The sequence below is a fragment of the Candoia aspera genome, chromosome 1 (assembly GCF_035149785.1).
Source record: "Candoia aspera isolate rCanAsp1 chromosome 1, rCanAsp1.hap2, whole genome shotgun sequence".
Taxonomy (NCBI): domain Eukaryota; kingdom Metazoa; phylum Chordata; class Lepidosauria; order Squamata; family Boidae; genus Candoia; species Candoia aspera.
Window position 1 is genome coordinate 175,719,416 of NC_086153.1, and position 144,179 is coordinate 175,863,594.

A 144,179-nucleotide genomic window follows, 5' to 3' on the forward strand; every position below is an offset into this window, starting at 1 on the left:
TAATGCGATGGGATGAGAAGCTTGCTATGATAGCTAAGATCCTTAAGTAAAGTGGGTGCAAGTGAACTTTCCTTATCGGGTGTTCGAGAATCTCTGAAGTGGCTGGATACAAATATAAGTCCTTGATTAAAAGGGAACATCTTAAGGACCACAGAATACAGTTAGCTTTGTATGAGCATGTACTGTATAGCAGTTTGCCAATCCAGTTTGTAAGACTGGTTGTCACGTTGAAACTCTACACAACAATGTTGCTGGTCAATACAACTGATCTATTGAGCCAGGCTCAATAGACCATTGGGGCAAATTTTTAAAATGTGTAGCTGAGTCATCACTGCACAGTTTTTGGCCTTCCTTTTCTCTGCCGCTTCATAAGAACTTTGTGTCCCACATCTTGATCCATCTGATGGAGGTAGAATAAGTCACTCTTTGAAGCTGCGCTATAGCCCGTCCTAGTTAGAAGGACAGCTTTCATTTCACAATGGAACAAGCTTTGCACTGAATTTTACATTTTCCTCTGCTGGCACGATTGGTTCAGAACAAAAATTTAATTTCAGATTTACAATTTTGATACAAAGATTGCAAAAAGTCAAGATACATTGTAACACAGGGATATCTTAATGAACAAAAAAAGTCCTAGGATCTGATTTTAATGCAACTGTTTCTGAGATACAGTGAGAACACTATTTTAAAAAAAACCCTGGAAAGTGAGGTCATTGTTTTTAATGGCCTCATTTGTCTGATTTTTGTCAGATGCTCTTGACAAGAAATCATGGATGTTATAGCTTGGGGTTTGTTTGTTTTTTAATAAGGCCAGCAGTTTAAGCAGCTGCAAAAATGGGGACAGATGCTTTGGCCAAATATAAATAAGCAGATAAAAACTGGCTTGCATGATCAAATTGAAAAATACTGAGATTTCTATTTGTAAGTCAATTAAAAATGGAATTCACAATGAAGTAAATGAAAAAGATATGCCGAAAAAAGTCCATTGAGGGCTGTAAGGAAAAAGAGTTTTAAATCTACTTGAAAAGAAGCTCATGAGAGAGCTGCCTTTGGGTCAAAGCAACCTAGGTCAGTTTATAACCACCAGCTTCAGACTGAAAATATCCAGCGAGATTCTGCTGTTTTAATATACTTGAATGCTGAATCCTAGGGTAATTTGATGTGTTTCTAATGAAATATGGGGTTTGTGCCTTTTAAAATATGCATTAGATTTATATTGCTAGATAAAGTGTGACTTCCCTCCTCCTCTCCCCATCCCACTGATTCTGCTAATATGATAAATATAGAGCAAGTTGGAAAGAGAGCGTGGTTTCTTGTGACTGCTCCTTTCTATGGTAAGAAGCCACAAAACAAACAAACAAACAAACAGAAAAAATATGTCACCATATCATTGACTGATTATGCGCCATCAAGTCAGTGTCAATTTTTAGCAAACAGACCGATTTTCTCCATGCCACTCTAAACTGGTCCTTCAGATCTTCCATTGGTGCACCCATTGCCACTATAATTGAGTCCATCCAGTTTGCTTCTGGTCATCTTCTTCTTTTTCCTTCCACCTTTCCCATCATTAGAGCCAGAGAACCACATCTTCACATAGTATGTCCAAGGTATGATCATTTGAGCCTGCTCATTTGTGCCTTGAGTGAGAACTCTGGGTTGATTTGTTCAATAATTCACCTTATTTTCTTGGCTATCCATGGTATTCTCAGGAGTCTTCTCAGCAAAGTTCCAAAGCATCAATACTCTATCTATCCTACTTCTTCAAAGTCCAATTTTCACTTCCATTGAGTGTCCCAGGGAAAACCATTGCCTGCTCTGTTCTGATCTTTGTAAGTATAGACACATCCCAGTATCTGAATTTCTTTTCCAGGGTCTCCATGCCTACCCTACCAAATGCTAGAGTGCAGCATATTTATTGACTGCTGGTTCCTTTACTGTTGAAAGTGGATCCTAAAAGGTAGAAACTATGCACCACTTCAGTGTCATTGTTCATTCAAGGCTGATTGCTGTACCTGTTGTCATTAGTTTGGTCTTTTTTCATATTTAATCTTAGCTCCTTTTTTTTACTGTGCTCCTTGAATTTTCATTATTAGAGCTTACAAATAATGTGCATTTTCAGCTGTCATCAGCATAGTGCAGGTTATTGATATTTCTCCCTCCAGTTTTAAAACTACACTCACCTTCTTCTAATCCAGCTTCCCACAATATGTGTTCCACATATACAGTAGGTGAAATAATTCCTTTGCCAACATGGAGCCCATCTGTTTCATCATGTTCTATCTGGATTGTGGCTTCTTGACCTGTGTATAGGTTTCACAGGAGGACAGTGAGATGTTCTGGGTTTCCCATTTTCCAAACACATTTCACAGCTTGACATGATTAACACGAATTCCTTTCTATAATCTATGAACCACACATTGACTTCTTTTTGGTATTCTTTGGCTTTTTAAATTATCCAATGTGCATCAGCAATAACTTTCTGTTTCTTGTTCCTTGCCCTTTTCAAAAGCCAGCTTGAGCATCTGGCATCTCCCTTTCCATGCAGGGTTCTAATCTCCACTGGATGATTCTAAGCATTATTTTGCTAGCATGTGACATTAAGGCTATTTTATGCTAGTTTGTGCACTCTATTAAATCTTCTTTCATTGGTATTGGTATGTAGATTGTCCTCTTCCAATCTTTTGGTCATGGTGTCATTCTCCAGATTTGCTGGCGTAGTTTGATTAGAATTCTTCTTCTGTTGCTTGCCACATTTCTGTAGATAGTCCATCAATTCCTATAGCCTTCCAACTTGGTAATGGCACTAGTGCTGATCTAACTTCATCTTCTAGCGCTAGAGCTTCTTATAAGCAGGGAATATCTTCTAAAGTATCTTGGATGCTGACATCTCTACTGTACAGAACTTCAGTATATTCCTTCCATCTTTGTTTGATCTTCTTAGAATCAATTACTATCTATCCACTGGCATCCTTTAACATACCAGTTCAAGATTGGAACCTCCTTCTGAATTTGGAGATCTATTGAAAGACTTTCCCTTTTTTCCCATGTATTTCCATCTTCAGTGTCTTTACAGATGTCAGTGTAATACTGCTTTTTGTCTCTTTTAACAGCTGTTTAAAATTCTTTGTTAAGTTCCATCTTGAGATCGTTTTCTTTCTTGATTTTGGCTTCTCTTCTCGGCAATTTCCATTATCTTTTCTGCCATCCAGGATTTCTTCTGGCTCTTGGTCTTTGGCAGTCTCTTTTTACATTTATCCTTAATAACTTCTCTGATTTTATTCCAGAGTTCTTCTGGTTCCCTATCAATGAGGTTCAGGACTTCAGAGCGATTCCTGATGTTCTCCTTGAAAATGTTAGGTATATGCTCAAAATCATATTATGGGACTTGGTTGGCTTTCTTCTTCCACTTTAACTTAACTCTGAACTTGCACATAAGCAGTTTGTGATCTGTTCCACAGTCAACCCCCGGCCACATTCTTGCTGTTACAACTGAGCTCTTCCATCTCCTTCCCTCAATAATAGACAATTTGATTTCTGTGTACTCCATGTGGTAATGTCCATGTATATAGGTGTTGTTGTGGTTGTTGGAAGACTATGTTAGCAATGAAAAATTCATTGGATTGACAAAAATTGATAAATTGTTCTCCTATTTCATTTGGTTTCCTAGGTTGTACAGTCCAACTACGTATTTCCAACTTCGGCATTCCAGTCTCCAGCCAGAAACAGCACATCTTGCTTGCACGTTCTGTCAATTTCAAACCACTGCCTTCTCCCATGCAGCATGAATTGACCCTTTTGCCATTGTTACCAAAGTGATCATCTACTCCAGCATCTTCCTATATCATTGCTGCCCAATATAGGTACCTGCTTGCTTTAGCTGGACAGCTGTGATGTCCTTCATACCTTGGGTGACCCTGCTGGCATACACTCCCAGACTTTTTTGCTCACCCCTCCCAGGAACACCCCACCCTCTACCATGTTGAAGCCACACGGCAGAATTGGATGGGGTCAGGACAAAAAAAAAAATAACCGATTTGATAACTAGGTATTGCCTGTAAATAAAATATCCCATTTATAAAATCAAGTGTAGAAAAAAAGTTCTACCAGCAGACCATCACTCTCTCCTATTTTCGTAATATGGTTCCACTTCCAGCTCCAACCGTAAATTCACAGGCATATGTGTTCATTTTGTCAAGCCATAGTTGTTTTAACCATGGCTTGTTAAATAATTGTTCGTATGACACACTAATTAATGAAGTGTAGTTTAGACCATATTGATAGGGTTCACCCAACTTGCTAACCAAAACAAACCATGTTATTGTCAGCATTGTGGGCAAACTGTGTCTCTAAATGCACTATGATAAGCCACAACTCTCACTACTCTTGACTAGTCATCAAATTTGTAACATGGGGTCAATACAGCTTATCCTACAGGACAGTTAAAAGGATTACTGAGACTTAAGAACATAAAAGGTCCTGCTGAATCAGGCCATAGAACCTTCTAATCCACCATTCAGTGTCACACAGAATACTGTAGATTAGTCATCTGGGAACCTTCAGAGGCTGGGCTGGAGACCAGTAGACCTCTTTCAATATCGCTTCTCAGCAGCTGCTACAGAAGGCATTGCTGTCCAAGATTCAGGAGATAAACAATCATCAGTATTAAGAGCCATTGATTGCCAGATCCTCCATGAACTTGCCCAGCCCCCTTGTAAAACCACTCAAATTGCCTGCCATTTCCAGAACAGCAAATGCCACCATTTCATTAGGTATCGCGTGAAGAAAATATTTATGTTGGTCTGGAATCCCTCTGCATTTAACGTCAGTCAACAACCCTGAGTTCTAAAACTGTGACAGAGAGAGAAAATATAGTATATGAAGCACCTTGAACACTCTGGTGCTTTAGAAATGCTAATCTTTGCTATTTAGTCACCACAACAGCACAATTACATTTGCTTTCATTATCTGCTCAGCTAGTTCAGTGACAGACAGTTGCTGTTAGGTGTGTCTATGTCTAGGCTGAGGAGGATTGGTTTTTTCCCTAGTCCTGCAGGATATTTATTCTTGCCTGGGCACTGCTCCATGGGTGTGCCCTCCCTTGGCTAGCAGGCAAGTAGTTCCACAGGGGTGTGCCTCTTGAGCTGGCACTGCTTGGCAGACAGCCTCTCTGAGTTGGCTAGAGCTAGACATGGAGCTGTTTTCTGCCAGACGAACAGGTTGACTGCAGCTAGAGAGTTTTCCTTGTCGGCATCTGAACAGTGTCTGTATGTCTTTTTTACTGGTGACTGAGCTGACCAATGCCACTGCATGAATGAATGATCCATTAACATTAACCAGTATCCATTACACATATCCTCAAGCTCATATATTGTAATCTGAATCAGTATACAGTATCTGGAACGGGCTGAATACTGAATCAGGATTCTAGTTCCAGTTTTGCCTCTCAGAAATTTACTAAGTATTGCCCTTTGGCAAGGCATCCAAGTCCTCAAATCCTTCCATTCTAAAACCCTCCCTCCCTCCCTCCCTTCCTTCCTTCCCTCTTTTTTGCCCATCCAACCCACCCACTCAGTTGTTCATTCCCTTAAATGAATTCATCCTTTTTTCTTAACTCTCTCTTCTACCAGGAACTTCTTCTGAGAATACCTCCATATGCCCATCTCTCTTTCCTTACATAATTCATTTCTGGGAAATCTATGAAACAACTAGTATCCTGTTTTAACTAAGGCCAAAGCACATGTAATTAAAATAATCACATGTTCTTCTCTTGTTTTACCCTCATCCCTGTCCCAGAGTTCTTACCTGTTTTGACAGGGTAAGTTCCTTAGCTTAAAGGCCCTTTAATGCATCTTGAGGGTGGATGTATTTTTTCTTTCTTCCACAGATACATGGTGGGGTGTGATATAGCCTCTCAATAGGTGAAGATTACTTCTGCTATGGAAAAACACCAACAAAACATGTTTAAAGCAAGAAAGTGAACTTGTGAGACCGTGCACATTCAGACAACACATTCATTATGGCTTACGGTTTGTTAAGAATACATCCAACTGTTTGCACAAAGTTCTCTATGCAACTTGCCAACTTCCACAAATGCTTGTTTAGCATTTGGTTTAGAGCTCTTGTAATATCTGTCAGTCACTTCCACTCTCATTAACAAGGCAAATAAGTCTAAGAACAGGCAAAAGTTGTGGGCAGACAAGAGTACTCTAAACAACCCAGGAGCAGCCATTGGCAAGCTATATAAAGTTGCAGGCAGGAGCCAGACACCATATTGAATGAATTCACAATAACTATCAATCAATCAATATTTTATTATGGTCACAGACCAGAATTTTCGCAACAACTATATACACAGTGACTAGGATGTCTGAAAACAGACTATGTCCAACTACTAAAGAAATAAAAAAATTCACCCCACCCCCCAAATGGTAAGTTCTTCCTTCGTAACTTTCTTCCCTCCTGGCTCCTATGAATGTGCCAAAAACAGAAAGAAAAGAAAAAGAAATATTGGGAATGTTTCATTCATTCCTAGAAGGAATGCTACCAGAACTTTCCACTCCACTTGAGTTCAAAGTAACCAAGAAAGCAAGTTTGGAATGTTGTCAAAATATGTAACCCACTGTTGTCACAGAGTGCAGGAGGTGCCAATCTGCATGTCAGGCTTCAACACGGCTAGTTTTTGTACACACAACCAGAGATGCCAGAGAAATTACAGAGTTTGAAATATCAGAACATTTTCCAGTTGTGTTACTGAGTTAGCAATATTTTAAGGGAAATTGCAAACATTCACAAGGGAACAATATACAACAGCAGTAACAATTCTTTCCTTTTACAGCATCTAAATCGTGTAACTCAGCTCAGGCGAACAATGAAGACTTTTTAAAAGTCTGACATTTTGTTTGTCATCCCCTTTTTTTCTGCTTAAATTATTATTTTTTGCTTTTATTGTAATAGTATTCACTTTTTTAAAATTGCACACGAATATTTATTTTGGGGGAATCTACCTTTTTAAAATGCTATTAGGGCACAATTCAGTTCACCATTTGGATCAGCTGACTAGATCAGAGTACTGTGGTCTAGTTTACCTGCTTTGCTCTTTCCTTTTATCCCCAGGTACACAACTCGCATTCTCTCCCAAAGCCTTGCAGCTCCTAGCCCACCTCCAAAAGTGCTACCAAGCTGTAATTTTAAATGTGCCTAAAACATTAAACCCAGAACTACATCAGATGCATTTACTTAATGTAATTATTTTTTCATTGTCCTGTCTCACGCACATTTTTATCCTGCCCGTTTTTTGTACGCCACCCAAGATTGCCAAAGGTGGCCCTAGCCTTCAGATGCTGGTGACTGTGGCTGCTAACCCGAAAGAGCTCTACACATGCCCAGAGGCCCTCTCTTCTTCCCTTGCGCTTGGCCCAGGGCTCAGAAACAGTCTTTTGGTGGCAGGAGAAAAGACAGAGGTACCGGCAGGGCTTCGTTTGAATGGAGATAGGCGGGAGCTGGCTGCTCTCCCTCCTGCAGCGGCGTCCAGGAGGAGGAGGAGGAGGAGGGAGGCGCGGTGAAGCAGGCGAGGCCTGCGCGCCGGAAGTGAGCGCCGACTGCGGGGAAAGGAGAAATCCCGGCTGGTTGGAGGGGCTCGCAGACGCTTGTGGTGGCTGCGGTCGCGCCGAGGGAGCGCGCGGCGGAGAGGCGTCTCTCGCGCGGAGGAACCTTCGTCTGGCTCCGCTTCTAGCGCGAGCGAGCGAGCGAGAGCAGCGCAGCCACAGCTGGAAGAGAAGGGAAGCCGCCTGCTCCGCCACTCAAGCCAGCGGCCGCCGGTAGCAACAAGGGCGTTGGGAGAGGAGGAGGAGGAGAAGGAGCGCCGCCGCCCCCGCCGCCGACGTGAGCAACCTCTCCCCTTCACCCCGGGAAAAGGAGGGGAGGGCAAGCCAAACCACCCCGTTTCCCCGCACCATTTTCGCATTTGGAGGCTCCGCGGAATTGCGCCTGCCGTCTCCAGGCGGCTGAGCCCCGGGTGGGGTGCGGAAATCTGAGCTTGGGTGGCAGCGCTGCCGCTTCGGACCGGGGAGACTCCCCCAGGGGAGCAGCGAAGGTGTCGGTGTGAAAGCGGTGACTGGGGTCGGGCTCTTCTGTTTTTTTCTGACTCGGAGATGGGGGAAAACACCCATTTTCCCCCGTTGTGGCCGGGCGTACATGCCCATTCATCCAGCTAAGCCGGGTGGGGGGAGAGAGGAGGGAAATAAAAATGGCCCACCCCATCTCTTCCTGAAGTCTTAGAAATAAACAGTTTCAAGAAACGCAGGAGCGGGGTTGAAGGCTGGTTGGTGTGTAGGGTCTTCTCTTTATATGAGGAGTGGGGGGAAGAGCGCTGGGGTAGTTACTGCGCATGTGCCTGTGGAAATAGAAGCCCCAAGGACCCATAGGAGAGATACTGTACTGGGGGGTAATTGTTCTTTCATCCCGCACTGAGCGGGAAGGGATAGGCTTGAGGCGGAAGAAGCATTACGTCCTTTTCTCATTTTGGGTGTATTAAACCGCTGCCTGTGGATCCAGGTTCCCCCCTTTCCCACCTTCCTTCTGGAAATCAGTTATGTTAAATGGGTTGGTCTAGTCTCTGCTTGGGCCTCCTCCCATCTGAAATCTCTTCCAGTGGTATTCCTGGTGATAGCTGTCAAATATGCAGAGATTCAAGCGTAATAATCAGAAAGCAAATGCCACTTTCAAGGGGGATTGTCCAGCACTGAAGCAGAAAAAGGACTGTACGGTGCTGAGATGTTGCTAGTTCCAATGAGACTCCACCCTGTGGAGCTTGAATGAATACAGTTTCCATCTCCAGGTTCCAATAAGCATATGTAAATTTGTATGGAAATATTCAGGAATCCAGCACCAGTTAGGTGATAAGAGCTAGTACGTGTTGATTGCTATGCACCATGCCCTTTACAATCTCCTCACATAGCTGTTCTTAAAAATAATGGTGTGACAGGTCACTCAAGTAACTTGCAAGTATAGCTAGTGACTTTCATTAAAACTAAGAGAGACTTTTAGTGACTATTGAAAATTGCTGGTAGTGGTAGAGAAATAGGTTATTATCTCTTAATATTTGTCCTTGGCAGTGATGGTTTTTGCAGTAATATAGTAATACTGACCTTATGTGCAAAAAAGAATAAAATGAAGTTTTTTAGGCAAGTTTAATGTGGATCAGTTTCTTGAATGCAGCTGAGTAACACAGAATAACAGAGCTCCTATAAATCTGTATACGGTTCTGATGATGAATCTGTAAAATTAGATGACATTTATTTCTCAAACTGCTTAGTTTCCTAACAGTCTCTCTCAGCCAACACAACTGAAATCAATACAGAATTTATTTGTTTATTTATTGAATTTCTTTATACTGCCTATCTCAAAAGGACTCTGAGAATCATAACAGAACAATAATTGTTACAGAATCTAAAAGTAGCAGAGAGGAAAAAAATAAGAATACTGATTGCACTAGTAGTGTGGGCAATTAAAAGGGAAAATTAAACATTTTTTGCCTGGGGCTAAAAAAAATAGCACAGTTGGCTTTTCTCAACAGCATATTACATAGCTGGGGGTTATGAGTGCAGGGCCTTTGAAGATGATCTCAGATAGAAAAATATGGGAAGAGATAGTCCTTGAAACATTGCAATGAAGGGTAACACTATCATTTTCATGTTGGCTTAGAAGTTTGCTGGGGGAAGTGAAGATGCCATATTTTTCCAAAGGGAAGATGATCCTGTATGTATTTACGTGCCTACAAAAGGCAATATAATCTGCCTCCATTGCCACATTTTCAACAAACCTAAGATGATACTTCTTTTATAAAGTTACCATAAAATAGTATTTGGGGTGTGTGTGGATCAGCTTTCCTTCTAGTAAATATAATCATTAAAACCTAGTTTCAGACACTGTATAACATTTTCAGACCATCTTCAAGGGCAGCCCTACACATAATGTGCTGTGATAATCTAAATGCGAAATTAGAGATCACAGTCATGGATAACAAGCTGTTTCCATCTAGGTAAGGTTGTAGCTGGCAAACCAGTCTAAGCTGTTTAGGGCAGTCTACACTACAGAAGACACTTCCACAGCAGGCTGAACATCTACATAGATTGATGAACCACCCATTAACAGTATTGCAATCTTGCCTGGATTAAACTTTAGTTTATTGATCTTCAGGTCAATATAGTATCATGATGATTAGGTACTTCCACTGCCTCAACAGGAACAGATAAAAAAAAAAAAAAGCTGCTGGCACTGCATTTTAGATCTTTGAGCAACTGCACTTTCGTTAGCTGTTAAATAACATGAGATAATGCTCTGAAGAGTCCCAAAGAATAAATGCTCTAAGCTTGACCAGGATTTTCCAGGTATGAGACAAACTTCACAAAGCAATATTCCTATTGGAAAGGTTTTCTAGGATGGTACCCCAATTGATAATATGGAAAGCTATTGGGATTCCAAGGAAAATTAAGAGGATTGCATTCACCAATCCCAAATGATTATGAAAACAGGAGTGATTTCAAAACTGGGCCCAAACATTAGTTGAAATCTATCAAGAAAATCCACTTAATTTTAGAGCATCCAGGTATTTTAAATGGTATTTGTTAAAAAAATTGTGCAATACAAAAGAAAAGAGTTTACATTAAGTAATGAATTTACGGCAAAGGAAAAAACCTCTAAATACGTTATAGTAATTAAAATGAGCTAAACACAACAACAAAGTAATTAACAGAACAATCCATATAATAAGTATAAATACCTATATCGCTCTTGGTCTTTTGGCTAAGATCAACTGTAGTGGGAAGATCTGGATGTGATCACCTACTCATAAATCTTGCCAAATAAAAAATCCAAAATAAAATTAACTTTAGACTTGAATAGCCATAATCACAGTCATTTATAGTTTGGTTGCACTGAACATTTTAAGTCAATATCAAGGCACTATTTTAGGCCAACTTGAAAGTCACAAAAATGTATAAGATCTCAAAATCTCTGAATGTTTTCATCAGTCAAGATGTTACAGAAAGCAGAATGGAGAAAAACCAACTTGGTACTGAAGACATTATAAAATTAAGACTTCAAAAGGTTGCCTGTTTTTCATTTAGCTTGATAAGTGCTTTATATGGATTTTTCTTGTAGTCTGCATTGTTTCCTTTCTTTTTCCTCTCAATATTCATACTTAAAACTTGTAATCACACAGCCAAAATGGATACTAGGACTCAGTTCAATTAAGTGTGTGGACAGATATAGATATGTACATGTGACAGAAATTTATATATATATGATTTTGTTGTTCACTATGTAGCCTTGTTCAATTATAGTCCTCTACTTGCTGAACAAGTCTATGTAAATGAAGGATGAAGAGAAGGATGAGAATGTGCTGAATCAGAATTTAGTGTCTCAAATGTTTTTTTTTCCCTCTCTCCAGTAACAGCCAGCAATGTTGGCTGTTAATATGCATATTTTCTCTTAGGGCTTTGCATGCAGAATAGAGCACTAATGATTTTGCTTGCTTCACTTAGCTTACCAAACTGGTTCCAAATAGATATTCCAAGAATGATTTCATTTGAAGAAAACAAAAGTAAGAAAAGGTTCCATTTTTTTTAGCATGAGAATAGACAATATTGCTGAGAAGGACTGGGGCTACATTCCAGTGTATACTTTATTTGGTAGTAAGGGTTAAGTTCCACTGAATGCACATGCATAGGATCAGACTACAAATGTATTGATTTCTTCTGGCATTTTCAAATATTTAGAAAAGCATACAAACATTAGCTAATTTTATCTTTTGGTAATTTATAAGAATACCAATGCATTTCTGTTCTTTCTTATGTTCTATTTTAAAAACTAGGTATAGCTTTTGTACCTTCGGCCAGCATAATATTTATGCTAAAAGAGGCCATGTCTAGTATGCAGGATAGTGGCCTTTCTGTGATACAGGCAAGTGGGGTGAATGGTGAGGGATCAGAATGTTAATCAAAATGGGCTGAATGGTGAGGGATCAGAATGTTAGCCACAGATAGCTTCAAGGGATTCTGCAAAGCAAGGGCTGAAGCTTAGAGAAAAGGGAGCAGAGATAAACAATTCTGTCTTTAGCTTCAAATTCTGGCTATGTGGCTATTGGTATAGTTCGCAGTGTCCCATCTCTGCTTCTATCATTAGAAGTTGAGTTGTGGCCAGAGGAGCTTGCATCCAGGGATCTCCTGATAGACCCGGAACTTGGTCCAACTACATTTCTTGGAAGACATGACTTTATTTGATCATGAGTTTGATTTTTAAAAAAGATCAGAGGGTTGCCTTCTGTTCTTTTATTCTCCATGTTACATCCTCTCTTTGTTGTATGTGAAAAGTTCCTAACTGATCTTCCCATGCTCTCATCATTACTTTCTTACATTCCCACCACCCTTGCAGGACACAGCATTCTTCAGTCTTAGGGGCTTCCTGTACGTTGGACTTGTCAGGCACAGAGTCTGAACCTAGATGTCACTTCCAGTGCATATTATACATTGTATCTAAACATTACTCTTAATAACTCAAAACATTACCTTAATATGCAGTTTCATTAGCAGCATGACATAAACTTTGTATCAGGTATGCAAGGGCATTGGTTGATTAATTTGTTTGGTCGTCCCATGCAGATTTCCGGAGAAATTGCATTTGTTCTATCAGATATTTTGAATCATGGATCTGAATGGTTTTTCACCATTGAGTTATTTAGGATGATTTGTTTATTTTTTACTTGCTATGACAATTTCTCCCATACACTTCTCTTGGCATATAATATGTTTCTCACATCTGTGGAAACCGATAAATGTTGCAGCGACTCTGTATGCTCCTTCTGTTAAATCTTTCAGTAGGACTATGAAGATTTCTGTTTTATTTTGTTGATCCCAATTTTTCTTCCAGAGAAGCTTCTTAGGCTCATGTTGTCTCTCGAGGTATATGGTATCGACCAATGTATTGTTTTGGATTGCCATCTCTTTGGTCAGGGGGAGAGATCTAACCTTGGAGAGGGAAATCCATGGTCATAAATGCCCTGCCAATCTGAGACTCCTTTGTCTCAAAACGGGCAAAAGAGAAAGAGCAGAGATTGCAGATGTGCTCCGAAAGGCCAAAGGGCAAAACCCATATATGTTCTTGATCCAGTGTTATCCCACCTCTGGCTGTGCTCCCAGCATGGGAAGAAATTTGTACCACCCTTCAAGCTGTTGCAGAAATAATGGGAAATCATATTCCGCTGGGCTCACAGTGGCTTTAAATGTCTTCCATTTTGCAATATCACACCACTCCAAAGCGAACGGTAGGATAGCTCTGTAATTTGAAAAGCCTCATTGTCTTTGGGGAAATTGGCTTGGTTTCCTAATAAACTGCATCATCACTGAGAACTTTCTGTTTATATGAGGATGACCAACTTTTTCAAGACCTATTTTGTTATACAGTTTTAAAAGCTTATTTGATCTTATGATTTTTCTCTCATTCATCCATTTTTTTAAATGTTTTTACCGAATCTGTTCTCTAGAACCTTTCCAAGAGCCAATTTCTATGGAACATAGAGAAAAGCTGTGCAGAGCAAAATGTGTAAATCTTGTGGATTAGTTTGAAAGAATACTACTTTATTCTCTGTATTTTTATGGTTGAGGTGCAACCCTACACTGTGTTTCTCCTGCTTATACCAATTTTGATTCCTCCATTATGAGAGTGGCCCAGAATAGGAGGGTATCAGGGTCACTTCTGCTATTTCCAACATATATTCATAAGCAAATAGATGCTGTACAAATATTCTCATACATGAAAAAAAAATGTAGGAGAGATTTAAACTGCATCATATGATCTCGTAGGCCGTTATGTGTGTATCCTCCTTTAGCAGATACAATTTTTATTTCTTTTCTCTTTCAGTGCCATCCCTTCACCCTTACTCTTGCCAGGTCTGTTCAAACTTGATGCTGAGGCCACATGTCTATAGTGCCATTTACCTTTTTGCGTTATATTATCTTCCTAATTCCTTTGATGTATAGCTTGGACTGAATATGTAGGAGCGGGGGAGGGGAAGGAAGGAAGGTTTTCTTTTAATATTGAAATGCTTTTAAAATGTTCATATTTGTTTCAGGTACCATTATTCACTTAAATTATCAGAAAAACAAAACAGAAATATTACTGGCTCTTTAATTCATTTCTTCTTTGTATTATTTTTACAGAGAAGTAAGTCAGATAAATTCTCCTTCTAGCTAAACCATTACTGATATTCTGGAAATAATAGCTGCATGTGCTGACATACAGCAGGTATGGTTCTATATATGGATAAATAAAATCCTCTTAAGCTGCCCCCCAAAAGAAGTTCTTTTGAAATATTACAATGTTACTTAAAGCATTAAACATTTCTATAAACTTTTTTTTAAATCTGTAAAACAAAAAGATGGAATTCGTAAATACTTTGGCAATATTAAGGTCCACTATTCTACTTACAGCAAGCACTTAAAATCATACTGAGTATAAACATTGTAAGGTATGTGGGAATGACCTCGGGAAACAGGGGAAGAACCACAGCTGGGGGAACATCAGACAAGAGGCAGCTTAGCTTGCAGAAGGAATGGTATGGCAAACATCTCAGAAGGGCCCCTCCCTAATTTCTGTCCTGTCAAGGCGAAGAGGGAGAAATGTACTTTCAGACTTGCAAGAGTCTGTTAATGTAACCTTACAATAAGGTAGAATTAGTCCGCCTGGTTGTGCTTCCTGTCTGGACTACCTCACTAGGCTAACAAATGTATAGCAATGCTTGGGAGAAGAGGAACACCTTTGCATGATGCTGAAAACCGATATGGTGATGACCAGGCCTGGCTCTGTGAGGGAGGGTATTCCATAAGTGTGATTTCACAACTCAAAAGGTCCTCTCCATTGTAGCTCCCCCACCTTTACTTGGTAAGGGCATCCAGAAGAGATGACTTTTAGTTTGGCCAGACTGGATATCTGATGGAGAATAGTCACAGGAAGATCACATCAGCCAGTCTTGAGTTACTAATCTTGTACATCTGTTTTGATCTAACTAAAGTTTACAAACAATTGTCAGAGGTTACCAGGAGTGCCTCCAGTGTGAACAATGTGAACCCCACTCACCTGGATAGATAGACCATTTATCAATACTGTCTTTGCCTTGCCTGGACTGAGCATCTAGCTCAAGTCCCTGCTTAATGCTACAGCAAGATGTTGCTACAGCATCCTTAACAGATGGACTTTCAGTCTTTCTTAAATGCCTCCAGCACCTCCCAGCAGAGTGTTCTACTAGAGAAGCAGTACAGAGTCCTCACTTAACAATGGTAATTGGAATAGGTATTTCCATCACTAAGTGATGCAGTTGTAAATCATGCCATCACATGACCTCATCACTTAGCAACAGAAATCCCAACAGTGCCTGTTGCCATTGTTAAGTGGAGACTTCACATGACCACAACTTATGACTTCCTGCCAGCTTCTGACAAGCAAAGTCAATGGGGAAGCTGGCTGGAAGTTGCAAGTCCTGGTCACAACAAGCCTTTCCTCAGGCAGCTTGCAAGCAGGCTAGCAGGCACATGAGTGCTCTGGACTGCAGGAGGGTCCGGGGGGGCCTGGTGGGGCACGTCGGTGGGTGCTGCTTTCCTCTAAGTAATTCTTAGTTGAACTTAAAGTTGAGAAAATAATAGCTATTCATTTCAAATTCAAATGGAAGCTCTACTTCGTTAATACTATGTATCAAGTATGTTTGTACTGCTGTGGTATTGGTGCCAACAGTTGAAAATGAAATATCTCAGCTTCTTTGAATTTCTTCAAAGTAAATAGTAGTGATGGTAAAACTGATCTGTGAAAGCACTTCACACAGTTTTGAATTATGTTGCTGCATTCTGAAGGCATTAATAATGGGATAAATATTACTGAATTTCAGTGCCAATCTTCTGACATAACTGCTTATGTCAGCAAAACAAGGCCGATAATAATTCTTTCCCTTTTGATGCTACAGAAATGGTTATTGTAGAGGGAGGTCATTCTCCTGTGAATCCACTAGTGGAGGACTGGTAGTGAATTCCATATTTAGTCATGCTTAGATAGACGGTAGAAATAAATGAGACTTAACTCATGCTTTAGAATAAGTCTGGATTGAACCCAATGTATTGCGTGCTTTTACCTACCTTGAATTCTATGGAAATTCGTTTTTGTGACAAAATGTAAAGGTCAACCTGTGCTATATATAAATAAAATTACTGCTCATCAACATATTTTTAGAAGAAAGGAACTATAGATTAAAGCAATTAATATTCCCAGAGCATACGTTTCTCATGTCATTTCCAAATTTCACTTGTAAAACCTTTATTGCCTATTCAGTTTGAGAACACTGGAGGAACACTTAAAAATACAACTTTGCAAATGCTATCTGTAACAATCCTAAGGAAATTACAGCATTCATTTGTAGTTTTCAACTGCTTCCTTTTACAAATTCACATGATGCATATATTGGGTTATATCCAATATTATATGTCCGGATTTCCGCTCATACAATAGTCCTTCCTTTTGCTCACCTCCCTTGTGTACCTCCCTTGTGTACCATTTCACAAGATCCACCGACTTTCTGGATCATATGTGAGTGATGATGGAGTGGAGTAATATGGTTTCGTTCTGGGTTACAGTCTGTCAATGGATGGGCATTGTTGGAATACAATCCATTAAATCTAAACCAAGACTGAATTAGGTACAATTAATTAAAAACTGTGTTCAGTGAAAACTGTGTTGTTCACATAGGGAAAATATGGAACAGAACATGTAGGAAATATCTTGTCAGTCATATACTAGCAAAAACATCGTGTTTTTAATAGTTGTAACAGTAACAAGTTTTTAGCATCCTGCTACCTTGAGAATGCAGGCATGAAAAAAATTTTCTTCCTAATGAGCTACTTGATTTCTGTAATGGCAAGAGAGAACTTTTATTCACTGTTCATCACTCTTATAGGTAAAACTATTAATTTTTTCCTCTTGATTGCTGAGCTTTCTTTCTTTCCTTAGTTTACAAAACTTAATTTTGTTTAAAAACTGATAAACATTTAGATACTGGTTTAGAGAATTTACTTATTTTGGACACTTTCATGCACAGAACATGTTCCACAGCTCTTTCTTGAGAATGAATAATGTACTGCTCTGCAGATGATTGTTTCACAAGAGAAAATTGTTTGGCAAAAGTATTTCCCCTGTCATACAGACAGATGTCTATTTTTAGCCTTGCTACATAAAACCTTCCAGCTGTATTTAATTTAAATAAAACATGGATGTAATCCCTTGTAGTGAAAAATTTCTATCAAGATTGGTCTTTTGTTGCCACTTCAATGTGTTAGCAATTCATTCTAATGAAAAACTGCTTAAATTCCAACGATCACTGCATCAATATAATTAATTCTAGTGGCAGCTTGGTTCACAGAATATGGTAGTATGTATTTCTATTATTAGATTTTCTACTCTTTTATTTCAGAGACTTTTCAGAGTTTAAAATGTCTTTTAAAAGTTTCTGGCATGGAACATCACCCTAATATTTTTCAGTACTTTTCTTAATGTACCTTTGGCACATGTGAACTTAGTCTATCTGGAGTGTGTTCTTCCTGATAGTCTTAGAGATCCCAGAGACACATAATGAACAGAATAGACTTTTTAATGTGTGGTATGCAAGCTTTATAAACTAAAAGCAGAATCCACCCCTTAGCAACAAATGGTTATTTTGCATTACTATTGCTATTTAGTTGAGCAAAAGAGCCTATAGTATTTGTAATGCAAGTTTAATGAATGTGATGCTCACCTCTGAGTTAGATAGTCTCTGTCAATTGCTAGATTGACATACCACATATGTCCTATGATAAATCATTTGTTAGTCAACAGTGCAAAAGAGTTTCTCTTGTCAGTGTATATCCTCTGAATAGAAAATTGATTGGATTGCTTTTAATGAGCAGACCATTTTTTCCCAACAAGACAAGTTGATGGAATAGTTCAGTTATTGTCAAATGGGATTAGAAGACTCTAGAAGATAATGCAGACATTGAAGAGCTATTTCATATATTCCTTTTTGTGGAAGAAGAGAGTGTATATGGTCTAACTGCGGCCAGTCGTTTCTCATTGTTAGCCCTTTCAGGTAGGCAAGGTCAGGAAACAGTTGCTAGGAGTCTTGGAAAGTAACGTCCTTAAGGTATTGTAACAGAATCTTGAACGCTTGTCGCAGCCCCTCTCTACTTCAACTTATACCTAACACAGTTGAAGCAAAATTAGTTTGAGTTTCATTCTCTTGCTTTCTGCTTTCCCAGAACTCAAATATATTTTCGGTAATAGCTTGGCAATATCCTCTCCTGCTCCGAGTCTACCCTAAATGGCATCACACTCATAGTTGACTGACTAGCCAGAAGAGCATGCAAGACCAGTAGAAAAGTTCAGATAACTTTAAAAATAAACAAATGGACAAACACCTTCTAATAATTTCCACTTCCAATTCTGTCTTTATGGACTTCATATGGAACTATTGGAACAATTAAATAAAAGGATTAGCATGTTATGCCTCTTCACTACTCGTTTTTTTAAAATAATGTTTTGTGCACGGGGATAAAAATGGATGTGCAAATTTTCTAAACCAATTCTATAATGATTTGAAGCATTGTCTTCTGAAGAAAATCTGTTCTATGTGTTGTCATTTTATTTAGCCAACATATGCACCATTATGGCCATTCAAATCAGCTTGAGGTTATGTGCTTCTAAAACTAATCTGAATGCCTGTACCTTGTATCCTAGAACTGGCTCGTGTAATTCCTAGCAGACCCATGTCTTGTGCTAGACTTCATGCCAAAGAAGATATTTTTGAAGAAAGGAAAATAATTGTTGTTTTGGGATGTTATTCACACACAGTGTCCGTCTAACCATGCCAATATTTTGCACAGCTGCTAAAATGACATAATAGGCTTTTTGTTTAACCAAGAGTAAGAACTTCCTTCCTTCTTCATTTATATTTCTTTCAGCTAGATGTAGGATTAAGATTTTGGGATGAATCATTATGAAATTACTGTCCACTATAAAACAGTTTTTGAAAAGTGTTGTAATTAGCATATCTTACTATATAGATACTGATCTCTGTAACTGGGCAAAAATCTCTAATTTATGCATACTTGATTAGAGGCTGGGTAACTATATGGAGAAATAGAAACTGGGCTAGGAGAAAAAGAAATTGGAATTAAACTTGCTGAGGAAAATAACTTCATTTTGATGGTGGAAGATTTAAGAAGTTTTTTGTTGAAGGTGAAAGAAGAGAGTGCAAAAGCCAGTCTGCTGTTTAGTATTTAAAAAACCATATGTCAACAGGCCATGCTATCCCAAAGCAAATAGGTGGAGAATTAGTTGAAGTAGTAACCGACTTTATCCTTCTAGATGTAAACATTCACAGAGTTGATGATTGTAGTCATGAAGCAGATGTGTCTGCTACTTGGTAGAAGAACTATGACAAATGGACAGATATCATGTTGACAACAAAGGACATTTTGCCAAGTCTATGGTTTTCCCAGTTATAACATATGGCTGTGAAAGATGGATCATCTGAAAGGCTAACTAAATTAAAATAGATGCCTTTGAACTGTGGTGCTAGAGGAAATTGTAGGAAATACTTTGGATCTCAAGAACAACAAATCATTCCAAGTTTTTTAAAAGTTTAAGATTTTAAACAATTATCTGGACCTCAGTATGCAATTAGAACTTTGCTTTTCTACTTCAACCAGACAAAAGATAATTTGATTTTGGGCTAGTCATACAGCTGCAGTATGAACATTACCAACATTATTTTTGTTATTTTAGTATTTATTTATTTATTTATTTATTTTATATTTATTTTATATTTTGAATTTCGTCACCTCTTATCTCACTCAAAGAGCAACTCTGGGAGGTTTCCAAAAAACTAAAAATGAATACAGATTAAAAAACAATAAAAACAGTATTTCTTAAATAAAAATATAAATGTAAAATATAAAATCCAAGATGGAGATATTAAAAGTTCTTAATTTAAAATCAGGAATTAATTAGCAATTGAAGTATGGACATCAGTGACAAATGGTTTTTAAATAAGAACATTGTAATAATTTTGGGATTTTGAAGTGAGTTCCAGTTATTGATTGTTGATTTGTACATTTATAGATGAGCCATACACAAAAAGGCTAGTGCAGCACAGCACTAAATATTTCCTTCCTATCTTGTCTCATTCATCTTTCGGATTTGCTCCACATTAGTTTTACAGTTGACGTAATGATGTAATGATGTCAAGACTTTGTCTACATGCACATGTAACTGCTATAGAGGTGGCTATTCACATTGGAATAGCCAGTAGTATAGTATATACCAGGACATCAATAAGCAAGTGAGCAAGAATCCACTTCTGGTTGGAATTGTATGTCAAGTGAAGTCAAAACAGTCTGTGAACTAATACTTCATTACTATATTGCTTTAACCATGTCAAACTATTTTTATAATTCTTGAGCTAGCACAAGATTGGCGTCATTAGGGCGGTATTATGTTAACTAAGAATTTAGTTAAATAAAATAATTTCCTTTGCCTCATACAGAATAGTTCAGCAGTTGCAACATTGCTGTTGTTTAATGATTACCTAAGTAATTATGCAGAAAAGCTTATTAGAGCATTACAAGCGAGAATTCAAAATTATAGGTATTGTGTTCTAGCATCCTGATGTTTTTATTTCTTTATCAGATCAGATGTTGTCAACTAGCCATATTTTGGAATTGCAGATCATATTATGTAATATATTTTTCGTGACTTTACTAAAATCTCTGCATATTATTTTTATATGGAAATTGCTCATTTTGAAGGATCATCATTATCAGTATTGGCCTAGTCTAGGCAGTCCAATACTAAAGGAGCTTGTGAATACAGACCGAAATGCATTTTCTGCTTTCCTTGTCCCATGTAAAATATCGCTATACTTGCAACTTAGTTGTGGAACAAGGTATTTGTTCCAGATGTATTTTGCAATGTGTAAGTATGTTTGGGACTGAAAAGCTGTATGCAGTGTTGTACTAATGGTTAGGGTGAGGGTGTATACAGATATTTGATCCAGAAAATGTGTTCTGTCTTGATTCTAAAATATGAATTTGTATTCATATTTTACTGAAATATCACAGATATGGCTGGCTATTAACTACAGATAAGAATGTATTCAGGCTGTGCAGCCTAAGGGCTATTTGTTTCTCTGCAAGAATGATTATGAATGTTTTCACATACACATTTCCTATAATGTTACCATTTAAAAAGTTTCAATGAATGAAACTGAAAGCTTTATCAGTCGGTCACATCACTAATGTTCAAGCCTGCTTGTTCTCTAGTACTTAAAAATGCAGCAAGACCTAACGTACATTAAGAACTAAGGCTGAGTTCAGTTCTGTTTACTTTCAAGTAAACGTGCATAGGACTGGGTTGTTAGTTTCATAACTGATGTCTGGTCACCGTAGAAAGATTTTTTCCCATGCTCATTGGATATAGCAGAGATTCACATTCTTTGCCATAGTCTGGGGAAATGCTTCATTTATCTCCTAGGGAAAAGGAAGGGTGAGTCTTTCAAACATTTCAGTAAAAAAAATTTTTTTTAGAAAAAACATATTCTTAGCTGCATTAAAGTTCTTCATATTGAAGAAATATATGTAAGGTTAGGGAATTATTTCCTGGGCTTTAAGAATATATAGTGCATCTGAGCCTTTGACTTATATACTGTCTCCCTTTCCTCAATAATGCCTAACTTCCTGGTTCTGGTGAACCATAGCTTACTGTTATGCCAGAATTGGCAAGCTGTGACATTCAAACCAGAACTGCTTTCTCTGTGCCTTTCAGTTAGGCTCAAATTGCCAGTGTAATATACAGTTTGTCAGGATTAGGAAGAATTGTCCTGTAAGAAGAGGAATGGGTCCTTAGCCTGAGGCTCAGATCCAGGATGCATTTATTCCACCGGCAGTTTTTAGTCATAAAATGTTCTCCAGTTAGCATTTTTAGCATACTGGTACCTACAGTTGCCTTCAGGTAAGCAAAACATTGAGCTTATCATCCTAGTTAAGTGCTTAGAGGAATGGGCCCTCTGAATTATGGAGAGGAGAACCAGAATCCAGTCGTTCCCATTGAGTTGGAGCAATCCTTTCCCTTCCTCCTTAAAATCTTAAAATATTTTTATTACACACACACAAACACACACATGGGCAGCTATACCAAAAGTCAGCCCCCCTAGACATTTATTATTATTATTATTATTATTAAAATTGTTATTTTATTACATTAAATACTTAAATTGGTTGCCATTTTCTAAACATTCCTTACTCGTTTGCCGTATGACCTTTGAACATTCCTAAGTACAGTAACATTTTCTCTAAAATGTTAATAATAATAAAACATACCATGATTGGTCTTTGCAGCCTGACTTTTTGTAAACCCTAGACATAGATGCAGTTATATGACCCATACAGCTGAATTTACTTCAGTAACTATGTATTGTGAATTATAAGGTGGTATTATTATTATTATTATGTTGTTGGTGTTATTATTTGCAAGTGTCAGAGAATTCAGAAAGCCAGATTTATTAAGCCTCTGATATGTCATCATACATGGTCAGCGGCTACAAATTATGAAAGCTTTTTCCAAGGACCCTTAAAAAGTGTTGATAGAGCATCACCCTCTGGTCTTTATAAAAGTGGAGATAGGCTAGGAAGTGGGATGATTCTTGAGAAGCAAGGATTTCAGAAGAGTTGGGTAAAGTTAATCTCCAGATAAGCTGAAATATGAATGGCTGCAGGGAAAGAGATCTCAGGCTGAGGGTTGAGAGTGAGAATCATTAGTAATGCAGTGTTCTTTGCAGTAATTTGTTAAAAATCCAATGAAGGAGGCTTATGCAAATACAAGCAGGCAGAGCTTGCACTATTCTTTTTGCTAGTTCCTTGAAGCATTTGTTTTATAGAAATGTGCAATAGCTGTAACTCAGCAAAAATACAGACCATTAATGAAACAAGAATTCTTAACTGGAATCAGAGCGTCATTGGCTTTAGCCTTAGTGGTAGCTGGCTGTACTTATATATACACTATACATGGGGAAATGTTTTTACTGTAGCAGCTAAAAGACTGAATCTATCTTTATATCTTTATAAAAACAAAAAACAAGCCACAGTTGAAATGCTGATACTGAGTCGTTGTTGAAAGGAATTTGGCAGCTCCTCTGGAGTTTTACTGGATAAGTACCCACGTTGTACAGTTCAACAATGTCTCCTGTGGCAGAGAATCTAAAAACTGAGCACTAGCATAATTGCCACTTAAATCTTTATATAAAGAGTCCCTTCAGAAAGAATAAGAAAGTGTTTATTATTGTTGGCTTTTCAGTAATGCTAAATCTTTATACACTTTTGTTTAATAGATTGAGGCCATGTTTCTTTAATACTATCATAAAAGGATAACTTGTTCCATTAAAGAATTAATCCAAACTATACCTTCTTAAAACAGCAGTTTATTTAAAAAAAATACTGTGTGTGTGTCTTCGTATCAGTGGCATCTGATAGGGTAGAAAATAACACAGGTGTGAGGGTCGTAGTGTAACTGGGTGAAGTCTGTAGGGAGATCCAGGCACCGGCAGAAATAGGAGTAATAGTAACAGAGCCAATTAATTCACTCTATATCCTTTTCTTACTGCAAAGCCTCAAAAGACACTTGAAGTGATACGGTGCAATTACTTACCCTTTTCAGTTTAACTAGATACTGTCTTACCTTGGTTTGGAATGGTTGCATGTTGTCATACTTTTCTGAGTCAGGAGAAAGAACGTAATCTGTGACCTTCTGGGAAAAAAAGTATACGCTCTACTGCTACTATATAGTTTCAAACTACAGCAAGAATATGCATCTCTATAATTTAAAAAATCATGAATGGGTTTTCTCTCCTTCTGTAAGAGTTTTCTCCTTTAAAACTAGAATTCAGAATACTCGTGTAAAATTGTTGAATAGTACATTCAGAAGAGAAAAGAGAGAAGACCTTGCATAGCCAGAAGCTACAGCATTTATGAAATTTGCTCAGAAAGATGTAGTACTGGCATTTGGCTTAGAGAAATTTTAAAGCTATGGAAGAGTATCCTGTCAATGTACAGTATCTTTGCCAAGATTACTGTAGTTCTTCTAGATTCAGAGGCAACTTACGTAGTTATGATGAAATGAAAGAGAAACAAGGGGAGAAAAGAATAACCCTCAAAATCTTGCTTATGGACTTCCTGGGACTAGTTGGTCAACAGGGGAAATAGGTTGCTGGACTTTTACTTGAGCCAGCATTTCTTAATTGAATATAGTTGATATAATTTAAATAGTAATATTTATCTAAGAAAGAGCTGCTGATACCAGCTGGTAGATCAAACATATGTGATCAACCAGAGTTGGGGCTGCTCTTAGCTGAAATGAAGCAACTACTATGATTGGCAGTCTGGGAAGGGCATGAGCTAGAGACAAGTTTCACACCTCCCTCCCAATCTATTGCCTAAAGAAGGCGGATCTCTAAGTGGCTAACCACTCCCTCGGTTACCCTATAAGCCAGCGTTTCTCAATCTTAGCAACTTTAAGATGTCTGGATTTCAACTTGCAGAATTCCCCAGCCAGCATGGGAGTTGAAGTCCAGACATCTTAAATGTTGCCAAGGTTGAGAAACACTGCTATAAGCATTGCTCTGAGAGCATGCATAGAGAAGAGGCTAGATTTTCAGTACTGCAGTCTTACAGGACGAAGAAGCACTAAAGGTATAAACAAAAATGTATGAACACGTTACTAAAGGATAGCTTTTAAAAACTGAAACAACCTAAAGGAAACAAAATGAACTCAAACTCTATATAGTAAAAATATTTAGTCCTTATTAGGGAAAAGGAATATTATCTTATAAGCAAAATACTTTCGCTTTAAAATTCATGTTTTAACAAAATTATGAAAGCATTAAAATAAAAGGACAGGAAATAAAATTAAGAACTTAAAAAATTCAGAGGTAGACCCTATTGACTGCAAGCATCAAACGAGCAGAGAGGAATCTGAATTAAAAATCAGACTGCAAAGATGAAAATGTGGATCTAAAAGAGCCTAAGAGAACAGAAAGTTCACTTGGCTGAGGTTGAAGTATTGGTAAGTCGATGTCAGCCAGGCTTCCCTAAGAGGAGAATTCCAAAACCCATTGTTTAGTGCAGAGCTTTCCAAACTTTTCATGTTGGTGACACACTAACACACTGCAGGTGCAGCAGCGTCACCGGAAGTCACGTGGAATCAGCTGTTTCAACCTGATTACGCATACTGCGCATGCACAGTACTGTATGATCCCTCGACCACGCAACACACCTACACGCTGCAGCCGACACACAATTTGGAAAGCTCTGGTTTAGTGTATATGTGTAGTAGGGTGAACATTATTGAGAAAGTCCTCTTCTATATAGACAATCTCCAAATTTCTTTTTCTTTAATAGTAATTTTATTAAAAATTGCAATTACAAAAATAAAAAAAAACTAATAGAAACTAAAAAAAAAGATAGAATGTGCAGGAAAGAAAGAAAGAAAAATAGAAAACAAAAAATAAGGATATAGTAAAGAAGAAAAGAAATATATAAAGAAGTGACTTCCCACCTTCATCACAAAAAGTATAAACGACTTTAGTAACCTATCACCTTCTCTTAAAATACAACAAATGATCTCTTCTTCCCATATCCCATCTCTTATCTATAAACAGATCCTTAAATCCTCATCATTTCAGTCCTGATGTCAACAAAAGTCCATTAAGGGTTACCAGAGATAACATCTATTTTTACTTTGATCAGATAAACCAACTTTATATTCCTTCCTTTTATTTATAACAGTCGAAATGTCGAAATAATGTCATAGAACTTGATTTCTTTTTATTTTTTCTTTGTCCCTTCTTATGACATTCTTCACAACTTTAAGAAGCCTCTTTTGTAAATCCAATATAGGGAAATTATCCAGGTCACTCCCTTGGTTTGTTATTTGTATATCACTTTTAATTATTAAGACATGAGCCAGTTTCTTTTGTATGTTACCTTTGGCATCTTTTCCCATGTCATTCTTGTAGCCTGTCATTTTTAAATCCACTTTCAGATCAGTCTCATTCTTGCCCGGTAAAACTTTTTCCTCTTCCATATCATCTTTTAAACACAGTCTAGCTATAGAGGCAGACACTCTTAAAATTATCTTCTGGGTCCATTGTTCAAAAATATCCTTCAGTATGTCCAAAGTTAAAATATTTTGCTTCTATCTGTATTTGTAGATCAAGTTTAATGTTCTCCTTTAATTGTAATCTTTAGTTCCCTTTAGTTCCTTCTGGTATCCTATTTTTAATGTCTTATGATGTTTTATTTTTTTAAGAATTCAGACCAAAAGCATTTTCCCATGGAAAGGATTCTTTATAATTAATTTCAAACTCTTATTTCAAATTTATCTGGACCCTTAGTCCATTTGTAACTTTCTAAAATCACTCTTTTGCTGTTTATTCCCCGCCCCCAAATATTTTTTAAGTCCTTTAACTTGTATTTAAAACTTCTTTCACTAAGGATTGAAGGAAACTCACCTGATGCTGCCAAACTTGTGGATCCAAAGGTTCCTAATAGCTGAAAAGCAGTTTACAAGCAATTTCCAAAAGTGATTACAAAAGGAAGTATGCAAACTTAGTGTCCTTTCAAAGGCTCTGACTGCAGTTTGAGCAAGATGGCTATTCCCTCATCTCCCAGAGCTCTAAATCCTCTAGTGTCCGCTGCCTTGCATTCTCCACGTGAGGAGCAGCTGTCTGGAGCACTTGTGGGCGATCTCAAGTTTTCTCCTTGTCCGGAGAGGAATTATCGGCCTGCTCTCTAGCTCTTCATCTTGCTGAGTTTCCAGACTATATAGAATTTTATAAGACAAATCCAGCAATTTGAACTAAGCACAGAAATACATTGGAGAGTATAATATGATCATTATACCTCTTATTAAAAATCCTTACAATCTTACTTTGTATTAGCAGAATTTTCTGAATCATCCTTAAAGACAGCTCAGTATTGGAAAGTTGCCAGAGTGTGGGTAATTTCAACCAGATTGTTTGTTTGCTTTAGAAATGTATGTACTACTCCCTAAAAGGGTTTCATTACTCCCTAAAAGGGTTTCTCGTTCAGACAGAGTCACAGTTAAACAGGCCACTTGAGCTTCTATTGACAGAGTTTCCAAATGTTTGAAGCTACAAATTTAATACTTTAACAGGAATTCCACTCTCTCTCTCCAGCCATCTTAGACCAGTGGTTTCTTCCTGCCACTGTTCCTTAGAACAGTTGAATAGCTTCCTGTCTTGCTTGAGGAATCCTACAGTAACAGCGTCTCTGCCCTGGCCAGACTGAACCTCCATTTGCTAACCTTCATCCAGACTATTACTGCATTCAGGCACCGTTTCACCATTCACTCTGCAAGGCCTACTGCCAGAAAGGAATATTATCTGAATACTGTTTTCTAAAGCTGTACAGGTAGTCCCCGCTTACCCACCACTTGTTCAACAACTGTTCAAAGTTGTGATGGCACTGAACGAGTGGTACTTACGACCAGTCCTTGAAGTTCCAGCCGTCACACCATGCCCATGGTCACATGATCACGATTTGGGCATTTGGCAACCAGCCTGCACTTACAACGGTTGCAGAACCCCACAGTCATGAGATCACCATTTGCGACTTTCCCTGCCAACTTCCCACAAGCAAAGTCAATAGGGAAACAGGCAGAGAAGGTTGCAAGGCACTCTGGTAATTCCCCTTGCCTCCTTGCGCTTGTGTGGTGCCACACCCTCCTTCCCCCAGCCTCCCTGCACTTGCACCAAGCTGCACCCTGTTTTCCCCAGCCTCCCTGCACTCACACTGACCTGGGCCCCCTTCGCCTGACCTCCCTGCGTTCACACAGTGCCACACCCTACTTTCCCCAGCTTCCCTGCACTTGTGCATGGGCTGCACCGGGCCTCCCCATCCCTCCATGGCATCCCCTTGGCCTCCTTACATGGGACTGCACCACTTCCCATTTAATGACCTGCATGTCTTGGGATTACAACAGCAACCAGGATTGCCAAGATCGCCGCTAAGCGATGCAGTCACGTGACATCATGCTTTATTGACTGCATTGCTTAACGACAACAATCCCAGTCCCAATTGCTGTTGTAACCCAAGGACTACCTGTACAGGATTTTGTTCAGTGGCTTAATCTAAATGTTTTGCAAGGTAGGCATGTACAGTATGCAGTGACTGGGGCCTTGCAAATGCAACCCCCCGCTTCCCTAAAGTCTGCTGCAGAACTCCTGGGCGAGAGCCAATTAGGTATGCTGCTATCACTCACTTGGTCCAGAGAAACCCTCTCTGCTTCTGATTTTTCAGGGAGGAAGCCAATGACTATTTGCTTCCCTCATTAGCTGGATTGGGAGGAAGACTAAAGGCTAAATTCCTTTCCCAGGATGAGCATGGCTGGTTTATTTATTATTAAATCAGTTTATACAGAGTGTGTGTGTGTGTGTGTGTTTGTGTGTGTCAGAGACCTAGAAGAAAATTCAAAGAAAAAGAATAGGAAGAAGGAATAAACAAATGCCTTCTGAATAGGTTGCTATCAGCTTGCGGGCAAGGCTTTCTTTCAGCTTTCCTGATCTGACCTTGCTGCCCCAATTCATTGGGTCCAGCCCTGTTGCTGCTGCCTGGGGACTTTTCCCTTCCTTTGCTTTCAGCCATCTTTGGATAAAATGGAGGCTTCCTTCTGGTTCTGAAAGCCCACTTGGGAAAGGAAATCCATCCTTCTGATTTGCTCCTCTGTATTGGATTTTCCTGAGATGGACAGATTAAACTAGCTTTTCTTTAATCCTTTCAGTATCTGAACCTCCTGAAGTGGAATTTTTCCACATTGACTACATACGTTGAGTAGCAAGGGGGCAGGGAGACATTGAAAAGATGTTCTGTAATTCAGCAGCTATTTCCCAGCACCATGCTTGGAGACAACCAAACAAGTGAGAACAGTGTTACTAATGATAGTTCCCACTCATTCTTAATTTCTCCATAAGACTATTAGAGCGTATGGTATTGAAAGCAGCCCAGCCATTCAGAATTACCACTCCTGTTTTGATGAGGCCGTCCTGCAGTTTGGTCAGAGCTGTTGTGCCCAACTTCAGACTGGCCCCCATTTCAAGTAGGATCAGAAAATCAGTGTCATTAAAAAGAATCTGGGCCCTGTTCACCACTGAGTCCTAAAGCATTTTTCCAGCTCAGTGAAAGTTTTTTCAGGGGTTGTCACACTTCTGCCTTCAAATTGGAGGCCATACCCTTTCAAAGAGAAGCTAGTAACTGCTTGGACCCAGTCACTGTCCCAGCCTTCATATGCTGTTGTTGCTAATCTTATTGCTTATTTTAACCGTATGTTGCTGAGTCAGTACAGACCCCACACAATACAATAAGTTAATGTGATCAACCGAAAAGGGGAGCCATTCAAACCTATTCAAGTATCTTGTCTGTATTCTGACACCCCACAAATTTAGATACATCTAATAGGCATGCCTGCATCCGATTTCATTATGTCCTCAAAATGGCTTGCAAGAATAATAATAAGCTATTCTTGGGAACAATCATGTCTAGCTCCAGAATCGTCTGCATTTCTCAGATTGACCTGAATACATCTCCCCAGTACAGCTGAACCCATCAAGCCCAAGGACTTTAAGCCTGCTTATATCTTACACAAAGGTAACTGTGGCTGTAAGGGACGCGGTGGTGCTGCAGGTTAAACCGCTGAGCTGCTGAGCTTGCCGATCAGAAGGTCGGCGGTTCGAATCTGCCTGACGGGGTGAGCTCCCGTTGCTAGTCCCAGCTCCTGCCAACCTAGCAGTTCGAAAACATGCAAATGTGAGTCGATTAATAGGTACTGCTTCGGCGGGCAGGTAACAGCATTCCGTTCAGTCATGCCGGCCACATGACCACGGAAGTGTCTACGGACAAACGCCGGCTCTTCGACTTTGAAATGGAGATGAGCACTGCCCCCTAGAGTTGGACACGACTGGACTTAATGTCAAGGGAAACCTTTACCTTTACCTAACTGTGGCTACAGGTTTAGTGACCACTAGGTCGTTAAGCTAAGTGAAACTGTGGCTAGGCTTATGATCATACTTCAGCTTTCCTTTGCTTTATAGACCTGCGGAGGTCGTAAATGCGAGGACTGGTCGCAGTGTTACTTTTTCATCACTGTTATAACTGCGAGCAGTCGCTGTACAAGGCAGTTGCTAAACGAGGACTACCTGCATGTTTACAGCCAGTGAGTTGGATGCAACATCAGAATCTCATGCATGTTTTGCTATCCATTACAAGTTACTAACGGCGTTCCATGAGTCATGCTGGCCACATGACCCGGAAGTGTCCTATGGACAACGCCGGCTCTAAGGCTTAGAAACGGAGATGAGCACCACCCCCTAGAGTCAGACACGACTGGACTTTACGTCAAGGGAAACCTTTACCTTTACCTTACAAGTTACTAATATTCCAGGTTATCACTTGCCTGAATGGTAGATGAGGGGAGAGAGAATTCGCATAGAACTCAACATCCCTTCTTAAAGACTGTTTTGATGTTGAAACCCCAATCATCCTCTGTATTCCAAAATAATTTTTTAAAAAATACATGCATGGAAACAGGCATAGCACAATTCCAACCACAGAAGAAAGGGTGCCCTTCCATGGTGTGGCAATAATTACTTTATTGCAGGTTGTACAGATAATATGCATTTAAAGCTGGATTTAACAAACTCTGTTTAGCAGACTTCAGATGCAACAGACTAATTTTCTGTCTGGAAATAAAACTAACGGACAAGTTGGTTGCACCTAAAGTAGTCTGGTTGAGGCAGTTGAATTTACATTATTATTTGCATCCATTGATGTCATTCAGTTAATGATGTCATCACACAAATTATGCAAATCACTGTGAATGATGTGATTTGGGAGTAACAGTCACCCTTTCCTTCAGTCTGCTGAATTGAGGTTTCACTGTATTTCCTTTCTTGCTTTCTCAGACTGTGGATCATATGGTCTCCAACACCTTGCATTCCAGCCAAGTAGCATCAGGTCCATACCAGAAAACATCTGAACTAGGATTGTTCTTGTATTAATTAGTAGTTGGAAGGAAGAAATAGTCATTGATTCTTCATGGGGTATGGGACCTGATATTAGTGGGCAGTAAGAGTGCCTGTGATAATATCAAGAGTATTTTTTACCTCTTAAATCACACTCTTAAAATTTTTATGTAAAGACTTTCCAGACAGTTGGTCTCAGAAGTCTGTCTGTGCTGATTTAACCAGTGTTTTAAATTTATGCATGCAGTATAGTTTTCAAAATATTTGAAATGTTCGGTCCTATGTTCATTATATCTTTTTGTACAATATTTTTACAAGTTTTTATAAAGAAATATAAATACAATATTAATGTGCTGGAACGTCAGGTGTTTAAAACAAGATGCATATAAGCAATCTGTAATAACTTTTGTTCCACACTCTTAAAATTCTGCTGCTGCAGTGTTCCTACTAACCTTTGGACAGAAATTTGCAAATCTAGTGTACTCCATTTTATTTGGCAGGCAGTGTTTTACTTGGCAGGCAGTGTTTTGGATGTCAGTATTCAGAGCTACAGCTCCTGAATGTTAGCTTGCACCACATGTAAAGCTGTATAGACTAATTTAAAGCTTGAATTAGAGAAAGGAAAAATCCAGAATCTTGGTGACTGCTTCTGTGAGACTAATATGTAAGCCTAAAGCATATTTTCTATTTTAGATTGTTTAACAAACCTCACAGTTGTGTTTAAAGGGGAGGGTTATTTGTAAGAAGTTTATAAATGTAAGTCAACGTGTTCTAAATGTTCTGATTAAGCAGTTCTATGGCTTGGATCCCAAGCTAACCAAGCAGGAGGAGTTGGGTGAGTAGACCCCTTCTCTCGACCCCTTCTATCCCAGGCTGCTCTTTCAGCCTGTCAGAAGGCCTCTTCTGATAGTTTGGGGAAGATCCTTGAAATTCTGGTAGCATAAGGCATTGTTTATCCAAATAAGACTATCATTGATCAGTTGCTAAATAGCCATGTTGTTTGGCTTTTGAAATAGTTTATTTCAGCATGATCAAAGCTCTCACTTAAAGATCTGCTGTTTTCCTTTTGTATGGATAGTCTAGCTACCCCGGTTACATGTCTCATTTTTCTAGTAAACTGAGCAGCTTTTAGGAAAAGACTAAAAAGAAAATAAAATTTTAAAAAGAACTTTAAAAAATAATCTAAGCAATCGAGCATCCAAATGCTACTTTTCATAAGTCAGCTTTCCTTTATAAAGCTTTCCCTTGTGTAAATTTAAAAGGGAATCGGTTCATTAATTATTTTGCTCAGTTATGGATTATACCAACTAGTATTTAACCTTCTGGGACTGAGTAATATTTGCTTTTTGTAGACTGGCATCAGGTTATTTCAGTTCCATTTCCCCCAGCATGTTGTGTCTTCAGATAGCAAGATTGTGGGCAGTGTGTCTGGTTCTATTTCTGCTTAGCGTCCAGGTTGTAGCGCTTAATAAACAGCTGTCAGATTGAACTGAGCTGCTACTGTCTTATTTCCCAGGAGTAATGTCCCCAAAGTATTTTGGCCCCAGGTCTAGAATTTAGTTTTCCCATTCCGTCAGAAAATGGTGAAGAATGTGGAGGACTGACGAGGTGAAAAGATAAGTACCTTGTTCAACAAAACCTGGTAACAATGTTTTGAATCCCAAAGCACAAATCCATTCCTTTGGGTTCTCACTTCCTTCTCTCGTTCCACATCACTTCCCGTATTCTCACTCCAGTGCTTATAGCCAAGCTTACCAGGGCAGGGGCAGCTGCAAAAAGAGTCCACTTTAACTTTTCCTTTCCCCTGAGAAATTGTCATAGGCAGTCATGCCTAGTAAGTACTGAAAGCTAGCCATTCCTTCACTCCCTATATACGCATTGGCACCCACATGGAGTCCAAGAGGGTGCTAGAGAGAGGAAATGGAGATGGTAGCTGCTTTTCCAAGTTTTCAAGCCACCTTGCCAGGAGTGGTAAGCCATTTCCTTGCCAACTGTAGAAGGCCTGCCTTCTATAATATGAAATATTGGACTAGCTACAGGGATTATTGCATGTTTTAATGCAGACTGGCATTAAATGTTTGAATCTATTACCTTTTTTAAGGAAAAACGTTATACCATTTGGTCAGAACAGATTCATTGAATCTACTGTACTCATTTGGTTATCCTATGCCCATTGAGGGGCAGGGCCATGTCTGCCCTCTTTCCTGTTTTGGCCATCCCCCTGTAGATGCTAATACCATGGGCAGCTGCAGCAAATGGCACTTTCATGAAGATGGACGAAACTTGTGTCGTGACATGGCAACACATGTTTGATCATCCCCCCTTTGTGCAGTTGCCCGTGGCTCCTGCTATGTGGCAGATAGGTATTTTTTTTTTCAGAATATTAACAGAACAGGTGAATGGTTATGTTGTTTGTTATACAGATGTTAGATTTTTAACTTGGACGCAGAAGGAAATTAATGGTAATAAATTATCAGCAATAAAGTGTTAATTAACTTCAGGAAAAAAAGTGATGGAATAGCTGTCATTTACATATCTAGTCCCTTTTCTGCTGCAATCTCTCTCCTTTCCCTTCTCTTTTGTTTCCCTTTTCATTTCACCCCTGACTTACATGAATAGGTGAAAACAAGGGAAACAAATAAAAATTCAGCACACTGTTAGTAGCTTTCAAAGGAAGGCAACAGGATTCAGACATGAACAAATTTGACTAGGTTTTCTTATAATCAATTAGACTGGGCTTCGTTTCTTTCTCCTTTACATAATCAAAGTAACTCTAGTGTATCCCTGTTAGGTCGGCTGCTTGGTGAAGTTTTACAGGCATGAGTACAGCGATGGGGTGTGGGAAATAGGGTCTCTGCCCCCCCCCCCAATTTCAGGGCATCTGGTGATGTATCCCAGTATCTGGTACCATTTTGGGGAAAAACGGTTTAGGTGTGCTAAAAGCTTTCATAGTTGGTAGCCAAAATTAAATTTATGTTTTCCCCTGGACAAATCCTATGGCCTTTAGAAAAACAATTTATGGACATGACCAGATATTATTAGTTTTGCAGCAGCCAGTATTGGCAACCCATGTTTCTCCTTCAGATTTTAAACCTGTCTACATATATTAAAAAGCCAAAGGAAAGGATTTGTTTAGTTACCTTTCTGTTGAAGAAATCTAGGACAGTAACATCTTCAGACAGTTATATTAAGCTGCTTTGCTGTTGTTAACTTGATTATTACCTGCATTTGAGTGCTCTCTATTCTTCCCTTTCATTAACCTAACACAAATTATTGAGGAGAAACTATTCATTTGGTTTTAAACATGTATTCCTTAAGACAATAATCATAATGTCCTGACAAGATAACACACCCGTCTTCTACTTGAAACAAAGTGAAATGCTCCCTTAAATTCATATCTTGCCTGAGCTTTCTTTGTTCTGTACCAGAAACAATACTTTTGATATATTTCTCTAAGAAATAGCTCTGTGGCTTATTAAAAAAAATGAATGTATAGAGGGATGTTACCCTTGGAAAAGCAACAATTCATATATATTAATGCCAGCAGAGACCCAGTTTGGTCTGGTGATTAAGACTGGGGATAGGGAGACCTGGAGTTCTAGTCCCGCTTTAGGCACAAAGCTGGCTGGGTGACTTTGGGCCAGTCCCTCTCTCTCAGACCTAGGAAGCAGGCAATGGCAAACCACTTCCGAAATCTTGCCAAAAAATCTGCATCAATTTGTTCAGGCAGTTGCCAGGAATCAAGACCGAGTTGAAGGCAAAAAATAGAATAAAATAAAATCCAGCATATTATTAGAATAACAGACACTTGGACAATTTCTCTGGCTAAGAAATTTAGAACAACATTTTGGATTTGAAAGATGCAGGGGTATATAAAGATGTATTATGGATGTATCTAAATGTTTTCATAGAAGCTCAATTTTATTTGGTTGTGTGTTTTTTATCTGTTTTTATATTGGTTTGTTTTATTTGTGTCCATTTGTTTTCGTTTTCTTTTTCTTTGTGATTCTATATCAAAATAATTTTTAAAAGGAGCTGGCAAAGAACATGCTGGCTATTCTCTCAAATTGGGCATATTTGATTGAACTGACAGGTTAATTTCCAATCTCATATTCTCTATAGTACTAAAGGCACACAGTAAGAAGTATGTCTTTGAATATGGAAAGGAATCCAAGCTAGTTTAATCTTTAAAAAGCAATACGTATTTATTTAAACTTCCAAAGAAATCCAGACTACTTTAGACTTTAAATAAGGTTTTAAAAGGTGATGGTAGACAAACTCTGTACCAGAACATTGTTCTAACTAGCTTTGTATAGTGAAGGAATAGTCTGCCAGCCAAGTAGGCAGCCAACAGGTTCCTGTTTCAGGAATATTGACTTTAGTTAAGCAAATAAATCAGCCAGGAAAGTCAGAAAATAACAAGGAAACAATAAGGCATAAGGGTATTTTGCTAGATGGGGAGACTACTGCTTTAATGAGACAGAAGTTTATGTTATTAAAGGACAATTAGTATTAATGAGAACGGGTGAGGAAATTGCAAACCTTTGTGTTAGTTGTCTTATGTATCAGAAAAGTTGTATGGGATGGGGCATCACTACAGGGAAGTAGGAAATGGGACTGCTGTCCTAGCCATCACAAAAGAAGATTTGAACTATCATGTGGCGATTTATCTAAAAACCGTCTTAGAGGAAGTGGATTACCTAGATCCTTTTCAGTCTAGTTTCTGAGCTGGGAATGGGACTGAGTCAGCACTGGTTGCTCTAGTGGATCTAGTTTCTTGTTGGGAAATGGATGGGAGTGTGCACCCTTCTTGGTCCTTTTTGACCTTGCAGGAAGAGAAGTAGAAGATATTCTGCACCATTGGAACTTGGGGAGTTTTTAGTCCCTTGCAGATGAAACAGGCTTTGAGCATTCAGAGAAGAAAAAGAGATATGGAAGAATGGGAAACAGATGGTGGTTCCCTAAAGAGCAGAGAGGATGCAACTGTGCCATATAGGAATACAAAGAGAAGAACAATGGTAGTTTTGGCTTACCACTATGAAAAATTGAAAGAAATATATGCCGATTAGACCCATTGGCTCATGGAATGTGCAGTTGGCCTGGAGCAAAAAGCAAGGATGGGCAGAATGACTTCTAAGACTTCTCAGCTCCAGTGACAGCTATCCATTCTTGCTAACAAATGATATGGCAGATAATAGCTAATGCCTTTGAATATCTAAAAATCATTTTCTCTTTTAGATGGAGCAGCTCTCAGATGAAGAACTTGATCATGGTGCAGAAGAAGATAGTGATAAAGAAGATCAGGACCTAGATAAGATGTTTGGGGCTTGGCTTGGAGAGTTGGATAAACTCACACAGGTTAAAGTTTGTTTATAATGCTATGAGATGCAAATAGTAAAGAGATCACTCTTCTTTGCTGTAACAGCTTTCTGTAACTTGGCACCCTCCTAGTGTGTGTAGGGTAAAAATTCCCTTAGCTCCAGCCAACGTGGCTGCTGTAATCCACTAGCAGATTGGTTTCGAGTGTATTGTTTCTTGCTCTTGATAATACAGGTTATATCAGCAAGAGATGTTACAATTTACATGCAACATTTTTACACACAATGCTTGATTGCTCTTACATGGTTCTTCCTATCATTGGAGGCACCTCACCAGACTAAAAAACTTCTAGCACTCTGATATATTTAGTGTTATGTCAGGGCTGGGATTTCTGGTTTATTATAATTCCTGGGCCTCCAATAATCCTATCACTAGGCAACAAGGTAATGGGCCAGAAGAGGAGGTAGACAACAACTTCCCCATTTCCCTTTCCCAGTGGCTTGCCCAACTCCTCCCACCACACCTCCTCCAACCTGCCACCTCTGGAATTCATTTGCCCTCCAACTCCCTCCCAGATCTCCGCCCCGCCCCAGTTTTCCAAGGAAACTCCCACTAGTCACTGCAGAGTCCATTATACCCCCTACAGCTCCAGTCCTGCCCTCCCCCAATTAATACACTTCCAACTCCTAGGGCAATATCTGTCCAAGCCACTTCTACCACTCTTCACTCCCTCCCCTTCCTCCTACCCTCTCTATGGACCCCCACCCTGTGCTCATTTGAGGGCCTAGGCCACACACACACACACACACACACACACACACACACACACACACACAGAGCCATATTCTCTCTCGGGCAGGTAACCACCAATACATCCCAACTTTTCTGGACCAGAACAATCCCTGGTGCCAAATCACCAGTAACTATGACCCTGTATCATAGACAACTATATTGAATACATTTTTCCTTGCTCATATCTGGGTCCATAAAAATATTTTATTTTGAGATAGGTTGGTTTAATTATTGGTAGCCATTAAACATTTCACTAGGTAGCCATTAAACATTTCACACATACATTGTATGTAGTACATACAAACATTTCTAAGAAAAATTATCTGTGTATGTGAGTGGACTAGCACAAATGTAAATATTTCCTTATGTTCATTTATATATGATGCAGTTCTTGATTATTTTTCCCAATTCATTTGTTTAGAGTTTGGATACAGACAAGCCTATGGAACCAGTAAAAAGATCCCCTCTTCGCCAAGATGCTAATATTGCCAATTTCTCTTACCGCTTTTCCATGTACAACCTAAATGGTAAGATGGATTGCTAAATTACTTCAACTTGAGAAAAAAAATCAACTCTGCCCCCATTACAGAATGAGAAATTTAAAAATTATTATGATACAATTAACATTAATTGTTTGTGTCACAAATTATCAAGCTAGATGTAAAATAAAAAGTTCCTTCCAGTTGGTGAATGGAGGTGTGTTGGCTGAACCTGACTCAGGGTTCTATTTAGAAATGCAGATGATGATAACTATAATGTGGGAACACGAGTCAATTTATTATATGTTGTATGTTATACAATCAATGTTATATAAGATCTTCACAGAGGAAGCTAAATTGTGTTTATTCATTGAGCAAGCAGAGCTGTTTGATAGTAATAAGATAGTGGGGATAAAGTTTTTTAAGTTATAAGAAATCATACAACATGCTTTCCATGGCAATTGAAGATATTCCTCAATAATTTTGAAAGTGCAATCCTAAACATGATTTGTAATTAATATTAATTTTAGTATTATCAAACCTAAACCCTTTTCATTCTATCTTAATTTAAAAAGGGAACTGAATTTTAAATAATTGGTTATTTAAAGTTACTAAGTATTTGAATACAAAACAAAAAATTCCACTGAAACCTATTACTTTGTCTGTAAGTGTATAGTACATGGGATTTTTCTAAAGAAAGTTTTCATGCTGAAATTTTAAAAGTATTAATAGAACTTCATGCAGCAGAAATATTTTAAATCCACATCATATAAATCAGTAGTTTGACTTACACATAATGCTAAGCCATAATGTGATTGATTTGGTTTTGGCTCAGCGTGATATATAAACTCTAGCTTATTCTTGGTAACAAATTACTCTCCATGAGCATTGTTTATTGGCATATGAATTCTAACTTGTTCTAACTATGGCTTGATTTATGTTTGAATCCAGAATAATTAATTTGTTCTCTGCGATTTCTTCTGGGAATTGGCAAAGATGTAGAAAACAAATTAGGACATGAGGAATTTGTGATTACTTTGCTCATCTACAGAAATAGCATTAACTTGTTTATCAAACCATGGTTAAAACAAATTCTTTTGTAGCATTATGTGCAAAAGCAGCCCATGTGATAAAGATAGAAAGCCTGACAATAATTGCCATAAATTAATAGCATCATTAAGGCACCCACATATCTCTCCAAACTGCTGCTGTCTCTGCATGCATGGAAATGCACAGCTATTTCATCCTTTTTTCTCAGCAAAACAAAGTGGCCATGCATGCATGTGCCTGCACAGACAGTGGTGATCAGCTTCTGGGCCTGCTGCATGAATCTAGAAAAAGAGATAGCTGCTTTAATTTGAGGAAGAATTCCAAAGAACCTCTTTTGATGGATTTGCATGGCCCAACTAACCAAATAAATCCAACATCAGAACTAAAATATATTTGATATAGTGGAACATGATAATAGAAATTGGAATATTGTTTATGTTCTTGTCATTCACTGCAGAAGCCCTGAACCAAGGTGAGACTGTAGATCTTGATGCTCTAATGGCAGATCTTTGTTCCATAGAGCAGGAGCTCAGCAGCATTGGATCACAGTCCACAAACAGTACATCAATGAAATGTTTTCCCGCAGAAGGGAAAATGACTCAGAAACCGCCAGGTGGTAGCCGACTCCCTACCATGCATGGTAGTGTGAAAGGATTGTCTTCTTCATCTAGTCGAGTAACAAAGCCTTCACATGCTATCTTCTCTCTGGATGATATTACTGCACAGTTAGAGAAAGCATCACTGAGTATGGATGAAGCAGCTCAGCAACCTATAATTGAAGATAGCAAGCCTGTAGTTGCTACCCAGCACAGGAGGACAGCATCAGCTGGTACTGTAAGTGATGCTGAAGTCCGCTCTATCAGTAATTCCTCCCGATCTAGCATCACATCTGCAGCATCCAGTATGGACTCCCTGGATATTGACAAGATGACAAGACCTCAAGAGTTGGAGTTGACTTCACAGGGGCAGCCCATCAGTGAGGTAAACTATGATTGATTGTTCATAGCAATTAAGCTTTAAAAATACAATTCGTTGGTTCATCTTGGGCCCTTTGTAAAATAAAAAAGGTAGCTTTTTACTATTTTCCTGTTTTCCTCTTATAGGTTGCTATATAGGAGTCTTCTGGAGTGGGCAGCCATAATAAATTTAATTGATGATGATGATGATGATGATGATGATGATGATGATGGGTGCTACAATAATAAAGGGCTTTTTAAAGGCTTAGGTGTCTAAAATATAATAGCAAAGTGACATTTAATCTTAAACAGTGACTTTTTAATAACACTGCTTATTTGCTTGCACAGCTGAGGATTTAAATATGGGTTTCCACAAGATATATAAGCATCCATTTTCATGGCATATTCATCTGAAACTGAGAAATATTTTGGTGTTACACTAATGCAGTCTAAATTGCACAGCCCTCTGATATTGGCTAAGCTGTCCTTATGGTACAGAACTTTTCAATAACTCAAGAATCAAAATTGCAAAGGAAAAGATCTTGATCATTCAGTGAGGATGGATATTAGTTTAGTTGAGTTCATAACCATGTATGAGTTCTGTTGAAAATGGAGTCATGTAGGCTAGATGAAGGATTGGTAAACTGAGTTGTGACTGCAAAGAGGAAAACTAAGGTACAGGCAGTCCTCGCTTAATGGCCACAATTGGGACCGGAATTTTGGTCACTAAGCGATGCAGTCATTAAGTGAATTTGACCTGATTTTATGACCATTTTGTGGTGGTTAAGCGAATCACGTTAAGCAAACCATGTGGTTGTTAAGCAAATCACACGGTTCCCCATTGATTCTGCTTGCCAGAAGCTGGCTGGGAAGGTAGAAAATGGTGATCACGTGACCGTGGGATGCTGTGACGGTCGTAAATGCAAACTGGTTGCCAAATGCCTGAATCATGATCACATGACTTCAGGGACACTACAACGGTCCTAAGTGCCAGGACCGGTTGCAAGTCGGGGTTAGCGCCATAGTAAGTCGAAACTGTCACTAAATGAACGGTCATTAAGCAAGGACTACCTGTATGGAAAGAAATAGAACAAGTAATAGAGAAGGAGATATTGTCTGAGGTAAAGTAGATGAAAAATTTGGAAGCCTGAAGAAGAGGCTTAAGTAAAACGGGTCTGGAATTTGAGAGTGATTAGGTTGCATTGAAGGAAAAATATGCCAGTCCTGAAGGGTCATTAAGAGGCAGTGAGGTTTTGGTATTCTGTATATGCTGAATTTGATGTGCTATTCTTACCAGCCAATTCTTTGGCTGTAGCTGTTCTTAGGGAAAACAAAAAGGCCTGAAAAATCATATCATGAAGGAAAAAAATTCCAAAAAAATTGACCAAATAACTTGAAAGTCTACCTTCTTACCCCTTTCTAAAATAAATAACGTAATTCAAATGTTGACAAGTAATATATATCAACAGTTCATTGCCACAAATTAAGTGTAGATTTATTCTTCTAGTATTCAGTAATATGTATGTATGTATTCTTGTTTTATAGATTCCAAGCACTAAGATATAATCAAGATAAACATATTAATTAATTAATAAACATGTGCATTTTTGACATGCAATATGGTCTACAATCATGTTAACAATCCTATGGATTTCTACCCCAAATTGGTAATTCTAGGACAAGTCCACGCTATATGAGTTAATGTTCCAATTTCTGATTTGCATTTCTAGTAGGACAACAATGGTAGCCAACCCTTGTTAAACATTCTCTGAATTGTCCTCTATTACACAAACAAGATTTTAAATTGTACTGACCTCGTTTTAAGATCAAAGAAAATAAATTTCATATTCTTGCAAGAACGGGACAAACCTGTTTTATCAATGATAACATGAATTATTAACACCAATTTCATCAAATTCCTTCACCTATTTACAGTATAAACAGTGATTACAGGGCAAATCCTAACCACTGCACTGTGAGCTGAACCCATAAACATAAGCCCTTTTCCAGCTGACCTGGTGAATGAGTTGGATAATATTGTACTTCCCATGCATGTTTTATTGTTTGTATTGATGTTTTATTCTAATTTATAACCTACTTTGTAAGCTACTGTGAATCTGAATAGACTTTGCAACATATAAATCTAATAAATAAATGGGCAATCCTCCATTCCCCACCTTCTCCATTTCCTGTTCCACATTTTTAGGGAACTGATAATTCCCCAACTTTCCAGAAAAGTATTGTGGTGGGGAATCTGAGAGCCTTAAGCTACCTTGAGTTAACCAACAGCCCTAATTCATGATTCTCCTCTCCATCTTTATGTGCCATCAATACTCCATAGATCTCAGTGATTACACTGTCATTTAGATTCATTTGACCTAGTTTGCTAGGAAGAGAAAGTCATTCCAGATCCTTGTTTACTTTGTAATGTGTACCATACTCTGTGTATGCACACCTTTGTATCAATCTTGACAGCTTTGTAGCTGTCAACTTTTAGATTCTCAGTTCTAATGACCATTTCTGATGCTTCAATGATTCTTTTTATATAAAATCTCCTGATTTTAGGTTCTATTATTTTGGAATGTATTTTTCATTTTTTTAAAACACACATTTTAGGAAATATATGCCCCAAATGAATTCACATACTTGTTTTCACAAAATTTTAAAATTTGGCAAGGCAACATTGACCAAGATGATACTTGGGCTCATCAATATGTAGACTTCTATTTATAAAATCATATTTCCACTTTATTCTACATTCCTTCTTTCTTAATTAAAAATGTTCCTAAATTCCTAGGGCTAATATTGGTGATGCTTTCAAAACTACAATTGCATTCAGTTCTCATACTTGGATTTTTGGTTCAGCTGAATATACTGTAGGTTTTGGAAAAATATCATATAATATCATATATGTATATGTTACCATTTAAAAAAAACACCTACTTGCAAATAGATACTTTCCCTCTCTTCTACAAGCACTCATGTTTCCCCTAATGCCTGCTTCTGAGGTTTCCCCAGTCCTTTGAAAAGCAGTCCTTTCTGTTGATGAATGCAGTTCTATCTGCATAATTGCTTGATTTGATTCTACTTCTTTGCCTTTCATTGGCAGAATTCATGCTGTAAGCATTTATAGAGAGCAGTTTTACCCTGTTGATCCATCACTCCTAAAGTACTAAATTTCCTTTGACCCAGAATCTAGGTCAGAAGAGGGTATGGGAATTGCAAGATTCCTGTATCCTTTGATTTTTTAAAAATTGAATCTCCATATGCAGTAATTTTGTTAGTTTAGAAATAAAATGAAGAAATTTTATATTCATAATTCGTATTTGTTCCAGTGTTAGGAATATGATCATTAATATTATTTTGGCCCACAGCATTATTGGCAGCATAAATGTCGGATGTTAGGATCTATTGTTATTCAGGTAACCCAAAAAGATTGAGCTTTCACTCTTGGAGCAACTCCAGTGGTATTCAGAATTCTTCAACAACATGTATCATAGCGATGGTTAATGAAGAAAATGTTCCTCAGAAATGTGTTGTATCTTCTTTTGAACCTGTTATTCTACAGAAATACAATTATAGCAGAATTCTTAAATGGTGAAAATTTGACTTTTGGTTCTTAATAACAGGAGAGTTGGTATCCAGTTACATCTAGTTATACAAGCCCATCAACCAAATGGCCTCTGCTTTTCTGCAGTCTCCAGATCTGCTCTCAAGATTTGAGTTACCTTCTGGAGCAGATTTCAGTAGGGCTACAGAAGGGGAAGAGGGAAAGGGTAAAGAATATTCTGAGTGGCAGTCCGGTTACGTTGTGATAGATATTGCCTAGTGTGTTTTAAACCTGTGATTTTACTCCTATGTTACTCGCTAGTATTGTTGGTTCCTGATCAAAATTTGCTTCCCTGCACTTCAAAAGATGTTAATGAGAGAAGATGTGATTTATGGTTTCTTATTCTTTGGAGATTTCATCTTAATTTGCTATTAAGAGTGTAATAATGATGGAAGAATACTTAATATGGAAAATATACAGTGTATTAGATGTTTTTGAATTGTAAAGGACCTTGGGGGAAAAAGGCAGTGTATCAGTAAAACAAAATAAGTAACTGAGGTGAAGAAGTAAAGGGAAATCAGTAGGAATGTCAGCCTAGCAAGTGAGAAGCATTCTTTCCTTTGTAGTAGCCAAGTGGTAATAATAGAAATCAGAACTGGTGATTTGTCAGATGAGAAAATAGGAAGAGGAAGATGAAAAGGACAGAGGCACTGGAGGATTATGCATAGCTACCCAGGCAGCTGGGCTGAGGAAGGTAAGGATGCAGCCATACCTAGTGAGCATGTCCTTGTCTTGATTCGATAGGTTGTGTCTGCCAGATATGCAAATGGAAGTTAAATGTGGTAGCAGATCAAAAACTATTAGGTAAGTAGGTATACAGCAGAGAAAAGATGTTTCTTCTTGTAATAGAATCAAACCCACATTCCATAGAAACTTTTGAGGGGACTCTGAGAACCATGCTCTGACCTTTGGAGGGCTTATGTATATCCCTGGTTTGTAAGTACAAGAGGGTAGCATTGGGTGTGGGAGGGGAAGAATGACAAAAATGTCATGCCATCACAATATAAGCCCCACCTCTTTCATCTGTGTGTCGTGACATCACACATACTCTTAAAATGGGTAGAGCTTGGTAATAGTGTAACACTGCTTTAGTCATTTGGATGAAATCAAGAGTTTTTTGTCGATGCCCATGAGCGCAAGTGTACCAGGGAAAGAGTACCTCTATCCCATCTGTAATCTGTGTGAGGAAGGGATGGAATTGAATATGGCAAAGATGTGGCAGGAAACAGTTATCTTCTGTCTTTCAGAATTTCTAATTTCTGTGACTTTATTTGATAGACATTAATAAACTGTAGAGAGCCAGGTTGGTGTAGTGGTTAAGGCATCAGGCTAGAAACCGGGAGTCCATGAATTCTAGTCCCGCCTTAGGCACAAGGCCAGCTGGGTGACCTTGGGCCAGTCACTCTCTGCCAGCCCTAGGCTGAAAGGCAAACCACTTCCAAAACTCTTGTCAAGAAAACTGCAGGGACTTGTCCACGCAGTCTCCAAGTATCAGACACAATTGAATGGAGATAGATAGATAAATAGATATAGTAGTCTCATTCTCTTGTCTTGTCCACGTATGGTTTATTCCAGTAGCTGACTTATTGTCAAATTGTCCTAGTTCCCCAACATCTGACGTGGACCTTGTTAATCTGGATGACATTGGAGCCGGTATGACCTTCTTAGTTCATGTCACTCTCATATTTGAGGTAGGCCGGTGAAGCATTAGGGGGTCTTTGCCCAAGGACCCCTAGTGTTAAGGTAGGTACCAGCCAGGAATTGAACCCGGTCTCCCACTCCAAAGGCGGCGCTCTAACCACTACACTGTCCAGCCGCATATACTGAACGGCACAACCAAGTAGCTGGCATTGTGTACAGGAACATCTGCACAGTGTATGGGCTAGACCCTCCCAAGTCCAGATGGGAGATTCCACAGAAGGTTGTGAAGAATGACAGGGCTAAGATCCTGTGGGACTTCCAGATCCAGATGGACAGGCAGATACTTGTCACGGTAGTAGACAAGGACCAGAAGACAGCGGTGGTGATAGATGTAGCAATGCCAAGTGACAGCAACATCAGGAAGAAGGAGTATGAGAAGCTGGGGAAGTACCAGGGCCTGAAGGAGGAACTAGAGAGGATGTGGAAAGTGAAGGCCAAAGTGGTCCCAGTGGTGGCAGGGGCACTCAGGGCTGTGACTCTTAAGCTGAGAGAGTGGCTCCAACAGATCCCAGGAGCAACATCAGAGCTCTCTCTCCAGAAGAGTGCAATGCTAGGAACAGCAAAGATACTGCTCAGAACCCTCAAACTCCCAGGCCTCTAGTAGAAGACACCCATAGGGTTGAGAAGGGATTTTTTTTTTTTTTGGTAGTATGTCAAGGTATATAATGGCATTGTTTTTTTTATAAGAATTTTATTACGTTTGAAACAAATAAAAACTGCAAAAAAGAAAAAAAACTACAAAAAGAAAAAAACTAAAAGGGTATAAAACACAGGAAAAAAGAATTTTGAAGATTATATAAAGAGGTGACTTCTGACTTTCAACATCAAGAATATACAGCAATTTCCATAATTAATCCCTTACTGCATATCAAACCAAGATCACATTATTTCTATAAATCATTCCATTAGCACATTATAAAAATCACTAAACACAATTGCTCCTTCTCCTTATATTAAAAGGAAAAGAAATATATAAGCCTCCAAATCCACTTCCCCCTCCAAAAACAAGTTATTTAATTATTTCCTTCCTAGCAGTTCCATAGCGTCCTCAGCCAGATGACACATTTTAAAGCTGATATTTTCTACAGTGTCCTGAATATCTTGCAAAATAGCTTGATGGGTATCATAAAAGATCTGTTTAAACTCATAGCGAAGCTCACAACAGAACTCTGAAAAAATCTCCTTGAAATCCTCCATGTTTCAGGCAGTAGATTATGGCGCCCCCTAGATATTTGACTAGAGAGAGTAGGAGTTAATGAGTTAATGGAAGATCTCCGAAAGTTGCTGACATAAAAAGAAAGTATGGCAACAAGCAGCTCCCAGGGAAAGTGGAAACAGCTGAAGATTCAAAACAGCAGATTCAACATGTAAAAAAATATTAAATCCTTCAGATTCAATACAAAAATAATAACAGGGAGATTATTATTTATTCTCAGTCCTCCTCAGTATCCAAATGGGAAAACAAGCCAAAGCTTTAAATTTTTTTAAAGATTAATCCCAAAAATAATGACAAGCACCAAGAGAGATCGCTTCTCCTTGCTGTAGAAAGTCTCTCTTAGGGTGCATAACTTAAAAAATATATAAATTGGGTGATTTAGAAATGGGGTGGCTCGACTTAGTGTCCCTTTAAGGCTACAGCGCAGCTTGGAAATGATGGTGTCCCAGCCTCCCAGTGATTTTCTGGCTACAAGTTGCCATTCTAGAGGGCAGATGGGATGATTCCAAGCGTTTGTTTTTTTGTCTGTGAAAATGCTCCAGGCTTCGGGAAAAAGCCTGCCCACGCCCCCACGCCAAAACCCGCCGCTGTTGGTTCTGTTCACGGACACAGCTGTTCAGTCAGCCATGTCCCCAGCGGAAGTCAAGGCATATAATGGCATTGTTGACCCTTACTTGAATTATAACAATAATTCAAAATCTAATACAGAAGCAGCAAAACATAAAATAAGCAGATTAGAAGAAAAACTACTACTACAGGATAAGACATTTGCAAATTATTTAAAAATACGGTTTGTTATGTATTTCTTTAGTTGTATAATAAAAACTTCCCAAGAGGCATTGAAACTTTATGGTCTAAGTCTCATTCTAAATATTTTTAATTGACGCTTCCAAGTTTAGAAAAATTGCTTACATCAGATAGCCTGGATAGTGATTTTCCATAGGATTTGATTCATTTGGGATACAAAATATATTAGTAGTTGGCCAAAGAAAGAAGATACTTTGAATTGCATAAGCATATGATGATGGCTTTGCAAGGTCCTTAAAGAAGCAGGTTGCTGAACATTATGCTTTAATAAATACTGCGACTCCTTAATTCTCTTCCATGGTAAAAAGTTCCTTCCTGGCTTCTGGAAGACGAAATGGCAGACTGAAGATGGCTCTGCGAAAAGTGAAGCTAGTGACCGTGGCAGAATGAAGAACCGGCAGGTAAACCAGCTCTTCGATAATTCATCTCCGGACAAGGAGAGGACTTGAGATCGCCCACAAGTGCTCCGGTCAGCTACTCCTCACGAGGAAACTGCAAGTTAGCAGTCACTGATGGGTTTAGAGCTCTGGGAGATGAGGGAATAGCCATCTTGCTCAAACTGTGGCTGGCAACTTTGAAAGGACACTAAGTTCACATACTTGCTTTTCTAATCACTTTTGGAAATGGCTTGTTAACTGCTTTTCCGCTATTAGAAACCTTTGGATCAACAAGTTTTACAGTATCAGGTAACTTTCCTTCAATCCTTAGTGAAAGTTTTAACTCCCAAGTTTAAGAACTTAAAAAAAAGTTTTTTTTTAATCAACAGAACTTTGATTTTAGAAAGTTATAAATGGACTAAGGGTCCAGATAAATTTGAAATAAGATTTTGGAATTAATTATAAAGAATCCTCGCCATGGGAAAATGCTTTTGTTTTGAATTTTTTTAAAAAACATACTAAGTTTTTAAAAATTGGACATTAGAAGGAACTAAAGATTATGATTAAAAGAGAAGAACACATAACCTCAACTTAAATTACAGAATGAAGCAAAATATTCTAACATTGGACATATTGAAGGATATTTTTGAACAATGGACTCAGAAGTTAATTTTAATAGTGTCAATAGAGACATCTGCCTCTATGAAGAGACTGTGTCTAAAAGATGTTATGGAAGAAGAAAACGTTTTACCGGACAAGAGTGAGGCTGATTTAACTGGATTTAAAACGGGATTTAAAAATGACAGGCCACAAGACTGACAGGGAAAAAGATGCTGAGGTGAACATGCAAAAGAAACCGGCTGATGTCTTAATAATTAAAAGTGATATACAAATAACAAATCAAGGGAGTGACCTGGATAATTTCCCTATATTGGATTTACAAAAGAGGCTTCTTAAAGTTGTGAAAAACGTCATGAGAAGGGACAAAGAAAAAAATGAAAAATCAAGTCCTATGACATTATTTGGACTAAAGATCAAGACTGTTAGAAGTAAAAGGAAGGAATGTAAAGTTGGTTTATTTAATCAAGGTTAAAATAGATAAGGTGTTATCTCTGGTAACCCTTAATGAACTTTTGTTGACATCAGGACTGAAATGATGAGGCTTTAAGAATCTGTTTATAGATAAGAGATGGGATATGGGAAGAAGAGATCATTTGTTGTATTTTAAGAGAAGGTGATAGGTTACTAAAGTCGTTTACACTTGTTATGATGAACGGGGAAGTCACTTCTTTACATATTTCTTTTCTTTTTATTATTTTCTTTTTTCTTTTGTGCACCACCTACTTCCTTTTTATTCTGTCTTTTTTTTAAGTTGGTATTAGTTTTTACTGTTGTAATTATAATCTTTAATAAAACTACTATTTAAAAAAAGTAGTTTCTTCCCTAACCATGTTTGTTTTCTCCTGCCCTGGCCTCTTCCTCAGACATTCTAATAGCATGTTGTTTCTGTGGAACATTCCAACACGCAAGCTAAACATTTCATGGATTTTTAGGAAGTTTGGTTGGCTCATGGGAGCTGTGAGCGAACGTTGGGTGCATGTGTTTGGATATGGTGTGATTCCATAAATAAAGGAAGAAAAGAAGTCAGTAACTGAACTGCATGATTAGAACTATGTGGTTGGCTACAGTTCAAGTGTCACACAATAGAAATTATAGTACAGAAATCAGATCCATTTTTCATTTTTATTAGAAATACAAATTAAAGCTTTAGTTAAGCATAACATAAAAATGTATCATACTAGCAATGGGAAATGTTAAGGAACACACATGAACAATAGGGACGAACCCCACCCGAAGTTGCCAGGATGACATCTAATTAGCAGAAGCATCTGCATATACAATGAATAATATTTCTGAGTTTTAACTCTTTTCAGAAGTTCTTAGCAGAAAGGAGGAACAGCAAATAGAACTCATGCTCTCTGCCTGGAAACTCTTCAGGATGGGTAGATGAGGGACATCCAAGAGTCCTTGTAAAGGGATCAACAAAGGAGGAGGTGGCTCGGAAGTGCTGATCAGCCATCTCCACAGGGGCATAAGCACTGGCACGCAGTGGGATCCTTATAGCATCCAAGGACTGGTGAGGGCACTGCCTTCAGCCTGGCTAAGGTAAAGGCCCTAGGAAATGTCATTACTGTATTGTAATGGATGATAGATAGGAGGCTGACACAAACTCTTTTGGAAGAATCCCCCAAATTGTAGGACTAGACCCTAGCCTTAAATTGGTTTGAAGGTCAGTGTCCCAGATCCATTGCTAGAGAGCACTTCTGGCATTTTCGAAGCCTAATGAGTAGAGGCTCTCCATTAAGACACATAATGAGTGGATCTCGTCAATAGCTTTTTAAAGCCACCTTCAGTTGAAACAGTCTCTAAGGAGCAAAGGGACCAGACCTATGAGGAATTGGTTCCTGAGAAGACATCTCCTAACTTGACATTTCTTACGTACGCTGTTTTTGTTTTATTGACTTGCAGATAACAAGCTCTTTAGTGTTTGTGTTTTATATGCTTTTCCCTCATTGAGTTATAAACCAAACATTGTAAGCAGTATGGATTGTAGATGATAAGTAATTAAAATAATACAGCTCTAAAACTCTTCCCTCCCTCATAGGTTTTTCTTAAGCCTTTGACTTTGTCCCAGCATTCTGTTTTTATCCAAGGAAACTCACTCATAGGGTTTTTTGGTCACATATTGACATATCGTTGCCAGACTTCCATGCAGTCTTGAGAAGCTAAAAAAAGGCCAGAGAAGGGTTGACTGGCCCTTTTTAAATAAACCAACATATTATTCCCCATTAAATATTTTCAGTCTTAGTGTTTCTTAGCAAAGCATGTTCTGTAGAAAGCAAGTCAGCAGTTTCTCGTTAATGTTTCTAGCAATTTCAGTATAACTGATTCAGCCTTTATTTTGAAATATGTGTCATCCCCGTTGCAGAGTGCATTTAATAAAGTGGTAATTCAGGAGAAGACATGTTTTACTTCCTTTCTTAGAATTCTTTTTGAAATAAAGAAATAAACATTAGAAGAATCAAAGCAATGAGTTAAAAAGTTAACTGAAACAAAAACCCAAATCCACTTTTGGCAGTGGGTACTGTAATTAAATTTTTAAAACTTGACAGCAACCTGTAAACCAGAAAATTGATTTAAAAGGCCAAGGTGGATACAGTGTTTATTTTTCCTGGTATATAAAGGTAGAGATTTAAATAGAGGTGCTCTAAAGCTGGAGTGGCACCCCAGAACAAGCCAGTCTCAAAAAGATGGTCTCGTAGATGAAGCTCAGAGAAGAGTCTCGCCAGATCTCAAATTACAGGCAGGTTTTCAAGCAAGCAGACTTGAAAAGCAGGGTGGGCAATTCCTTGGTGGCTGGGCCTGTGGTTAACACTGTTGAGGGACAGAAGGATGGAGTGATAATTCATAGTGGTTGGAGAGCACATGTACAAGGATTCTCTGGTTTTCCTCCCTGCCCCTCATTTGAGAGAGGATGGAATTTTGGTTTTCTTCCATTTTTAAAAAAGTGGTAATAAGCCTATTTATTTTATACAGGTTTCATTCAGGTTTTGTCTGTTTCCTGCGTAGCACAATAGTGTACTGCTGAATTTTTGGCAGCTGTGGTTCGAGGGCTATCCAGGAGATACATGTGGCTTTGTGCTGCCCACTTCTGCTATAAAAACTTAAATTGGCTTAGGAGTAGAATAACATTTGCCCTTCTCATCCTATTGAATCACTTAATCTGCTAGGTTGAGTAAAATTATGGTAATTGAGTTGAAATCCATAATGTGTATAGATGGAAGTGCAATTTCTCCACTATAGTTCATATCTCAAAAGCATTAAATTATAAAGTATGGAAATCTTGCTTGGCACGGTTCTGTTGGTAATAAACAAACTGGTGAAATCTGGCAATTTTTCAAGACATGTGTTGTATTGTAATTTAACAGTGTTGTCATTTTCAGCCCAAACAGCATTTCTGACAATGTTTCTCAGCGAATAGTCTCAGTAGCATGTGGCCACATGCTGCCTGGTTGGAAACTCAACCAGGAAGTCAAAAACACATCCTGGAAGAAAGCAATAGCAAAGCAGTTCTGTACTGTGGCCAAAAAATTGCCTCTTTATTGATCCCTCAGCACAGGACAGCACCTAGTTACCCGGCCAATCACACAAATTAAGCATGGTCAGCCCTGGCTTGTTTTTGCATGGGGGATGTCTTAGGAACTCCAGGTTTGCTAGCAGGACAAACTACTTCTGTAATGCTGCCAAGAAAATAGCCTAGGTGCAATACCCAAGGGTTGAGCTTCAGTTCAGCATGCCTTTAACTTTACCTGCTTCAAATAGTAGTTTTGACAGGGACTTATTCGGTTTCAGCCCAAATAAGACCTAATCCAGAAGCAGGCATTTTATTCTGTGCTTGAAAAGTTGCAGTTGACTTCTTATTTGTCACAATATGAAGAAGAAGAGATTGTTCATTCTAAGGCTTGTGAATGTTTTGCAACGCAGGATTAGGTTAAATAATTGTGTCAGGAGTTTATTAATTATCCAAGGTACATTACTGCCATCTCCTGTCTAGAATATTATCAGAATTTTTGTCATCTAAAATTGGCCTGATAAATGTTTTAAAATAACATTTAGGTGGTGGTGGTGATGTTAGTAGCAAGAGTACCTTTATTTATTGTGTATCTATAACTAAGCACAAAGAGCCAGTTTGGTGTAGTGGTTGAGGCATCAGGCTAGGAACCGGGAGACCGTGAGGTCTAGTCCTTCCTTAGGCACAAAGCCAACCGGGTGACCTTGGGCCATTCACTTCCTCTCAGCCCTAGGAAGCAGGCAAGGGCAAGCCACTTCTGAAAAACCTCGCCAAGAAAACTACAGGGACTAGTCCAGGCCATTTCCATGAATCAGACACAACTGAACGGATTAAAAAAAACCCACTAAGCACAATATAGAGACGCTGGCTGCATATTAAAGTACTTAATATTTTTCCACTTTTAAAACTTTATTTTCAGTTATTAAAGTAGCATTTAGCACATCAATGTCAGCAGTCTTTCAGTGCTATATGCAGGAGCAGTGTGTTTAAGATATTGGTACAACATTTTAAAGCATTTCTAATAGAAGATATCCAAAACATAAAAAGGCTAAGGAACTTTTTTTTAAAATTAAAATCTTGAAGCAAGCAAAGGCAAAAACATAAATTACTTAAGTATGCTTTTAAACAACATTTCCAGAAGAACATGATTATGGTTATAGAACTTGGTTACTCTGCCTTTTATTGAACTTTTTAGCACTTCCTCTTAAAACATTTGCTTGCCCTCAATTGCTCTAGCTGGCATAATTTCACAGCTAAATCTGATTATTTAACACAGTGGTTTTAATTAATTCACTGCCTGAATTGTTACCTAAGAAAGAAGCAAAATGTAGGTTTAAAATGGTAATAACAAGAATAAGGAAAGTAAATATTTTAAACAGTCAGTAACTAACATAAAATACAATAATAGAAGAGGAAGACCCTTGATTTCTGTCCTTCTGCACTTTATACTCCTCCTTGCAATGGTGCTGTGCTCAGTATACTGCCAAACAGAACTATGCTACTTGCCATGTTATTTTGGGAACTTTGTCTCCAAGTAGGTAATTTACATAAAAGTCATCCAGAGTACCTGGAAATTTTTGTGTTAAAAGTGCTGTTGTGATGACACAGTTGTCCCTGTGGAGAAGACAGTAGACAAATATACACAGTGTGTTTCTTTTGCAGTTTCCCCACATAGACAGAGCTTTTCCTCTGGGCAGAATGTTTATCTGCCCTTAAGAATGGCTGAAGGGTTTGTTAAAACATGCAAGGCTGCAGTGATCTGGAAGAATAAGCTGCTTAAGCTACTGTGCCACCCGGAGATTATTTAACCAGATCCTGCCTACCATGCTTGCAGAACTTCTACCCCAGTCTCCCTCTATGGCCATATCTCTTTAAGTGTCTGCTTTAGCCCCTCTCTTGCTTGGTCATTGCCCATTTCTACCAACATCTAGGAAGAACACTCACTGCACCAGTTTGCTCTACCTTTGGTTTCCAGGATACATAGAAACAGTAAACTAGCCTTCTGATGAGAAGTTCAGCTTTAACCAAAAGTTAAATAATCTCATCGAGGTCCTTGTTTTCAACCCTTCTTAGGTCTGCCTCTAATGCTGCATTGAGAAAGCAAAACACCACTTGGAAGTCTTTGTTTAGAAACTTTGTCTGAATGGTCACTAACAGAAGAGTCTTACTTTCCATCCTACGGGGGTTGTGTGCTAGACGTTTATCACAAAAAATGATAGCAGATGGAATATACTGAGCTCCCATCGTATAGAAGAAAGACAAAATAGCTGCAGAGCTCCCTGGGGTCTTCTGAGCTGCATATAAAAAAGTGGTATTTGATTTACAGTTAAATGGAGAATAATATCCCTAGATAGTTAAAACAAGCAGCCTTCTTGAACTTCTGCCCTTTAATGATTCAAGTCAGGCTTCTTAGCCTTTCTGAGAATATTGTGACCTTAGTTTTACTGCTATTTAGGTCAACTGCTGCTCTCTGTAGAAGAGGGGTAAAGATCAAGGTATCCTCTTTGATCCCATCAGTGATAGTGAGAGGACTAAAAATCTGTTTTAGTTAAGTGATTAACAATGGCATTAATAGAAAGATTAAAGGACAGTGGGATAATATGGCCTTGTTTAACCCCAAGTCAAAGCGCTGATATCCTACTCTTATTTTACATCTTATAAATATGAGTAAGCAGAAGATGACCAATTGTTTTATCTCTACACTTTTGTCATAGTTTCATTCCAGAGATATGATTAAATGCCTATTTAAAATCAAGAAAGCAGCATATATGGCAGACCTTGGTTTTGCTGTATATTTCTTCACCAGATAACAAAATCTCTGTTCTGTCACACCTCTACCATCCTCAAAACCTGCCTATTCATCTGCAAGAAAGTTCTCTAAGTCTCTAGTCTGAAAGTTTCCAATATAAGTTTCCAATATAGATCTGATTTTTAATAGACTTATTGGCCAATAATTTGCAGGAAGATCTTCTGTTCCTTTTTTAAATATTGTAATTGGAACAATTATTGCCAAATTCCAGTCTCAGGGAACCTGGCTGTTAAACAGAGAGAGAGAGAGATGCCAAAATAGGTATCCATCAATCTGAATTGTTTTTTGATCAACCCTGGAGGGATCAAAACTACTCTTGATACAATTCCAGTTTTCAAATGACTGATCATTTAGTAGAATTCTGACATGGAAACATGTGACCAGCATAGGAGAGTTCCATCTCCCCCCCCCACACACACACACACACCACCCCGCCAAGAACTCTGTTGGATTCTTGGTCGTTTCTGCATTGAGGCATAAGAATTCTGTATATAAACAGGATTTTAGATAAATTAATTTCACGGTTTATAGTTCTGACCATATGAAATCAGACATCAAAGTTCAGCCAAATAGCCATAATTTTGCAGTAAACATCACCTTCATGAAAGAGTTTCTTACCTTTTCTTACTGCTTGTTTTTTTGTCTTGGCTAGAAGGCTACCTGAGAAATAGTATGAATCTTCATGTAATTATTTTCCTCACCTTGCCCTATTTTTCTATCAGTTTGCAAAATTAACAACTGAGTGTAACAGCTATAATAAATATGCTGGTTCATAGACATATGTACCAGTTTTCCAGAAACATCATCAATTTTATGATGATGAAGAGATTACTGTTTTAGCCATTTATGATTCCCATGCACCACCGAAGAATAAAATTTATTCCATCCCAAACTTATTAGAGCACTTAGCAACAAATTAAGACAGAGGTAGTTTTTACAATAAGGAAAAAGAGTTTGGACTTAACAGTTATGCTTAAGGTCCTTAAAGAAAAGAACCATGTTCTTAAACTGAGTTCAATTTGTCCTTTCTTCCTTCTTCGGGATTTTTCTTTTTAATTTTCAGTCTAATCTATCCGAGGTTTTCAATCCGAGTACTAAGTGGGCTTGATCTTATTTGGTTTTTGAGTCCTCCCAGAATGAGATAAATGCTGCCACCTGGCATTAGAAACATTAACTAGCTTTGATTCAGAAGAAATGGACTGCATTTGGAGTTCTGAAGCCCAACGTGGGGAACAACCTTCTAACCCTATCATTAAACAAAATGTAGCTCTGATGGCCATGCAGCCACCAGGAATTGAGCTCATTTTGAGGGAAATTTTATTTAATGGATTTATAAAAGGTGAGCATCAGTTTTGGATGCAGATCCCTTTATACAAGAAGTTATAGGGAAAGTATCTTACATACGTTTTAGGAGAATTTTGTAACAGAGCAGAATCAACCTTTTTTCAGTGAAGATGTCTCTAGCAACATGATACTATAAATCTGAAAACTTCCCAGAGTGTGTGTTTTCTAGTTCAGGGTTGGGTACACAAGATTTTTAAATTGAACTATAAGTTCTGGTAATTAATAATCCTAAGATTTAAATGAGAAAAATGGATATTCAAAACAAATTCCTGGTCTTGGAATTATGATAAATAATAGTTTATTTACAACATTATTAAAATAGCCTATTGTAAATAATCCAGAGATCTGCCAGTTTATCTAGATTTACCTTTGTTTCTTTTGATTTCACAGCACAAAAAACCATACAACAATATAGCACAAACATTTACGTTTTATGCTTTTCGGACTATTGCTTTTCGTGCATTTGTAATCTGTACTCCATTGAGGAAAATGTTGTGTTAATATATTGAAACTTGATGAAAATGTGTTGCTTAATTCCAAGTAGCTTGAATGGAGGTATCAGCCCTGTTCAGTCATTTGTTATCTTGAGTGCTTCTTGGCTCCTGCTGGCACGCTCACATTGAGTATCAACGTCTGCCATCAGGACATCTTTGCACGCGCGTGCGTTAACTTCACATAAGCCAAGAGGCTGGTTTGTCCTAGCTCTTGTGGAAGCCACCCTGAGGTTCCTATGAAGACATTTGCTCTGAGAATCTGCTACAATAACGATCATGGGAATGGCAGTGGGAATAGATTAAAGTTGAGCACTCTGGATAATAAATTCCTGAATAGGGCTATCGTTATTAGATTAGATTGTCTTTAAACGGTTGAAATACTTGATAAGCATGTGGGTGGACTTCTGGCTAAAAACTGTGTGCTGGCATGGTCATTAAGTTGTAGAATATTTTTATAAAATTGTTAAGAAGTAACTCCTACAAAAATGGCGGAACAAGGAACTTGTAGATGTTTTTAAAACTGCATTGCGCTAGCATACATAGACTATCCTGACTGCTTGCTTATACTTGGCTTAAAATATACCTAGAATCCTTTTTGTGCTTCAGATGAAAAGGAGAGAAGTTGCTCTTGTCTATTGCTAATGCTGATCATACACTATAAAATGACTGCACTGGCTTCCTTTTGACTTAATTTCTTTTCTTTTCTTTTCTGCACAAGCACTCCTATTTGGACAGGGAAACCTCCCTCCTTCTGAGAAACATTGCAGGAAAGCCTTCTCATTTGCTGACCAAGGTGATATGCTACTTACTTCCCACCTGCATGTGACCATAATGGAATTTGTGTAGTGTGTTATGTGTAAATTTGGAGTTTGTTTCTAGTAGCTTGTGTTTATGAAAATGACTTTTCCTCTGGTCAAAGGTGCACAAGGCTTCATGAAATACATTTGGATGGTTGACAATTGTTCAGATACTCTTTCCTAAATCGGCACTTTACAGACTAAGATATGCAAGAAAATATCCTCAGAGCAATAAGCCATGTCAGATTATCCATTGATATGCTATTCACATGGACAGAAATTAGGACACAAAGATTTTAAAAAGTATTAAACTCATTTGTGGTAGAATAAAACAAAAACCTTTCTACTTTTTTCTGTGTGAAATAATAGCCTTTGACCTGTTCATAATCTGTAGCCTTAACCGTGTCCCCCCAAATGCTGCAGTCTGCACCATTTCTCTCTCAAGAGTAAAATTATGAAAAACAGTGCAAATCAAGTTAAATAATTTGGTATGAATTTGATTCATCACTTTGTTTTAATGAACACAGAATTTAATTGTTGCATGGCCTTATATGGCCAGAGGAGAGAGTTCATGAATTGGAGCTGAAAGTTAAGGACTAAATCTCTCCATCAAATGAATAAACTGTTTTTCAATAACAGGTGTATTTTTCCTGGTATACACTGAATCTATCACTGCAGTAGAAAATTACTCCCTTTGTTAAATCAGGATGTTATATTGCCTAGAATCTAAATGCAGTTATTGTTGCCAGATTCAACAAAGTTTGTATTGGAATTACAGAAATCACATAGCTTTAATGAACTTCAACATATTCCTAAAAATCATTTAAGAAAATATGTCTTTGTAAGTAATTGTTAATGCTTCCAAACAGTTTGCTCATTTTAAATCTTTGTGTGTATAGTTATCATTGTATAAAATCATAATCCATAAACTGCTGTCAGTTAACAAGAAAATAGATTATGAATGCAAGGTATAAAGTCATTGATTTCCAGTAGATAAATGAAGGCAACCAAATCAAATCAAAACTTTATTATGGCTAAAGGCAAGCAAGAAGACAAAGCAGACAAGCAGACAAATAATTTATATGGAAGGAACTTAATTTTCAAGATGCATCATTTGGCACATTCTTGATGCTACACAACAAAGGCAACCATAGAGATTAGTCATTGATATATGAGAAATTGAAAGTCTTGTCCGTCTTAATATTTAATTCCTTTTCTTAGAGCATAAGCTTTTCTTAATTGTAGCCTATCAATAGGTGGGGAGAAGATTGAATAGTAAAAGAGGGTTACAAGAAAATGAAATACAGTATATTCATTGTTATTACTTATCAATAGAATCTGTGCACATACTGGTTCAGTGTGACACGAATATTCTTGCAGCATTGGGATAAAGAATTCATGAAGTTTGATCATCTTTGTCTCTGTTTAATCCATGGAAATTTCATCTCAACTATTTTATCATGAAATAAATTGTTATTTATTCATTAAATTTTGGTCATCTTGAGGTCAGTTACAAAATATCCATGGAAGTTGAAATATTCTGCTGTTGTTTTGGGGAAATTACAATTTCTGATGTTAAATTTGTATCTATTTCCTACATTTTCGATATCAGTTTGTCCCCCCTAGAGTTTGGTGGGATATTAGTGAGAATGATAGCTACATTGCAGTGGATGATGATCAGATCTGTGAATCCTTGCTATAGTTAATAACATTAGGTCTACTGTTGTCAGATAAAGGGACAAAGTTAGCATCTCAGTCTGTTGCAAGGTTTTTTCCTCACTGCTGTATCATTGTATCTGTTGTCATAGACAATTAAGCTTCCCCTACGACTGAAAGGGAGTATCTTAACTTTATGTGGGCTGTAATTCATAAAAGCTTACACTGCAATAAATATGTTACCACTGAAACAAGATTCTGCATGGCATTTGTCACAGCAAATTAAGATGATTCCCCCCCCACCCCGGAAAATTAAAATATTAGTTTATCTTTTAGCAATGACTTTCCATTCTAGAGAGAAGCTGGCATTGCTTGGAACTTTACTGAATGGCAGTCCTGATAGAACATGAATAATTACTGTGTGACAGATAGGTTTCCTGGTATTTGATGTTGATAACTGAAATACATTCAGTAGATATTAACTTCTGCAACTACAGCCAGATTTTAAAAGATAGAATTTATTTAAAATAAGTTGAAATAAAGAAGGCTCTAACCTGATATGTCTGTTCTTTTTTGCTAACATAAAAGCCCCACACAGGCATTTGCACCGGGTGGGGAGGGAACAGGACACATGGGTAGCCCACCCCTGCTTCTTTCTGCTTCTGCATACTCAAGAGTTTTAAGAGGAAACCACTTGGGTTTGCTTGAGCTTCAGGACAGCTACCAGTACCATCTGTGAACCTGCTGTATAGCATTCCCAAATTGCCAGAGAAATGTCCCCACATTGGTCAAACTTGAGTACATGTGTACATCCTCTATGCACTTTATTCTCTCCACATAGGGTAAATGCTTGAATGGAACTGCCGAAAGGCCTACTTCAGATATAAGGAAATGTGCTTCCCTGCCACATGAAAAAACCATAGCTCAAGGATGAGTCATAATCTACCATGTTCCTCCTCCTCCTCCTCCTCCTCTTACATGCACCTGGAGTTGAGAACAGTCCAGGACAAAACTCTGGTTTCAGAACTTTCCTTGTTAAACATAATTTACCAAACCACAGTTTCCTGAGTTCAGCCATCACATCCTAGCTTAAAATCTGAAGCAGAAGCTTCTGATGTCCTTGTACCGTATAAGAGAGGAGAAGAGAATTTGTGATCAAGGCTTGCTATGTCTCCTTTCAGCAAGCCTAACTGAGCATTTGATTTAGTGAGTTAAATTCCAGGTCTGTACTCTGTATTTTAGCTAAAATTTGAGGAAAACTGACTCCTGGGTTTCTCCCTGTCAATTGATATGAATGGATGAAGTGCAATCCAGCAGCTGAACTTAGACTATCATGTGGTTAAATATGCTGGTGCTTTGCCACATAACAGTTGCACTAGGCTGCAGCAGTCTACGAAAATTCAAGTTCCATACAGAGTGATCATTACATAAAGTAAGTGGCAGTATTTTTAAAGGCATAATTGATCAGATCTGTACTTCAGCAGAAAGTATTAAGACAGTCTTGAGATCTTCTACTTTATGCAATCACCATTTTAATAAGCTAATATGTTTAAAATTAATCTGATTTTCAACAAGTTCATTAAACTGTGTTAGTTTGATAAGTAATCTTGAAATCCACAATATATTCTTTTATTTGGATGTTTATAGTCTGTGATGTTTTACCATATGGATCTCCTAGATGTAGATTCTTGCTAAAATACTATTTTCCTCATCATAAATACTTTGTAGTAAATAGAACCATCATTCCAGAACAAAACTCATTTTCTGCTATTTCAGTCCCTGGTTTAAATATAATTCATCATTTGTGCAATTTAAATAGTGGCATGGTTTTAACATTTAGATCCATGTTTAGATGCATGCTAATGGAATAAAAACTAAAATTTTAATCAAATATGTTTTCAATAAATACATTACCTAATTTGTGAAAGGTTGCTTGTATTTTAAAAGTTTGCTTAGAAACAGCATTATATTTTAGTGATAATTTTTTATCTTATGCAATTGATTAATACTAAAAATCAAATGGGAAGATCTATATAAAAGTATAACAAATTATTTGCTTTATTTTATCTAAAAATAGCATATGGTATGTAACAGCTAGAGTTCGGAGCAGTAACTTAAAAATCAACCTGCTGTTGTTGATTTATTTTTCAGTAAATCTCAAAAACTCTTGTGAAAATAATTGCCAGGATTCAAAACACTTCCTTAGGCTTATACCACAGCAGAAGATGAATAAGAAACTTCCAATTTTGAAATCAGCCTGCATTTGAAGTGGGAAATTGGGAAAGAGAAGTGTAAAACCAATTAATACTATTGCATCATTCTTTTAATACTGGCTAGTGTTTAATAAAGATGTTGGTAATGAAAAATGCATACAGAAGAACAAACTGGTATTCTGGTAATCTACACCATTTTAAATTATTTTTCTATATGTAGCAACTATTTATATACATAATAAATTAAAACAACATTATAAATCATAATAGTTTTTGCTCCAACAGTTTTGTAAACATGTTTCGAAAGAGATGAATTTCATAACTAATAACCTTAACTCTTTACAAAGAAACACTAACTTCCTAACCTCAGCTTTTTTAAGAATATTTTTTATTTTACTAAAGTTTATAATGCATTCTGTTGGTTAAATAACAAATAAGCAAACTGCTATTTAATCAATGCTTTTAAAGAGGCAGAAGAATAAGGATCATAGTCTAGAATGATGCATTAGAAAAGGAATTATTCTGAGTTTCTGAATTATTCTTGAAACGTGGGTTCTATTACTTAAAGGGGTATGTGTAATGCATGTTTTTAAGTGCTATAAGGACTATAGGTAAGAAGCCATACATCATACCAAACTGTAAACCCCCAAAACAAGTACGTGACTATATCAAGTTTTGTGTCCATCATGTTTCTAAAATAATAAAAAGAATGAAAGAAACAGTCCTATTATGAAAAAGCAATTGTGCCAATATGTTTGAATTCACCATCTTCTCTTCACATTTTTTTAAAGAACCAGGACTGGTCAGTTCAAATTGGCTTATTTGAACAAGTATCAGTTTTGGAAATGGTCTGTTTTATCTGCTAGGTTTCTGATAACCTGTCTCCCTCCCTCCCTCCCTGCCTCCCCAGAGTTACACCTGGATTAAGGAAGAAACCTTTTTAGACATGCTTCACTCACTGCTACCTGCCATTTAACTTTCCTTGTCTATTAAAAGATCCAGGGAGCAACCACAAAATCACTTACGTTGCGTACCATTACTTTGCTCAGACTTAAGAAGTATTTGAACAGGGAGAGCAATATTTCAGTTGGAATTCTTATCAGTTGCATTCATTCATTTCTTGCATCTCAGTTTATCAAACTAATTTTTATGTGGGGGTCAGGGAGAAAACGTGTGTGTGCATATGTGCCTTTGATCTGATCATGCAGCTTAGCTATAACCTTGCTTCATTCTGGGGGGCAAGTTCAGTTCATTCAGAAAACAGACTGCCTATGATTTTTTTGCTCCTCATGCCTTGTAGCCTGCAGAATGTATAAGTAGATGTGTTAAAAAATGGGTTATGGGGCTATTTTCAACTGAAAAGTAGAAATGTAAAAAGATTATTCTATTGACATAGGGTGTTTTTAGTCCTTTACTGGTGTTTCTTTGGATTATACAGCTTTATTTATATAGTAAATACAATCTGAAAAACATATTCTTTAGTGGTGAGAGAGAAGTACAGTTTCTCTCTCATAGAAGCACATAGGATTTAAAGAAATTATTTAGCCAGATTTTCTTCAGAATAATTTCCATAAAAATGTAGTAATAATCTTAGTATCAAGTAAACAGCTATGTACTTATTAAGTCATTACAAGCTGATTCACCTCCAATTTATTTATTATAAACGTTCGAAGAATATTTTCGCCATGTAGTGGTAGAAGTCATCAGCTTTTAAATTGGGCTAATATTCTTGTTCTGGCTAGCTAGTTTTAACTATCAGTATTATTTTGAGAAAAAATAGAATGTTTTTTTTTTAAATAAATATTTTGTTCATGAATAGTTTTTTTTAAAAAATAAAATAAAAAATAGTCTCAGATTAGCTCAAGAAACTTAAAATATTGTGTAGGTGGTAAATTCACTCTTTATACGTGGCTTCTTTTTTATTCACAACAAGAACAAAAAGACAACTGTTCCTACTTTTTCATTCTAAATTATTTTTACATTTTGAAGAAGTCATTCCAAAGTGAGAGGGGGAGGGGAGAGTCTTCACCAGAAGAAGCTATTTCTATTAAAAGTTGGATTGCTACTTCACTAAAGTCTGAATATAAATGTTTAAGTGACTTCCAACAAATCATTGGTATGACTCTTTGAAATGACAGCAACAAACAGGTATTACTTGAATGGTGTAAAATGAATTCTAGTAGATATTAATGGAGAAGTGGTAGCTGGTATTGTTTCATATCCAGTGCCTCTGCAGCAGTTAAGGATTGAAGAAATTGGAAGAAAATAAGCAGAGACATACTGTTTCTTTGTTTTTAGTATTTGTATCTTAATTCTGTCATTCCCTCTTCCTTTCTTCAAAGTTATACTCAATTCTTTCAGACTAGAAGTATCAGAAATAAAATATATCTTTCTCTGCACTTTGTTCAAGGCCACAGAAATAGGCTTCAGGAGGGTTGTCTTACATGCAGTGATTCTCTTTAGTTCCATGTTGAGACAATGGCTTGACATTTCCTTATGTTTCTTTACGATTTTGTTATTGCAGACCTATACTTTTTTCTGATTTTTTTTTGTCATTTTGAGCAAACATACAATATTATCCATAATAAAGATCCATAATACAGGTTTGAAATTCTTTTCGTAGTTCATTATCATTGCTGCTGCTTAATTTTGTGCATTTCCTGATTTATAATTTGTTTCAGTAAGGAGGACAGTTGATAAAAGAATGTGACTCTATATGACTTAATATAGGCACATACAGGCACGTATGATGGAATAATTGTGGATATTGCTCTACCTGTCAAAACTCATAGTCGCAGTTTTCTTCTCTAGAAAATTATTTGTCTACTTCTCAGTTTATTCCTTACATGCCTTATCCAAATATTTATCTGTAATTTCTTCTCTGTTAGTTCACATAGACTTTGTTCTGGTCAAAATTTACAATCAGATGAGGTTAATGGAGATTGTATACTCAGTCATATGGAGAGGGTGTTGCGTAAACAAACCAAGCAATTGTTTCATCAGTTGCCTCTTGCTATAATCTGTTGACTTCTCTTACAAAGTTGTCTATGCCAGTTTCTGCAGGATGGAGTTTATTTTTCCTTTTTGAGCTATGGGTAATATACAAAGTCTTTTTGACCTATATAATTGGGCTGGAACATTGCTGTCAGATAACTTTGAAAAGTTAGTAATAGACGCTGATTATGACTTGGAAGGTTGGGCCAGTGGACAGCCATCATCATCTTATTTTTTGAGGATATATCCACCTAAACATAATCGGTTATTGCTGTTACTATGCCTATTCTTATATCACTTGTCTTATTAGTAGCAAGTACTAAGAGAAGTAGAGTAGAAATCTTCCTGTTTTGTCCAGTTGCACTGAACTATTACATTGTAATGACAAACATCAGGATTCTAGGAGTAAATTGAGAAGCCCATCCAAAATTTAGGACAGAAAAAGAAGATAGGCATAATATGCACTACAGTAATCGGAAAATTCAGGCAAATCCTCTTTAGCATCTTCAGAGTAGAAACACTTGTTGTAATGATGGTTCACATGAGCAACCAGTGGTTACATTTCTTTCTCAAACATATTTTGCATTTTGTGTGGGGCCAGTCTTACCTACAGATGTAGACAATTAATATCTTCCCATACGGGTTTTACTTACCGCTTGCTGCCATGATTATACAGTATGCTTTATGGACAGAAACATATTCACCAAATATTCTGGACTGGTGGAATGTGTTCTGCTCATCCCAAATATTTTTTTAAAAAAGTTCATTTGCAGCGTAAGACATTTTTATTTTATATACAAAGTGCTGAGTTGTTTGGAATATTTTCCCCATTTTTTATTTTCAAGATATGTGAAACCCTCTTTGTGTTAGATACGATGGGCTCTTACACCACCTTCCAAATGTTCTTTGTTTCTTGTGTAATTGATTATTCAGATCATGTTTCAGGCCTCATTTATCATTGCTCTTATCAATTTACTTATTACTTTCATTGAAGGTTATTATGTTTCTGATGAACAAGGCCATTTCTTTTGCCAGCTGTTGCCTTTTTCACAACTAATTGTAATACAAACTGAACTTGATGAGGCAGGTGGTAGCATGGGGAGCTAGGAAAGAATCCAGAAGTCTTCATGAGGATGGAGAAAAATAGCATAAATGTTATATTGTGCTGTAAAATGTCTGTGCCCAAACAGGTGCATTTGAATAGCACGTGCTTTTTAAGTATAATATTTTAAAATGATGGGAGGTTTCCTGTAAATATTAGATTAGCATGCAATGCTTTTTTATATACTTTGGAAGTACTTTTATAATAGAAATACACTTAATGGAATTCTGCCTTTTGTCTTTACAATTCTGTTCTTTGAAGTACTCTACTGGATGATATAATTGGGAATGGGGGAGATGGAAGGGACATGTGATAGATTTTAAGGGAAAACCAAAGTGTATATTGCTTTAAATGGTTTTGTCATAGAAGAATATATATCAGTCCAGTCCAGTTATATGCCCATTGTTAAACCAAAAATTATTTTCCCTAGGAGGAACAGGCTGCTAAGCTAAAGGCTGAAAAGATCAGGGTTGCTTTAGAGAAGATTAAAGAAGCACAAGTTAAAAAGGTAAGTTCTTCTTGTTTTACATGCAGAATTAAGACTCTCATTTCTTAGGTTATATTTCTAGTTCTATAATTTATGTCACCTTGCAATTCTAGTTATCAAGCAATATTCAACTTGGAGTACAGCAACAGACAGTTCCTTTTTAATGATTCCAGGGTGTGGGTTGTATCCAGGTGTATCCATTCTCCCTATCTCCCTTCCTCTATAACTCCTGCACAACTCCCAATCTGCTGCATAGGCCTCAGGAAACCTTTCCTGGACATCTAAAGATACACAAAGATATGAGCTAGGGAGAGTGTAGAATCATCTCAAACTAATAGGAGTTATTGGAAATGTTAAATTATACTTCACGTCCATGTAAAAATCGTATCAGCAAAAATTCTTACAATCTAATACAGGTAGTCCTTGCTTAACAATGGTAATTGGGACTAGCAGCTCTGTCACTAAGCGATGCAGTCGCAAAGCACAATGTCACATGACCACACCAACTTACAGCAGCAGTTGCGGCAGTCCCAGTTGCCCTCGTTAGGCGAATCCCACGTGGTTGCAGCATCCTGCGATCACCATTTGCGACCTCCTGCTGGCTTCCCCATTGACTTTGCTTGTCGGAAGCTGGCAGTGAAGGTTGCAAATTGTGATGACATGACTGCGGGATGCTGCAATGCCGTAATTGTGAGCTGGTTGCCAAGCACCAAATCATGATCATGTGACTGCAGGGATGCTGTGACAGCTGCAGCTATGAGGACCCATCGTAAGTCCCCCTCATTCAGAGCCGCTGTAACTTCAAACGGTCGCTGAAAGGGTTCAGCAAGGATTACCTGTACTGGGGGTAGTAATTCTGTTTTGAAATTTCATCTGCCTGGTGTTTAATGCCTTCTCCTTTATCTCTGCTACAGCTTGTGATAAGAGTCCACATGTCTGATGACAGCTCCAAGACAATGATGGTAGATGAAAGACAGACAGTAAGACAAGTGCTAGACAACTTGATGGACAAATCACACTGTGGATTTAGCTTAGACTGGTCCTTGGTAGAAACAATCTCAGAATTACAAATGGGTTAGTAATGCAGATTTCTTGATTGTATCAAACTGTTACAGAATTTTTATGATGCATGATCTTGTTTGGGGGTTCTTTACTGGTTTTTGAATTCATATGCCACATTTTAAAAGGTGGCTTATTTTGTCTATCAATTGTTGGGGTGGGGACCTGATCTTTTTTAGATTTCAGGGCAATGTGTATGGGTACGTATGTCTGCGTATGAATGACAAGAGCTAGGTTCTAGTCCTTTAAGCATGGGAACCAGCTAGGTTACTTTGGGCCAGACTTTTCCTTGCTTAGAAGTCTTTGTAAAGATTCTTTTATAATTCTTGAAGTCCTAGGTTTGCTAACACTTCTGTAAAGTTTGGATGTTTCCACTTTGATTACATAAGCACAAGCTTTCAGAGGACCAATCAGAAATACAATAATAGTTAGTCAAGGCTTGGTTTTCCTTGCGAGTTGCAGCATATCAGACTGTATGGGGTTTATACCATACTGCTTTTACCTGTTCAAGCTCTTGTCCACATTTTTATTTAAAAGTCAACAACATATTTATTACAAGTGGTTGATGTTAGACATGCTACTTTTGGCCTGTTAAAAATGCATTTATATGGATAGAGCCTTTAGATTATAACTTCAGTATATAGTTTGTTTTCATCATCCTTTTGTATATAAAGAACATTTTTAGTAGTCTATTTAAATATTGGGATGCCTTTTGAATAGAGATATGGTGCAATCTATTGGTTTTGTTTTTATTACAGTACACTTCATTCCACAGAATTAAAATATTATTTGTAATAATTCCTGTTTCTGTACTCTTGTATGTGAGTAGTCTTTCCCCCTTTTGAAAAACGTTCCTTTGTATTTTTCATAATAATGGAGTGATGGTTCATTCCATTGGTACATGAAATCAAATCTATTTTGAATTTAGATTGTAGGATAAAAGTAGACAAAATCAGGGTTCATACAAGAACCTTGCAGTTGGACTTTGTCTGTGGTTGAAATCATAGCCTCCTAATTCCAGAAAGCAAACAGAATGTTTGCTTGCATATGCACAGATTCATCTGTATGCAAAATAGGTTTGTAAAATTTGTTCCCACAACAAAAAAAGCACAAATACATATTTATGCATTACAAAAGCCATTTAGTTGGAAAATAGACTTTTTCCTGTGTTTGGTAAATATGAAAGATATATGTTCTTCTCTTTTACCATTTTGTTAATCTGCATTGTCACATGACATCAGGGAAAGGACTTCAGACTGTAAAATTGGACAACCTGATTTTGAATTTAAAATGTTTGTTATATTTCCTGTAATTATGCAGAGAGAATTTTTGAAGACCATGAAAACTTAGTTGAAAACCTCCTGAACTGGACAAGAGATAGTCAAAACAAGCTTATGTTTGTTGAACGTATAGAAAAATACGCACTTTTTAAAAATCCCCAGGTGAGTATAATGCTTTTTTTTCTGCATTTGACCATCCATTGAGGCTTAAGCTCCCTTTGTTATTTTTACATGCTTAATGCTCTAACATTTATTGAATATAATTTATTGAAATAAAAATTAACCATGACCTGAAAGGGAGCTGAAGTATTTCTTAAATTTGTTTTGATGTTTATGTTCCCCCTCCCCCATTAACTTCTGAACATCATTAAAAATATATCGGCTTTTAAGTTTCTGACCAAATTTTTGTATCAGGGAATAAACATACCTGTCAGTATTTCAGTGCTGGATGCATCTATATGCTTTGTATGTAGTATGACTAAAATCTTTATTAAAAAAATATCTAATACTCAGGGTAGGTTAAAAGACTTCATATTATTGCCATAAATTTATACTTTTTTCCGTGTTGAAAAGATTTAGTCACAAATAGAACTCTCTATTAATTAGCATCAAGAAAAATTGAGACTAAGATGACTGTTTCATGTTACAGCTCTAGCTTCAATTTCTCTATTGCAGAATTATCTTCTTGGGAAAAGAGAAACCTCTGAAATGGCAGACAGGAACAAGGAAGTATTACTGGAGGTAAGTCTATCTACGAAGTTGACAAGATGGGAACCATTTACTTCTGTCCACAAAAGGGAAAGCTGCTGTAAGAATATCTTGAAATACAGTCAAGATACAGTCATGATACAGTCAAGATCTTGAAATACAGTCCACGCCCCATCCACAGAATTCAAAATATAAATCTATCTAGCACATGAAGTATAATGAGGAGTATTGTAATACTTATCTGCCATAATTGAGAACTTTTATGAGGAAGTGCCAGTTTACAGAGGAAAGACCAGACAGAAACTTGGAAAGAAAATACTTGGAAATCTTAAAAAACAAATTATCCAGTGAAAGTATGTTGTAATACTCAGGCAAGCTTAAACAACTGAGAGCCTTTTATGCTAAACCAGGGGTAGGGAGCGAGATTTGTTTTCCCTGCTTGAGTCATCCAAGTCCCCACAGGCCAAAACAGCGATCCTTTTGGGCTGAAGGTTTCTCATCCGCACTCTAAGAGACAGAGAGGGAAATACTGAAGAGACAAGTGATGCAAGAAATTTTCTTGTGAATGCATAAAGTTCAGTTTTCACATTTGCTTTACCCATCTGTTCTAGGAGTGTTTTTGTGGAAGCTCAGTAACAGTGCCAGAAATTGAGGGAGTACTGTGGCTGAAAGATGATGGTAAAAAATCTTGGAAGAAGCGTTACTTTCTTCTGCGAGCTTCTGGAATCTACTACGTTCCAAAAGGAAAAGCAAAGGTAAAATCCCTTAAGTCTTATGTCATGGTCATCTTTTCAAACAGACACGATGGTGACTTTAACTAGAAAAAGCACAGTAAAACAGGCTTTTATGATTCATTTACAGTATGAAGCAGGCGTCATACTGCATGGGGAATGTTCATGGCCTAAGCCTTCACTTTGAAATTGACTAGCAGTCTGAAAAACATTCTGAGTTTGAACCCATGGGTTTCAGTGTTCTGTTGCCAACGTTTTAAAATTTTGTCCTGAGCTTGGACAAAACAAGGATGTTCAAGCGATCATGATAGTAGTTATAGCTATAGAAAAAAATAGAACCCCAGGACTCAGTTGGGGGAGTGCATGCAGGTTCTTTCCTTCTGGTTTATTTTTCCTCTTTGTAATTTCAATTATTTTTATTATATTTTGAGGTTTTTAGTAATTTAAGTATTTCCCATCACCACCCTCAACAAAGCTTCTGGAGAACAAACAGCGTTTCTTTTTTTCTTTGGCTAGCTATTATGTTTGTGCAAAAGAGAACAAGTGATAATTATTGATTTACTGATTTTCAAAGTGAAATTGCATCTTTGTGGGCCATTATAAAAGGTTTAACATAAAATTCCTGAAAGAACCTGCTCCCAAAGAAACAAATCTAAGTTGATTCCTCTGCAAATTCAGTGGTGTCTGTCTAAAGCAAACACACATCGTTGATAGAACAAATTCCTTCTCCCCCACTGAAGGCCCTATATGTGCTCCAGAGAGAACAGGAAGATGAGATGAAAGCTACTCACAAGATGCTGGTTGAAAATGAAATCCAATTAAGCCTTTCATATTACTGGCCCTCATATAGGACTTAAAACTGAGAATGAAAATTTCTAATATACAGTATATTGATGAGATATCTTTTTAATATCAAGTAATAGTTCATAAAGACATCTTTGTATCCCTTTCTTGTATTTGTTATGATGAATTAATTCTGTTCTGGTTCATTTCCTGCTGATTTCTGTTGGAATATTGCCATACTGTATAAAATGTTATGTATATTAAGATAATTGTATAAAACTAATTGCACTTCCTTGCATATTTGACAGATCTAGCAGAATGCCTTATATTGATCTTACAATAATCCTCCCCCATCCATCACACACCCATTGCATATAGTATTGATGATTTCTCCCCAAGCTGGAGTTAAGAATTCACCTAACCTTCAGAGGGAATTAAGATATCACTAAAAGTTGACAGCAGACACTCTGATGGTAGTGATTGGTAATTACTATTTGGCAGGAGACATCATTTGTGTATGCAGTGAAACAGACTTTATTAAACAGACTCAGTTTAGGAGACTTCAGATGCACCTGACCAAATTTCTGCCCAGACTTCCTCCCAAAATAATGGACAAGTCTATTGCATCCAAAGTAGTATAAACAAGGCAGTTAAATTTGTAATAATGATATGTTATGTTTATGTAATAATACCATGATGCAAATCATGAAGGATTGTAATTTGTATCATTTGCATTATGGTGTACTACAGACATTACATGCAAATGATGTAATATGCAGTTCAGTGGACATTTGGGGATAATGGACAATCCATCTCCCCCATATTTTGGAGTGTCAGGTTGAAGTAGTGGTTAAGATGTTGGACTGGCCCTGGGGAGAGCTAGGTTTTGCTCCACCATCAATCACAAAAGCTCACTGGACTGGTGACTTTGGGCCATCATTCACTCTCAGTCCAACCTACCTCACAGGGTTGTGGGGAAAAAAGGAGGCAATGCTTTATATGCTCCTAAACAAAAATACACAATATAAATGTAACAAATTAACAGATACAAATAATTGGTCTGTTGTATCAAGGTTTCACTATTCATTCAGTTGAGCACGTATATATGCAGTAGCCTTGACAGAATTAATATGATTTGTAGATCTTTGTCCATGACCAAATGTGTCATTATTGATAGGTCTCACGAGATCTTGTGTGCTTTCTTCAATTGGATCATGTTAATGTTTACTATGGACAAGATTATCGCAACAAGTACAAAGCTCCTACAGACTATTGTCTAGTACTAAAGGTAACTATTGACTAATACTTCTGATATGACAAATGAATAAACATCAAAGAAAACCGTCTATAAAAAGTAGTTGAAATGCAACTTGTTTCCACGTGCCATGGATTTCGTAACATGGCAGGTATATCATCCAGTGCTGTTTTGTTTAGGACGTTTTAATGTTCCTTTAAAATTAATGCAAGTACAGATTTTATTTCCCTATTAGAGAAAATGACAATATTTTCATTTTATTTGGAGGATTTACTCTAATCTTTATATGAAAGCATAGCATTAATGAATATTTTAATGAAATCCCTTTTTTTGTGATTACAGACAATAGAATCAATTCTGAATATGCTTCAGCAGGTCCCCATTATGATTCATTTTAGTTCTGTAATTACATCTTTTTAATCAAATCAAAATAGATTAAATATTTTTCTTTCAGCATCCCCAAATTCAGAAGAAATCCCAATATATTAAGTATTTATGTTGTGATGATATCAGAACCCTTCATCAGTGGATAAACGGCATCCGTATTGCTAAGGTATTACCTCCTTCTATTCATGTTTTTATTTAGCATTAATCCTATATCAGAATGACTATTACTTTTATCCACTGCAGTTTTGGGAAACACTTGAATAGAATGTGTTATCTGCTCCTAGTTTAATTGTTACCCTGTTGTTCCACTCTTAACAAGAACTGTTTAATATTAATTCAATCAAGCCAGTATCATGACGGAATATAATTTTCTCTGAAATATGAATGATTGAGAAACAGAAAACAACTAAGGAATAAATATGCTGTTATTTTTTCCCCCTTGGAGGAAGAGACAGATAAAAGCTAACTGGTGCAATGTTGCCAGTAATTAACACTTTTTTAGGGTGTATTTCTGTATTTGGATGGCAGTGAGTATCAGTTTACAAGCATTCCCACCTATGACCCATAGCAAGGTAACTCAAATAATAAAGAATACAGAGTGTAAAACAAAATGAAATGAATACGATTAAAATCAAAATTGACAATAGATGTTTCACCAGCAACTGACTTGGCCATTAAAAAAAAAAACCAGATAGTTTAAATTGGCTAATCCATCTTTGCCCTCTAGACTTCCTTGGTTGCCCTGCAATCTGAATGGAAGGAAGGGCAGCCATCAGCACACCTTCCATTTCCTGCAGCAGCCAGATTGATGCCTCCCAGGATCCAGTTTGATCTAGTGGTTAAGGTGCTGGGCTAGAAACCAGGAGGCTGTGAGTTCTAATACCGCCTTAGGCATGAAAGCTGGCTGGGTGACCTTGGGCCAGTCACACACACACAGCCCAACTCGCCTCACAGGGTTGTTGTTGTCAGGAAAATAGGAGGAGGAAGGAGTATTAGGTATGTTCGCCACCTTGAGTTATTTATAAAAATAATAAAGGTGGGATAAAAATTAAATAAAATTAAAATTAAATAATAAATCTCTCTCCCTGCCCTTTGATGCTAAAATGCATCCCCAACTCTACCCCTACCATCCCAAGGGACATGAAAGAGATAACTTAAATAGCTAACTGTAACATTATGATTAATCTATTTCCTGAAAATTAATGATAAGTTTGCTATAACTATGCAGTGTGTTTGTCTAGGAGCAGAATCTGAAACATAATCACACTACCCACTTTTCTCTTTTAACTTTGCTGTTTCTTAACAGTGCAGTTGTAAAATTAGAGAAGTCTGTCTGACTCAGCATATACCTAGGCAAGATAACTTGAAGGCAGTGTCAGAATTTTCTGGAAGCAGAGGAGGAGGGAAATTCCTGTGGCAAATTTCAGGCAGCTCCCTTTACCCCATCATACTGAAACTAAGGACCACATACCCTGCTCTTTTCTGAGGATACCAGGCTCTTTCAGATGAAGAGAAGGATTTCTCAGGTTGCCTTCTGCTTGGGCAACCAATGAGTGGCCCCCCTTTATTTATTCTCAACTATGCTCAGGTTCCAATCATTTTTGTTTTATTGTTTCCTCTTAGTGATGCTAATCAACTTATCAGTAATTGTAACCCCCTTTTTAAAATCTGTGTCAGAATGAACGGTCCTAGGAGTCTGATATGCATGTGCTGATAGCCTTAGTTTTATTTTTTTAGTTAAATCCATTTTTGAAACCAACTGTTGCTGGTTTATTCTCTATGAATTTATTTATATTACTATTTGAACATATGTCTACATATGTCTAAAATGTCTAGAAAATTATCATTCAGTATGTCAGGAAAAAATGATTGCTTGGACCTAGTAATTTAACATAAGTTGTCAGATTTTATGACAGTTTGTATATATCTGCCCGTGTTGCTGAGCCAGTTATTTTACAAGAAAGTTCTTTTAGACTTTTAGGCATATCAGAGTTAAAAAGAGAGATTCCAGTTCTTAATCCAAACCCAGAGAGTCATGCTACTACTAAGCTTGCTCTTGTAGAATTAGAGTGTACATTGGGATTGACTTGGATAAGCTTAGATTTGAATCATCCATCTGGAAATGGTATAACCAAGCAGCATTCATATTTCATATTTTGTGCAGTATGGGAAGCAATTGTATGTGAATTATCAAGAAGCTCTGAAAAGGACAGAATCAGCATATGACTGGACATCTCTGTCCAGCTCCAGTATTAAGTCAGGATCCAGCTCATCTAGTTTGCCAGGTAAGCCCCAATAGGCCAAACAGCTATTTCTATGTGTATTGTATATATGTTGGTTCAGTGACTAGTGAAAATAAATGCATTTCTGTTTCTCTCCCTCATCCCCTTTGGTATGAAAATTATGCCTGCAGTCTAATGTGGAAACAAAAAAAATGCATTTTGAAATGGAAAGGAATGAATTAAAATACAGACCAGTCATTGTGACATGAGTCACAACCTGGGAACATTCTACAGCAGACAATAAAGTAATCAACTTGTAAGCATTTTGAAAGCAGTACAGTGATTAGGAGAAGTCCATGTGGACTTTTTAAGAAAATGTCTTGTTAAAATAATCTTAATTTCATTCTTTATTAGTTGATTACCTTAGTAGATTTTGGGAATGCTGTAAACATAAAACATCTTGACTTCAGCAAAGCGTTTGTAAGTTGACTTGGAAACTGACTGAAAAATATTCATCAACTGTTCCTCATCAAAGTAGAATGAGATATCAATAATATATTCTCTAATAACGTAGATGAAGAAGTAAACAGAGTTATTAGATTTGCCAATGACACAACATTGGGTGGGACAGGTAATTCTCTAGAAGCCAGACACCAAACTTAAAGTTAGCTTAATAGATGAGAGGAAAGGGATAAAAATAAAGAATGAATTTAATACAGACAATCAGTAATTTTATTTATGGTCCAAGACCAAATGCAATGAAAGACCAGCACATAATACGATACCTATAAAAATAAATTTTAAAATTTTGAGAAAATCCTACAGCAATTAGCAGCTAACAGTTAATACAATGAGAGAGGAATAAGACTATTTCTAACAGATATAGCTATTGATACAAATTTTGCAACCTTCTTAGAGGTTTCTGAAGAGCGGTCACCTAGGGGAAGGGTAACAGCCTCCTGGTCACAGTGGCAATTAAAGTTATGAACAATTGGAAGTATCAAACTTGATTGCCATTGGCTGTACAGTGGACATTTTGATAGCACATGTGAAGCAGATTCTACCTCTGAGTCTGAATAGAAACAAGTTCAGGTTTCATATGGGAGCTTATATATCTACCTGTTGTTTGCCCAATCTGGGCCAAACTAAATAGTCTCCTATCTGCAGCATATAAGATGTTAACAAAATACCCAGGGACAGACCAGGGAGGAGGAGCAATTGTGCTATTAAAGGGATGGGAGACTTTGGCTCTGTCATTCTGGATATCTAGATCCCAGATCCTCTGTTTTAGTTCTGCCAGGGTTTTATCAAGTCCCAAAGCAGGTAGTGCTGACAAGGGAGGACCACAATATGCCAAATCATCACTAATTTGTCTTCTTAGGTTAAAAGAGAACCTATCCAGCAAGGTGAGATGAACTAAGGAAGTTCCTCAGTAGACTTGCTTCAGCCAGAATCTGAGAAAGTCTTAATCAGGCCCCAGGGGAAATGCAGCCTAATGCTAGTCATGTCAGGGCATTAGAAGTTGAATAAGGGACTTGTAGTAAGATTTTCAAGAATTTTGATTGGATTGCTTCTAAGCTAGGAGACTCCTTATAAATACACAACTGAGCACCATATAGCATCAAACCCAGAACTGTGGCTTTAAATATTTTAACAGCTACTGGGACATAATTATTACCAAACTGACCTGCAGATGTAGCAGTAGCGAGGGATGCTTAATGGAGAAAGATGTAGAAGCCTTCACCGAAGAAAGAAGCATTTGCTCAGGTATAGGATGAGAGCTGTCTTGCTTGGGAATGGTGCATGTAAAAAGGTGTTGATATTGTAGTTGATCACAAGCTGAATATGATTCAACAGAGCGTCCTGCCTGCTAAAAAGGCAGATAAAATTTAAAGCTGCATGAATTGAAGTATTCAAGTCATGGATATTCCACTAAGTTCTGCTTTGACTAGACCCCAGCTTCGTTCTTCTATTGAGTTCTAGGCACCAAACTTTCATGTTCAGAGAAATGGGAACTGTTTCAGAGAAGGGCAGTGAGGATAATGAATGGATCAGAAACTAAGTCTTACAAGGAGAAACCAAGGAAAGTAGAGCATTTTTCAAGAAACTGGAAGGGTGTCACACAGAAGAAGGTCAAGATGTGTTTTCTATCAACCCAGAATTCAGAACACTAATTAATTACGTAACAGAAAATCAGATTCCAGTTCATTATTGGGGGGAAAAATCTAAAAAAGTTTTGAAAGTGGAACCAAAGGAGGAGGTGAGTTCCTGGTAATGGATGAGTTCAAGCAAAAACTGGAGCAATTTCAGTCGAGAATAATTTAGAATTCTGTGTTGAGCGTGATGGCCTAAATGTCCTCTTTTAGTCTGGTGATTAAGTGAAAAGAATCTGTACGTTGAGAATATGTTTATATGACTGGCATTAAAATAAGATTTGGCTTCTGCTTTGTCCTGCACTCTCTTTTCCCCAAATTAGTACTATTTCATTATATACCATCCCGTTCGCAGCGGCAATGGAGTGTGAGAATGCTCCATCTAAGTCGGAGTAGTTATGATTTTTTTTAAAGGTAGAAAAATAGCAAACACTTTTCAATATTTGTTTTGACAGAATCTCAGTCCAATCATTCCAATCAATCTGACAGTGGAGTTTCAGACACTCAAACAGGACATGTCCGTTCCCAAAGTATTGTTAGCTCCATCTTTTCAGAAGCTTGGAAGCGGGGAACTCAGTTGGAAGAGTCCAGCAAGATTAGTGTAAGTATAATCATTGTTGGAAGGGAATTTTCCCATTACAAAATCTGGCCTTGCTTGAAGGTCCTGATTTTTATTCATTTAAGAAGCCAAAGTGTAAAGTGTAAACCAGCAAAGCCTCCTGACTTCTGAACATGTGTCATGGTGGGAAAACGTTGCTTGACATCCCCCGTTGGTTTCCCTGTCACTTGATCCCCCGTGTTTCATTCTGTGTTTTTGTTCTTGTTTTTCCTGTTGCCCTGCAGCCTCATGTGGCAAAAGCAAAACCTGGAACAGCTCTGAGCTCCACTGCAGTGATGGCTTAAGCAGGGGTAGAGTTAAGGTCAGGGGCTTTGCTTGAACTATTAACCTGGGGGAATGATGCAACCCAAATCATGCAGACTAACTTTTCCAGAGTTCTAATCTTTAGAAATGTTGATCAGCTCACAAGTGCTTGAACCTGTAGCGTTGCAGTTTGACCGTGTCATGCAGCCCACATTGATCCATGTAGTTCTGGTTTAGCCTAGGTTACCGGGAAACATTGCCCAGAATGAAAGATCACAAATAGTGCTACTGCTTGCCAGACTTCAGATCCTTTTTGCAATGGAATTCATGGCTTTATTGTATTTAACTTGAAGCATTGCATAATCAGGAGGGCAAGGCATTCTTTAATGTGGATTTGCTCATTTTGGCTCCGTACATTAATACAAAGTAAATTACATTACACAGTAAATTACCTTAACACCTTGACCAGAACTCATCAATACCTTCTGTTTTGTTACTCTCTTTGACTACATGTCTCCCCCCCACAAAGTATTCACGCATGCCTTTCCGATGCTGCGGTATGGAGGTTTTGATAGTTTTCACTCTGCGCTCACTGTATTGATCGTAATTGCTTGTTCACCTACTTTTTCAATGATACCCTTCAGCTCTTACACGTATTTTTCTTCTAGAATTGTGAAGGGATTGCACTTTGAAATGTCCCAAAGGAGATTTTTTGCAATACCCACACTCCTTAGTGGAATTGTGATCCCACACGAGCTGCTGTGTCGTTTTTCTGCCTATTACCCTTATTTGCTAGTTAAATGACACCTTTTCTTCAGTATTTTGTAGTTCAACTTAATTATGGGTATTGAGCACACAGGATCTTAGTTGTCAAGAGAAATGATATTTGCATCAATCTGTTTTTGAACATTTTGCTTTCATTTTTCCTCTAGGCTCGAATGGACTCAATAAACCGACCCTTCACTTCACTTGTACCACCTTTATCTCCACAAACTAAAACAGCTGCTCCATACACAGCATCACAGCCATCACCTCCCCTTCCACCACCACCGCCACCCCCACCGCCCCCGCCACCCCCACCGCCCCCACCTCCTCCCCCTCTCCCTGGTCAGTCTGTGCCATCTGGAACTAGCCCAGCAACGGTGTTTGTGAAATACAGCACTATAACAAGACTGCAGAATGCCTCTCAGCATGGTGGGCTTCTCTACAAATCACCTATCACGGTGCAGCAGCCCCCATCCCCACTCCCACCTCCAGGGAAACCTCAGAATCTGGTACCTCCTAATGGGGTAGTCCCTCCCCCACCACCCCCGCCCCCTCCCCCTACCCCAGGATCAGCAATGGCACAACTCATGAAACCCGTGCCTTCCAACCCATCAGTACCACAGTTCACACCACCACCGCCTCCTGCCCCCCCACTCAAAATTCACCAGGTCCATCAGAACATCGTTCAGTCTGCGGCTCCACCACCGCCCCCTCCTTCCGTGCCAGCCCCTCCTCCTCCACCGGCTCCGCCTAAGCCTGCAATGGCTCTCCCCATGCAGAGCACTGCAAAACCCATCTCGGCAGCCGGGACGCATCCAGTGCTGCCGCCGCCTCCTGTCCCTTCCACCACAAAGAAGCAGCCCAGTTTCACTGCCCCCCAAATGCCACTGTCCCCTGCCTCACTCGGCCCATCTCCCCCGCCCACTCTGCCCAAGCAGCAGAATCACTCTGGTAAGCTTCCTCCCTCCCCACAGTCTCCTGTGCCATCGGTTGTGAAGCAGATAGCCAGCCATTTTCCTCCCCCTCCCATGGCAGTTTCTGAGCCCCAGCCTTTAAAACCCGCCCCTCTGAGCGTACCACCCCCGTCTCCGCCAGCAGTAAAAGCCAAGCCAAAATGGCAGCCGACCTCTGTGCCCTCCCCTGACTTTCCTCCCCCACCCCCAGAAAGCAGCCTGACGTTCCCTCCCCCGCCTTCTCCCTCTTCTTCCCCCCTGATTGTGTCCCCAACACCAGATAAGTCAGGAGGCTCTCCAGTCAAAAAAGCTAGTAAGACGTCCAGTCCCAGTGGAAAGAAGCCACCCCCTACCCCTCAACGCAATTCCAGCATAAAATCGAATAGCTCGGTCGAGTCCAGTGAACCTAAGAGGCCTTCGGTGGACGTCTTGGTGAGCAAATTTGCACATCCCCCAGAGCCCTCTGGGTCTCCTGGCAAGGAATCCCCAACTCCACCTGCAGCTCCTCCAAAGCCTGGAAAGCTCTGCCTGCCTATCGTTCTCCAGCAGGCAGGGATTTCAGCAAAAGCCCCTGCCCCAGGAGCGCCAGGCAAGGGTACTGTGGAGGAATTTCCTTCTCCTCCGTCAGACTCAGACTTTCCCCCTCCACCACCCGAAATCGATCTTCCTTTGCCGCCCGTAGAAATTCCGGCTGTCTTTTCAGGCAATACCTCACCAAAGGTTGCTGTGGTCAACCCCCAGCCACAGCCGTGGTCCAAGTCATCTGGGAAGAAAGCTCCCCCTCCAACACGTCCCAAGCGCAACGACAGCACCCGTCTCACGCAAGCAGAAACGGTGGAGTCGCAGGTGGTTGTCAGTGCACAAGTGCCCACCTCACCCAAGTCTGGCCTCAGTGTTCAGCCTGGTTTCCTGGCTGATTTGAATAGGACTCTGCAGCGTAAGTCCATCACTCGACATAGCTCCCTCTCCTCTGCCCGGATATCCAGAGCTGAGCCAACGGCTACAATGGATGACATGGCTTTGCCCCCACCCCCGCCCGAACTCCTCACAGACAAGCAGAAGACCAGCAACTTTGGAGGCAGTCACATATTAGGCTATGCAACCTTACGGAGGGGCCCCCCTCCAGCACCTCCCAAGAGGGATCAGAACACCAAACTGTCCAGGGACTGGTGATGTGTAGTGGACCTCTTTGCATTGCCAGCAAACCCTACCTGGGATGCATCTTGTGCTGAGGCTCCTTGTCTTAATACCCGTGATCCCAAGAAGTCTGCTCTAACAGTAGCTGTGGGTAGTGACTGCGTTCACTGCCAGAAACAGTCCCCAAAGTTTTGCGATTTGTGTTCTGTGTATTGGGGTGAAGGATAGGATGATTACTACTTCAAATGTTCAAATACTTCATAAGGATTGGACCAAAATCTTTAACACTATCTTTTCCTGCTGTTCAGGAAATAACTGTTGTCTGTCAGTGTGGGACATGTTGGTGCATGTATTATAAATGTAGGTATATAATATATTGTGAAATATTTTGTTGGAATTGTAGAGGCTCACCAGAATGTTTTTGTACATCTGTATTTATTGTTTCAGTCAACTGACATTTTTTTCAGAAATTGGATTGATTATTAGAAAAGTCCTTTGCTTTTGAAAACAAAAATGTTGGGGCACCTTAGATCATCGGAACCCTCTTTGGGAAGTTGGTGACGGGTATACAGGGCTGACAAATTCTGTCAGTTTCTGTGCAGAATCAATTCATTGAAAAAAATTGGACACAGTCTACCAAAACATTCTGGTTGTAATACTACTGAAATATAAATCCATATATAGAAAAGTGCTGTACAGTGGGGCTGCAGTTAAATATCTTGGGTATTCTGTTCTAGAATTCTTAAGGGAATAAGCCCCTTAAAATATAGTGGGACCTTCTCCTGAGTAAACATACATAGGATTTGACTGTAAACCTAACATTCTAGTCACATGTTCTAAGGAATAATGTGTAATCAATTGAACATATCAAAATGTGCATTTGAAACAGAGCATCACCCCGCAAACCCTCAGTGGAATTATTTGGATTGGTGATGCTCTATTTAAAATGCACAACATTTAATTAATTTTTCTTACATGTCTGTTTTGGTTAAGTGAATATGGTATATCAGAAGGCACTCTAGATGTGCTGCTGTCATGTCTGACCACAGTCTCTCTTAACTGGATACATGGTGCTGCTCATCAAATTGCCAGTACACAGGTTTACACATAGCGGGTGCATCTCTTTTTCTCCAGAATAAAACTTAATTACACATGCAAATATTACCCCCACTGTCACAAACTCTTAAAAGGAAGAATTCTTTGGGCATTCAAGCAGTAGATAGTCAGGATGCTTCACCGGATAAAAGAACATGGCAGATGAACACCATGGAGGACACAGCTTAAATCAAAGGAAGTGTCTCAACAAGCAACCATAAAATTGTGTTGAAGGGGCAGGGTTGATGTGCATTTTGGGATAGAAACTGAACTCTTAAGTGCATTGGTTTCAGCCGTCTCTCACTGATTTGTTGGATTTAAGTGAAATAGCTCTTTGTACTAAGATCTGTGGGTAAGTCAAATGCTGATTACAGAAACACTATTTTAATCAGAAATATAATTGGATGCATAAAATGAAATAATTACTGTGCATCTGCTGTGCAATACAGTGGATTGTAAAAATGTCTTTTTACATTGGCAGTTGTAACTGATGGATCGTGAAGGCAACATCACTGGTTTAAAAGGGGATCTGGAGTTACTAGTTTGAGTTTGAACCCCCAAAGGTTAGCACAACCTCATCCAAGTATTTTAAGTATTTGTGTGTACCAGAAGTTACTTCTGAAGATTAGTCATTTAAAATATGTACACACAGGCACTCTGTCTGAATTATGAAGAGAGGATTCATTCAGGAAGTATTTGTCTAGAAAGAAGTAAGAAAAAGACGTATTTTTTCCTTTGTAGAACTTGGGTCAAAAATAAGCCAAACAACAGAAAAGTGGTGCTATGTCATCTAATGCTGAAATCATAGCAGATGATTTGCTCTGCCCCAGATGTGTCCTGTGTGTCCTGGGCATATTTTTTCTATTAGAGAATATTTTACCTGAGCAATAATAATACACCGTTTTGTGCATTGTTAAAGCACTGCTATTAGAAGGCACTTTTTTTGTATCTTTCAGAGCATTTGGAATTATAAAGTGTCCTTAGCTATTAACCACATTTGCATTAGTATACTTTAACACATTATGATATTTGGCTTATGTCTTATGGTATGGTGTTTTATTTTTTTCTTGAGAATGCACCGGTGCTCTTCCTTTTCATTCCTGTTGCTGCTGCTGGGGTCACTTGCTGGCTCTGGGAGAGAATGTCTTGTTTTGTGGATGCGAAGCCAAGTGATAGAAACGGGGGAGTTGCCGTGGGGCAGAGTTTGTTCACCTCCGTCCTTTGAACCTTCCTGTTCCTTTGGAGACAGGTAGTGTTGAGGCACAGCCTGGGTTCACTGACCGTGGCAAAGTATTGCCAAATGCAAAAAATGACCCGTAACTGCCTGAGACAAAAATCCTTTTATACTAAATGTATTAAAAATCTGAGGCCATCAGTTTATGTGCCCCATGGACATCAGTAAAGATGTTTTCTGATACAGAATATGACCCAGTCAGTAGCAGCAGGAGCAAGAGGTTGCCCTTCTACAGGTCTCTGGTCTTTTAAAAAGAATGTTAATGTAGAACTTTCTTTCCTGGATGCTCCCATCTTGCAGGTAGGCTTCTACGCTTTATTTCTCTAATGAAGAATGGATCTTTTACCAACATAAGGAAGTCTCTTTAGCTACTTTCTTTGTCCCCTTTGGCTAACCTCCTCTGGCTTAGTACATTGCCATTTCTGTCCTTGGGGCTCTTTCAACTCTTTCTTGAGGGCCTTTGGTGAAGTAGCTGAGAAGTAAAGAAGCATCATCAGTTTGATTGGTTTTGAACCTAATAGGTAGCCTGCATTTTCCATTACAGTCATTGCCCTGAGCGTGGTATATCTGTAATTTCTTTCCAAAGGTCTCCGTTCCATTTTTTATCAGACTGTTCAAGCATTCTTTTTTTTTTTAATTAGGATGCTAAATAGGTTTATTGTCTATACCTCAGGGCTGCAGTTTACTTCAAAAATTTCCCCAAAAGGCTCTGATTCATGGGATTATGGCATATCTTACTAAACTTTCCAACCCAGAAGTCAAAAATAAGGCAAGAATATTTAACCCAGAGATGGTTAAATATCTAAAATATGAAGAGAAGAATGTCCTGAGTAATGGCTCAATTAATGGCTAATTCAGCTTTTGCTGAATAAGCAATCTCATTTCTATCGGCATTTCTTTTTAGTTCATACACTGTTCAGTGAAATGTGAATTTGAACCACCCTTTGGCCTTAAAGATTTAATTCTTAAAGGATGTAAATTCTTAAAGATGTAAATTGAGTTAAAAAAGAAGTTAGACCCAAAAGCAAATTTCTGATTATAATTCTTTTATTCTGCAATCAGCTATGTCTAAAATACATAGCTACTGTCCAATAATAAGATGAAATAGCTCCTCACAGTATTTTTAAGTGACTTCTATATGTCCTCTAAACTTATTAATAAATTATTCTTTTGAATGATTCTTGAAAATGTATAAAAGCTAAAAATATTTTTAAAATAGGGCCAAATTGTATCTTTATTAAATTTAGGAGGGTTGTTTTTACTTATTTAGCAAGGCCAAAGGGAATTGGTATCAATCCCCATGGCTGCCCACAGTTGTGCTGAGGATCATGGACAGGAAAGTTGTGCATCGCAATTCTACTACTATTTGCTAATTCTGTGTATGTGTGTACTGCATGTGTATGTGTGTATGCCTCTAACATTCCATGAATGGGTGATTTGGTCCCATGATACATTGCGGCTGAACTGATTTTCATCTAAAACTCTAGCTCTCATTTTGTTAAACCATAAAAAGTTTGCCATTGTGATTATGGAACTTATCATTAGATAGCAAACTATTTCAACCATTTCAGTAATCTGCAATCTTATGTGATGTACAAAAATGTTATTGGGTATCTGCTCCCTCAATGTAGGGTTCACTTAAAAATTGGTTCTTGGACTCCCTTCCACCAACTATAGATACTGTATTCGTCCCCAGCTCATACATTCAAAGTTCACAGAAGTTCAGCAAACGTAACAGGAAGGAGCGCCTGACGCATATAGTATTTTCTTGCAGTTACAATGACAGGGCTACTCTGCCTGGTGGAAGTCAGAATGTGTAGATTGGAGAGTTAAAAGAACCTCGTTATAGACATGCTCTCAGCAATGAATAGGACAGCCCCACAATATTGGGGGCGACCTTGTCTACCAAAGAAAAATAGGATAGCCTGTGGTAGTTCTCTCAAGGACTGCTTACAACTTCATGAATGCGGGCCACAGTACAAAAGTTTTGGAAAACAAGGTTTCTGATCAGAATGCGTATTGCCTTTGTTTTAGTGTGGGGTGTATCATTCTAAGATACCTATTTGTGACTGTGCTGCAACATACTCTCTTCCCCCAAATCTTTGCATTTTGCCATCAGAAAATGGGTGAGGTCAACACTTGTCTGCTTTTCCCTGCTTTTCCTATTTTGTAATTGTAAATTTTAGGATTGTAAATTGTGGGAAAGAACATTTGATTTGTTTTGCAGCCATTGGACGGAGTCAATGGTGGTGATTCTTGTATCTGATTATGCACATGTAAACCACCAATGTTATAGCAATGATTTTGTCTGTGTAGCCAGTGTGTGCTATGTGCTGTAAATATATTCATATGTTTACCGCTTTGCAGGAAAAAAATTGCACATTCTTTCTGAATGGGACTGCCTCCCCATATCCTTTCCTTTCAAGAGTGAAAGCTCATTGCAAGTAAGAACTTATGGTTGAGAAGAGCTCTGTTCTATATAAATATTCTATAAATATGTATAAATATACTTTTTTAAAGCATGGGTAAAGAAATAAAAATGCATTCATGGAAAGTACTAAGAAATCATTATACAATGGAATATGCACAAGTCAATAAAGATATAGTTAAATTTGTCTGAGGTTGTTTCAAGAGATACATAGCCTCTGTTTTAGAAGGTAAAACCTGTTTTAAAACTGTCCACCAGTATTCAGGAATTTTGTATATTCTTTCATACAAAGATTCCAAATAAGGAATCAGACAGGTTCCTTCATCAGACAGATGGTGAATTAGTGCTGCCTTCTACAATGTCCACGCTTAAAGTTTCTATAACAGAAAAGCAGGTAGGGACAGCAAGCTGAACAGTGAGGCCACAGCATTATTTGCCACATAAACCTCTGAAAAACAGAAACAAAGCATCACTGCTGATACCAGCTAGTTTGTGCATAGAAGACAGCCCCCCACCCCACCCCACCCCACCCCAGTACAGCCCAAAACGGGAAGCAGAGAACCTTGCTGTAATACTGTACAGGTGGCAGAATTCCCTCCTGGTGAAAGGATGTTTGGTTGAGCAGTCAACTTTTAGATGCTGAAGCAGTTTTCTTTTGGCCGTTGAGTCTTCTGGTAACAGAAGTTCAGCAAGGGCTAGCTGGCCACAGCTTACCCACCCTAGTACTCCAGAATGCTCAGAATGTTTCTTAAAATGTGTGCAGGCTTCAATTCAATTTCTATTGATTGAAAATTCTTGTAAGCAGCGCTACAGTTCTGTTTCTAGACATTGTTCTGGATTTAATGAGGAAAGGTAGTATATAAATTAATCACAAAATGTATTTAGCCAACCAAGATTGCAGCAGAGGGAGGGACATCTGTTTTCCTCCAACAGTTAGCATCCATGTTATGGGAGGGGGTGAGCCTGCACTCTTAAATCTTTTTTGAGAAGAGAGGTTTAATATATTTTATCCCACTCCCCACCCCCAAATGCAGAAAAAAATCTCTAAATTGCTTATAAAATTTATGATCTTCACTGAAGTTTAGTGTAATCTTTCCGAAAATAGGGATTGCATGCAGTTATCCCTGACCTATAGCTTTGAATTGGAAGGCTCAGGGACCTTCCTTTATATGTGCATATACCCAAGTACACACTCTAAACCCTCCCTAACAATCACTTTATTAAGATAACTTGTTAACACTACATAGAAGATTGTGTGTGGTCTTGCTCACGTAAGAAACTGCCTTGTGGCAGGCTAGATAATTTATCCATGCAGAATTTGGCACTATCAAATCTAAGATGGACTATGTGCAAAGCATGTGCTGTTTGTTTCTGAACTATCAGATTGGTTAATGAATCTGGTTAAAATACTTCATTTTTACATCCCTTTTTTTAGTATACATTCTCAACACTCAAGTAATTGTGTATTATACATTGTGAATACTGAATCAGTTGTTCGGCCACACTATTTGAGTTGCTTGTTCATTTAACCAATTCAGCACACTCTTTTTAACCATACGCAATGAGCATTAAACCTTAAATGTCAGCTTCATTACTTCAGCTTTTCACCAATAGGATCCACCACATGAAGGATTTATAGGAGCAATGCTAGGGGTGTGTTTTCTGCATGTTCTAGTCCATCAATTACTAGACACTTACCTGAATTTGCTTCCATTCATTCTTTTTATCCAGGACAATACCTTAAAGGGTTTCTCCACCAGGGTTTCGCAGAACCCCAGGATTCCACGAGAGGTCACTAGAAGTTCCCTGGGAGATCATGATTTATTTAAATAATTATTTCAAATTTGGGCAACTTCACATTAAAGTTTATTTTTAGTTTAAGACCTCTGTTAATGCATATATATAGGCCTATACATGAAACGAATATAATTTTGTAACTTCTGGCCTATATTTGAGCCTGAGTGTGCAGGGTTCCCCGAGGCCTGAAAAATATTTCAAGGGTTCCTCCAGGATCAAAAGTAGAGAGACTGCCTTAAATTATCTCCAACTTTCTATCTGCCAAGGGATCTAAGATTCTCATCAACATTGAATTTTAGATTCCTAAAAATGGAATACTAGTATCTTCTTCCTAACCATATTAGGGAGAAGATTTTGCCTGACGAGGTTACTGGAAATGTGAAAGCTTGCAACCATTTTGTAACTGAGGCCACATCTAGCCTCTGGATGGGCACCTCACTTCAAAATAGATGGGGCCCACAGACAGAAATGCGAGGTGACATGACAAACATGTAATAAAATTTGAAGTTGAATGCAATTAATTCAGCTGCAACTTGGAAGAGTTCTGGGGTTACATCCTAGGCCTCAGGTTGTGTGTTCTAACCCCACAAAGCACTGATATCCACTGTGTATCAGCGTCCCACCCTCTGCACCATCTCCAAACCTTCAGCTGGCCTAATAACAGACACAGTTTCAATTTGGCATTTGGAATACCTTAGTAAGATAATCTTCAAGAAAATTAAATTGTTTTTTACTATCTTGTATCAAAGGGAGTGTGATTTTTAGTAACGCCCTGATTATTTACACACATATATTTAGGTATCCCAAAACAAAAGTAACACAGGATAGAGACTATGCCACACCAACAAGTGCTTTTACAGTACTTAAGTATAAAATAGTGTCACTGTTCATTTCTTGTGCACACACTGTAAAGAAAACAGTTGATATCAAATAACTGACCATCTGGAGAACAGTATTTATTAGCTTGCTTTAGTCAGGTCTTAGGTGTACCTGTTAGAGGTGATATGCAGGTACAGCACTGCATCAGAAAACTACCTGGTTTAGCTGAAGAGACTCAGGTAGCTACTGTGCACTAGCCTGTCATGCAAGTATTCAAGCTGATGAACCTGTCTGTGTCAGAAGAAGTACACTGACCACACCCCAGGTTGGCAGCTCCCTACATCTAATTTCTTCCTCTTCCAAATTCTCTGTAAGGGCAGCAGTGTTTACAAGCACGCGTCATACTATTTTTGGACTTAAAAATATGAGAGCCTTCATTTTAATTCTCAGACTATTAAAAAGAGATGCACATATAAGAAGCCAGAAACCAATAGGTTTTAAGTCTAGTAATACCTTAAGTGCACAACAAAAGTTTAGTCATGGAAAAGTTCAAGACAATTGTCAAGGAGCGCAGGGCAAGTTTTTTGGGATTTATTTATTTATTTGGACTTGTAACAAGAGGGTTTAGTACACAGTAACAGATAATTCCAAATACAATTTTTAAAAAATTAAAAAAAAATTATGTCTCCTCCCCCACCCCACCCCCAAATGGTTTAATGGTACACACAATAAAACAAAACCCGCAACACATCCTTCCCTAAAATCCCACTGTTCTCAACCTACTGGGATACTGCAAGAGCTCAGAGCCCATGGCCACTACTGGCAAGTGGCTCATTTTAAATCAAATGTCTATTTCTTATATGATAGCAAATGAGGTCTGCCACACAAGCAACGAGGCACATAATTCAGTATTTGAAAAACAGCACCTAGGTTTTATGAAATCTCAGCCAGAAATCTTCAGGAAGACTCCAACTGAAACCACTCTGTGCTATTTCCCATGTAGTATATGAAGAACATAATGGAATCTATGAGTAAAAGAGTGATAGTACTGCATAAGGTTCATACCCTGGGCCCAGGCAGGACTGGTCATGATGTTTTTTGCCCTGAATTGCTGCCTATTTAGCTGCACTAGGGGAAAAAAGGCACCATTCTTCTATAGCATGGGTTTTAGCATTGCCACTGATCTGGTATATACATTATTAGGAATAGAAGACCTTACAAACCAATTCTCTTCATAGGTAAACCTAACAGCTCCTCTCAATTTCCTATGGGACTCACTTGTCAAGTTCAAATGTATCAGCTTTTTTTTAAAAAAAAAATGCACCACCCTAAGACCTTGGATTTGAGCAACACTTTGTGTTTCCATACTGCAGTACCCCCTATCAGTAAAGGTGATGCATAATACTGTATATGTTAGGCAGGAATCATACAATCTCTGAGAAATCTATTATCATAGAGAATTTCTGTATTTTTCTAATCACGGTACATCAACTTTTACAGATTATGTATCTACGCTCAATTTCTCATTACAACTAATTTAATCCTCCTATCTAGATCGACCTTCCCGTCATTGATGGCATTTTCAAATACTGCTATGAACAAAGGTTGCTCCAACAACCCAAAACTGGAAGACATGCCATTGTTACTGATTTAACACACTTCATTTCCTTTACATTTTAATTTCTGGAGCTGTGCAAAACCATCTAACCTAACTATACCTTTGATTTTTCTCTAGCAAAGCATGCCTAAAGTCCTGTACACCAGAAACCTATTTTAAGTCCTTTTTCTTATGTGAAAAAGTGTAATGCTTCACTTTTTACTCCACACCGAAATCAGGGATAAATCAGAGAAAATAAAGCTTAAATCATAACACAACCTGTAAAGGTCAGACCTCCCTCCCCTCCCAACAAAAGCCTGTTAGAGATCACACAGAATGTTCACTTTCCAAAATAAAAGGTGATCTAGATAAGGTACTTTTTAAAGAGTTTATTAGAAAAAAACATACAGAGCTAGGTGTTTATGTACAAGGCCAGCAGCTGCCTGCTTGTTCCCTTCCAAATCTTCTGAAAAGGAGGCAGTTTAGCCAATATTTTTACATTGCTCTGTGATAAAAGATGTGCCATTATAGACTTCAGCTGACAAGCTTGTCTTCCAAGGCTTGCATGCAAGGCTTAAAAAAAAAAAGACCAGGGGACTATTGAGCATTCTTTAAGATGCAATAGGGCCACAACTACAAAACCACACCAAACAGAGATCATCCACTCACACATAGGACTTTAATTCTCTCCACACTGATTATGTTTTGAAGAATTTCTATTTGGCAGTAAGACCTTTGCAAAACTTTTCTCATTAAATTCTCTTTGTCCCTTCCAAATGTTGCCAGTTTAACCAAGGTAAAATAGCAAATCCTCAAGCAATACCTCAAGAGTATTCACATCTTCTCCGGGCCATCCTTATGAACCATGTAAACTTCAAGCAAAAGAGCAGCTAAATGATATAACAGACTGCAATCTTGGGCTCTTCCTCCTGTAATATGATGCCAACTCTCAAATGCAGAAAAGCATTTTTTCAATTTCTGCTTAAGGAGACCAAAGCAAGCGCCTGGAAAGGACACTCCTGAGGCACCAGATTTTTGTTCATACGCTAGACAAAAATCACTTTTCTGTATGGAAGGATTTGATCTTCTGGTACTGTACAGCAATATTTGAAGGCTTGGGGCCAGAGCTCAGCTTCCCAACCTTCTGAAGGGCTATAGGAGCCACTTGGTGTTCTCCTGGAAAGGGCAGAACCAAGAGCTTTGACCTCTGGAAATAAGAGCAGGAGAGGTAAACTGCACCTATCCTTGCCCTCAAGGCATCCAAGGCCCTACAGGATATCCCTAAATCACCATTTGGAAGGATGTTGAGGGTGGAAAGGTAAGAGTTGGGAGCATTATGCTTCTCGTTTCCATTCATTCTCACCCTTAATTTGGGGAAATCCAGCCGCTTTGCTTCTGAATTTTGACAGCATGGTCTCAAAGTGGTGGGGGCTCAAACTGGGTGCTGAGAAGCTACATGAGGCCAAGGGCTGCTCACTCATCCCACAGCAAACCAATGTTGGTCTCTAAAAGAAGCAGGGGAGTGTTCACGAAGAAAATGTGGATACTTGTGCCATAACTGCATGGCTGGAAAAATGAGTGCTGAGGGAATCAAAGCCATTTTATGAAGAAAGAAAAGCTAAATAAATTGACACTGAGCTCTTTGATTTCCCACTACGTGTTTTTCCCCACAAGATACTGAAACAGAATGTGGAATGTTCAACATATTTAATAGCTCGACAGCAGGACTTGGGGAAAGGGGGTACAAGGGAAGAATCCAGTTTCCCAGGCCTTCCCTCTTCACCCCTTTTTCTTAATTAAACACTAGTGAGAAAAGGTAAGTTGGGGGAAATAATAAATGGTATTTGAAAAACCACTCTCACTGTTGATATAACATGCAGTCTATGCAACATTACATACACACAGAGTCTGATTACTTTGGGCCTTGTACATAATAGCATCATCCAGAGGCATTCTACAGAATTCAAAATTGTACAAAATAAAAAATAAGCATAAAATCCAAGGATTTTTTTTCCCACAACATTAGTATTGCAGAATAAAAGCATTAAACCAGCAGGAGGCAAGGAATCTGTAAACACCTCTGCAGCTGTTTGCGGGAAGATGACCTTGGCCGGTGAAGGATGCAGGGAGCAGTCATACAATCAGGGCGCTCCAAGCTCTCACAGGGGAACTGTGCCCTGCCCTCCACAGAAGCTGTACAGTCTCTCCCCAGACAGGCAACTGAGCAGCGCCTTATAAAAATCATGGGGTACTGAAAGCACTTTCAGAAAAACACAAAAATGCTATTGATAAAAATGCAAACCCTCTCCAATCTATTACCATAGCCAGGAAACAGTGAGGATTCAATTTAAGTTCTGCCGTAGAATCATCATCCAACTTCTCAAATATGTACCTGTTCTTGGAATAAAATTTGGTGGATCAGGCCTTGCAAAGAGACAGAGTTAAGAATTCCCATTACTGACTCTTCAGTATTAGAGCTCCAGGAGTAACATCAGTCAGTTCTGTAACCAAAAATGAATATGACATTTCCCAGAACAGCAGAGAAGACACCAGATTGAAGGATTGTTAAGGCAACCTGTTTCTGGAAAAGGAAAATAGGATAGTTGGGTGGGGGAAAAAAGTGCTCTTCAGAAGTTGATGGAACCAGAAAAAGCACAGTACCAGACAATAAGTGCATCGGTAATGGCAAAAAAACAGAATATGAAAAATGAAGTTGGGAGAGAGGAAACTTGAACAAGCTGTGCTGTTATGCCGCTTTTCCAATCAGCTGTAGCTCAGGCTATCCACACTAAAAATTGTTTGTAACACAGCTCGTAGCCTGCAGGCACAACACGCAATATATTTAAAAGGACAAATGTCGCCTTCTTTGCCTTGCCTAGTTTTTCAGAACTGAGTCCACAGAAGTCCACAAAATTTGTCCAGAATAATTTGCCGTACCCCTGACCTCTTTTGCTCATCCTCTTGGCAGGCTCTGCAAAACTCAGGAGAAAGCAGGATACCACTGAGGAATGGTCTTTGAAGCAGAATCCTACTCCAAAGTTCCAAACAAGTATTAAAGTTGTGTTCTCAACTTCTCAGAGCAGGATCTTCTCTTAGATGGGTCCCCACGGAGCAGTGGCAGCTACTTATGACAAGCGTATTGATGGAGGCTGCATTCCCATCTTCACATGGTAGGCTGCGTCTAAAGCTTGTACACCTTAACACCACATGTAAAAGATATTACACAGTAATATCCATATGCATACCTATGCTCGGGCCTTTGTAGAAATCTACCTTTCATCCTAATAGATCAGGTTCTCTTAACTCATATTCTCAACTGGAGGTCTAGTGTTTATGCAAGAAGCTGGCTCCAGTACGCCAACACGCACAGATACAACCAGCTTTCAGAGAGACCACCCCTCCTAGACAAAATAAATCTGGATGCCTTCAAACAAGCCAGTTCTCAATGACCCTTACTCCATAGCATAAGCACTGACATCTGCTGGGGGTGGAGGTGCCAAGAACGGCAAGATGGTGGTCACAGCAACGCAACTGAACTCCCACCCTTCTGTAGCTGTGCAACATCAACACACTTACAAAAGGGGTGCAGCTTTGATCACCATTTTGCTTTTTTGGATGCCAGTGACAATCAACATTATCACAGTGGGCCTCAAGCTTTGAAACTGCAATCTTTGAAGGGACTTGGATCTCATTATCAGTCCTACCAATGGGAGCTACAACCATTGATGCTAAGTTAATGACTTTTGGTAGCACCTGAGGTTTATTAATGGCACTAACAAGCAAGAGGGGGAGCCATGGAACCTACACCAACATAATCTGTATAACTCAGAAAATGGTTAGTAAAGTTATGGCTAGCTTATGTGAGAAAGGAAGGCTGACTGCTACAATCAGTGTTCCAAGTACATGATTACTGAAACATCTTGAGCAATATACCCAGCAAGTCAGTACAATCCAACTAAAAGTAAGAAGGAATATGAAATGTTTATAATGCCTTTTTAAAAAGAAGTATCTTATTCTGTGTATCTGGAGGAACTTTCATTATGCTAATCAGCAGGGAGGAATTGGACTGGGATTGTGGTACACAGGTAGGTTTAACTTCCCACAATACACCACAGAGCTAATGCAAAATCCTTCAGGTTCTTCTCATAATCCCCCCAATTCAGCTGCTATCAGCATAAAATTAGCAGCTAAGCAAAAGCGAGCTTCCTAAGGACTATGGTCTACAATATAGAAAAGAGTTCACATCCTCCCACCTTACTTCATGCCTGAACCCGATAGCTCCATGACTGCTAGTTACCAAAAATAAACATATTTTGTATATCCTCTAGTTTGCTGCTAAAATGCCTAATGTCATTATAGCAGATTTCCATTCACATGTTGGAAAATCACCCATCTATTTCTAAATTAGCATTCAAAGAAAACCAACAGCCCTTGGGCAATATTTGTCTGCTTACCCATGGCCTTCATGATATGTATCAAAATCTGAAATAGAACGAATGGCCAATTTCACTGGTATACACTTATTCTGAGCTGAACAGGCTATCTTCAGCTGAAGCACACTAATCAATTCAGGCTAAGCTTTTCTCTATAAAATACTTAATTCTGTCCCTTTCTAACTCCCAAATTACAAAACATGAGGTAATTTTAGAAGACTGCTGCCAGCCTTTGTGAAAACAACCAGGGCTAAGCCTGATCAAAAGCAGTTTTTGAACACTATCAGGAGGGAAGTTTAAACCATTTTGCATACTGGGGGCTGAATAAGGCTGGCCACAGAGAGCTATAATTATATGAAGGACAGAGGCCATTTTTAAAATATCAAGCTTTATCATCCTTCATGACCTTTAGTTCAACTCTTTAAAAATAATACAATGATACAAAAGAGGCCCAGTTTATGACTTGGAAGGCTCAATATATTGGGAGAGTTATCTCTGATGTCACATCCTTCTGTAAAAGGAAAGAAAACAGCTCCTTACATGCCTAGATCAAGCTATGTGTGAAACAATTGCAGAATTGCTGCATTAGAGATGCAAGGAACCAAGCTGAGATCCAGTTGGTGTGTGACCTCAGAATGTTTGCCAGTACAGTAACACACATCCAACAGTAATATGTGCAGAATAAGGGGGGGGGGAAGAGATGGCAGACAGCCTATCAAAGCCTCCAGCGCTGGCATCCAAGATGCCCCAATACCAGGCATGGTATTCCTGAGAAAAAAATCCCGTATTTTGATTGAATGGGTCTCAATTTGAGTAATGGATCACTTTACTGGTAAGTTCATTACATCTCTGTATCTACATGTCGATCAGTCAGCTCATTAATATTGGTCATTCAGCTTGGTCGCTGCTGGCAAATGGAAGAGCCATTCTTCAAAACAATTCAAATCACCATTTTATAAAAAGGGGGGAAAGGGAGTGGTTTCATTACAATGATCCTTCCTTCCTTCAGTTGCCCAGGTTCCCCCAAGCTGCCAGTGGGACCTGGGCAGCCCAACAATCTTAGTTCTGCCTCTTGCCACAGTGGTCTTCATTCCGAGTAGTGCATGATGGACTCCACGTAGTTTCCAGGGAAGAGTCCAGTTACTCCATTCATTACACCTTCATACCACCCATCATCATTTTTCTTAATGACGTAGATGATGGCACCTTCCTGAAAGGAAAGTTCATCTTCCTTGTCTTTAGTGTAATCATAAATTGCCACAACTAGGAACAAGGAGAAAAACAAAATTAGGATTTCAAGCAAGCAGTTGGACAGAAGGCAATTACAGCTTTCAGTTAAATGGTCTCTCTTCTCAAAAAGTAGGCATTTTCTTTATTGGTTACTCATTTAAGAGTTTCTTCCCATTTACAGAAACAGCTGCTAACACAAAACTTAAAACATGTAGACATGTATACATATTTGATTCTAAAATGATGGAATTCTAAACAAAAAAAAATTAGGAGATAGCACATTATATTATTAAATGACTGATTCCTCAAAACTGTCCACTGATAGGACAACAAGCTTCCTTTGCAAATAGAAGTGGGAGTGCAACAGATCCTCAGCCTGTACAGCTTCCCTTTAACACTGATTTTCCAGGGCACGTAGTACAGGACTGCTAACAGTGCTTAGGTGGCTTTAAGTAACTGCATTTTTCATATGGCTGAATGTGCACAGAGTTCCCCAGTTACGATACAGTACAAACTTCATTGCTTCTTTTAATAAGAATCAAATGGAAGAAGGCAAAATTAGCTTTCCATTATGCTTAAACTGAGAATGTCAATTGGCCATCTCAAGTAATTATTTTGTTTATTAAACTTTTAAATGATACCCACAGGTCTATGGAATGGCATGCAAATCAATTAACAGCATAAATACAAAATGAAACAAATAATGAAAAGCAGAGTAAAGCAAACATTAAATCACTCGTACTCTATAAAATCACAATCGTATCACCCTCATAATATTTTATTTTTTATTTTATTTATTTGTCATGTTTCTCTACTGCCCATCTTGTATTACGATGACTCTGGGCGGTTTACAATTAAAAATAAAAAATAACATATTGCTAAAACAATACTATGTATATGTATATGTATATGTATGCGTATACGTATAATATAAAAGTGCAAAATATAAAATATAAAATTCAAGATGGTGAGTAATGATCTTATCGTTGGCCCCAACAAGTGCCAACCACCCCCATGATTGGCTATTCCCCTTCCCACCCTAAGCAAGGTGGCACAACCAGCTCTTAACCCCCTTCTGGAAGGCCGGGAGAGTGGGGGGTCTGCCTTACCTCTGGGGGTAACTTATTCCAAAGGGCAGGTGCCACGGCAGAAAAGGCCCTCCTCCTGGACCCTGCCAATCAGCAATCCTTCATGGACAGGGTCTGAAATGTGCCTTCCCTGCTTGACTGGGTGGACGGGTCAATATAGCGGGGGTGAGGCATCCCTCAGGTAATCTGGCCCCATGCCATGTTATCACCTTTAAAGGTGATAACCAACACCTTGAATTGGACCCGGAAGCAAACTGGCACCCAATGCAGCTTGTGCAGCAACAGTGTTATGTGTGCCGATCTAGGGGCACCAAAATAGCTTGTGCGGCTGCATTCTGGACCAGCTGAAGCTTCCGGATACTCTTCAAGGGTAGCCCAATGTAGAGTGCATTGCAGTAGTCAGGAAAGGGCGTAACCGGCGCACAACATGAAGTTGTGCAAAGGCCCTCCTGGCCACGACTGCCACCTGCTCTTCAAGCAGGAGTCGTGGGTCCAGGAGAACCCCCAGGTTCCTCACCAGATCTGTCTGGAGCAGTGCAACCCCATTCAGAGTCAAAGATGGTAAGTTCCCAGATACTCGAGAGCCCCTAACCCACAACCACTCCGTCTTACCAGGCTGAAGCCTGTTGTTCCCCATCCAGACCCCTACAGCCTCCAGGCCCCAAGAGAGGGTAGGCACAGCTTAAGTCACCCGGGATAGAGATGTATAATTGGGTATCATCAGCATATTGATGATACCTCATCCCGTGGCGATCGATGATCTTGCCCAGCAGTTTCATGTAGATGTTAAAGAGGAGCGGAGAGAGTACCGAACCCTGTGGCAACCCACAAAGGAGGGGCCGCAGGATGGATCTCTCGCTCCCTATCAACACCGATTGGGACCAGCCCTGAAGGAAGGAGGTGAACCAGCGCAAAACTGCACCACCCACCCCCAACTCCCTGAGCCAACCCAAAAGGATACCATGGTCAATGGTATCGAAAGCCGCTGAGAGGTCAAGAGGAGCAAGGATGGATGCACTGCCTCCACCCCACTCCCACCAGAGGTCATCCTTAAGTGCAACCAAGGCTGTTTCTGTCCCATATCCGGGCCTGAATTCCGAGTGAAAAGGGTCCAGATAATCCGTTTCATCCAGGACCCTCTGGAGCTGCAACGCCACCACTTTCTCAACCACCTTCCCTAAAAAGGGGAGGTGGGAGATTGGACAAAAATTGTCCAGGGTGGTGGGATCCAGTGATGGTTTCTTGAGGAGGGGGTGCACTAGCACCTCTTTAAAGGCAGCCGGGAACACTCCCTCCCCCAAGGATGAATTCACCATCACCTGGACCCACCCACACATCACCTCCCAAACTGCCTTCACCAGCCAGGAGGTACAAGGATCCAATTGACAGGTGGTGGCATATGATTTTGTTAAAGTACTAAAATGATTTAGTGGTGATTCAGTTTCAAAAACCTCTTTGCCTTGTGCCCAAACACCAAACAGAGATTAATTGAGCAGTATTGCGGATTAAACCGCTGAGCTGCTGAGCTTGCCGATCGGAAGGTCGGCGGTTCGAATCTGCGTGACGGGGTGAGCTCCCATTGCTAGTCCCAGCTCCTGCCAACCTAGCAGTTCGAAAACATGCCAATGTGAGTAGATTAATAGGTACCGCTTCGGTGGGTAGGTAACGGCGTTCCATGTAGTCATGCTGGCCACATGACACAGAAGTGTCTACGGACAAACGCCGGCTCTTCGGCTTTGAAACGGAGATGAGCACCACCCCCTAGAGTCGGACACGACTGGACTTAATGTCAAGGGAAACCTTTACCTTTACCTATTCAGTAGATAATCTATGCCTTAGATTTGGCTTCTAAATTTTGATTTGCTTGAAAGTATAAAACATAGTTCCCACAATATGATTAACTGCAACTTCCTGGTTTTATGTTCACTCAAAGTGAGTGAAGGGGGAAAATTGAGTGAGTACTTAGGAGTAAAAACCACATATTATGTCCCTATCCTCTTCCTTAATAACTCACATTCTAATATCTGCTAGAAATACAGGATGATAGAAAATATAACAAAAAATGCATTTCTCCAGGAACCTAATTCAAATAAATAATAATGATACTATAGAGCCAGTCTGGTGTAGTGGTGAAGGCGCCAGATTAGAAACCAGGAGATGGTGAGTTCTAGTCCTGCCTTAGGCACAGAGCCAGCTGGGTGACCTTGGGCCAGTCCCTCTCTCTCAGCCCTAGGAAGGAGGCAAGGGCAAGCCACTTCTGAAATCTTGGCAAGAAAACTGCAGGGACTATTCCAGGCAGTTACCAGGAGTCAACACTGACTGAAAGGAACAACAACAAAAAAACATACTATACAGCTAGTCCTTCACCTACGACCATTCATTCAGTGACTGTCTGAAGTTAAAACAGTGCTGAATGAATGGTGGTTACAACCGGCCCTCTGAGTTCCAGCTGTCCCAGCATCCCTGCGGTCACGTGATCACAATCTGGGTGCATGGCAATCTGTTCGCATTTATAACCAATTGCCAAGCAGCCCACAATCACATGATCACCATTTGCAACCTTCCCTGCTGGCTTCCCCAGAAAGCCTGGGGACATTCTCGGGCACCCTCCGCAACCTGCACCTCTCACACACACCCTCCCTGACCCGTGCAATGCCTCTTGCACATCCTTGCGCATCTTCCCCAACCTGCACCTCTTGCACACCCCCTTGCAGCCTTGCACACCCTCCCCAGCCCATGCCACACCCTTGTGCACCTCCTTGCACCCTCCTTGACCCACATGCTTCATGCACACCCTCACCCCCTTGTGCACCTTCCCTGACCCACACGGCGCCTCTTGCACCCCTCTAGCCCTTGTGCATCCTCTCCGACCCATGCGGCGCTTCTTGCACACAAGTGCACCCTCCCAACCCTCCCTTGCCCCCTCCCTGTCAGCCCTACCAGGTAGACCAAACAGGAAGCACAAGCAAATAAGCTCATTCTACTTTTCTGTAAAGCTACATTAACAGAATCTTGTAAGTATGAAAGTAAAAATCTCCCACCAGCTCCTTTACAGCCCAAGAACTTAGGGAGGTGCCTTCTGAGCCTCTTGCCCTGCCCACTATGTAGCTGTGGCCTATGCTCTTTCTTACCTGACCGTTCCCTTCATCCCATCTCCCAAGGGCATTGCCACATACTGTTACACTCCCTGACCCACCCCTCTTGCACACCCCCTCGCACCCCCCCAACCGACGTGGCACCTCTTGCACACCTCTCCCTCCCCAACCCTCCCCAACACCCTCACACTCCCGCTTACTCCCTCCCCCACCTGGCAGCAGCCACTTACCTGCCTGCAGGCCTGGGCCTTACAACTTCCTGCTGGCTTCCCCACTGACTTTGGTTGTGGGAAGCCGGCAGGAAGTTGCCTCGCCTAATGACTGTGGGATTCGGTTAATGACGGCAACCGGGACTGCAGGGATTGCCATGGCTAAGCAGTGTGGTTGTGCTTTACACACAATATGGAATATGATTGCAGTTATTAATGACAAGCATAGAAAATGTTTTTAAAAACCAAATGCAGAAAACGAGGTTTCTGATCCACATTCATATCTGGATGTGGTTTGGGGTTCTTGGAGAAGGCTAACAGCAATTTTATTTTGCTATCACACCATAAGTCACACTTTGAGACACAACGTAAGGGAGCAAAATATTCCTCTTGTGCTACTACTTGGCAAAATGTAGAGAACCTGTAAATGTCAAGCTTTCAGGATAAAAAGACATCAGTATAATGTACTGCACTGAATTCAGGCCCAATGAGTGAGACAGAATTCTACTCCAACTCCAGCAAACTAACCTTTCTCCAAGTAGGTCCTTGGTGCCCATGGTGGATCCTCTTCAGCATAAGGATCGCTGTATTCCACCACAGCTGCTTCTTCTTCTTCATAATCTTCTGGAGGAGGGGGCGGCGGTGGAGATTCATCAAAAACAGCTTCGTCTACAGGGGGTGGGGGGGGAGGTGTATCTGAAACTAAAGAACAAAAATTCAAGTTTCTTGAATTAAAAGTTTATAATAAATAACAGGACATATTTGTCCAGTTTATTTTACACATAAAACCCAAAGTGGAGATATAGAGCTGTCTAGTAAATAGTTTAGAGATTATGGCACAAATGTTCAAAACTTTCATTGATGATAATGAGCAAAATCACAAATGCACAAACTTGTGGATAATGAGGCTGCAGATAATGAGGGCTACCTATATACATCACATTTATATAGATTCTCTTGTAGCAAAGAATTTGCAAGACTCCTTTGCCTCCCTTCTTCTAATGTAGGTAATCTATTTAATGGAAATAACAAAATAATTTGGTATCCACCAAATATTGAAACCCAACTCCTAGCTAATATGGTGTCAAGGATGTTTATAATCCAGCACTATCTGAAAGGCAGACAGTGGCTTGCTCTAACGCAGGGCAGGGGAAAGGGGATTACCCTATTTTCAGACAAAAAAGACTAGAGCAACACATCCTATGTCTTAGCTGCTGCCTGAAATTTGGACAGAATTTACCAAATAAATCTGATCAACAGATCTAAACATGGAACCATTACCAGATTAGGGGTGAAGAGTGATATGGCCATACAAAATTGCCTGTTATGTAGAGATCAGTCAAGTTAGTGTATACAGGTGATTTAAGGTAAAAACCAAAAACTGAAAGATCTCTACTTAATTCACAGATCAATAAAAAGGCAAACTTACTATTTTCCTGAACTCTGGCCACAAATCCCATTAATGGCAACTGAGGAGTTACCTGTAGGATGGAGGGAGGTGGTGGTGCAAGAGACACTGCAGTGAAGGAGTACAAATAAGACAGACTCTGATCAGAAACACTGTATAGAAACATGAAACAATCAGATGGTCAACGTGGCATCTTACTAAATGCGAGAGAGAGAGAAACTAGACAATTCAAAAACTAGCTACTATTAATTGTGCAGAACTTTGAAAATGGATACCCAGCTTTTTTATGTAGAAGAAATCCTTTACAATTATATGAAACATCTACAGTAACTACAGAATATTACTGAAAAAGCCCCATTCAAATTGCACATACTTTATTATAGCAAATAAAATGTCCCACAATATTATTGTGGCAATTAGAAATATTCCCACACTATTAATGGTGCCATTTCCACTTAGCTTAATCAGAATTGGTTTAGAGCTGAGATTTTAACTGCATTTAAAGAGCTTGACTGTATGGCTAAATTCTGAACTGCACTTACCATATCCTCAACAATTCAGTTTGAGACTCTTATTTCACACAAGGACAACATGAATTATAAAGAAAATCATCCAAGAACTACTTAAATAATCCCTCCACCCCTACTTTCAGAAATTTTTCTCTTAGGATATATATTCAAGGTAAAATCAACCCACTAATTTTCCAAAAAGAACTTTGATTCTCGCTTTATGATGCCAGTTCTTCATTGTTCTGGCACTATAGCTATTATTATCTTTTTTCCAATTCTTCAGAATTCTGTTATTTTTATTCCTCTTTACTTGGTATCCTACATGGACAATCCATATTCTCTTTAAGCACCTAAAATTCTACAGTTACATATTAGTAATTTATTACCAAAATGGTCATATTTTTGTAAGTTTACAATCAAAGGAAGCAACATCTTTAAAGTATTATTTTCTTCTTGATTAGATAAATTGAATTGGGATTACATGACTACTACTACTACGACGACTATTATTTTTATACATTATTTGGTACTTTTCATGATATCTCAACAAAGAAAGGCAACAAACTTCAACAATTTATCATACAACAATTTATATTACAAAGTATTCCACCAAATACACCAAATAGCAAGAAAATAGGGTTTTTGGAGAAGGAAAAAAAGTGTCCAAATTTAAGGCTACTCACTTCACATTTTTAAGAAGTACATGCAGTTTTGGGGGGTATATGTATCTGAACATAACATGTATGCACGTGTACATATATACCTTTCTATCCACGGGCATGGTATAGGCATTATGATGAATCACACACGCCTTTGCGTGCGTGTGATTCAAGAGGCACATCAAGCCAGGGAACTGGGTGTTCTGGGGTTTAATGTTTCCACTACCAATTACTTAAACAAACGTTATACTAGAAAAAATAAAGCTAGGACTTAATTACACACTGTAACAGATACAAGGTTCCTGCTAACCAAATACTTCTGTGGTAACATTCTTCTCTTCTTCAGTTCTTCTTTAGTGGATCAGAGCTGTGAATTCTGTAGGGGCCTCTCTTACCTGGATTCTGGCTATAAAACGGTCCTCCATTGACCTGGCTTTGAAGGCTGTTCTGTGAAGTGATGGATGGAGGACGCCTGTATGGCAAAGAGCCCCCTATTGTTGGAGGTGTGTGCCGAGCAGCAGGTCTGTTCATGCTGTAGAACTGAACAGGATGACCTATTTTGACAGGATAGAAAAAATATAAAACTTTGAGCAATGCATTTTTGGATGAAGTAATTCAACTTCGGCAGGGCAATTCAAATTAAGTGTTTAAAAGGACACATGCTTCAATCAAGTTCTCCAATGGGAAAAAAATCCTATGTGGATCAGAGTACATTAAACAAATTTAAGAGGAAAACATTCTCAGAGATGATTCTCTTAACTGAAAAAAGTTGCCCAAATATAGAAGTACACTATTATTTGTTTAACCTGATTTTCCAGAACTCGACATTTGGACATAATACATACATAAAGAGCATGCTTGTTACTTAATAACCAGCATATGTGAATGCGTTAATATGAACTAAATGTCTACATCCTCTATTCTTTCAGCCACAGTGTTTCTCAGTGAAAATGACATTCTTAGTAAAGTGTCAGAATGCAGAAGAATCTCTTATCAGGTACTGCATTGTGAAGCAGTTGGGTGTTGCTCCAAGTATGAACGGGTTCACTAACTACAGAATGCTGAATTTCTCGTCTCGACCTTCCCCAGTTGTCTTTGCACGCACAGCTCTTTCGCTGGTGCTCCAAGAGGAAGGACTGCCTGTGCCAACAAGCTTTGCCAAGGGTTCTTTTGAATCGTTTCCACAGTCTTATTATTGACCAGCTTGAGGTCACTCGCTCGCCCAACATTTCAAATCCAAAAGCAGGGCCAAGGTAAAATTTAGATCAATGAATCGGAACTGATGGTCTTAGGAGGTATTGTAGATATTCTCCTGGTTGATCACCAAAAATAATTTTAAAAAATAAAAATGGCAAAAGTATTGCCAACTGTCAAAATGTTGATGTTCTTGATTATAATTGCATGATAATTCAGCTTTAGCATCCCAAATCTTGTGAGATGTTACGATCTTGAACATTTTCAGCCTTTTTTATATGCCATCACAATTAATGAACAGCTGTTAAAAACTGCTGTTTAACAGAACAAAAATAAAGTACGGTAATGCAGAGCGCTATGCAGATACGATGAGAGTTTCTAGGAGCTCTAGTCTAACGTAACTGGATTCCACGTCGCCTGACTGTGCTTCAGTGCAAGTAAGGGTTTATTTTCACTACAGCCTTTTGTACGTCCCATGTAGGAATGCAATAAGCCAAACCGATACCAGAAGTTGCACTATACGAAGCTGAGAAAGAAAACGGCAGATAAATTTAACAGCGTGAACTAGAGCATATCCTAGAGTTTTCTATTCACAGAATTAACCTGGCAAAATGCCTCTTGGTTGATTTTAGCTTCCACCTTTTTAAAAAAAAATGTTCCGACCTTTTCCAGAACGTCTGGGAAGCAAAAGCCACTTTCTTCGTTCTGATATGGTCCTAGGGGGAAAAAGCATTCTTCCTCACTCAAGGAGGAGAAAGAGACATAACAGGAATACCCATCTGTCTAAAAGCTCAAAACATCTGATCGGCTTTAGGCACGAACCACACTTCTTCTCAGTTGCCAGCAATGATCAGCAGAAACTCACCTGAAGGAGGATTGGAGGAGGCAGCAGGGGGAGTTGGAGAAGTGAAGCCATCAGCAAGGGGCTGAACCCCTCCTGCAGCAGCAGCAGCAGCAGCAGCAGCAACATCTGGGGTAGCGGAGGATGGGGCGGTAGCAGGAGTGAGAGGGGCGGGAGCAGAGGCAGAAGTAGCAGGAAGAGGAGAAGTGCCAGCTGAGCTGGCAGGGGCTATGTTGAAAGAGGAGGGAGAGGCGGCATTAAGGAGTAGTTCAGGTTAGCGAGGAGGAGAAAAGCTTTTTGAATCACTGGTGTTAGATTTTTTATAATTTCTTTAAAAATTAGCAAAAAAAAAAAAAAAAAGAGAGACAGAGTAAGGGTGTTTATACCGAGAAAGGGGTTTCCCATTAAGTATGCAGCCAAACACCAAAGTAAAAAAAGGAGCAGGAATGTACTCTATACACAAAAACCACACAAACCTAAATCAGGTCCTACAGTCAGGACCAGAAATATTGGAGCAAGGATGACTGTTTTGGCATTTGGCCTCTGTACACCACCACATTGAAGTTGAAAGGAAACACACCCAGATGGGAGCCAGGTCAGGACTTTCAGCTGTAATGCAAGGGGTTTGACCAAAGTGGGGCACTAACCATTCAGGAAGTACAGCCAGTGGCATGCACACACACCCATCGTTGGTGGCTCATAAGTAATGGAAGAAACCAACATCTTTACAAACATAAGGATCGCCTTTAATACCTGGATGAAAATCCTTTGCAGTCAATGATTACCTGAAGTCTGGAACCCATGGACATGACCAGATGCTGAGTTTCCTCCCTCGAGATGCTTTGCCAGGCCTTTACTGCGGCTGACTTCAGCTGCTGCTTGTTTGTGGGTCTTTCTGTCTTCAGCCTGGTCTTCAGTAAGTGAAAAGCATGCTCTGTTGGGTTGAGAACAGGTGACTGACTTGGCTACTGAAGAACATCCCACTTCTTTGCCTTGAGAAACTCTCGGGTAGCTATTGCTGTATGTTTTGGGTCATTATCCATCTGCAATAAGAAGCGGCATCCTATCAGTTTGGCAGCATTTGGCTGAATCTGAGCAGAAAGTATAGCCCTATATACACTTCAGAATTCATCCTGCTGCTTTTATCAGCAGTCAAGTCACCAATACACACCAGTGACCTGGTTCCATTGGCAGCCATACATGCCCATGCCATAACACTGCCTCCACCATGTTTGGCAGATGATGTGGTATGCTTTGGATCATGAGCTGTTCCTTTCCTTCTCCATACTTTTCTCTTCCCATCATTCTGGTGCACGTTAATCTTGGTGTCATCAGTCCAAAGAATCTTCTTCCAGAACTGGACAGGCTTTTTTAGGTGTTTGCTGGCGAAGTCAAATCTGGCCTTTCTATTCTTGAGCGTTACCAGGGGTTTGCACCTTGTTGTGAAGCCTCTGTATTTACATTTTCATAAAGCCATCTCTTGACTGTAGATGTTGACAATGACTTGCCTACCTCCTCAAGAGCGTTCTTGACCTGGATAGATGTTGTGAAAAGGTTCCTCTTCACCATGAGCAGAATTCTGCGGTCATCCACTTTAGTTGTCTTCCGTGGTCTTCCAGGCCTTTTGCTGTTGCTGAGCTTGCCAGTTAATTCCTTCTTTTTCGGGATGTTCCAAACTGTTGTACTGGCCACTCCCAATGTTTTTGCTACCTCTCTGATGGGTTTATTTTGTTTTCTCAGCCTAATGATGGCCTCCTTCACTTGCATGGACACCTCTTTGGACTCCATGTTGAGGTCAGAACCACCTCCAGGCCTTTTATCGGCTTGATTGGTCATGGGGTACCCAGGGAACAGGCCACACCTGACCATGCAGCTGCTTGTCAGCCATTCATTCCATTACTTATGAGCCACCAACGATGGGTGTGTGTGCATGCCACTGGCTGTACTTCCTGAATGGTTAGTGCCCCACTTTGGTCAAACCCCTTGCATTACAGCTGAAAGTCCAGACTTTGCTCCCATCTGGGTGTGTTTCCTTTCAACTTCAATGTGGTGGTGTACAGAGGCCAAATGCCAAAACAGTTATCCTTGCTCCAATATTTCTGGTCCTGACTGTATTTTAGAGTGCAGGGTGTCCTTTGCAGCCCCCAGAGAAGGTGGGACCAAAATTTGTGGAGGTTCTTTTTGTACATGTTTTGCATGTTGGTGTTTTACTAGGCAAATTGCACCTTTTATGAAGCCAATCCCCACCCGTGGGCAATTTTTCCTATTAACTATTTGACTCCTAAACACATTCAACAAAAGCCAATCCCAAAATGCAAAATAATAATTAAAAAGCAGATATTTAACTCCACCTACTCTGATGACTCCCCTCTTTTGCTTGCTATTATTTTTCTGTTTAAAAAGAAAGGAGGGAATACAGGGAGACCACAGCTTCTGGAATTCTTTCCCACTTCTTTATCTGCAATAGCCAGAGGTGGCATCTGAACTTTTTTTCTGTGTAACAAAGTAACATGGTCCATGTATGTTTCTCCTCTCCCTACATGTTGCATCTATTAGTGTCTCTCTCAGGGTCTAATCAAAGTGGGTACATGTAGATTGCCTGTGTGCATGAAAAAGAGGGTCTATTTAGGATGACTGCATATATGTTTCCTGTTTTTATATGTGTGTGAGAAGGCCTAATCACGGGTGGGTAGGCGGATGGATAGAGGGATGGATGGATGGTTGCATCTCTACACGTGTCTTTTTGCTCCCACTTCACATTGCATCTGTGTGTTTGTGTGTACTGAACAGCATTGGGTAGGCTGTATTTATGCTCCACTGAGTCACATGACCAGGAAGCAGGACAGCTTAGAGTGGAGCAGTCAGCAGCATTCCAAGCCACTGCCCAACTGTGGGAGATGCCTGGGGGAATTTTTTTCTGGAATGTATTTCTCTGCGGCCTCCAGTCAGATCCAACCCATTTTTGTTCTTAATTTTTCTTCTGCCAGTTCCTCTCCCCATACCAATTTTGGTGCTGTTCTGCTCTATCCTCTAGGAACTATCCTGCTGATGGACGGACAGACAACGTCAGAAACCCGTTTACATTTTTTTCAACATTCTGTTGGATTAGAAAGAATAAAAAAAGAAAAGGCTGCAGGTTTTTTTCTTTTTATCAGGCGAGGGAGCCACGATAGGAAACCCAATCTTACTATCAAGGTGCCTGCCACCAACAATGGGAAAAGTTGCAGGTTATTTTGAGGAGAGAGGTAGAATTTTGCTTTTACACCCCCCCCCCATTAAAATAACATAAAATTAAGGAAAGACCTATTTCATTTACCTAATTCAATAAAATTAGATTTACTACAAAAGAAAAATACTATAGATGCTATACACTGTTTCAATCACAAGTAAGATTTATTTTTCAATAAAAATATATATTTTTTTTCCATGCATGGAGAGAATCTGTCTTTTGAGCATGTAGAATAATTTAACTCATCACATCCCTTGCTTTTTCTCTGCAAACATTCTGAAGCTTATCGGTGAATTTTTCAAAAAAATCTTAAGCCCAAAGCTGCAAAGTGTTACAATATTCTGAACTTTAGAATGGAATCAACTATCCATTCCTTTCTGTCAGACACTGTACAACTGATAGACTGGCTCCAGTGATTCAAACAAGGTATTTCAAACTATGCCCATAATGTGTTAGAATTCCTAGTTCCACTATGTTGCTGTAGAGAATTCAATTTTAAAACAATTGGGTTATCTATGAGACAGGATCAGCCAGCACCATCATTACTTTGCATGATGAATGAGGATATGAACGAAAGGTTTCAATATGGTTACTAACTGTTTTGTAGGCAGAAATTAATGTGTTGTCTTTAAACGTTACAGCTCTAAACAGCTTAGGACTTGATTATCTGTAGACCAGCTGCTGCTGCTGCTGCTGCTATTATTATTATTATTACTGTTGTTACTATTTATAAGGCCACCTCAGTGTGAACAACGCAAGGCAATCTAGACCAGGGTTTCTCAGCCAGGGTTCTGTGGCACCCTGGGGTTCCACAAGAAGTCACTAGGGGTTCCCTGGGAGATGACAATTTATTTAAAAGATTATTTCAAATTCAGGCAACTTCACATTCAAGAGGTAAGCTTCATTCTTTATTTTTAGTTTTAAGAACACTGTTAATGCATATAAACAGGCCTACATGTGAAACGAATAAAGTAATTTTGTAACTTCTGGCCTATACTTGAGCCTGAATGTGCAGGGGTTCCCCAAGGCCTGAAAAATATTTCGAGGGTTCCTCCAGGGTAAAAAGGTTGAGAAAAGATGCTCTATACAAAAAGGTTTAAAAATACATCATAAAATGCTAAACAGAGATATTATTAAAATAACCACTACATCAGGGAAATATCATCATTCATACAAGGTCACAAATCACCCTAGCCCAGGGCATGAAGGGAGAGCTAGGTTTTTAAAGTTTTCCTCAATAACAGAAGGAGCAGGGCCATAAGGACCTCAGGGAGACTGCTATTCCAGAGGACAAGAGAACTTTCTCCAGACAGTAACTAAGAGATCTCCAAATATTAAGATGACAAAAGGGAGGCACTCTTAAAGATGCTCCAACTTTCTGAGATTCATTTGTCAGGAATGTGAGAAAGGGACTTCTATTTTTTTTGAAGCTCCTTCTTTTTGCTTTTAGGAAAGAAATCAAAATGTCCTCTTCAGCCAAGCCTTTTCAGTGTGAATAATCTTAACAATAGTTTAAACTCTTTTTTATGAAATGTTAACTTTTGTTTTACAGATTATCATTATTCACTTCTTCCTGTGGGCAGAAACACAGAATATAAATAGCAAATTTTTTTTAAAAAAATGATTTTCACTTCATACATTCATTGGAATGTGTGTTCAGAGACATAGAAATCCATCAAAATACAGATTTTGAAAATGCTAATGCAACAAGCCTGCCATCTCAGTCTACAGTAGCAATTATATTGGTGATAAACTGATGTGGACTGACTGGGAAGATAACTGATTAGGTGATTCAGAAAGATGAAGTGGTGATCAGCTATATAACACGCCTTTCCCACCTTGCTACTAATGTTAAAAGTAAGTTGAACAAAGTTAGAAAAGAAGCATAATTCCAGACAAATAATTCCAGATTAAATATACAGTATCCTTTAGGTATGAGTGAGAAAGATTCCTGTCTCTGACTCTACAAAACTACTGCACACAGTTCTGATCTGGTTGGAGTAATGTTTTGATTAAGACAGTATTCTGTGTTCCAAATAAATGCTCACTGTATAATGGAGGAGAACAATATGCCAATATCTTACCCTGTACAATCTACATTTATAGTTCTACGGATTCTAGCCTTATTGCTATTGTACTGTATAAATCTTATAATATATAGATTTTAGATTCATACATATTCACCTGTAGTCTTTTATGTATAACTTGTAATCTTATAGGCATTTTATCATTAAAAAAACTTTATATTACTAACACCAAGCACAATAGCTACAAAATTAATTTTGTGATTCATTTTGCATTATTTTATCCAGTATGCTAGTCAAATACCAAAATAATAAGCTTTCACAAGAGATGGTCACTTATATTCAGTAATGGTAAACTGTGTGCACTTAAAAGGAGTGTTAATTTTTAAATTAGCATGCACGATATATAGCTTTTTGCTGCAGAAACTCCAAATCTCTTAATAAGTCAGTCAGAACAGTAAGTCTGTGCACCAGTAGAAATTTGGGCATGCAGTTCCATATTCAATCTCACAGCCAGGCCAAGCCACGTACACCAAAGACCAAAACAAATGTACCAAAGAAACGCTGTAGATAACCAGATGATTATATAGAGTATACAGTATAGAAAGTACCAAAGTTACCAAGATTGCTAAACAGTTAGAAGTCTGATAGTGGTGGCAACTGCAGCAAGCTGCAGAGACTCTTCTAGAGGTACCTAACGCCTTTGCAGCTAAAAGGAAGACAAGGGTATGTTCCCCTCCTCTAAAATGGCATGAGAATGGCATGAGAAGAACATTTACTGGGTTGGATCGCCAAACCAAACAGAAGGACTTCTGTTTCCATTTCTGCCAGCAGACAAGGCAAAGCAGGGAAACTACTAAATCCTCCTCCTAACAGCAAGGAAGGCAAAATGCTGCAGTGGGAAAAATTAAAAGGGTTTTTATGGCATAAGCAAGAGATCCTTGCTGAGTACCTGGCATGGGAAACAGACTCCCCAAAAGATCCCCTTCCACACAGCACTGGGGTTTTGCTTCAGTCATGCTGAGGATCAGTGTCGAGGATGCTTTGCTTCAGCTCAGAGCAGCTTCTCTCAGGGCTGCACAAAGTCAAGTTGTGGGCTAAGAGCTCATAATGTTTCAGGTTTGTGGGAATACGTGATTTCCATGAGAACACAACACTGTTTGGCTGCCCCCCTCCCCCAAAGTGCCATTTCAAGCAGCAAAGTGTCTCCACATACAAGTCTCCACAGAAATCAGGCTAAATTCATGAGAGTCCAGGCTCAGGACAACCCCAATAAGGTACTCATAGCAATGCTCTCAAAAATTTGGATTGAAATGCCTCTTTATTTACCTTACAACGAATCTGTGAGCTGTATAGCAGATGGGTACCTCAGCTCTGAAAATTTTAATTGCAGCAAAAACGTGTTTATTGTCACTGTGGTTGGCAAAGTGAAGAAACTGCATTTAAAAGTATATGGCCCCAGTGGAGATATAACTTGTTTTTGCTAAGAAACCAAAGAAAGACTTTATAGAAGTGTACGACTTACGTGCTTTTGTTAGCTTGTAACAAAAGCTTACTGGATTAGACCAGGATTCTGCCTCTATGGCTCCAACCAGATGCTTAAGAGAAGCCCATAGACAGAACCTGAATGTATAACATCCTCACGCCTGTGTTCCAGTAAGTGGTTTTGAGAGACATATTGCCTCTAATCCTGAAAGTAACATAAAGCTAACATGACTTATAGACATAGATTGAACAAAAAATCCTGGAGGATAAGGCTAAATGTGATTCAAACTGGTGGTCGTTATCATATCCACCAATCCTAATCACAACTTAACTATCAATTTCCTACCATTCATATTCACTGGATGGCTCTACATTCTACAATTATGAGAGAGTCCCCAGACCTTAAGTATCTGTACCAGGCCCTTCTTATTTCCTTTTTTCAAAGTAAAAAGAATATGCTATTTCCTCAAATGGAACTTGACCACATTGCTGTTCATTCTTACATCCTGATTAGAAATGAAGAAAATGCTCCAATCCCAAAACAGTTGCTTAGGGAACCCCGGTATCAGTGTATTCTTGACCTTTGGTTCCTGATCTTGAGCCAGTTACCAATCCGTAAGAAGACCCCTCTTCTCTTCTCATGAATACTACACTGGTCCAGGAGATTTCAGTGTGGAATTTTTGAAATTCAAGGCACGCAGTATCTACTTCGCAATACCTAGCAAAATCTAGCTTTACAGTACCTGCTCTCTGTTACACGGGGTACTGAAATAAAAGAGCTAAGATTTTAAACAAATCTTAACATTCCAAACTAATGTAAAATACTCACTTCTATTTAAACAGGACTAAGAACATATGGTAAATTGTACACCGTTCATTGTAATTCCAAATGACTATATAAACAAACACATAATCAAAGGAACAGCTTTGAGTAGGAACAAAAGGGACATTACCTGGATACACGCTGGGAGGGGACGGAGTAGGGACAGCAATAGGGACGCCCACGCTTCCACTCCCACTGTTCTCTCGACTGCTGCTCCTACTGCTGGGATGGCTCCCTCCGCTGCTTCCGCTGCTGCTAAAAGAAATCCAAACCACCAAAGTAACTATATTCCATTCCCTAACAGACAAACCACAGCTACACAACATTACAGAAGCTTGCTAAATCTGCAATTTCAGCAACCAATAAAAACTGGGTATGTTTTTAAAATGTCTTGACAAAGCCTCAGCTAAAATTGGGGTATGCCATTCAGGATTAATTGTACAGGTTAAATGATAGGAAACGGCTTCAAGGGCGTTATCTAAAGATCCTAGCAATATGGACCTTCGGTGGAAAGAGAACTAATCTCTTAGGAAGCTGGTTTCATCTAAAGTGCATAATGCTCTTTCAAGTAAAAACACCTATGTATAAAATAGTTCTTTTGTAAATGCCATGAGAGCTCTTCAGTGTAGTCTAACTTTTTTTTTTCTCCTTGTATCCTGCTGGCCTGCTCTGCAGATTGATTTCCACACTACAATAAATATTTTACCAAGGCTATTTTCCTGCTGTTGAAATATGCCTTCTAGGAGTTCACAGAAATCAGTAACATGAGCCACATGTCAAGTAGTCAACTGAACTATGCATTTGTTCAATGTTGGCAGCACTTTCACAAGCATCAAAATTTCACCACTTCAGAATTTTGAACATAAACTTCACAGTTGCATTATTCTTGTTAGCAGGCACCACTTTCTAGAAGCTGTGTATCACACCAGTCATAAACAGAAGGTAGGCAATAAAAATAAATACATTAAATACAATAGTATTTCTGTTACACCGTGCAGCAGTGTACTGTATATTGCTTTTGAACAAAACAAAAACCTGTCCCTAGACAAACAACGTCACACTACACAACATGTAGTATAAGCAGCATGGTTTCTTTCTACCTCCCAATGGATTTCCCAGGAAATCACATGAATTCATGAAGCTCTAAGTGGAGGGGTGGGGTGGAGTGGGGTGGGGTGGTTAAAAGCAGATTGCTATAAACCAAGTTGTCTGTCTTAATTATTGTTAATATTTTGTGCAGGAGCAGACTGAATACCTGTAAGTGCGATTCCTCTGATTCACAGAAGCTGTTCTAACAGGGCTCTGCTGCGAGGGAGCGATATTACGGGTAGGGCTAGGTACATAGTCATTTGGTACCACTGGAGGACGCACTGGCTCCAGTGTGCGATAGGGAGAGTGACGCCTACACAAGAAAAACATGTATGGAAGCAATTTCAGACAACGAAATACAAAGACCTTTTGGGCAAGGCAGTGCAGGAGTCTTGCTAGATAGCTCTGCTTGAAAACGCACAGGGCTGGATGCAATGCACTGCAGGAGAAGCATCTGTGTAGGGTTTCCTTAGGCTCAACTTGGCCCAGCTTTCCCGGCTGGCATGTATGTAGGTAATTCAGAAAGAGATCCATGCATGCCTGCCATAAACTATCCCTCCCTCCCTCCTTCCTCAAGATTATTTGCCTACCGGAACAGAACGGACAGGCGGGATGAGGTTATAAGAGGCATGCACAGAGTTCCTATTCCCCTCGATGGCCTGCCAAGCTACGTGTAATAGGCATCCCTATGCAGAAGAAAGGAAGAGAGAACAGGATTCTTTGGAGCTAAGAAAATCCCCACATAATGGTACTGGGCCATGACATTTTCTGTTCGTCTAGTACAGGATACTCAGGCTGGTTACTTTTTCCAGGTACATAACATAACATAGTATACAGCTATTCATACTGCAAGCACAAGCCCAAAGGCTCCCACAGAAAGAACGTATCTTATCCTTCCAACAACTATGCAGCGCCGCTTGGTGATATTATGGATAAGTTATCTGCTTGCAAGAAAGATGCCTTCAAACCCCAGAATGCAACTTTTAAGCACCTCCATGCCAAGAGACAATTGTAAAATTAAAAAAAAAAAAGTCTTATCTTTCCCCTTTACATTCTCCCCCTCCACCTTCTGATATATATACAGTTATACTTACCCAATGGTTCCTTTCCCTGACATTGGTGGACTGGGTGGTTTCTGGGTGGGTGGTGTGGTACGAGGCAGACCACCCATTTTCATATTCTGCGTGCTAACCTGTGTAAGAGGTAATGGGAAAAAAAACCAACCTCACTGAAACTCTTCAAGCTTAAGCAAGAGTCCTCTGAAACTTAATCTATTACATTAAAGAGACAAGGAAATATGCAAAAAAAATTAAAAAACGAACAAACTAGTCATGCATATATGTGCTCCTTCTGTCCTTGTTAAAGTTGTAAGATTCATTTAAATTGTGGTTACATGGTGTGATGGTGTGTTTGTTTGGACAGCATTTGCCTTAGGCTATCATGTTTAAGTTTAGATCACTAGCAGTGTGGCATAGCATATCTATCTCCATGAAAGTTGATGAGCTTTCTGGGCTCAACTTAGGAGCATCAGAAAAATTACTCCAAGAATTGCAGTATATAATATACTTGTCTACCCCACTGAGATTGAAAGGCAGTGTATCTGAAACACTTTACTGGCTATACCTTAACTATATTATGTGCCTGTGAGTTAAAACAGGGATTTTTCAACTACACGTGATCAACAGCATGTCCAAAAGCTGGCTTGGAGCTGGGCTTCTCACTACACATACTCATGGTAACACACACAAATTCACAACCGCATATTGTATGAAAAGCCCCCCTGAACAGCGTCTTTCAGGAACAATTTTCTTTCCATGAATGCCTTGCATGGAATTTTACTAGATATGCCTAGAAAGTCCTGAAATATATGAGCTCTCATAGTAAGTTTTATAACAACACTGGAACTAGAAACATGAATCCAATGATCCTTTCAAACCAATTAATCACATATCACTATTTGTTAGGGGACTACAAAGGTTTGCTGGAGTCAACAGCAACAGGAGGTAGTGATGAAGCATAACTACTGCTAACCCAACAGCTTCCCTTCCATATAAGCTTCTTTGTGTCACTGTGATAAGAATTTAATTCAGCCCCTCTCCCTTTATATGGCCTGTGGGAGCTACAATCAGTGGTGTAAATCTTCATAAGCCATTTCCCCAAGAATCACTGAGGTGTGGGGATTCTTTCTTGGCATGAAGAACAGAAGAATTTGACCCAAAGAACATGTACTAAATTTAATTTTAGTTGCAATTATATAAAATTGATGAAGCCACACTTAATAAAACAGAATTAAACTGAGTGGTATCACTAACATCATACAGTCAAAGCACAATTAAAATTTCAAGCATGTAGCTTCTGAAGGGACCGTTCATTCTGAACCGTAGGATAAATAATCCAGTATTGCCCCAAAGAAAAAATATTTAAGTAAACCTTGTAATAGTTTTTCATATGCATTACATATTGAATATACTTGTAAACTTTAATATTAAACTCACATTGATATTACTATCCTTCTGGAAGCTTTTAAAAATTGAACTCTTCTAGAAGCCATATGATGTATTAAGTAGCAAAAGATAAATAGTTACGTTTATATTATGTTGCTGGGATATTATTATTCATTTTGTTTGTTCTTTACTATTTTTACCATTAACATTTTAATATATAATTGTATTGTGTTGTTGCAGCAGTTTACAAATAAAATAAATAAATAGAATACCACACCTAAAAAAAATTAAATGGTATTATTCTCAACTTGACAGTAAATACAAAGAAAATCAAGAGTTCTTATTAGTGCATTAATCACCTCAATTTTTAAATCTGTAGTAGTTATTTTACTGATCAGTCCAATCAGATATAAATGATGCTATAAATACAAGGTATGAATAATTATATGTTTCATGTTCAACAGCATGTTTTAAGAAATAAGCAGGATTTTCATTCATCACAAATATGACTGAAATTGTGATTATTTCTCTGTACCTAAGAAAAAAACTCACTAACTGAAGGAACCACTGAAGTGTAAGTCAATCTGGATTTAAGAATTAGGTTCTGACATGACCTTTGAAAAGTTATTCAACCATATTTCCTTACCATAAAAGCAACACTAGTAATACATTCACAGAGTCTGTGAGTTTTATGGGACACCCTAGAGTCTAAACCTTCTGCATCTTTCTGACGAAAAAATATGGGGGAAAGGGGATAGATTTACAAGAAATAAAGTCCATGAGGCACAGCATTCTGCAAACAGCTACCATCTAATGGAATGTTATGACACCTGGAGGTGATGGATGCTGTAGTCTAATATTTGGATAGCATCAAGTTAGACAAGGTTGTCAGTGCTTTAGAATTGTTATATACATGCAGAATACATTTTGGTAGCTTTGGACTACCTATATACAATATCCAGGGATTCAATATCAAACACACAAAAATTCAAGATTACTGCAAAACTTAATATATTCTAAGACTTTTCTAAAAATCTTCCAGCAAGTGTAAATGCATACAAGTTGCTACACTACTCCTCACACCACCAGCAATAAAGGAGAGAAGCAACAGTGGTTGTGGTAATCTTAGGAAAGAGCACATGAGGCAGTTATGGCTGTGCCCACTGCTGACATGCTAGCTTTTGTATATTACCGCAGAACAGTGTTTCTCAACCTTGGCAACTTTAAGATGTGTGGACTTTAACTCCCAGAATTCCCCAGCCAACATTAGCTGTCTGGGGAATTCTGGGAGTTGAAGCCCACACATCTTAAAGTTGCTAAGGTTGAGAAACACTGCCTCAGAAGGAATGAAGTCTTCAAGGGGGACCAATCCTCCTTATTCTTACCTTTGGCAGACTGGCTTTAAGCTATTTGTTAGACATGTGATACATTTACATTTTAAAACTACAAACTGGCAATTTAGAATTTGTATTCATCTTCAGAAAAAAATGGTAAAATGCCACAAGAAGGAATGCAAATATTCAGTACCCTGCCATCAAAATATTTACTTGTTAAGGCATGAACAAATTAACAGATTAACAAATTAACACAGTTCTCAGCTCAACTAATCTTCAAAAACGAAGGTGAATTTGGACTGAATGCTTGTCTTATGGACTGAATGCTCTACAGTCCAATTTCTTACCATCAGTTATATTGGTCCCTTTTTAAAAATTGATAATTTCCACATTATTAGACCACCAATCCCTCCAGGGGTAAGGATAATATCCATAGGCACCATCCCATTTTAGACTTACAAGTACATTTAAGTGAGTGTATGAGTGGCTGAAGATTATGGTTAGCACAGTATGGATCTGAACTCCAACTGCACACACTATTTATGTTTAGTTAATTACATAATAGAGGCCACTATGTAAGCACCCCAAAGTTGGCAGCACATGCTACTCAGTACCCATCATTTTCAATTCAACACAACTTTAGGGACGCTACTGCCACTTCTCTCATCTGCATCTCTTATGGTTAACCACAAGGGACAAGTTACCAGCACTAGGTTGAACTTCCTGAAGACTGCTCACATTCTTAAAACAATGCAAGGTTACTTATAAAGTAATAATTGAAGGGCTCAGGATAATTGAGAGATTTATTTTGGTACTTCTTATATTGTTATATCTATTCCTACTTGACCCTTTATATCCCTCCAAAAGGGGAAGAATTACTCTGTGCATGGCTCTCTCCACCCATCTGCAGACAATTAGCTCTGTGCATTCAAGGGGTTGATTTCAAATGGACTTTAGGCACACACATTTTTTCTGTTCTGTATCACTTAACTGTAAACACACTGGGCATGAATGAATATATTTTAATACAAAAATACTGAGAACATTAAAAGTTAACCTTAAATCCTACTTAATATAATGAAGACGACAAAGCATGGCAGAATCTATATCAACGTATATATTTCGAAAGGAACCATACAGATCTGCCACACCAGCCTATTAGCAGGACTGGTGTAGCAGTTCAAAAATTTGCTTAATAATTGATAATATAACTTAAAAACATATAAAATAAACATGCTCCAAGTTATTTTTGATTTTGCAAAATAGAATAAGCTTGCAAATTCAAACTTGGCTCATAAATGAGATCAAATCACATCATATAAAGAATAATATATTATTACACAGGGGGAGAGAACACCTGTCATAAACTTACATTTATATTTTCTCATGTAAAGTGTTGATTGCTGAGGGCCTTAATTATCTAGTTCTTTCAGCATCTAGCATACTTTTTAAGACCCAAGAAATATATGAAAGATTACATTCTTCCCAACCTGCCTGGCAAGCAACAACATTCTCCCCATATGTAATAGTCTCAAATATAAGAATGAAATCCAGCCCTGATGTTTCTTACCTTAAATCTAAGCAACCACTTAATGCATAAATGAAGCAAATAAAAGAGGTAAGGAAGAAAAGCATTGAAAGGTTAGTTGAAATTTCAGGATATGAAGAAAGAAGGGGGGAAAAAAGAAAAGTTAAGCATTTAGCATCAACTAAATAATGTATCAATAGATCATAGAAAGAGTGATTAAAGCAGAAGGTGTTATGAATAAAGGTTTTCAAAATGAATAACGTTTTAAAACGTTATTAACAGAATTTGTTAACAAATCTGTTAACAAATAACAATGATAAATTGAATTTAAATTATTATTTTGCACATGTAGCATATTCACAAATCTCATACAATGCTAAAACTACTGAGAAAAAAAGTTCACCCAGTATAGATTTTAGGGCTGTGCAAACCACCAAAGAAGAAGTGGTTCAGCCCATGCAGGAACAAAGCTCTCTTTGAGTCGTTAAAATAGCAGTATCTTTTTCCAGGCTCACACACTTACCTCAGAAGCTATGCCAGCTACCTCTATATAGCTGCATATGCCAAGCTACTTCCCTTTGCTTTTTTCCCAGAAAACCAAAATAGCTTGCATGCACACACATGCAGAGACAGCTGAGAACAGCTTCTGAAGCAGCCACACAAATGTATAAAAGGACACAGCTGCTTTAATAAATCAAAAAGAGGTTCTTTATACATGGTTCCATATATTCTGAAGCACCTCTTTTGAAGGGATTTTTTCAGCTATAAGGGATTTGCTATTTATCCATTCTTCCATTGCTAAGCCTATTAAATATTCTGATGAACTATATACTCCTGCCCATGTATAGACTCAATTACAAAGTTAAACTTAAATTACAATCCTTTAATTAACTTCATTTGCTTAAAAAAGCCTGGCAGCTTGTGACCCAATAGGGCTTTACAGCACTTCAGATTTCAAGAGAAAAAGATGCTTTGGAGCACACACGTCTCTCAGCAGCTCCTTGAACCAGGGTTCTCAAACAGTGGGTTGGGTCCCCATGGGAGGGGGGCCACAGGTATCACAAGTAACTTAGAGATTGGGCACAATTTCTGTTTAAAACCTGACTGGCCTTGCATAGGTAGAGCAGGGCACTGTCAAAACTTGTTCTGACTATATTGTTTTCCACAAATAATTTTTATTTCTAAGTATTTTTATTCTGATCTACTTATAGCATCCATATTACAGAATAATTAAATTAAATGCATGTATATCCTCTCAGAATTAGGTTTTATCTGGTCATTAGCTCCACGATTCATTATCACCATCTTGGAGGTAGGGGCAGTGACTGAATTGCATTTTATCCATCAGCACAAGAGAGACTGTTGGCAGAGCAGATTTCCCTTTCCTGTGTGCAGCAATCCACACACTCCTTAATTTGCTCTAGAACATTGGAGAACATTCCAGAACAGATTTGGAGGATACAAGGAGGGACGGGAATGAACTGTTGATAACGGATAGAGCTCATGATTACCAAAGATGATATAAAATGGCTATGTATTTTTGTTGTTGTTGTTCTTACATACTAAGCTTGCATTTTAAACATTCTCTTTCAGATAGTGCAAACAAACATACACACATTTGATATTGCTGTTTGTCTCCATGATGGTTATATTGAAAGAAAAACAAACTAAAGATGGTATCCCATAAATCAAAGGTGCTGTGTTATTTCTACAGTCCAAATGTAAATATGTGTAACTGCTACATTAACTTTAACTCTGTATTTGGTTTATAAAACCTAAAGACATGATAACTGTAAGAAAAATAACTATAATGTATTTGATGCATCATCTTCACAATAGGATTGTCACATGCATGCAATTTTTAGAAAATTCACTAATGTTTAAAGTGAGAAAGGTTATTATGCACTTTCAAAATAGTTCTACTGTATATTATAATCAACATGGTAAATGTTTTCACTGAAGAATGATGGATTACAGATTTAAATATATTTCAAATTCAACATGCTTCACTGAAGAACTTGAATCATTGCATTCTGGACTGTGAAGTAATGAGTAATATATGTAGTTCAAGAAGAACCACACAGACAAATGCATTTCTTCACAAGTTAAATAATTTTCCAGAAAATACCACTTCATATTATTTTGTCATTTCTGCTACTATGCTGACTAAAAATGCTGCAGGTGTTGTTCCTTTTCACATTACTTTTTCCCTTCTCAGTGGTATTTTCACAACTTTTAATTACTTCATATATTTTAAGTTTGCATTTCAGAGAAGCCATGCAAGAAAATGAACAAACTTTACACATGCAATTAAATGTGTAACTACACAGTGCATGCATACAAATTTAATATGCAATTCTATCTGTAATTTAGCAACATTTAAATCATACTGTAAGTGTTGTTAGAGCCACATACCCAGTGGAGCCTAGATATTTTTCGGGTTATCTTACTTTTCTGTTTTAAAAGGATACTCAAAGATTAGCCCCTTAATTTTGCTTATTACACAAGTCTGGAATTAACTGAGTCTAGAATCAAGAGAGTAGGCAGCAGACAAATCCAAGTAATAAATATAAATAAACAATGGCTTCATCTAGGGAAAGATTAATGTCATGCTTGCAATGGTATTGTAACAAGATTTTAGTTCACAAGCAAACAGAAAAGGGAAAGTAAGTATTATATTGTCAGTCAGTACTGTTTGATAACCAAATCAAAATCAAGAGAAGGGCACCAAATGAATTCTATTTTATTTTATTTTTTGCTTATTGAGAGACAAAGAACAATACAGGGTCAATAAGATAAAAGGTAGGAAAAACCATGCCATTAATTGGAGAATGCAAGGAAGCCTGTCCACACAAACATTTTTGCATTCTCAAAATATACAGGCAGATTAATACATTTGAATTATTTCATCTTACCACTTACCTTTACCCCATGTCCAATATCATCAAGAATTGTATAATCAATAGGTTTCCTGATATAACGAACAGGTCGCTCCAAGTTGGCTGGTGCAATGATTTTGTGAGTTCTTGAAGTGTTTTTGTTTGTAGTCAAGATGCCAATTTCTCTTCTAGCCACTTTTTCCTTGTGTATATCAACTGTCTGCAGGCATAATGAATATAAACATAGTAGTGATTTTTTAAAATAATCATTAACAATCATTAAACAAAACAGCATAATTAATACAATTTTTACATATCTTATTTGTTTCAATATAATAAAACATTTTTTATTATTTCATACAAAAACTTTTGGGATATACAGAATAGCCCTTATACTAGGTTTCCTTGACATTAAGTCCAGTCGTGTCCAACTCTAGGGGGCGGTGCTCATCTCCGTTTCAAAGCCGAAGAGCTGGCGTTTGTCCGTAGACAGTTCCGTGGCCGGCATGACTACACGGAACGCCGTTACCTGCCCGCTGAAGCGGTACCTATTAATCTACTCACATTTGCATGTTTTCGAACTGCTAGGTTGGTAGGAGCTGGGACTAGCAACGGGAGCTCACCCCGTCACGCGGATTCGAACCGCCGACCTTCCGATCGGCAAGCTCAGCAGCTCAGCGGTTTAACCCGCAGCGCCACCGCATCCCTATTATCAGCCCTTATACTAATGCTATATTATTAAGTAACGAAAGAAAAAGGCATACCCTTTTAAAATACTAATGACAATGATAATTGATAATGGTGACATACAGTACACGTTCATAAAAGTTACATTTTCCTCCAAATAATACATTAACCTTCCATGTGAGAAAAAGTCACATGGTAAGTGAAAGAGATATTCCTTCTAGAAACATGAGCTACGTCCATGTCCAAGAATCTTCCCCTTGATGGTCTCTAGAAAACCTATAGATCATTCTATATGATGAATTCCTTCTGTACATTTATCTCCTTGTATTATAAATACCTAAAACTACTGCTCTCTAAGATCATTACAAAAAATTAGCATTAGATACAACTGTGCAAAACATACTACCTCCACTGTACTATCCAGTATGGACTTCCTGGAATGAAAGGAATGATTTGATGTCATACTTGGTAATATTGCTTTTATCTCACTGTGAAACATGGTATCATGGAAAAGAGTTATCATGGGATTATCTTTTCAGGATCTTTCTAGAAAAACTTCTATTGCTGCAGGTCCCAATAACTAAATGAACTCATTGCCATAACTGATCATTTTGAGAAACTGGAATTAAAATTCTTAGCAAAAAAAAAAAGGAAAATACTTTTATACAGCACTTATTGTAATAATCATACATTTCAAGTCTGAATTTTACATTGTAAAGCTGGTTAATGAAGACATTTTTTATTCAATGTAGGGCCGATGAACTTGACATTTCAAGTTGTTCTTATTATTCAAGGTTCTAGAAGTTTTGAAAGAGCACATATTTTATTTCCTGCAAGAAAAATAGATTATTTTTCCCTAAAAACTAAAGAACAGCAGACTGAATCTGCCTACATGAAACAGTTCGGTATTATTCAATGTATTACACTAAGCCTTAAATATAAAGTGAGTAAATATGTTATCTTACTTGTGAAATGTGGTTGATTGAAGATTCCATGCGCCTAAGCTGGGATGCCTGGATATCCAGCATCTGCAGAACATTATTGGCCAAAGTGTTGATCAGATAGGCTACACTAGCTAAGGACTGAGTTGTGTATGCTTTGGTTTCTTCTAGGGCTCGTTGTTTATCTGCTGACTAAAGAAAAAATAATAATCAGAACTTTACATTTTTCATATAAATTATGAAACTTTGAGTATTCTGTGCATCTGCCAACATTTTAAACCAATACAAACAGTATAGTCATTTCTCACAATTCCTTTCCTAGGTCAAATTGTTCTTTCATTATATAAATTGCTGGCAAAGTCATCAGTAAAGTTGAGGAAAGATCAAAGAACTGGGCTGAAGGAAAAACTGCCTAATATATGTGATAAGCAATAAACACAATCATGCAACCATGGTGAAATGTCCAAATCAACAAACAGTTCTTCAGAATGGTCTGCAAATCTTCACAAAGCCCTTTTAACATATACAAAATCCATACATGCAGGCAATTTACTAGATGTTTCTGAACTTGCTCATAGTTTTGTAGATTAATTTATTGATTACCAAAAACATGTTAGGAGTTTCACACCTCTAATTTATTTCAAATCATTTATGAAAAAGTAACAAATGTAATATTAATCATGCCCAGTAATTCTAAGCAACCACTAATTCATTAAAATGCAAAAAATTATCTATTCAGATGCTATTAAGAACTAGTCATAGATCTAGTATTGTTCATAGTCCAAAAAAAAAAAAAGCATTCTTGTTTTTTCAGTTCCCAAATTATTTCACAATTTACATAAGGAAGGAGTATTAGGTATGTTTGCCGCCTTGAGTTATTTATAAAAATAATAAAGGCGGGATATAAAATAAAATTTAAACATGAATTTTAAAAATGCATTACTGTAGTAAAAAATGCATGCAATGAACATGAATTTGAGTAAACTCCAGGAGATGGTGGAGGACAGGAAGGCCTGGTGTGCTGTGATCCATGGGGTCACAAGTCAGGCACAACTTAATGACTGAATTAATTTTTTTAATGCTGTCTACACTTGGAAAAGAGGCAACTTCAATGGTCTCTGAATTTAAATTAAAGTAAGCAATTTTCTGCCCTTTTTTAATCTGTCAAGGTTTTAATCTTAATATTTGCACTGCCATATTAGGTTTATTTAGCTTTGCTGAGAGTTTCAAATCTTTAATATTTTTGAGCCTCTATTTTTAACTGATATATCATTTTTTATTCTCTGTTTTTAGTGTATATCATCTTAAATCTACTTATGTAAAGTTTAACATAACTTATAAAATTACAATGCCCATCTTTTCGATAACTGACCCCATCAGCAAGAAGGCACTGATTCCAGTGCATGATTATACTTCCACTTTAACCAAAGTCAAGTGTAGTGTACTGAATAAAACAAAGTATCATCACACTAAACAGGCTCACCCAGCATGAAGGCCCAATGCTTACATATTTATTACATCTTTCCTTCTCAGATCTACCATTCCAATCAGTGCCAGATATACATAATCAATAAACCAGCACTCTAGCATATTTAAGAAGACCAGCATATTTAATTCAGCAAAAAGCTAATACAGTATTGTAGAAATATTTCAATTTGAAGCTGTTAATTTGCTTTATAAAGTAACTGGTAAAAGCAGTTTTGGCAACGGACGTAGTTTCATTGTTTAGCAGTTCCTTTTAATAAAAAGCCAAAAGGATGACCATCTGGCTGTATAATTATAATACACTGATTTTATCACCAACAACTGGAGGATTTTGGTTTCATCTGTTGCATCTAACAGTATCCATTCGCTAATAGAAAGGAATATATTTTCCCCCTGACAGCACCATACTCAAAGCACTTTTCCAAATCTACTCTTGGTGGTCAAAAATAATTGTTGAAACATTTATAGCCTCCTCCCTCTGCAAATTCTGGATCATTTATATACTTTCAATTGGACTACATCTCCCATTTCCCAGCTAATTAATACTGAATAGTGTCAGCTGTAATCCAGCACAACTGGAGAGCATCAAATTAAGGACTGTTTTCAAGAAATAAAAATAATCTGATTTTATAAAAGTTTTACACATACAACATCATGATATGTGATTATTTTCCTGAAGTACAAGAGGCATCACTATTAGGAGAAATGCCCTAATTGTGAAAGTCCTTAATATGCAGGGGTTTATACAGAATATCATTAAGTAAATAGAGATAAGAAAAAAATAAGCCAAAAAATTGTCCAACAATTTCTTGTGACATGAAGACTTACAGAACACTGAAAAATGTCAAAACTGGGAGGGAGAGTCAATAAAAATACAGTGAAAGAAACAGAAGAACTAGGGACAGGGTGCATAGCAATCAAATCACTTGTTTGTAATAATCAGGGAAAATCTGAAGTATCCTATTTTATTTATTGATCTTTCAAAGGTGCTTTTCAGGAGGGGGGATGGATGGAGATTGTAGCAATTTGCTTCCCAGAGATCTCTCATCCCACTCTAAACCATCCCAATAAAAACAGACAGTTTTGAGATTTGAGGGTACTCTTAAAATTCAATAAAAAGCCAAAATATTATATCACCAAAATCTGGGCATTTTGCTAACAAATTTAAGAAGCACAATTTCTCAATGCAGGCGGGGGTATAAATAGGAAATTGAAGGGCTACTGATATGTTAGAATTCGTTCTTCATTGAGGGCCAACTAAGTAGCTTCCATTTGTATGAGATTTTCATAAATTGCACATTAACAGATAAAATCAATCATAATAACAACTGTATCATATTAGATTTCTACAAGCTCAGTCATACATTTTACATAACTGGTACAAACTGTAGCAAAATAAGCAATAATCTTCATCACGAGATTTCAATATGTATTATAGCAGGGGCAATGGAAATACTCTTGTCTTGTTAGGACTTTTATTGTTTTAATTACAGTTTATTGTTACAAATTATTGTACAAATTATTGTTTAAATATTGGGGAAACACGAAAATAACATTTAGCAATGTCAAAACTCACTTTAAAAAAAATCCTGTATGGGAGTAAGAGACCTAGATATAATTCCAGCAAATTACCAGTGCTTTTACTAATTTCATATTTTTTTGCAAAGCAAACACGAACATTCCCTAAACTAGAGTGTAATACCAAAGTTCTTCTGGGCAAATTAAAGACTGATCACTTTTAATGTACTCTCAGTATTAAACTACCCCTAATGTGTTTGTCATAATAAAAATACTCTCAACGTAAAATATTTTAATATAATATTCTAACATGGAAAGATGGAGAAATTCCCTTCTTCTTACAGAGGGCTGGCCCCTAAATAAACAATACTAGCTCCTTAAAAACATGTATCAGAATCTAGAACTTGGAAACAATATTCACATCTTTAAAAATAGTTCATTATATTATCTGACTTTGACAATGATGAAAATAAATAGTCTTCCACAAAACCACTGGCCATATGCCAGAGACAAGAATATCTTTGAATCAGGAAGTTAGAAAAGGCAGATTTCCTACAAGAGGTTACATTACAGAAGATAACCCTCTCAAAAAAGCTATAGTGTGGTTTTGAGGTGAAAATCTGCCTTCCCCAGTCCAGATTGCATTAGCAAGGGTTTCTTCTCTTTTACCCATTTTGCCCTAGAAATGCTGCATAGCTTACTTAATTATCTTAATTTTATTTTTTAAAAATCACAGGTTCAACTAGTGTTCTATTTGTTTATTCTTGTTTTTCTAAAATGGTATCAATGAAAATGTGCTTATAGTCAATTCCATGCCTATCATTTGCTGGGAAAAGCTATAGAACTTCTTCAGAACTCTCCAGTTGTACCATAAGATTTTATTATTAAGAATGCTAATACAATTTGCATGTTTTAAAAACTCAATTAAAATAAAAATACCCTGCCACTGATCAAATTGCCAATCTAATTGCCTACAGACACCTTCCCTGATGCCTATCAATCTCCTTGCATAAACTCCCTTACTTGTGTTTTTTTTAAATGAAAAAATGGAATATGGCAAAATGAAATATAATTATATAATATTATATATAAAAAGTTAGACAGCTGTGGCCCAGTCTTTTCTTTGGAAAAGTACATAATTGTCCGGGGAGGAGAGAGAGAATGCAAACTGAGGAAGTAGTTACTAGCCATTGTGGCTATGGGGAGTGGGCAGAGAGACAGTTCTCTTTTGATCAGTGATTTTTTGTAATTTGCCCAGCTGATAAAAAGAAGAAAGAAGATCGTGAAAGCCTAAGAACTATCTCCCCCAATATATGGAATATTTGCCAGAAATTAGATTCTTAATTTCTAAAGATGAATATACAATTATCACATGTATAATCTAACCCTTTTTACTGCATGGAAGAAACAACAGGGTTATCATTGGTCTGGAGAAAATGGAAATGTTTTCTTTTTTGTCATACTGCTTTCTTATCGTAACACTTCACTATCCAGACTGAATGTAAATTGTCTAAAACAAGTCATCTTTACTGTTGCAATAATGTTATCAAGTACACAATATCCAGATAAACTCTGACAAAAAATATTAATGTGTTAACTGTCAGCAAAGTAATTAAAATTAAGAATTCATCTTCCCTAGATTGCATATTATCAGCTGAATAGCACTAGATATATTGAAACTGAAGCAGGGAAAAACTGTTATTTAACTATCATTTACTGCTCAAAATACTAATAAAACTAGAACAGGCTACAGTGATTAAGGTTCTTGGAAGCACAATGCATGGGCAAATGTACATAATCAAGAATACTGACAATCCAAACAAAAAGTTAGCTTATTTGACTAATAATTCAAATGCTTGCTGGTATTAGTTTTTACTCTGAGGATATAATTCATGAACACTACAAAAGAATTATTTAACTGAAAAAGAATACATTTCTAACAATTACTCACACTTCCCTTTTTGTACAAAAGTTATTTATAAAGATAGATGCCATCCTTGATCATGCTGTTTTCAATGAAAACCCCCCCCCAGCAAATCTCTTGTATTTTCATGTAGTATGGCCAGCTAAGTTAATATTGATTTACTTATAAACAGTGAAACATAGCACTCAGAAAATTAAATATTGAATTGTACTTCTCTTCTTGTGGGAGGAGAAATCTGGATTCATATTAGAACTAGTGACTGACTCAATTTAAAATGTATGACCCACCAGATTTTACTGAATTTTTTTTTAACTTTTGAGGAATAGTTCAAAGATGAATTGATCAACATAGGATGTACACTGTTTTTGTATTTTAACCATGACTGACTGCTAATTGTTATTTTGAGTTATTTTCTGTCAATTTACAGAATGCTTATATATTATTTGAAATAATAATCACATCTAATTTCATCAGGTACAAGTAGTGAGCAACCAATAATTACAGTTTCCTGCAAGCCTGCTGTCCAATAAAAAATATTTACGCATTTGTCAAACATGACAAATTACAGCATAAGTTACATTTTCCTACATGGAAGGAACCTCTATCTATGAGATTTCTAGGACAACACAATTTCAGGCATTCTGCTCATCACTTCAGATAGAGTACTCCTACTTTTAATTTTTTTACAATGTGGAATCACGCACTTCAGAAGTATACCTTCTGCTTGGATGCAGAATTTAGATATAATTGATATGTAACAATAGCAATTACAATGGAAGAAAACATTACATTTACACCAAATATTATCTTTCAAGCAAACTGTTAATTCACGCCTGTGCGACCTCTCTTACCCCATTGAACCCAAAACTCCCCGTGAAAGAGGATTAAAAGACGTCTAGAGTGCCGCTGAAGGAAGTCAAAGACCGAATCCAACCGAACACTAGTTAGAGCCGCTATTAAGGCCTACCTGGTGGCGATAAGAGCAGCGAAGCGCCAATACTTCTCCACCCTTATTTCATCCACAGAATGCCGCCCAATGGCCCTGTTTAAAATCACTCAATCCCTTTTGGGGATGGTGGGCCCATTGACCCACCTACAGGGCCATGCAAAGGAGTTTTCAGAGCATCTGCAGGATAAAATCGCTCGGATCCGCTCTACACTAAATTCCAAGCATGAGGCATGGTCCGTGGAGATACAAGGGAGCAGACTTACCTAGTTATCTGGGAAAAGTTTGATCCTGTTGGACCCGAGGAAGTGGACAGGATCCTCCGGACAGTAATGCTACCACTAGACCCATGTCCCTCCTGGCTGGTGAAAGCAGCTCAGGAGGTGACATGTGGATGGGTCCAGGCGATGGTTAATATATCCTTGGATGTAGGGAGGGGGTGTTTCCATCTGTCTTTAAGGAGGCGTTGGTACAGCCCCTCCTCAAGAAACCATTGCTGGACCCTACTGTATTGGACAATTTTCGTCCCATCTCCCACCTCCCCTTTTTGGGGAAAGTGGTTGAGAAAGTGGTGGCATTACAGCTCCAGAGGGTTCTGGATGAAATGGATTATCTAGACCCTTTTCAGTCAGGTTTCAGGCCCGGATATGGGATGGAAACGGCATTGGTTGCACATATGGATGATCTCTGGCGGGAGTGGGATGGAGGCAGTGCATCCATCCTTGCTCTTCTTGATCTCTCAGCGGCTTTCGATATCATCGACCATGGTATCCTTTGGGGGCGGCTCAGGGAGTTGGGGGTGGGTGGCGTGGTTTTGTGCTGGTTCACCTCCTTCCTCCAGGGCCAGTCCCAGTCGGTGGTGATGGGGGGGAGAGATCTAACCCTCGAGCCCTCCATTGTGGGGTGCCACAGGGTTCGGTTCTCTCTCCTCTCCTATTCAACATCTACATGAAACCACTGGGTGAGATCATCCGTCACCATGGGATGAGGTATCGTCAGTATACAGGCCTCTTATGGTAAAAAAATTAACATTGAAGGAGAGGAAATCATGATACTGAAGGACATACCACTGAAAATACTTAAAAAGAGAAGAGAATACTTTTTTTCTTACTGATGTCTTAAAAAGAAATAAAATTCCCTTCAGATGGGAAATTCTGGAGGGAGTTAATGTTATGTTTAAACAACGAAGATACAAATTGAATACTATCTCAAAAGGGCAGGAATTTCTTAAAAAACATAAAGATCTGGAAACAGATGCAGAGGGGAGTGACAGATTTAAAAGTAAAGAAAGTAAAGTGTCTAGATTCTGAAGACCCCAGTGTAGAAGAATTAGCTTCTAGCTCTAAAGAGTTTACAATACTTCTCTCAAATGAATGAAGGAAAATGCCTCTCCTGGAACATAAATGGAGTCAACTCCCCAGTTAAAAGGAAAAAAGTTTTTCATTATTTATATAAATTGAAACAAGATATTATATGTCTTCAGGAAACGCACATTGCTAAAAAAGATGATAAATATTTGATAAACAAGAAATTAGGAAATGAATTTATAGCAGCAAGTAAAAACAAAAACAAATGGAATTGTAATATATGCAAAGTCTCATTTAAACTCTAAATTGGTAAGTGCTGACAAAAATGGAAGATATATAATAATAGAAGTGGAACTGCCAAGCCTTAAAGTATTAGTGGTTGGAGTATATGCCCCGAATGATAATCAGAAAAAAATTTATCAAAATTTACTTAATGTACTTTCTGAACTACCCTATAATAATTGGATTATGATGGGAGATTGGAATGGGGTTACTTTACCTATCATTGATAGAAAGTCTGAACAACAAATTTAAAAAAAATCAAGGAAAATTACCTCAGTCTTTTTTTGATATGACCAATTTGGCTATTGTAGATTCCTGGAGACATAAAAATGGCTTGGCCAGAGATTATACCTTCTACTCAGATAGATTCAAATCATTCTCCAGGATTGATATGATATGGCTATCTAAAAATCTGGCAAATAAAATCTCTGATGTAACAACCATCCCCAGATCCTTCTCAGACCACAACCCAATTCAATTGAGCATAAAACTCCACCCAAAAAATTATAGGTGGAGATTAAATGAAACCTTGCTGAGAAATAAAGAATTTATAGAAGATTGCAAAAAGAAACTAAAGGAATTCTTTGAATGGAATCTAAATAAAGAAGTAAGTATTGGTACTGTGTGGGATACTAGTAAGGCCTATATGAGAGGGTTCTTTATGTATCAAAATAGGTGTTTGAAAAGGAAAGCAAAACAAAAAACTCAAATAATTTTAGATCAAATTAAGTTAAAAGAAAAAGAGCTCCAATTAAAGCCATCTGATGAGGAAATAAATAGCCAAATAAAAATTTTGCAACAACAATTAAAAATACTTACAACAGATGAAATTGAAAGGAAACTGAGATATATCAAACAAAGAAACTTCGAACGTGCTAATAAAGCAGGTAAATGGTTGGCATATAAATTAAGAAAAGATAAGGGGAAAAAAACCATTACCAAAATCAGTATGCTGATGATACTCAGTTGTATATCTCCATCCCAGGTGAAGTAAGTGATGCTGTGACTGCCCTCTCCAGGTGCCTGGAGGCTGTGGGGGTCTGGATGGGGAACAACAGGCTTCAGCTGAACCCTGCTAAGACGGAGTGACTGTGGGTTAAGGGCTCTTCCGTATCCAGGACTTTGTCATCTTTGGTTCTGGATGGGGTTGCACTGCCCCAGACAGACCCTGTCATGAGTACTGATGGTGAGCAGGAGGGGGCCTCTATCCAGGGGGGGAAACGCATGCGTAGTACTGAGGAATTAAGCAGCCATTCAAAGAGACACAGATCAGACCCGCCTTAACTTTTGGGGTTTATCTGTCTGGGTTTTTCTCACGCTTCTTCAGTTTGTTAGGATTTTCTGTCTTATGTAGCAGTAATAAACACTAGAGATGTATTCCTCATCTCAGCGTGATTCCTGACTGTTAGGATACCAATCCTAACGCACTCCTACTCCCATTGAAAGAGGGAGGAACAAAGAAAAACAAAGGAGAGACATTTGGGGAAATGTCTTCGGAAAACCAGGAAATTCGGCAAGCCATCCAACAATTGGCAGCAGCCCTGCAACACCACCAACAAGTAGATCTCCAGATCAACACATTACAAGCAGCTATGCTACTGCAGTTACAACAACCAGCTCCGGTTAACCCACAACCGGTGCCAGCAGCAGCAGCAGCAGCTCCGCCAGTAGTCTTGAGATCCCAGGGCAGTCTACCAGAGAAGTTTGGAGGAGAAGCAGGACAGTTGAGAACTTTTCTCACACAGTGCACAATGTTTTTCGACAGCAGACCGGCAGAGTTTCCCACAGACAGAACCAGAGTCACCTTCATTTTAAGTCTGCTAAAGGGCCCAGCAGCCAAATGGGCTATTCCCATGGTGGAGAACAACGACCCGATTCTCAACGACTACCAGAATTTTCTGGCAGGGTTCCGAGCACACTTTGACGACCTGATCAGAGAGGTCACTGCCAGCCGGGAAATTTGGAAGCTCAAGCAAGGCAACGAGAGAGTGGGAAACTACATTGCTGATTTCAAGCTGTTAGCAGGAGATCTGGACTGGAATGAGAGTGCCTTGAAAGACCAATTCAAACAGGGGCTGGATGAAGAAATTAAAAATGAATTAGTGTGCCAGGGAACACCAGCTACCCTAGAAGGTTTATATCAGTTGTCTATGGTCATAGATGCCAGGCTAGAAGAGCTCAGACAGATGCAACCGAGGAGAGGCAGGGGCCTCAGGGCGCTTCCAGGATTTCCAACTCTCTCCGCAGCATCTCCTTACTCAGGACCAGAGGAGCCGATGCAGGTCGGGGAGAGCAGGAGGCTTATTTCCGAGGCTGAGAGACAGAGAAGGAGAGAGAGAGCCCTCTGTTTCTACTGCAGAGTCCAGGGGCACATGGTGAGAGCTTGCCCAGTGAGAAGCCAAGCAAATTCTGTAAGAGCCCCAGGGCAAGCAGCTGAACCAAGAGCCACCTCCGCCTCTACTTCCAACCAGGGAAACTCCATCGGTCTCCCTCCACAGAGCTCAGCAGGGAGAACATCAATCAATTAAGAAGGGCTCATTCCGAGGATTCCAGGCAATCCTTTTACTACTTATCAGTCATAATGCACGTAAACCCAGAGCACCAGGTCAAGCTAGAGGCCCTCGTGGATTCCAGAGCTTCCACCAATTTTATTGATGTACAAACTGTACAAGACTTCAACATCCCAACCATAGAATTGCCACGCCCCACAGAAGTGGAGACCATTGATGGCCAGCCCCTCAAGGCAGGGCCGATTAGAAGGTTCACAGAACCTTTACAACTAACAACGGAAGACCACACTGAGTGGATCCAACTTTATGTTACGGCATCACTTAATGTGCCTATAGTCCTGGGCACACCTTGGCTGAAGATCCGCAACCCATTGTTGAACTGGACTATGGGAGCAATCTCCTTCCCAGCTAAGGAATGCCAGCACCACAAGATTCAAGCTGCTCTCCTCTCTCCAGCAACCAACAAAGCCACGGAAGCGGGGGGGGGGGGCAGTTGCCAGCCAAGTATGCAGATTTCACAGACGTTTTCAGCGAACAAGAGGCCACAGCACTACCCCCCATAGGGACTGTGATTGCACCATTGAGTTGATACCAGGAGCCAAGATTCCAGCAAGGAAACAATATCCCATGTCCCCCAAGGAACTAGCCACCTTAAAGGATTACTTGGATTCTAATCTCCAAAAGGGTTTCATCCGACCATCCACTTCCCCAGCGTCTGCTCCTACCTTCTTTGTACCAAAGAAGCCTGACCCGTTGGCACCGGCAAACCAGGAGGCACCCATGAGAGTGGTGCATGATTTCAGTTCCCTCAATAAACTCACGATAAAAGAAAATTATCCCCTCCCGCTAATATCTGATCTGCTGGATCGCTTACAGAAAGCACGCATTTTTACTAGGTTGGACCTCAGGAATGCGTACAATCTGATCTGGATGAAAGAGGGGCATGAATATCTGGCTGCCTTCGATACCAGGTTTGGTAAATTTGAGTACCTTGTTTTGCCCTTTGGCTTGTCTAATGCAGGAGCCATGTTTTCCTGATTTATGAATCAAATTTTCTCTGATTTACTAGATAAGTATCTGGTCATTTATCTAGATGACATATTAATATTCTCTGACGATGCTACAACTCATGTAACCCATGTACGTAACATCTTACAAAGATTGAGAGAGAACAAGCTGTTCGCCAAGCTAGAGAAGTGTGCCTTCGATTTAACTGAATTACATTTCCTGGCTAATATCAACAGAAGGCATATCCATGGATCCTTCTAAGGTCCAGGCAATTCTCTCTTGGCAACCCCCCCCCCCCGAAATGTGAAAGAGGTACAAAGATTTCTAGGGTTTTGCAATTTTTACAGGAGATTCATAAATAAATTTAGTGACAGGGCTAAACTCCTCACACAACTTTTGAAGAAAGGGTCAAAATTCATTTGGGGGGAGAGAGAGCAAGCAGCCTTCCAAGAATTTAAGCAACTCTTTGCATCCCAGCCGCTTTTAAAGCACCCTGATCCCACGAAGCAATTCATAATGCATTCAGATGCTTCCGATATTGCCACTGGGGCAGTGTTATTGCAATATACAAACAAAACCGAGAATACATTGCTTCCTTGTGCCTTTTTTCACGCATGCTCTCACCAGCAGAGAGAAACTATGATGTTTTTAACAAGGAGTTGCTAGCAATTAAAGCAGCATTTCAAGAGTGGAGGCACTGGCTAGAAGGTGCAACCTTTCCTGTGAAAGTTTGCACTGATCACAGGAATTTACAGCTTCTACAAAACACCAGATCCCTCACCCCATGCCAAATCGGATGGAGCCAGGTTTTCTCCCATTTCAATTTTGTTATTTCTTATGTTCCTGGGGCGCAGAACTGTTTGGCAGATGCCCTGTCTCGATCTATTCAGGCAACCCCCGCTACTCACCCAGGAGGTACAGGCTACTATATTACAACCTCACAACTTTCAGCAGTCTATGAGGGGGAACCAGACAGAGATTTTAGCAGCAGGCAGACAAGCAGAGGACCTATTTACAAGAGTCAGAGCTCAGCAGCAACAGGACCCGTATGCCAGGGCCAGGATGGATGACCTCCAGAGGGACCCGCAAGACACTGCCTCTCCCTTTAATGTGAAGGCAGGAATCCTCTGGCATAGCGGGCAATTATACATTCCCCCCTCATTGAGGGAAGAAGTACTGAGACTTTGCCATGACCATCAAACAGCAGGCCACGGAGGTGTTTTCAAAACTCTCCATAGAGCTCTGAGAGAGTACTGGTGGCCTAAGATGACTGCAGACATAAAGGGTTATGTTGCTTCTTGTCATACCTGTAGACGAGCCAAGCCTCTCCCAGGGAAGCCAACAGGACACTTGCAACCCCTACCCACCCAACCCCTACCAACCCCTACCCACCCCCAGTAGGCCTTGGGATACAATCTCCATGGACTTCATCACTGATTTACCCCCGGTCCAGGGGCTGACTTCCATACTAGTGGAGGTGGACCTTTTCACTAAAATGGCGCATTTTATTCCTTGCAAGGGCCTCCCATCTGCGCAAGCCACAGCGCAGTTGTTCATGGACCATGTTTTTAGGTATAGAGACATGGTAAATCACTTGGTGAGTGACAGAGGCCCTCAGTTCACTTCCAGGTTCTGGAGGGCCCTTTTCCAGTCATTAGGGGTCCAGATCCACCTATCATCATTGCATCATCCGGCTAGTAACAGGCAAGCTGAGAAAATTAACCAATGGTTACAGCAGTATCTCAGGTGTTACACCACTTATCAGCAAGACAATTGGCCAGCCCTGCTCCCCATGGCAGAATTTACCTATAACAACTCTGTGCAATCCTCTACCAAGATGTCTCCTTTCCAAGCACTCTACGGAGTTAACCCTCGGGTGTTGCCCACCGCCTCCCAGCAGGGAGCTGTTCCAGCCGCGGCTGATTTTCTTAAAGAGCAACAAGCCGCACAGGAGTTGTTAAAGGAGCAGCTGAACAGGGCAAAGAGTGCTTACAAGAGAGCTGCAGATGCTCACAGACAAGAGGGGCCAGCGATTGCGGTAGGAGACAAAGTGTGGCTCCCTACCAAGTTTTTGACCTCTACCAGGCCCTCCAAGAAGTTGGACTCTAAGTTTGTGGGCCCTTTCACTGTGGTACAGCAGATAAATCCAGTGGCTTATCGCTTAAAGCTGCCAGCATCCATGAAAATCCATCCAGTCTTTCACAGAGCCTTGCTAGCCAAGGACCCTCCCCCAAGTGCCTTACGATCGCAACTTCCCCCCCCCACCTCCAGTAATTGGGGAGGGGGAGGAGGAATACAAAGTAGAGGAAATTCTGGACTCTAGGAGGAGGGGAAGGGGCATCCAATATTTAATACACTGGAAAGGGTACCCTGAGGAAGAGCGCACATGGGAAAATGCCAGAGATGTACATGCACCAACGCTGGTTCATCGATTCCATTTTTCCCTCACAAACCCAAGCCTCACACTCTACCAGAGATTCCTCACTTGGCTGAGCAAGCAGAGGAATCCCAAGCAGAGGAGTTCGTAAGTTTGCACCCTCCACACCCGCCTGAAGCCTTGAGACCAGAAACAGAGGAGGAGGGAGAGCCGCAGCCCTCCATCTCAGGCTTGCATTTCCCAAGGGGGAGGGGGGAAGAATCTTCTAATTATCTAGCTATTTCCAGCAGCAGCCACCTGGGCCAGAAGCGTTATCAGACCTGGAGAGCAGCACTGATTCGTCCTTGGAGGAGTTTTCCTTTGAAGAATTTCCATCATTGCCCAGTTCCATGGGAGCTTGGAGGGAGAGATGGGCTCTTATCAGACCTCTGGAAGGGAGGGGGCTGAAATGGAATGTGAATCTGGAGGGGAGGGTGATGTCATGAGTACTGATGGCAAGCAGAAGGGGGCTCTATCCAGGGGGGAAAACGCATGCGTAGTACTGAGGAATTAAGCAGCCATTCAAAGAGACACAGATCAGACCCGCCTTAACTTTTGGGGTTTATCTGTCTGGGTTTTTCCCACGCTTCTTCAGTTTGTTAGGATTTTCTGTCTTATGTAGCAGTAATAAACACTAGAGACCTATTCCTCGTCTCAGCGTGATTCCTGACTGTTAGGACAGACCCGGTGCGTAACTTGGGTGTCCTCTTGGACTCACGGCTCCTGCTCGAAGAGCAGGTGGCAGCCGTGGCCAGGAGGGCCTTTGCGCAGCTTTGTGTTATGCACCAGTTACACCCCTTCCTGGATCGGGAAGCCCTTCAAACGGTCACTCATGCCCTTGTTATCTCCCATATTGACTATTGCTACCCTTGAAGAGTACCCGGAAGCTTCAGCTGGTCCAGAATGCAGCCGCACAGGCTATTTGTGGCGCTCCTAGAAGGGCGCATGTAACACCCTTGCTACGCGAGCTGCACTGGGTACCAGTTTGCTTCCGGGTCCAATTCAAGGTGTTCGTTATCACCTTTAAAGCCCTACATGGCATGGGGCCAGGTTACCTGAGGGACCGCCTCTTCCCTGTTACATCTACCCGCCCCACCCAATCTTGCAGAGAGGGCATGGTGAGGATCCCCTCAGTAAGAGAATTCCATCTGGTGGGGTCCAGGAGGCGGGCCTTCTCTGCAGTAGCGCCCGCCCTTTGGAACATCTTGCCCCTGGAGGTGAGGCTAGCCCCATCGCTCCTGGCCTTTTGGAGAAACTTGAAGATCTGGCTCTGCCAGCTGGCCTGGGGCGGGGAGGAGACAAGTCATGCCTGGAGTTGGCTAGTGCCTTGAAATACCCCTTCCACGTGAAGACTGAATGAGATACATCCATCTGGACTTTATTTTTATTTATATTATTAATAATATGTAATTTTATAATGTATTTATATATTCATTTTTTGTTTTACTGAGTATTTTGTTGTAAACTGCCCAGAGTCCCTCCAGTGGGAGGAGATGGGCAGTGACAAATTTGATTGATTGACTGACTGACTGACTAATAAATAAATAAATAAATAAGAAACCTGCAAGCTTGCATGACTTCTTTGATGCATTTGCATTATTTCACTGATTCAAGAAGACAGCTGAAACTCATACCAGTAACCAGTAATAAAAAGCCACCTCGAGGTGCTAAAAATAGCAGTTGTCTGTTGTGACATTTCCAGCTGTTTTCCTTTTAATGTTATGCAATTATGAATATCTATTGAATATTTATATAACATTAGTATGACTAATATTTTTGTTTTTCTCCCTGTGACATCTACACCTTTAAAAAGAAAAAGAGAGAAGTCACAGTCCACTTACTTCATTTATTTCTTATACCTTCTCTGTACCTCAGACAGAGATACAGATTAGGGTTTCTATACCCTAATAATTCTACAAGCCAACAGTCTCCCTGCCCAAACAGGCCAAGGTGGTTTTCAGCAAAATACAAAATACCCAGGCACTACGGGACTGGGCTTTACAACTACTGTGGGAATGCCTCAAACTACTAGCCCAGCACCTTTAAGAGTATAAAATAGACCTCTGTCCTGCTGTTTTATGCAGAGTATGAAACAATGAGAGTTCTATGAGAAACAACATCCTGGTTTAAATTGATTGCCATTCCTCTCCACAGGGATGGTGGCGAACTAATTAAACTAATCTACCAACAGAGATATCCAAGAGATTCTTAAATGTTCTTGGCTGTTAAAGTTTTGGTCTCTCCTCAAAATGGTGAAATGGAATGTTAAAGCCAGCAAGAAACTACATGAAAGAAAACAGATTAAACCATGGAAACACAGATTATTCTAGGTACAATAAAACACAAATGAAAACATTAACTTATGGCATGGGCAATGCTCTCCACTGTTTTGAGTATTCATCCAGCAAAGCTTTCCCAACAATTAACTATTAAAACAAGTTCTTACTGGAATAATAGTAAAATACTTGGAGACTTTCTGTAAGGTTCTCTGAAGAAAATATTGTCTTCAACTTTATATATTCTAGATCTTTGTGTATCTTGTCTTTTAACAATTAACTAGAGCTTCCAGGGAAAAGACATGCTATAACCAAGACACTAAGAAGATTCTTAGTGTCTTGGTTATAGAGCTAAGAAGATTATTTTCACAGTTCCAAACTATGTAAAGGTTCTAAATATGGAACATTAAAAAGTCCCCATAACCAGTCTCAATACTCTGAAAAAAAAATTGTCAGGCATCTGCTCACTTCAAGGGCTTTAAATATTGGCACTAATAACTTGAACTTGGACTAGAAATGTTTTAGAAGCCAGTGAAGTTTTTGTAAAATTGCTATTCCAATTAGATTATTCTCACAGCAATCTAACCACAAAGCTTTTGCATCATTATCAATGTATACATACAGAACATTAAAGTAACCTAGAGCAGGGACCACTATGATCAGTTATCCGTGTCTATAAACAGTTTGATTGGTGGGCCAATCAAAACTAGCCAAAAGCATTGTTGGGCCTCCTGTAACCTAAGAGTACTTCAAGACTATGCACATGCTCTTTTATGATAAGTGCAATCCCATGCAGGGCAGAGTGCTTACCCAATTCAAGGAGCTGAGATCCAATCTTCCCCAGAGCTACCATCTTTATGAGATGGCTATAATCAGTTTAGTCATGCCACCCAACTACAAATCCCTTGATGACTTCATCAAGTGGTTTGATACAGATGCTCAGAGCCATTTGCAGTAGTGTAGCAAAGAAATATCAGTAATAACATAAAATAAAATATAAAAAATACAAATGTTAAGACAGCACTGAGAACAGAACGAGTAGCCGTGAGCTGAACAGATGTAATTAAAAACCATTTCTAGAATCAAGCTACATAAAGGATGGAGCCACATCATGTGTCCAAATCACAGAGCCAGTCCAGTAAGATCCAAAGCCAAGCATCCAAAGACAGCATATCCAAAGCCAAGCAAAGTATCAAAGAGAACTGTCAGGCCTGCACTTCTTTTGTCCCTGCTCTGGAGCAGGTCCATCTGTCAGGACGACCAAAGGCAATTTCAGAACCAAGCTCTGCCCTGAAACCCCACTGGAAGGATATAATCTATTTCCTCCAAGAATGTCTGAAACTACCACTGTCCCAAGCATCCTGTCCCAAAAAACTGTATTACCACAGCACAACAATGAACTGCGAAAACATGACTTGGAAAAGAATGTCAATTTAATACATTTTCAAAAATCATTATGATGATAAAAGAAGAAACTCCCTAACTTTGTAATACCTCTCACTATATGATTATTTCTATCTAGATGTCAAGACACATAAATTGAAAATTATTTTACTGTTATTTGTGATCCATGTACAAAATATCAGGTATAAGCAAGGCTACAGAAACATCAACAAAATATGCAAAGATGCTATAGGATTAATCAATATATACAGTCCAATTCCCATGCAAATATTGTGGCCAATAATCATCATTCGGGGAAAAAACCAATACTAGAATCAGACCAAACTGGACTTCTGGCTAAGATGACAAAATCCCATCTTGTTCCTCCCTCCCTCTGTGAATTGTTGAAAATCATACCAAAACTGCTTGTTAAAAAAAAAAATTGGCAAGCAGAAACATTTATTAAATTGCTGTCTATTAACTTTGGAATTTTGGAGAGATAACATGCCTTGTCAGCGTAAGAAACAACCCTCCCTGCTGGCTCACCCCCATGGACAGCACTATTTCCTTCAGAGTCAGAAAAACTCTTTTATCAGTTGTTGATCCAACTTCTCAGTGCCAGAGTGTTTGGCTACTTCTGAGGAGGTAACAGTTTTGGCAAGTAGCCCAACTAATTATCAGTGGGGAGACATCCAGGGAGCTATTTTGACACTTGAGTTACTATTCGGAATTGAGCCAAAAGGAGTTATAAATTTTGAGTAGTTGGTTGTGCTGCAGTCAGTAAGTAGGAGGCTTTCAAAATAGGCATTAAAGTGTTTGAAAGAAAATACAGAAAGATTGCATTGCAAAAGATTCAAAAGAGGATAGTAATATAATGTTGGAATCCCCCTCCCCCCCCACAAAAGGATTCAAGAGTCAGTAGTAAAAGACACAACACTGAGAAAACCGTTGGCAGCCTATCAAAACAAACTGGCTCAGGTTCAAGGTCAAATCTCTAAAACGTTTTGTATCTTAAACTTTCCTTATGAAGAAGATGAGCTACCTCTAGTGGCTGTCACAGAGAAATGCTTACTGGGGTTGTTTAATCTGGATCACAGAGAATTTCTAAAAGCTGCTTATCAAATACAAAGTTTAAAATTTTAAACCTTATTGCACCCCAATTCCTGTTTGGGGGAAGGTTTTGCTGGGAATATGACAACAACAACAAAAAAAAAGATAATAATATTTCCATAACTGCCTTCTAGAGTTATTTTAAAAAGCATAAAGAATTCAATCAAATTTGTAACATCAAGAGACAGAGACCCTTTTCCTCCATCCTGCACTTTTCTATTTATCTATTTAAGCGAGGAAATTCTATGATACTGAAGCTACTGCCAATTATCTAAAATGAAGGTCTGAAACCCAAGTTATTACTGAAATAACAGCAATCCTTAAAACTAAAAGGAAGGAAGACTATTTCTGTTCCTTTTTTACATCCAACTAGGAAGAACAAGATGTTGTTTTTGAAGTCTGAGGTTCACTAGGTTTTCAGCTGGGGGGAAGTACTAAGCCTATGACCTAGGCATGTCTCCACAAGAAGTCTCTCCAGGAATTGCTTTAATACAAACACCTGTGTATGTGTATTTAGAAGGTTCCTTAATTTAAGTGTGTATCTAAGGCATGAGCATGCAGTAGAGACAATCAAGCAATGCCTCAAGGACATCAATTCAGTCAGATTTGATGTCCCTCCCTAAAGACACATTTTTAAGTAGCCCTTGTAACCTTTTCAGACCTCCTAGATACTTAAGTCAAACTATTGTCCCCAAATTCAGGATGGCCCTAAACTTGGTGTGAATCAATGCACTCCCATCAGCAGATACAAGGACATTCCATTCAAATCTAGACTACACCCATGCAGAGGAGCCACTGAAACCATTACACATGGCTTATATTGTTTTATGTTGACACCCTCTGTGAGCTGATAACCCCGTATCTAACCAAATTCCCCAGTCATTCTGACCAGTTTATTTACAGCTAATACTTTCAGGCTCAAGTGATTCAATTTCTTTAAGTGTGGCCAAGTTTTGTCATGTAACATGTAAAATGGACAGCAATTTGATTCACATGCTTAATTTCATAACTAATATTTGTTTTATGTTTGCAGTGGTGTTTTATGGACTGGTCATTGACGGTAATAAAACATCTCTTTATCTATACATACACCTCATTTTTGTACCTTTACATTTATCATTTCTCTCTTTTATTTTCATTTCATACTATTGTGGATTTTTCTACAGCTGGTTTTTTTATGCTACTTTGGATCTATTTAGCATTTTTTTTAAATCAGTTATTTTGATAAATATTAACAAAACTTTTTTTAAATTATGTAGTCTTTGCTGTGAGCCTGATTGGGGATCACACTGGGTCTTTCCAAGAAAATTATGTATCTCTAACTTGTTTGATTTACAATAGTGTCATTTTTGTACCATAGAATGTCTGTACATCTGACAGGAGATTTTTTTTTTTTTACAAATTGATGACGAAACCAATAGTAGGGGTCTTTTTTTGCAAGAAACTCGTATACTCCATGAAAAAAAGCATTTACTTAAAACGAATTAAGTTGATCGGACTCATATTACCTGACATTCAAAAATGGATAAAAGAATGGCCATACCAATTAAGAACACTTCAAATTTTATAGCTGAACACAAAATGTTGGATACTGACAGGGATTTCATAATTTTGGTTGTTACCAATGGTGATTGTCAGATGGATCTGATAAATTTTTATAGGCCAACTAGAGATAAACCATTTTGCATAACTGTTTTTTGCTTACAGGTGATCTATACAATTTTAGCTGGGGATTTTAATTTAGTTTCAAGTTCAATTGACTGAAATAAAGTTCCCAAGAAAAACTTTTACAAGTTGTATTATAATAGCCAATCATGTACTGGTAAAAAATGTAAATAATATTTGGTAAGAAACATGAAAGTGAGTACACAGTAGTAATTTAATGTATCATTCCTCAGTCAGTTGATCAACAATTTTTTTCAGTCATATAGACAAAAAATGTGAGGATCATTTGTGATGTGCTTTAAGCTTTTACACAGAGTAATACTATAGTGGATGTCTCATGGAAGAAAAAAATAAAGAGCTTTATTATACATTTAGAAAAAAATGTAAAGGAAGTTTTGAATTCATATGCTGGAAATCATATTTTAGAACATAGGGTGCTTTTATATCTACTAAGATTATGCTTGATCAACTGTATACTTTGAATATGACATACTCATTAAAGTACATTAAGCAGAAATATTGGGACCAGGTGGGAAAAGTCAGCAAATTGTTGTCTTTCAGCTGAAACAATGCAATACAATAAATGCAATCAGAGGCTTGATAAGGACAATGTAGGAAGAGTCAAGCCCAATTAATTCTAATTTTTTGGATATTTATATTGATCTTCATAGTACAAATGTTGAGAAGATAGATAGCTTTTAAAATGGAACAAATTATCCTAACATTTCTTATCATCAAAAAGATTTAGCTGCATCTCTATCATCACAGAAGATATTTGGTAAAATTCATTCTATGAAATCTAAGATGAACCCTGGCCCTGATATACCATTCTATTTCTTATAAAATGATATAAAAATAAAAAGAGCTTGACTACTGTTTTGTCTGAGATATATAATGAGCCTTTTAAAACAGGGACACATTTATCACTTTAGAAGACTTACATAACAGTTATTTTGAGAAAGGTAAAGGAGCTTGCAAACTGTACAAGTTATGCTGCTATCTTTCTTAAATATACTGTAGATGGGAAATTTTTCATTGCAACTTTGGCAGGAAGATTATACAGGATGAATTACTGAATACATTCTACAATCTGGTTTTATGAAAGGACAGCAAGCTTCTGATAATGAGGATTTTAATTTTTCTAATTTTAAGTTTATTTGTTTATTGAAAATATTTTAATCGGCACTCAACACAACTCTGAGGGGCTCACAACAACAATAAAACCCAGAACTACAAAAATCATGAAACATAAAACCAAAACAAAACCTGGCACCTCATTCATCCTCTTGGGATGTCCCACAACCAACTCCAGAGATCCTCACTCTATCCCAGCACCTGGGTAAAAAGCCAAGTCTTGATGGTCTTTCGAAAGGCTAAAAGGGTGGGGGCCTGCCAATCCACCAGGGAGAGGGTGTTCTATAAGGTAGGGGCAGCCACGGAAAAGACACACTTCTGAGGTCCCACTAGACTGCAAGATTTCAGGGAAGGGACCTGAAGTATGCCCACCCTATCTGATCTGGTAGGACAGGCAGATACTCTCAGGGAGAGGTGGTCCCACAAATAACCTAGTCCCTTGCCATGTAGGGTTTTAAAGGTGATAACCAGCACCTTGAGCGGCACCCAGAAGGGTACTGGGAGCCAGTGCAGCTCGCGCAACAGAGGTGTAATACAGGCAAACCTATAACACCTAATACTAATCTTTTGGAAGAATCCTTATTTTAAAAAGAAAATGGGTTTTTTGATAAAATGAGTTGAAAATTAAATAGTTTATTTTATTTTATTTATTTTCTATCCCGCCTTTACTATTTTAATAAATAACTCAAGGCAGCGAACATGCCTAATATTCCTTCCTCCTCCTATTTTCCCCACAACAGCAACCCTGTGAGGCGAGTTGGACTGAGAGAGACTGGCCCAAAGTCACCCAGCTGGCTTTCATGCCTAAGGTGGAACTAGAACTCACAGTCTCCTCGTTTCTAGCCCATTGCCTTAACCGCTAGACCAAGCCACTAGACCAAGCTGGCTCAAGCAGTTACACTTAATTAACTAACTACAGATAATACTTTCAAAACTTTTCAAAGCTAACAAAAATAATATAATCTGCAAAAAATAAATGAATGAAATCATGTTAATGTGTTGCTAAATTATATTCCAAAAACGTGCAATCTGTCTACTTCTGAAGAACTTTGGATTCACTGTTCTTGGACAATTGTCAAAAAGATAATCATGCATTCCTAGAACAAACACTTATGTAACAGATACCAAAAGCTAAGAAATGCATCATCAATGAACAGGACAAAACAATTCCAGGTGGTCAAGGTTCAATTTATTGTTAAAAAATTAAGTTAATGGCAATTTTTATATCGTGGCATAATTAAAATTATTTTATTTGATGAAGCTAGTTGTCTTTTTATTTTACCTGTTCGTTTTATATTTGATTTGATTTCTATTCTATTTATTTTTACTT

The 144,179-nt window shown here is 38.7% G+C and overlaps 2 protein-coding genes across 9 annotated transcripts in view; one reads left to right on the forward strand and one right to left on the reverse strand.

The window, feature by feature from the left end:
- The first annotated feature begins 36,394 nt into the window (after positions 1-36,394).
- On the forward strand, positions 36,395-84,730 carry RAPH1 (Ras association (RalGDS/AF-6) and pleckstrin homology domains 1). 2 transcript variants are annotated; one of them, XM_063317966.1, is made up of 14 exons: positions 36,395-36,514; positions 37,689-37,794; positions 39,254-39,777; positions 56,961-57,035; positions 65,435-65,512; positions 66,406-66,565; positions 67,871-67,992; positions 68,506-68,571; positions 69,150-69,293; positions 71,230-71,340; positions 71,762-71,860; positions 73,859-73,979; positions 76,525-76,670; positions 77,864-84,730. In XM_063317966.1, the coding sequence occupies exons 1-14, from the start codon at positions 36,395-36,397 to the stop codon at positions 79,820-79,822; spliced, it is 3,831 nt and encodes a 1,276-aa protein (XP_063174036.1). In that variant the 3' UTR covers positions 79,823-84,730. The 2 variants fall into 2 exon arrangements, with proteins under 2 accessions (XP_063174036.1, XP_063174037.1); XM_063317967.1 differs by lacking the exon at positions 56,961-57,035.
- Positions 84,731-92,493: 7,763 nt separating this feature from the next.
- The window catches only part of ABI2 (abl interactor 2), a 60,088-nt gene continuing 8,402 nt past the window's right edge, over positions 92,494-144,179 (reverse strand). The window contains exons 2-12 of one of the 7 annotated variants that reach the window (XM_063317973.1): positions 121,910-122,077; positions 120,301-120,477; positions 117,421-117,438; positions 113,167-113,264; positions 112,239-112,385; positions 111,114-111,235; positions 103,447-103,650; positions 101,783-101,941; positions 100,241-100,327; positions 99,340-99,513; positions 92,494-94,452 (exon numbers count right to left, since the gene is read on the reverse strand). In XM_063317973.1, the coding sequence (XP_063174043.1) occupies positions 94,277-94,452; positions 99,340-99,513; positions 100,241-100,327; positions 101,783-101,941; positions 103,447-103,650; positions 111,114-111,235; positions 112,239-112,385; positions 113,167-113,264; positions 117,421-117,438; positions 120,301-120,477; positions 121,910-122,077 (1,530 nt within the window). In that variant the 3' untranslated portion in view covers positions 92,494-94,276. Of the gene's footprint in view, positions 94,453-99,339; positions 99,514-100,240; positions 100,328-101,782; positions 101,942-103,446; positions 103,651-111,113; positions 111,239-112,238; positions 112,386-113,166; positions 113,265-117,420; positions 117,439-120,300; positions 120,478-121,909; positions 122,078-144,179 lie in introns of all 7 variants that reach the window. The other 6 variants (XM_063317972.1, XM_063317974.1, XM_063317969.1 and 3 more) reach the window with 6 other exon arrangements.

Coding starts and splice junctions, on each gene's coding strand:
- RAPH1 (XM_063317966.1), top strand. CDS start 36,395: ATGGAGCAGCTCTCAGATGAAGAACTTGATCATGGTGCAGAAGAAGAT. Junction 36,515..37,688: donor AGTTGGATAAACTCACACAG/GTTAAAGTTTGT, acceptor TCATTTGTTTAG/AGTTTGGATACAGACAAGCC. Junction 66,566..67,870: donor AATCTCAGAATTACAAATGG/GTTAGTAATGCA, acceptor GTAATTATGCAG/AGAGAATTTTTGAAGACCAT.